The sequence below is a fragment of the Notothenia rossii genome, assembly GCF_949606895.1.
Source record: "Notothenia rossii genome assembly, chromosome: 1".
NCBI classification, from domain to species: domain Eukaryota; kingdom Metazoa; phylum Chordata; class Actinopteri; order Perciformes; family Nototheniidae; genus Notothenia; species Notothenia rossii.
Window position 1 is genome coordinate 88,124,220 of NC_136912.1, and position 129,698 is coordinate 88,253,917.

Consider the following 129,698-nt stretch of genomic DNA (forward strand, 5'->3'; position numbering starts at 1 on the left):
AGAGCCGTCTCTGTGAAAATACAAAAGCACACTGGTGAGAGCCTGGATTTTAAATATATCATACGCCTCCTGTATTCTGTCTTAAAAACACAGAGGGAAAACAGAAAGGAAGGAAAAGCATCCAGGGTGTTTTGGCTCATGAACACACTTTTTTTCTGCAAAGATGAAGCGTTTAAATAAACCCTTTTTGGTTTTACACTCAATTAAAAACATGCATTTTATCTTGGAGCAAAATAAATCAAATGCAGGGAAGATAATACACCCCTTTGGCCATGAGCATCATTGTTAGTTGCATGAATACAATTTAAAAGAAAAAGCTGTTAAAGTGTTCTGTGTACAATCCCTGTATTAACATGCATGTGGGAATAAGAATAAGTGTAGAGCACGAAGCATTGTTCTGTTTTTAAGACCTTATCCTTTTGATCTACACTTAGCGTCTGATCCCCTTTGAGGAAGATGTGTAGGCTATTCTTTAAGCCTAATAAATCCAGCGTTAGCAGTGCTTAAGACGAAAAAGCTGTGTGGTTTAAAAGCAGGAGGGCAGGGGGAGAAGAACAATGAATAATGCTCTTAACCAGCTTCTGAGATAATACGTACACATTACAATCTATAATCATTCTAAGCCACGATCTATGAAGCTGAATAAACGTATAGATATTAGGCCCTCGTCTCAAAGCTGTTATATACATCTCCAATACAATCTATGAGCGCTGTAATCCAGAATCTAAAAGCAGGGAAGTACAAACGTGTGTGTGTTTTTGCAGAAGCTAAACTGCTATAGATATATTCATACATTCGGACCTTTTGTTTAAATGCATTCACACACACTTGCAGAGTCACACTCCACAGTGTGTTCAAACATGTCACAGAGGTGTTGATGTTGTGCTTTCTCAGTAATCCTGCACCCTCATGTGTTACTCTCCATACATCTCACCCAATAGCTGCACATGCTGGGAAATTACATTTAATAGTTACACTGCAATGATACTGTCGGTTAAACAGCAGAGAGCTGATGGATCGTAAACACACACAAAAAAAAATCTAAAATGAGTCCAAAGCATTTTCGGTTCACTTGCATCTGTTCCACTCAAATCAATAGACTTTCCCAATCCATTTATAAAGACAGGCTTTGATCTATTTTTACATATCATACAACTCGTCAAAATAAAATATTATCCCGCTACAAATATAGTAAAATGTTAGGAAAGTCTTAGTGTTTAATCTATTATAAGATGTCAATGATATACAAGTATCTCTCTCATGCCAACACTCTCTCTCTCACACACACACACACACACATTCAAATGTAAAGTCCTGTTAAACTTTTTCTCTCTTTGCAGATTTTAATTTTTAATTTGGGGGGATTTTGATACATTATTATTATTATTTCCAATATTTAAATGTGTTATATATTTGGAATCTGTAGGCAAAACAGTATGCTCTGCAGTCTACTGGATTTACAGGGTTGTGATAGTTATTATACATTTGTAAAAAACATGTAATACAATAAAATAAAAGTGGTAATATTATTTTAAGATATATATTTTACTTAGTGTTGCAACTGCTTTCACATTGGGGTTTCTTTTCGGTTTCTTTTTGCATTACTGTGTCTATGTCTTATGTAGCCTATTTATGTTGCACTGCTGCAAGAGCCCACGATTTTCATTGCCAAAACTACTGCATCTATTGTGTATATGACAATAAAGCTTTTGCATCTCGAAATAGTTTAACTTGGGTATTTTATTTTAACTCTGCAAAGACAAGTCAAATAAAGGCCTGATCCTCAAGTCTGGTCTTGTTTTTTGCTGTCAACACGATAAATATCCCCGTCCCATTAAAGCACTCTGAGGCCTTCCCTGCTGAAATTGGAGGAATCCGAAAGAAGCAGAAAAACGAGTTAATCCCTCTAACATTTAGTAATCCAGACCGATGGGATCGATGCTTTATTGAATGTGTTTGTGATTAGTAGCTCTATTGATTGCAGTGACATCATGTGAACACCGGAGTGAACACCGGAGTGATGCTGATTTCACTTACAGCTCGTCCGAATCAAAATATATATCTGTTGCGTTTTAATTACCTTTATGACGAAAAAGTATATATTTAGAATGTGTTGTCTGAAATCGCGTTTCTTTTCGATTAATTGCACGACCCATATTTCACAGATCCCAAATCCCAGTAGTGAAAATCACTTCCGTGAAGAAATACGTGTATTAAAATGACCAAATACAAACCGAAATTCTTGTAACCTTATTTTTTATTTTCCAGTCCCATCTTATTTTTTAACACGGTTTTTTTTGGACGCTTTACTGCTATCCTCTATAATATTTATCGAAATGTATTATATTAAAAAACTATATTTATAGAAATATATCAAGAAACATCTTACCGTTGAGTTATTGATTGCTCTTCTGGCAGGCATGCCAGGCTTATTTGGCACCTGTTGTCCTAAATATTTTAGAGATATGCCTGTTGCATTAAAGCGACTATTTCTAAATAAATATACTTGTATTTTTGAGTGAAACCGAAAGCAGAGAAGACATGTGCAATTCCTCCTGCCAATCGATCAGACTGCGGATGGATCGATATGGCACCAGGGCTTTTGATCACCATAGCCCTCTATTGCTGGGCGCTTTCAAATGCAAATGTACCTAAATAAAAATCTGTGGCAACACACTAATTCCTTAACAAACTGCAGGACAACGCTTTACAAACACAGCGATTTAAAGTGCAAGTGATTCTTTTTTCTTTTTCAACATTTGGGCCTTTTTAAATTTCACCTCTGACTGTGAAACACGCAGTTTAAACAGTAGGCTCCCGTTTAAAGATTTAACAGGACAAAACAAGGTAACATTCAAAACGCAGGGTGACATTGATTTGGCCTGTAGCCTATTGTACGTTCGTGGGAAATGTTGGAGGAAAAGCAATAAGTTAAAGAACTGAAAAAATAATAACATTAAACCATTCAGCCTTACAAAAAAAGATAATCAGTTTAGCATTATTTAAAGCAAATGCACCCCGCAGAGCACACGTTTTAGTTTTTAATGTGGGGTAATATCTGTAATTTATATGAGAAATATGAACATTAAACACTTGATGGGGCGTCTAAGATGTCAATGATATTAATGTAAATCCCTCCTGTTCACACACACACACACACACACACACACACACACACACACACACACACACACACACACACACACACACACACACACACACACACACACACACACACACACACACACACACACACACACATACGAAGAGCCATATGCAAACACGGCAGATGTGAGGTTTTCTCCAACAAGTGTGTGTGTGTGTGTGTGTGTGTGTGTGTGTGTGTGTGTGTGTGTGTGTGTGTGTGTGTGTGTGTGTGTGTGTGTGTGTGTGTGTGTGTGTGTGTGTGTGTGTGTGCGTGCGTGCGTGCGTGTGTGTGTGTGTGTGTGTGTGTGTGTGTGTGTGTGTGTGTGTGTGTGGGGGGGGGGTGTTGCTGACTTGCTCGGAGGCCTGATCAATGCGACATTACTAAACACTGCTGCTTAACTTTTGCCAATAGCCAGATTCAAGTAAATATACTTTAGAATACATTAAGTGTGATGCATCAGCCGCGGAGTCATTCAAGAAGTCATGAAAAGATTAGTCTGTCTCTATTGAGTGAATCCTGGGAAATACACACGCGTACGGGAAGAGTTGACCCACTAGAAATAGCTTTAATTAACACACTATGTTTAATATAAATACAATTAATTACAAGTAGTTTTGAGGGGGAATTTTGTACTTTTTGGCGCCTGCTGCGTAAAATATGATCATGTCTTTTATTATGACTTTTTATAATCTACACAATATTTTCAGTTATAATTACACCACCAATAATATTAATAATTTACACGGCAGTTAGTATTTACAATAGGCAAATATAGATTGAATATAATGTGTTTTTTACACTGACGGTCTGCAGCACTCAGCCAAATGAAAAGCTCAGCGTTAACTTTTCAGCTGAGTGCTATGTGGTCATTTCCTGTAATGAAACTGCCTGTTGAGACAGGTCAAACACATGACAGGACACACCTGACTTAAAGCATTTTAGCACAATGCATTTTGGGAAATATATCGATCCTTTAGCAATGCATTGAGCGGAGCTCCGGGTTCAGCATTGATTAGTTGATCAGCAAACGACAGCAGTGCTTAAAGATAAAAACAAAATGCTTTGGCCCTCATAAAACACAGTCATGGTGAGCCAGTGACTTCAAACATATTGTATTGAATTGAAGTCCTAATTATTTTAACTTTTTGGAACACGGTTTTATATTATTAAAGATACATTAAAACACTAAACAGACCTCTGCACAATGACTGCAGTGTGTGTGTGTGTGTGTGTGTGTGTGTGTGTGTGTGTGTGTGTGTGTGTGTGTGTGTGTGTGTGTGTGTGTGTGTGTGTGTGTGTGTGTGTGTGTGTGTGTGTGTGTGTGTGTGTGTGTGTGTGTGTGTGTGTGTGTGTGTGTGTGTGTGGGTGGGTGCGCGTGTGTATGGGGTGTGTAAAGTCGATGCCAACGTGAGGCCACCGCCTCGCCCGTTGTTATTAATATGAAATAAATCACCGGGTCTCTGCGGCATCGCCCCAGTCACACCGCAGATATCGACACAGTTAATATTTCATATTGTATTCGCCATAGGATATGCTTATTTAAGTATTCGAAAACAGTACATTAAAATACAAATTAAAACTGGGCTCTAGGCGGACACATGGATTTTTTATGGGGGAAAATAGATGTGTTTACTTTGCATTCAGATTTTTATTTTGGCTGGCTGAATGAACGATTTGACCATGCTGCATAAAATAGAAGAAAACGACATTGATTGGAAATTGGGGAAAGTACACTGATCAGTTCCCCACGCCCATGGTCGCCCTGCTGTTTTTATCAGTAGAGTTACATGACCTCGCGTTTTGCACAGGAGCCCATCGAGAATAAAAAAAACAAATGAGGGGAGAGAACATGAAGGCGATGGCAATGAAGTCTACAAGTTCTTGGTGAAAGTATAAAACTTTTCAGCGCGTTTGTTTCTGGTTGTAAACCCTGGTGAATTAGGAGCAAGGAGCCAGCAATGAAAGTTAACATCCATCACCACCGCGACCAATAAGCTGCTCTGGCCGGCTGGCTGAGCACAGATGACGGATTCGCTGCTGTGCGGGCTTCGGTAATTCATTTTCGATAGCAGTGGTTGCTGGGATCAATACAGGGACATTAACCCAAGCGGACACTGCTGTTCTCCTGATGGCACAAGCCAAAAGCCACCATCCCCCGTTGGCAATCAGCAAAGAAACACTTTTTAGGGTCATTATTTTGGGGGCGAGGAGCAGTGTGCCAAGGCCGCTGATATCACAATTCATCAGTGCAGTTATGGATAGCTTTGACCTAACTGTTGGTAAACACTGGTCATGGAAATTATTTTACGCAATTTGCAAATGATAAGTGATGCCACTTCCTGGACTGTTGGAGTTTTTTCCCAGCTTCAGGTCGAAATCCTAATGACCTAATTTTACATGAAATTGGTGTAAATGCCAGGGCTGATCACTTGTGCTCACATAGTTTACAACTGAAGGCCTGCTGAGGGCTGCTGTGATTATCGGTTGCAACACACACACATTTGCAAAGTGACACTCCCCAGTGTGTCCAAACATGTCTCAAACATGTCACAGAGGTGTTGATGTTGCGATTTCTCTCAGTAATCCCTCACATGTTACTCTCCATACATCTCACCATATGCACATGCTGGGCTATTATTAATAACCCAAAACAAACACCATGAAATAAATCCTATAGGTGTGTGACGCTTATAATGAGCCGATGTTGTCATTTCTGGAGCCATATAGGGACAAAACAACATAAAGCCCCTTACATTATAAGTCAAATGAATGCACGAAATCTTGCAACCTTATCACTTTTTTAATTTAATATTGGAATATTGGCTGGACTGTGCAGGTGCACTATGACGTTATGCACCCCAGGAAGCTACCTGGAACCGATAAAGCTATATTTACTTTTTTAAAGCATTTTCTCCTCAGTTTGCACCCAAAACGAGTGAATTCAACAGAATCCAATGCCTCGATCTCCACATGCAAGTATTGCATTCATATTGCGGGCTCCTGTAAAAGGAGCACCAACCTATCGATGCATCTCCTGATCCATACATACTTTGACATTGATGGATTGCTGACCTGGATTGACGTCAGCGAGCAGCAAGTTTTATATAGAAGTTTTGAGATGCACGAAACATCATGTGAGAGTTTATGTGAGGGAATTAGATTTGTTGTAGGCCTGCACGCGAGGAGCAAAGATGCGGAAAGGGGTCAAAGCCTAGGGGCGATGATGAAATGAAACTCGACAGATTTATTCAGTATTAGCTGAAGAAGAGAAAAAGTTATGAGTGAAAGTTAACGGCAAGGCATCTGATCGTTCACTTTTTAGAGACAACATTTCTTTGCTAAAATGGTTATCATTTCAACGTGTCAAGGGTCATTCATGCGCTCTGAAGCTGAGAATCTCATGTTTATAAAGAATAAAATAAAATCTGCTATCATTACGATATGATGCATCTTCAATTTGATGAATAAAATATAAAGGCTGTGAGCTGTGACCTCCCCTCAAAGATAACGTGTGGTTTTCTCATTACACTCGTGGCCCGATGTGACACATGTCAATTAATATTTAACCTCTAAGAGAGTGATCACATGTTGTTGGCGCCGTGTCAAACGCTTTATCAGAGAAAACAAGGATCAAGTCCTCCTTATCCATCTGAGTGCAAATGTTGCACACACTGCAGAGGATTGCACTTCTGTGTTTTATCTCTGGGACTAATGCAATCTTTTTCAGGAATTCGGGGTTCAGTGTGCAACATGAACAACCCATGACCAGGTTTGGGGAGTAAGGGAGTACAGGGATTGCCATTTGTTCTGTTTTTAAATTCAGTAGGTCAACCTATATGGTGATGAAATTGTTTGTGGGCTTAAGTTTTAGCTTCAATTTAATATTTGGGATTATTTAAACTATGATATGTGCTCATGTGTTTCATTGTTGGTATATTATTGTGTTACATTGTTGGAGAAGCCTGTGACCTAAGATTTTCAACGACATAATTACTCTATATGTTAGTTTGACAATAAAGAACCTTGAACCTTGAATGTTACTGCCAGAATATGTGGAAGGCAAGTTTTGCTATAAATAAAATCATTTTTGATACTAAACCTTGATTTCTTCTTTTCTAAGGTTACATTGCTCTGTTGTCTAACATAAATAAAAACATCATTGATATTTATTTCCCTTGTTATTGACATTACATTTGATATAGAGATAATCCAATAGTAACAGGAAGTAATCAGATAACATTACTTTGATGTATTTGATACTCTAATTAGGTTACAGGTTGCTAGTAATTGTAACGGATTACATTTCTAAAGTAACCTTCTCAACCCTGCCCAGCATGACATATATAGGGGCCAGTGACGTCAGCTTGGCCCCAGACAGAGTGCGCGAGTGCGAGAATACGCCACGGGGACGCGCACATGCGCACAGGCTCGGTCTCATCTTAACATGAGCGCAGGCACGTCAATTTACACACAGAGAGCAGAGCAGCGCTTTGGGTTTAGTAGAAGGTGCTCCACAGCGAGAGAAATCCTCCTCCACACTGAGCAGAGGTCTGAGGCGCAGTTTGTGTGGCGGCAGGGACCCGATCTTTTAAAACCATGCTGGATTGACTGCAGAGAGGCAACTACAATCAATGGCTTGGCTTTGAAATCGTTCAACATTTATTGGAAAGGAGTGTGAGATTAGAGCGACAGTGAGAGAGAGAGGGAGAGAAGCGAGGGAGAGTGAGTGGCGAGAGGGGTGGAAATAAAGATCCTTTTGCAACGATGGAGCTTACAATGGAAAACATTGGAAATCTGCACGGTGTGTCTCACTCCCATCAGACGAGCGACTTAATGAACTCTCAACACGCGCGCCAGTCGTCGCATCGGAACTTGGTGTCGCACGGACGATCAGCCATGGTGTCCAGTATGGCCTCGATACTGGAGGGCGCGGGGGACTACCGCACAGACCACGCTTTGTCTGGCCCCCTGCACCCGGCCATGACCATGTCGTGCGACTCCGGGATGAGCCTGAGCAGCACCTACACCACGCTGACGCCGCTGCAGCACCTGCCGCCCATCTCCACGGTCTCCGATAAATTTCACCATCAACACCCACATGCTCACCATCATCCGGCACACCAGCGACTCTCCGCCGGGAACGTCAGCGGCAGCTTTACCCTGATGAGGGACGACCGCAGCCTCGCCTCCATGGGCAACATCTACGGCCACTACCCTAAAGACATGTCCGGCATGGGGCAGTCTCTGTCCCCACTGTCCAACGGCCTCGGGTCCTTGCACAGCTCCCAGCAGACTCTCAGCGCCTATGGTCCCGGAGCTCACCTGTCCAACGACAAGATGATCTCCTCGGGGGGGTTTGAGTCGCACATGCTGTCGCGGGGCGAGGAGCACCTGGCCCGGGGTCTCGGTGGCCATGGGGCCGGACTCATGACATCCTTGAACGGCATGCACCATCATAGCCATCCGCACTCTCAGGCAAACGGGTCCATGCTGTCAGACCGGGACAGGCAGACGGTGGGGGGAGGAGGGCAGGGAGGTGGGTCAGGGCAGGTGGAGGAGATAAACACCAAGGAGGTAGCACAGCGAATAACGGCAGAGCTCAAGCGCTACAGCATCCCCCAGGCCATCTTTGCTCAGAGGATCTTGTGCCGGTCCCAGGGAACTCTGTCTGACCTGCTGCGGAATCCTAAACCGTGGAGTAAACTCAAGTCTGGCCGGGAGACGTTCAGGAGAATGTGGAAGTGGCTCCAGGAGCCCGAGTTTCAGAGGATGTCGGCGCTCAGGCTTGCAGGTGAGTGAGGAGACAGCTCCCAACCTGAGTGATGTGGAGGGATCAATTAGAAGTCAATGTGGCAAGACTGTCAATAGCTGCTCAAACAGACATTACTAGAAGTTATTAGTCGATTGTATCGAGTAAAACTTCATCACGACAGTCGGGGTGTTAAATGTTGGGGGAAATCTATATTTTGATTGATGCTACAATCCATGATAGTGTAAACAGACGCTGTGCAACACTGGATGTGGTATAAACAAAAGAGAGGATGCCTCTCTCAAAAGCAGACGAGGTGCAAACAGCATTTTGCACTGATGTTTGTTCACTCACATACAGCGGTTTTACGCACAGCATGGATACACATATCCCTCTCACTCGGCCTCCCTCTCTGTCACAAACAAAAACACATAGAAAGAGACCAAACAAAGAAAATCAAATCACGATGTGATCAAAATTGATTGCATCTTACAGCTATAGTACTTTGAAGGCAAACCAAACATGGAGACAAGTTAACTCAAATACTCAGTTTAACTTTGGACTCATTTGTATCAAAACACACTTGATGTAGTAATCTTTCACTCCCCCTGTCAAATAAGCACGTCGTCACAAACAAGGATCGTCTAAGGCCTAGCCAAAGAGTCGGGGGAGCATGACCTCCTATGGATCAATATTTCAGGTCCAGGCGTCCCATTTCAGAGTAGCACACTGATAAATGATCGATTTTGGATCCGAAAGACAGAGACACAAACAGATGCGTCTTTCTCTGGCCCGTATCTCCTCTGCACTCTGGGGTATATTTTTCTCCAAAGTTGGTTGATGGCCTGTTTATCAATTCTGACACTAATAAACGGTGATTGTTGCGGTTTGGCAGATAACATGTGTGGGGTTATTGGGAAATTATAACAGAAAGGCATCCCTTCTCTTCAGAAAGAGACAAATTGTGGCACAAACCCTTGCTGTCGCCTGTTTGTTTTTTCATATACATTCTAGTGCTTATGCGTAAACGCTGTTATTCGAAACCGACATTCCCGCCCCTTTAAACCATTTAACACACCACCTGCGGACGTAAATGAAATGCCGAGAAGACGCGCTGGGGTTAAAACCGAGATGTGAAGGAGAGTTCCCCTCGCATTGATGTTTGTGTAAAGCCCTCGTTCAGGCGTGCTGCTTCCAAACGTCAATCAGCTCTTCTGTGTCGTATTTCAGCGAATAGTTCAATTAAGCAGATATAGTGGCATATTTTAGTTCCAGTCAATGCCCTATTGAAAAGCACTTAATGGCATGTAAATTGTTCCTTTGCGCATTTAGTGGGGTTCTGGTAAATAAAGATTTAAACACTCCACAATTGTCTCTTTAAGTGCCACTGCTGTTAAAGCTAATTGGGCTGTGGAGTTTTATATCTTCCACACCCGGCATCAGGATAACCCCTCCCCCCCCTCAATTCAATTGACATGTTGGAGTGGCACAGTCCTGTGAGTGCTACACCTTCTGCATATTTTACCGTGGTCAGGCCCACAGTAGCCTATAGGTGTGAGGCGTGTGTACGTGTGTGCGTATTTGGTTGTAAAATGGAAATTAGGGCTGCACTATTAATGTGATGCAGGCGCGACATGTTATTCATTATTTTATTTTGAAAATATATCGCATTATAGTACATATCCAATAAATGCATGTTTATTTGTTGTCTTGCAACAGCTGATTTTAGTGCACTTTTTATGCATTATGCATTAACCTGCAGCCACAAAAAAAGCCAGTTGGGCAAAATGACAAATGACTTGTATGTAAATGTGCACAGCAACATTTTACTTATTGCATTTAAAATCACCATTATCCTCGGTGCGCATGTGGGCTGGGAGTGGGAGTTGGGGGGGTTTGTGATGCTGAAAGTGAGGCTGGGCCATACTCGCTCGGCCACATCAATCAATAAATTCAAATTACTATTCCAAATTCATCACAGTCACACAAATCAATGCAGCTGCCCTGCTTAGCTAATGTGAAAATGCCAGTGTCTGCGCACACACACATGACAATCCAGCCCTGAAACGAAAAGCAGAGCAGAGATGGGCCTTTAGCTGTTTGGGGGGGTGGGCGGGACGTTTGCCCTTCACGCTCAACATCTCTTAATGCAACGAGGGCAAAGACCCACAGGCATCCCACCTATTGTGTTCTTCATTGCACCCGGGCCAGCTTTAACCTTTGGGTGTCTTATTTAGCTGATTATCAAAACTAAACGATTCTTCCACGACTGTATACATAAACAGGCAACTTGATTGTAAAGCTGCACAAATAAGGAAGCAAATGTTTGGAAGGCATTTAAAGATCGCATTAACGATGAAAACAATTCGTCTTTGCATCTGTGTTGAATTCCACACTCCATCTCAATGTATTTGGTCGAGTCAATACAGTCCTGATCGATAAGGATAGCCAGTGCATCTATCAATTATCCCGCCTCAGCACTCTCTCCCATTGGTCTCTCCCCTGGAGCAGAGGGGGGAGGCGGGAGCCGGAACAAGGGGGAAAGAGGACAGCTGTTATAAAAAAAAAAAACCGCTTTTGCACACCTTTTTTTTCCTTTGCTGTAATCATGTTCCGTTTGTTGTGTGTAATGCACTCTCTCATTTGCCCTGTGGGGTTTGGGTTAATACGGTAATTCCTGCACTAGTCACGCCTATTAGACACAAACAGAAGAATGCTGAAAACACAGAAAATAGTCGTTATATCTTTCAAAATCCGGAATATTTCCAAAAGACCATCACTACTTCTCATTTGATAGCAGTTATCTTTTTTCGCCTGTATCCTTTCATGTGACATGTGATGAGGTGCATGCCAGGGTCCCCCATGTCTTAAAAAAAAAAGCGCAGTTGCTTTATTACCATTTGAATGGCCGGAGCACGTGCCGGGGTGTGCAGGTCAAGACCCACGGGCCACGGAGGCAAAACATTGTTGAGAATGAGGGTGGGAGGCCTCTATTCATCTTTCAATGGACTACACGCAGTTTACACGGGCCTAATCCTGGAGCAATCCCCCTCCACCCCCCCCCATCCCCGTGACTGCAGCCTTTCCCCCATGCATGCATCTCTGCAATGCATAGGCCTACTTATATTTTCCTTGTTAAGTATTGAGTTGCCTTAATCAGAATCAGAAATAGGTTTATTGCCGAGTAGGTTAAGCTATACGAGGAATTTGCATTGGTGTATATGGAATATGGTGTTTATAGAAGATACATTGTAAGAAAAGGACCAACAAATAAAACAATTATAAAAAACATTTAAAAAATAATATAGAGAAATATTTACATGAAATATAGACATACCAAAAAAATGACATTCATTACATTGTTTCATATTGTGTATGCTTTTAGCAGAAAGAGGGCATTTATTATTGCTTATATTTGCAAAGAAAAAAAGATTGGTTATCCTATCCAAAGTAGGTTTTATTCTTATTCTAATGTATTATTGGGAAGCACACAGTTTGTAGGTCAATTCCCATAGTTTAACGTTACAAGCCGCTGTCCAGAGTGCTGAAATAATCGTGTATGCACATTGAACCGCAGCTTATCTTCTTCTCTCTGTTTCGAGGACAGTTCAAGGTGGTGAACTGGAGTTTTACCAATACATAGTTAATAGCATTCTTGTAGGCCTTAAACACCATTATTTCATCCAACAGCTTCCACCCATCGATCAATATTACAATCCACAATGGCGTCAATCACACCACCCTGTATCCTGCATCCTACTTTCCAGTCCATGACCAACTGGGGTTTCCATTTAAATCACAGCTCTAGCGTCTTCTTGTTTTTTGCAGAATTCTAACTGGAGGTCTTTTTATTTTGCTCACCAAAATATCCAATAGCAACAAAAATAGCCAGCAGTGAAGCTTCTTTTTTGGGGTCATTTAAGCCGGTAAAATGGGTTTAATTGGACAGGGCATTAAGATGTGATTGATGCGGGTTAATCTAAAACAGGATTTTTTTTCATGAAGAGATGGCTTGATGTTAGCCTGCGAAATGATCGATTGGTACTTTAATAATTGATGTGTGAGGGGAAGATAGGGGGGATAAACAGTGCAGCTGCGGTTTCAGAGCCTCGTTGTTCGTTAAGCACAGCAACGTGTGCTGTAAGTACTGAGACACGCATGTACAAGCATCGCCTTTGAAATCCTGTGGTGGGAGAGCAACAGCTATTTTCTTGAGGTTATAGCTCCAGGCTATTTGGTTTAAATCCCGGCTTCAGTGCAGCTCAGAGCAGATGAAATGACATCTCACGCTTTGCATCTGGAGGAGGCTTGTGCTGAAGGGGGGAGTCAGTCAATCTAACTTTAACATTTGCATAAATCATCAAGTCGTGATACGATAAAAAAAATTCAAGGGTTGCACAATAGCTGTGTATTTATGGCAATGAAAATCTTAAGTCCCTCCAACAAAGCAACATAAATATAAAGACATTAAACGATAAAAACTCATTTAGAAAACAATACAAATAGTGCAAAAACAAAAAAGCTTAATGTTGCAGAGAATTGTGTACAAGTGAACAAGTACATGCAAGAGTCTAAGTAAAATAGAAGAAGATAAACAAGAACAGAATGTAAAATGAAATACTGTTTGTTGTAGTAATGAATATTCGCATGTGGACGCATCGTGGGAAGTTACGCAGGGGTGGGGGGTGGGGGGGGAAAACACCTACACATGCATCCTGATTGATTGGGTTTGAGGCTGCAGCTTCCTATATTCTCAACACTGCAGGCCTGCATAACACAGGACAATATCATAGCACGAGCTACAGCCTGCATAGATGTCGCCTCCCCGCTCCTTCCCTCCTGTGTGTATGTGATCGGGATATAGAGTGTGTCTGCGCCACATTGTTAAGGCCGATCTGGCGAGCCCTGGATCTGTATCGATTTCCATTCCCCGGCCTCTGCTTTCCATCTCTGGAGCTGCGCCATGCAACCCCCCTCCCCTCTCCACCATGCAACACCATTTCTCCCATTAACAGCTCACCCTTCATAACACACAGCAGAATGACTAATACATGCATGCTTTCACGCTGGATTGCATGAACACGACGATGCATGGTTAAAAATACAAGCAAATGCTGAATTTACACTGCTGTAGTTTAGTAGCTCCCGCTTTATTTTTGTAAGAGGCGGATTAGCAGCACCAGACGACTGGCAGTTCACCGTGGTGTTCCCCTCATTATACATGCCACCCACACTGTACTAACCAAGTCGACCTTATTATTCAAAATAATGTAATTTCAATAGAAATTGGATTAGCGACAGAGACAGGGGTCTGCACATCTCCCACATCTTTACACTTTTCTGTTTTTAGCCATAAGCGCACATGCAAAGACACACTGCTCCAATTCACACGGGGGGGGGGGGGGGGGGGGGCGTGCTGAGCAATTATAAATGCAGCAGAGGTCTGGACTCTGTACAGTTTCGAATACCGTCTCTTCTATTTTAGATGATCAATTCCTACGCTACTCCGTCGCCCCCTCGCCAAACCGGATCGATATGAGAGAATGACCTTTAAATCAAATTGCCGGCAGAGTCGACTGAATACACGAGGCTAGCATCAAAGGGTTAATGGCACCGCGTGCGCCCCCCTCCTCACTTCCCAGGCAAAAAGAAAAAATACAAAAGGAGTCCATACCCTAAGATAATCATAATGAAATCTCATTACTCGTCCCTGCACTCCGAAGTCAGATGTGGGGCTGATGAAGAAACAGATCACGTGGCTTTTGACCCGCCACAATCTGCAGAGGTTGAGCACCAAGCAGGGGACGTTCCAAAGAGCAGACTGTTGTGCAATTAAAATGTTGACCAGAGCATCAGCATTGTGTTGGTGGAGCTGTTATGTAACAGGGATGCCCCCCCAAAAAACTGGGTCTGCTCCTGCACTCACGTAGTACTGTCTTCAGTCAATTTCTGCAAAGACTAAGAGTTTGATATAAATAATTTGACTTGTACAGTATGTTTCTACTTCAACCTGTATTAGCAACTACCTGATCATCCTCATTCTTTGCAGATATTATTGTTGCTGAACAAACATTTACCTTTTAAGGTATCAGATCAGATTTTCGCTGATTTAAGTGTCTGATGTCAATGCTCGCAGTGAGATATCTAAAATGAGGCGGTAAGTTACTTTTTTAGGGAGGGTTTTTACAGTCTGAGTCCAGTGCTCGTCGAAGCAGCAGTGGTGTGTCCTGGCTGCTTATCTGACGCCCTGACAGGCCATCGGTTATTAAAGGGCCCATAATGGCTTGTTTAATGTGCAGTTTAAGAATACAAGGCAAGGACATTGTCCACGCCATTAAAGAGAAGCGAAGGAACAAATCTCATTGAACACTGTAAGCTTTCTAAAACAGCAGGAAGACATCCAATCAACTGATAGGTGTTATTTCATTTAGAAAACAGAGTATTCCATTTATTTCTCACTGAGAGTCACGTGTTTTTAATTCTGGAAACAAATATGAAATAGAAAAGAGGAAATATCTTTCTGCGAAACATTAGAATTAGGTTTAATATTTTCTTTAAATGAAATAAAAGCTCTTGTGATACAAATTGGTGTTGAATTGCCAGTTAAGCAGCCCGCAGTCGGTTAATTGTTAGTTTTAATAATTAGTTTCGGAAAATAAAAAATACAAACATCAGGTAAAGTCAGAAATATTAAACTTCTCCTGATGTCAAACTGTCTCGGGGCCTTTTTTAAGTGAAAGCCTGCAGATGGTTTGCACGGAGCTTCTCTGCAAGTCTTTCTGCAGGGTCGATCTCAACAAAACCGCAAACACACACACACGTGCATGGCTTTGCGCACAGACACACACACTCACACAGTTTATCTACCCGCAGATGCAACCCGAAACTCCGGTTGGGCAACCCCACACGGATCAACAAAGGAACAAAACGACTGTGAAATCAATTGATGAATGAATCGATGTGAGCGCATATAGCCTTTATATTACATGTTATTAAATATAACGAACAGCAGGCTGCGGGTTATTCTCAAATTAATAATTTGTTGCTTTACTGAGCCGATGTGAAAACGCTGACTCGTTTTTTCAGTTGTTCTCAGGTGTTTTGCAAAGTGTGTGTGTGAGTGTGTGTTGTTGCAATGTTGCACCTATGCCTAAAGAACAATTACTACACAGTAACATATTGCAGTCTTAATAATGTTTATACTAAAATGTTAGAACATCCTTGTTTCATATATATTTTATTATTTTGGGTATAATATCAGTTTCCATACGTGCTCAGAATTGTTGCACACAATCACTTACAAATTAAAATATAGCTTTGTACTGTTCTACAATGTATTTTTTTTAAATACTAAGAATTAAAATACATTTCTAATTTGATTTGCAAAGTGTGAAAATTGAAGCTTCGCGAAAACACACCCTTAAATAAACCCTAATGAAAAAGTAAACCCTGTAGAGACAAAGAATAACAAAAACACTAATTATTTGAAATCTAATTATCTTTGTTTAGCATTGTGAGAAAAACAATAAAAGAGACAATATTAATGCAATTAGGTGTAACCACAATAAGGGCTGGTTCAGAAGTTTCTCTGTTGACTCTTCTCCTCATGATTGAGTGAGAACTGTATTGAATTGAATCTCTGAATTCCTGCATATTGAAAACCTGTCTGTCTCCCCGCGGAGGGCAAACAGATCCTCTGACTGCAGATCAGTGCCGGATTCTCCAGCGACGAGTAAGAAATTAACAGAGCTGTGACAGCTGACATTTGGAGAATATGAGCATATTTCGATAAATCCTGATGCCACTTTTCTGAACCTCCACACCTTGACATTAGTGTATTAAATAAATTAGATAAATGACTTCATCCTATTGAAAACTGTAATCGAGAGGCATCATCAATAAAAATATGTATTAGTTCTTATTGTCCTTAAATTCTCCTCCTCATATTCGTTTGTTTTGTGTTTACGATAAATAACATAAAAATAATGATTTTATAATAAAAAAATGTTGCAGATAAAATAATAATCTTTACAGGTAGTTTGAGTCCTGGTATACACGGTTTCACATCCGCATGAACCCTCAGAAGTGTTTATTGACCGACCACACCACACCACATCCAGAAGAAACCCCACAGAGGCTGTTATTTAAATGTTAATTCATTCATAATTCATTTCAATTAATAGTTTATGGGCTGAATTTAATTTAACAGTCAGGAGTTTATTTATTTATTATTTTATGAAAGCAATATGTTTGAGAGTCTGAAAGCCCTTTTTATTTTAAAAACTATAGTCCGGTTTTTACACACACCAAATATCCAGCACAATCAGGATAAGCTAAATAAGCTCCAAATAAATTAATAAATCACACACACACACACACACACACACACACACACACACACACACACACACACACACACACACACACACACACACACACACACACACACACACACACACACACACACACACACACACACACACACACACACACACACACACACTTGTTGTTTGTGGGGGAATGAAACCCTGCCTGTCTCTCCAAAATAAAGCATCATGATCATTACTGCTATATCACGCATAACTGGTCAAAGCAATTATGAATGAAATCAATGATAATCGCAGATAAGAGTATTACTCTAACAATGGAGCCACTCCTACACACAAATGGCAGATGCATGCGGACCAAGCCTGCTATTAAACTGGCGAAAAAATAAATAAATAATGTGGGTTAAAATGTAGTCATACGCTTTCCCTCAATCATGCGCTTAAATGGCTGAGTGCATCTAATTATCTAAAACCTCATAAGGAGTGTGATGATCGCAGTCAGCAGCAGCCTTCACTGATTATTGGATTTTTAAAGCACTTTGCAATTTCTTAGGTTTACCACTGGGTTGATAATAACAGGTTGGAATGAAAACAGAGCTGCAAACAATGATATTTCTCTACTGACAGAAGACATGATCGTTTTTGTAAATGAAATGTGCATGGAGGAATGATGGAGAAAATGTAAAAGTAAAATGTTGCATGCTGCTGAGACTCAGACTGAGGTGGGCGAAGGTGTAACTGAGATCAGGTTGAGTGTTATTGAAGTGCTGCAGAAGAAATGCCTTGCAGCTGAGTCGCTGGAGAATGCAAACAAACAAATTGTGTCGCTTTATCAGTATATTAACACCAATTCTCACTCATTACATTAAGGGGTATCGAGCTGGAAGTGTTTTGGCCTGGCGAGGGAAAGAGAGAGGGGAAGGGGGGGACTTGGCATTGCCTTGCAGCACAGAATAAAATAAATGCCACCGTATACAAAGAAGATATACATCAATCTTTAAAGCAACAGCGCGTTACCTAATAAAACACTGAAGCCTCAACATCAAATTGCCCAATCATGCTACAATCGTGAAAAGAGTGCAAGCAGTGGTGGTTCTTGGGGGGCAGCTATAGAGAGGGGCATAAAGGAGGCGAAGTGCTCATTCCCTAAAAAAAAATAATGAAATATCATAAACTTGGTGTTTGTTTTAGTAACACACAAAACACTTGTATGTGTCGCTGACGTGGCTACAATTTTATAATAAAAAAATAATAATTTCTGAAAAAAATCTAGTTATTTTCGACCCAAGTTACATTACAATCTTTCCTGCAACCACACATGGCGTCATCACTATGACCCCCGTTAAAGCCTCCTACTACAAGCAAACTGGCTGTGCATAGATTAATAGTGATGATTCACACTTTAAAACGGGCTGCAGAGTGTGTGCGTGTGCGTGCGTGCGTGCGTGCGTGTGTGTGTGTGTGTGTGTGTGTGTGTGTGTGTGTGTGTGCGAGCGTGTGTGTGTGTGAACGCGTCAAGCCGTAACCGGTAAACATGTTTATTGGTAAATTAATTAAATCAGCAGACGTTGACCTCGTAAGCTTCGCAGGGCTGTGCTGCAGGAGTGGAGGTTTGGAGGAGTATCATTTCAGATGCAGATGTGTAATCATGGTTTCATAAAACACTGGGCATAATATTAGGCCGTTTGACTTTCTCATTATGAGCAGGAAGGGCAGTGGTGATCAATACATGATTAATGCTGGAGATGGACTCACATCTGCAGGGACCTGAGAATTGTGAACAGCAAACACAGTACAGGTGATCATCATTTACTCATCTCCAACACACCTTTTTTTTGTTGTCCCGATAATCACGGTTCCTTCCCTCCTTTCCTCCATTTCTTCCTGGTGGATTTGCTCTCTCCACCCCTCCATGAATCTCCTCTTCGGCCCCCACCCCTCCGAGGCATAATTAATTGGACGAACTGAATTTCACACACGAATTATTCACGAATCTATCGATCGATATTGAACACCCAGGGCCTTTCTCTTAACCTCGCTTGGTTTGTCGTGAAGCAAAGAATATTAATGTCATCAGTGGAAAAGAAATAGGCCTAAGTTATACCCGTTATCATCGGAGCAGTAAGGAGTTAGTTGGAAAATCACTCATTAAGGAATTCGATAGTTTAAGATGAAAGAGAATGCAGGAGGCCTTTGAATAAATAAAAAACTGCTTTGGATTTATTGGAAATAAAATATTATAGTAAATCCCATGAAAAACACGTCTTTGTTAATCTGTCTTTGTATGTTTGTGAGGAGCCTGAGGGATCCATTAAAAGTAGGTCGGCTCCTGCTCACAGCTGCATACAGGCAGTCATAGAAATCACATTTGTGTCCGGCCGAGCAGCAGCAGGGCGTAACACCTCCGAAAAACACTCAACACAGAACCGGGATTTCTGCTCTTGTCCGGTTGCTCTTTGTGCATGAGTTTATGCCCGTCTCTCTGCTCGGTGCCTACTGTAGCTCTAAAAGCTGCAATGATTGATTTTTTTCCTTTTCTACGCCGAGCTTGGTTCAGTAATCAGGGCCCCCTTCCTCACCGATCGATCGATATTGATTAGTAAATCCAGCGCCTGTAGCAAAGGCAGCGCACTGTGGCGCCCCGTGCAGCCGGGGCCACGGAGAGAGCGACACCTGCCGACCGCAGCCGCACAAAGCAAGCGGTCGATGGGGGGGGGGGGGGGGACGTGCCTCTCCGGTGGAGGGATGTGGAGAGAGAAGCTGGGACTGTCTGAGCTGAATGTGGAGCCACATTAAGAGAGAGAGAGAGACTCCCCTCCCAAGGCTCGCTTATTATGAAAAGAAAACACCAGATTTATGTCTACTTTATCTTGACCTTTGGGGATATAGAGATAAAAGGGGCCATAAAAAATGTAAATAAAAATGTTGTGCAGCAGTTAGTTTTCAAAGCGTTTACCCTGAAGATGTATTGTCTTCTTAAAAACAATATATTGATACTTGTTGTTAAAGCCTCTCTTCACTAGATTGTACTGCCTGAAACCAAAGTGATAGTGAGACTATATAAACATGAAATTAAATATTCTACTTGATGATAGTATGAAATAAGTGAATGAATTGATGTTAAACTAATACAGCGTCTTTGATGAAAATGAGTATATTCTTGCGAAAATTGGAAATAAATACCAAAAATCACAATTCCAGTTGTATCGACAAAGTGTGTGTGTGCGTGTGTTTTTTCCGTGTGTGTTTGTGCGTGTGTGTGTGGTGTGTGTGTTTACACGCACACCTGTGCAAGGTCACACGTGAACAAATCACAGAAGAAAAAGGTCAGGCACTGCAGGGAAGAGCAACTAGAAGCTGTACCAAAAAAAAAAGGAAAGCCAGTGTGGAAATGTTGAGAAAGTAATAAACCTATATTGATAATAATATTAACTGCATTGCTCCAGAGTTTTTAATTTTTAAAAGCAAAAGTCCAATCAAAAGTAATATAACGTTTTATCAATATTGCATAACAATTATACAGTTAGGTGGAAAAAAAGACAAAAATTGTCAAATATTTTGTATTTTGATCTTTTATAATAACTCAGTTCGCCCTGCGTTGGGTTGCAGTCTGCTGGCTGTGGAGGGAAGCCGGTGCACATCAGCACATCTCACTGCTCCTCCTCGCTCTTCAAACACACTTCGCTGCATGTTTCGGCTCATTGTCCTGCTGGGAAACGAATCCTCCTCCACACAAGTGAAAGCCGGAGGGGATCGCATATCTTTGCTGAGCAGAGCTCCTCTTCATTCAATGGGGATCTGATGCAGAGCGAGTCCCTACATGTGGAACAAGCAGATCATCCTCACATGTTTACCTTTACACACATGGTTTTAGAAAAAGTCAAACAGAATTTACTCTGGTCTGAAATGTATTATTTGGTCAATTATAAATATTTGACTTACTGTGTTGAAGGAGAAATGGTTGGAAACTGTTCTTCCCCCATCAAGGCTGCACAATCCCAACCAACGTTCGACCAGTTTTAGGTTTTGTTTCTTGAATACAGATGTGAATAGATGTGTTGTTGGTGATAGTGACTTTAACTGTGTCTGCATTGGTTTGAATTTGAAATACCAAAATACAAATTAAACCGCAGCTTGTCGCTGGGATACATTTTCACCACTGAGTTAAACAATTTGACCTAAAGATGACTTCATTTCTGGTTAATTGGTTTAATGTAATCTATATCCACACTGGCAGGGTTAACTGGGAAACATGATTAAACATTTATTAATGACACACAATAATACAAACAGCTGCATTGCATTATGCATAAAGTGTGTGTGTGACGTATACATATTTATATACACATATTTGATATACATCAGTGTCTGATTTACAAGTAGTAGAATTATTTAAAAAAATGCACCCTATATATCTGAGGAGCATCCTTGTTAGACTAATATTTGATGTCAACACCAAAATCTAACATCCCGATTAGTTTATATAAAAAAGTTAAAAATTACAAGCTTTTTCTCCAAGTTAGCCTGAATTAAGAGAATACACTAGGCAAAAGAAACTTTAATTAATAATAATTATAAAAACATTTATTTGCGGTAGACTGAGACCAGAACCAAAGATAAAGCTTCAAGATGTTGTCATATTGATTAATAACAATTAACAATTTCTAAAATATCCATCATATAAATTGGCCTAATAACATTTATTCTTGAAATTGAAGGATATTATATTGCTTGGTAGGTCGGTGTCACTCGAAGAAATGCACGTTCAGGGTAAGAAAGTCCTTATAGTAGTGACAGGCCTTATATGTGTCAATAATTTCCAAACAAAACCTTGTTGTGTCTCTTCCCAGCTTTAATACTCCGTCCTGTAGCGTCTGACCTCCTGAGAACTCAGCATGAAGTCCAAATGATAATCCTCCTCATCGTCATGACTAGCCTTAATCCTATAATAAATCAAATTTATACGATGATATACATACTGTTCCTACAAGCATGCATTTAGACAAATCTGTACGTAGCATATTAGCATGTGTGCGATACATTTAGCTGCAGTGTTGATGTGAAATATGAATATGATGGATGGAGCCGTGTGCAGGTTAGACATCTGTAGTAAACAGATTGGACTGCAATGGCTGATCAATGGGCTCTGTTCCACTGTAATTAGACACACAGCGCCACTGCTTGGCTCCAGCCACTTCAGCATAATCACAACCCCCCCTAAACACACACACACATACACACTCCTGCACACACACAAGTAGAACTAAAGAGAGAAATAGAAATCTGTCCTTAAATGCATCAACACACACGCAGCGTGAGAGTGAGACATTATTGAAGGAGAGTATGAAAGTATCAGACAATAGCATCGGCAGCAGGTGTAGACCCCACAGGGACGGCATCTTTCTCGCTCCAATTTGCTCGCTTTTTATTGAGACAGTAGGGAAGCTGAGAGGGACACACAGTCTGTTCTGGCAGGATTCGATCCTCAGCCAGCAGGGGAACATGTGGCTGCAGAGGTGGTGCCTTAACCTTCCACACACACACACAGCTTCCACACACACACACAGCTTCCACACACACACACAGCTTCCACACACACACACAGCTTCCTCACACACACACACAGCTTCCACACACACACACAGCTTCCACACACACACACACACACACACACACACACACACACACACACACACACACACACACACACACACACACACACACACACACACACACACACACACACACACACACACACACACACACACACACACACACACACACACACACACACACACACACACACACACACACACACACACACACACACACACACACACACACACACACACACACACACACACACACACCTCGTTCACCATCTCTGGGCGCCGTTTCTCTGTTTTTACCCTGCACCTGTCTGCTGCTTTCCACCCGTGTCCTACGAATACTTTGAGTTACAACACTTACCCACAATACAGCGCTCTATTAACTATTCATTTCTGTGTTTGCTGGCTACAACCTCACCGCCCCCCCCCCCCCCCCCCCCCCCAAACGTCAAGCAGTATACACTCGCTGCGTTTTCTTTTGAAAATTGCTCTGTGTATGGGAAGGGGCTCATAGCAGCCAGTGCATGCACCTCTCTAGTGTTTGTGTTTGGGGAGGGAGGGAGGGGTGGGTGGGTTATAAATACCCTCTCAGAGCTCAATAGAGTGGGCTCCAGTGGGCTCTGTTTGAAGTAGCAGACTGTAGACCTGCTGGGGGGGGATTCTGACCTCAGTCCCTACAGAGAACCCCCCAATTCCTACAGCAACGTCGGTCAATATCTCTCTTTCTCCTTCACTCGCCGCCCCTCCTTCCTTTCCTCAGCTCCTCTCTTTGGCTCTTATATACACACACACTTTGTCTTACTCCTCCACCTTTTTATGTTCTTTTCTCTCCAATCTTTTCTTTGGCAGCCCCTCCTCTATCTCTGATTTACACACACACACACACACACACACACACACACACACACACACACACACACACACACACACACACACACACACACACACACACACACACACACACACACACACACACACACACACACACACACACACACACACACACACACACACACACACACACACACACACACACACACACACACACAAAATGCTTACTTTTGTGCAACAGTCACTCAGTCCCCCATTGCGACTCAAACTGCATTAATATTGAATCAAACAGCAGTGTCTCCAGCTAGCAGGCAACAGCCAGGCGTCCCCCCCCCCCCCACCCTTCCTCCTCCTCACCCCATCTTTCTCTCACCGCAGGCTGGCTCCCTGTCTGCACTCTGCAGGATGGAAGGAATATTCCCACTGGGCAGGAGGCATGGATTAGCTTTAAATCAACTTTAATATGGCAATAGAGATGGAGCTGTAGAATCTGGTGTAGAAACTAGTTGTGTTTAAGTATCGGCTAATGGTACATGTAGTTACTTCACATCCCTCCACATTCTGTCTTTGCTGTCCAATCGGAAAAATAATCACTTTTGTATATTTACCTTGCTTTGTGTTTTCTTTCTCCTCTTTGCCTCTCACTCTCATCCCCATCCCTCCCACCGCTGCCATCCACACCAAGCCTGCAAGCGCAAAGAACAGGAGCAACACAAGGACCGCAACACGGCGCCCAAGAAGCAGCGCCTCGTCTTCACTGACCTGCAGCGCCGCACACTCATCGCCATCTTCAAGGAGAACAAGCGTCCCTCCAAAGAGATGCAGATCACCATCTCCCAGCAGCTCGGCCTGGAGCTCAGCACCGTCAGCAACTTCTTTATGAACGCACGGCGCCGCTGCGTGGACCGCTGGCACGACGACCATGGTGCCAGCCCCGGGCAGCCGGGCACCTCCGCCACCACCTTCTCCAAGGCCTGAGAGGAGGGGAGGACCTTCAGAGGGCCGGGGAACCAGGTCGGAGCAGCATGCAACATGGAAGACTGGCTGTGAAACCTGTGTATGACAAACCCTTCCTGGCCAGGGCCGTCTGAATGTGTCCTCACACCAAAAGAAATCCTTTGTGCCATGCAATCATCTTTTTTGTCCGTCAGAATTTCAAGCTCTCACCTGAAACAAGAATAATCTAAAAAAAGAAAAAAAAGAAAGAAAGGTGAATTGTGAAGTCAGGTCCACTCTGCGTAACTCAGATAAAAGGACAATCATTGAGTCTTTTTTGAAAGAAAATCATTTTTATGGCATCTGACAAAGTAAAGAGACACCAAAGATTTGATGTATTTGTTGGACGTTATCAGACACTTTGCCGGCCTCCATCACCACACAAGTAGCCACTGATTCTGCTTTTTCTCCCAACTCACCTCCTTTGAGTTTGCCTCTCTCTCATCTCCTCCACGCCGGCACACGGAAGCAAAAAGGGCGAAAGAACGGCAATAAATCTGACAACAGAACAGCACATAGCCTTATTATCCAAGCCCCATCCCGCACACACAAGGCCGTCATAAAGAAAACAACGCAGCCTATGAAACAACAACAACAAGGCTTTTCCAATTCTCCGCCTCTACCTCCCCCTTCCTCCTGTTGTCTCCTTCATTCCTCAGCCAAAGGTATTCCCTTATGGCCAGCCATTTCAGAGAGCAGCTCAGCCTGATCATACGGCAAACTAATGAATTGAAAAATGAATCGATGCAGACAGAGAGAGCGGGGCCTTGACCCCTCCTGAAGGTGAAACTCAAGATGCTCAGCGGTAGAGATACTCAGGTCTTCCAGGCCCAGGTCTATATTTTTTGCACAGATGTTGGAAGACCTGTAGGGAGACATGTGTTACGCCTGAGCATAGAGTCTGTGTTTCTCTGACCAACAGGAGAGGCGGGTGAGATGTCTGGACATGTTCTTTGTTCTGTTGGGAGCTTTTTTCTCTGATCAATAACTGAGAACCGAGCGACAACAACACGCTCGGGCATCCAGCCAACTACATTACAGCTGCATATGAAAAGCAGGATGTAAGAGGAGCACATGGAACCCACTGGAGATGGGGACACAAAGGCCTCATAGCAGCAGCAGCAGCAGCAGCAGCAGCAGCACATCTCCCTCCCAGATCAACCCGGTTTCAGCAGAGCAACAGTGCCCCCTGCTGCCGATAGCAGACACCTGCATCCAGCAGAGCGATGGGGCTCCGAGCGGAGGAGAGGGAGGGAAGAAGCCACTAGATGCTGAGGGGAAGTCATGGCACAACACATTCAGGCCCTCGCAGCTCTTTGAAGGCAGATCAATAGCTAACCATTATCCTATTGTTGTTCCTCATCCAACCAGCACTGGTGAAGCCGGAGGAGGGGGATGGTTCAACTGAATGCTGGAAACGCAGGGATTTAGCAAAGGCAGGGAATTATTTAGCCAATCCAAATCAAGATCCAAAAAAATCGGAGAAATCACAACAGAGTAAAAAGTAAAAGAAAGGCTTACTGAGAGCGACACATTTGAAGTGTAGCGGAGGTTTAATTTTACATTCTTTTTTGGGAGGCTTCATTTGTCAAATCATTCTTCCATCCCATCTGTTTGCAAAGAAAAGGTCACAACAGATGTGACTCAAACCAAATCTCCTGGTTATTCCCACACAAGGGTTATCAGTAGCTAACCCAAAGCTAACCACCACACTCAGCTGTCAAAATGCTACAATAATTAGTGCCAATGCTTACTGCCTTAATGCGAATCAGAGAATATGGTACTAGGGTTCACACACAGCTACAGTGCGCCCCACTGATGACGGGCGGTGTGGGCCATAGCAACCAACAATCAGCTTTTATCTGAATTAAAATATACTTTTTTAGTAAAAAAATGAAAAAAAAAGAATCAGATGTTAAGGCATACAATAACCAAACCTCAAATGACAAAGATACCATACATACAGTATGTGTTACAAATACAAATGTCTCCAAAGCATAACTGGACACATTTTGAAGCAGAAGAAAAAAAATCTCTCATTCTATCTTTGGTTCTCTACCTCCTCTGTCCCTCTAACCCCATTGCCCCCCCTCTCTTTCTCTCTTCCTCTCTATATTGATGCGGGTATTTAATTAGTTCCATAGACACAAAGTTTCTATGTCTTGTTACTATTGTGCTCTGTTGTGCATAAGTAAGGCACCTTGTTGCTAAATCAAAAACAAAAAAGGAAGGACTTTTTAAAAGGATAAAAAAAGGAGGGATGCAAGGACAGAGGCCGATGAAGGACGTGTTTTTTCTTTTTTTTGCATTCTATGTGAATATAGACTCGAAGGAGACATTTACCGTGAGAAATAGGAGAAAAAGAAAAAACAGGGAGCTGCTGAAGAGACGAATAAACGACGGACGCTCTCTCTCTCTCTTTTGGCATTTCGTGTCAGAACTGTGTTACTCTCAGCCCCCTTTAAGCTGAGCCCAAGGAACGGGGCAAACTGGAGGGGGACAAATCATGACCTCCAAATGTCCCGGCTGTTTTATCCGAGGGCGGGTGGGGGTAATGCTCGGGACTCAATTGTTATCTGTATGGTCTTAAGATGCAACTGTAGCATTTCCAACAATGTAGTCAGATTTGCGGTGCGGTGCAGATTAGATAAAAAAAGATGGTCACTGTAGAGGAGCTGAGTGAGAGACTAACTTCACGTTGCTGTAAGCAGTGGGTTGACGTCGCCAAAGGATGATGAGCTGACATTGATTTGTGGTATACAGTTCAGTGAGCATCGGTGAATAGCTAGATTCAGCTCTAGGTATTAGGCTGAGAAAATGACATGTGTTTGTAGTGAGAACCAATGTGGCTACCTCACTAAGCTGAGTGGTTTGTGAAACCGCCACTAATACCAAAGATACTGCAGCCTACCGGTCCCAAACTGCCTAGGGGGAAAACAAACCAAAAAAAAAAAAAAAAGCCCCCCCCCCCCCCCTCTTTACCCAAAAATATTACAGACTGATATCTCACACACACACACACATTCATACACACAGTGCAGTCGGACTGCATGGTGCCACGTGGGGGAGGTGGCCGCCATGCAGACAGAGTTGAGTGCCTTTTCCCTTCAACCACGGGTGGGACTGCACTGGACACACACACACACACACACACAGCCATGTGGGTGCATGCATATAGCTGCACACCCTTTTACAAACATGCACTCACATTCAGACTACGCACCCATAATTGGATGGACAGAAAAGGGGGGCCAGAGAGGGGGACACAGAATGGGGGCTGTGTCAGCATTTTCTCCCATATTGACTTTCCATCTTGATACACTAGAATACAAGCACTTTATCATGTAGAAAGTCTATAAAACATTTTCTATACACTATTTATTTGAAACAAAAGTATATGTTGCTCCTTAATCTGTCAGTCTTTCTTAGTGTTTCTTCTAGTAGCTCACAGCCTTCATGTTTTTAGTTTGTTTTATTCCCGCCCGGTGTGATTAGATTCTCGGCCACTTCACCTTTCTCGCATCAGAGATATTTTTGTGAAACAGAGAAAGAGGAAGGTAAAAAGGCCGAGGCTCTGAGCACTCGCGGGGCTTTCGTTTTTCAATCTTACCACTTAATGTCTCTCTCCACGGCGTGCAAGCACAGAGGCTGCACTATAAAAGTGTGGAAGACTCACTGACAGTGTAAAGACACAAATTCTCTCTCCCCCCCTCCACACTGTCTGTCCAGTCGACCTCTCCCCCTGGCTAGTACTAAGACCCGGTAGGCATGTGTTGACAATTAATTCTGAAATACCTCAAAAACCTTTCATGTAAACTTTATGTAATTTAGATTGAAAATAATACTGCTAATGATAACAATGATTATGAAACTATGATACTATGATAGTTAGTTTTGGAACTTGTGACTTGAAGCTTTATACTGTTAAATTCCTTTTTATTTGTTTGCTCATTCTTCTCGTACGTTTCTCTCGTTTGTTTTTGCTACGGCATGTACTTACTGTTTTTCATAAAGGAAAAAGACATTGTGAATGTTTCTGTGAAGGGTTACATGAGAAAAGAAGAGACAGAAGAGAAAGCTAGAATAGAGAGGGAGGAGCAAGAGCGCAACTCACCTTAGATGTTTAGTTCAAAGCTCTGTCCAAGGCGGGTATGTTTAAAGGAAAATAACAAAACCAAGAAAAAAAAAAAAAAAGGACAAAAATATGATTTGGGCCGAAGTCTTTACCAAAAATGTGATGTTAAACCAAAGGAGGAATAACCTTTTACTCATTGTTAGCTTTCTTCTGCCTTTAATTTGTCTTTTCTCTGAAAAAAAAACAATTTCACAGTTACTTTTGAAGGTTCCTGGGTGTGTTCAAGTGCTCCTGATGTTCTTAGAATATTAAAAACCAGCACCTCCTATTGAAAAGAAGGTGCGCTTTTTTCTTTTGTGCATGGATATTGTATAACTGTATAGAAACCAACAGGAATGACCTGTGATTTTGTGGGGAGAGGAGGAGAATGGAAAGACTTGGGAGTGGGTGGAGAAGGGGAGGGTGATATTTTGGTTATCAAAACAAAAAAAAAGGGGTGGGAGGATTTGGGTTTTAGGCGTTGGAGGGGTCCTTGTTTTTAGAATTTCCGTCACTGTTGGATTCACTGGTTGTGTGCATGTGTTGTTGCAACCCTTTCCCCATGTTTTTTTGATGTATATAAATCCAGACAGTAGGGGGCAGTGTGTGCTGGGGGAGGTCAAACTCCTCTCCTCCCAATCAATAGCATTCAATCTTCATTCCTCAGCTTGTGGTCCTCACTCGGGTCCTGAAATGTGTGTCTTGCTTTTCCAAAGACGGGCTGTTTACTTGGAGTTAATCAGAGGGACACACACAGGCCCGAGCGGCCTTGAATAACCTGTATGTCTGTCTACATGCTTTTCTTCAATCTGTGTATGTGTGTTCATTTGTACTGATGTGGAAGACAAAGTGTTTCTTTTTTATGTTCCTTTCCTATGGGTTGCAATATTTGTCATGCGAAAATTTGAAAACCATTTCTTACTGACTGACCGACCAACCAACCAACCAACCAACCAACCGCAGTACCATTTGGCAACTGATGATCCAACCCCGAAATGTCGCCCAGCATTTACTGTCAAACAGCATATGTGTGTGTCGTTTCACCGTGGGATCGAGTGTTGCCAATGGGACTGATGTAGACACCCCCAGTCACACTGTGCTCTCCCTCTTCTGTTACCTGTTAATCAATCAGAACCAAGTGTCTTTGTGATGGTAGAAGACAATCAGTTTCAAAACAAGAAAAAAGGTAGAGAGAGGGCAGGCCAGTGGGGAGGAGGAGGAAGGGGAGGACGGAAGAATGAAACCAAGGGAAAAGAGGCTCTCTGAATCCTGACGAGCTGTAGTGGCCGACTGCCAAACGACTGCCCCATCGCACCCGCAAAACATCCACCTTCCATCACATCAAACTTGACCTAACTCAAAACTCATAAGACATTTTGAAATTCACTCCCTCGTCATCCCCTGTCACTTTTCACCCTCCTGCCACAATGTAGTGCACTGCAGGAGTAGAGAACAACAGCTGTGGTGCAGAGGCACACTTCCATCACCCGCCACGACTTCCTGCTAATCTAATGATGATGTAATCAGCCGCGAGGAATACAAATGGCTCCGGTTGGTGGCTTTTGCACAGAGAACTATGCAAACACCTGACCCCCCCAATCTTAATCGTTGCTGCTGGGTCAGAGTGTACAACCCCTCCCCTTGACATTTCAACACTCCCCCTCACACTTTGACCTCCATAACCCCCATTCCACCACACTGATGTCACACAGCTTTACATAAATGCCCCAAACTGCCATTAACATCAAAATGGAGTCCATGTTGATGTTTGCAAGCTCCCCCCGCTCATGGCTCCATTGTTCTACAATGTTCGACTGTCTTTGTCCCCAGCGCCAAGGAAGGGCCACAATCAATGCAAAGACTCTTACATTGTACTTACTTAAGTTTACAAAGTCGTCTGGAGACGGTGGCTTATATTGCACTCAGAGCGACAGACACACAAACAGACACATGCTGGAGAGGGTGAGTCTGCCTTTTGAGAGTGTTTGCTGAAACCAAAGATGAAATCAGAGGTATGACAATCTGGCTATCAAACCTAGACAATGTTCAGCTGTACGGGTCCTGTGATTTACCGGCAACAAGGACATTCCACCTATTGCACTTAAACTCACACATACACATATACACACACACACACACACACACACACACACACACACACTTCCACCCACACAGAAACAAGGGATAAACCCACTCACAACGTCTGGTCAGAAAGCCTCTTTTCCCTCCTCCCACTGCAGAAGCCGGAGAGCCTGTGGAGGACTTTTAGTTTCACTCTAGTTGAGACTTTTGTGAAGGAAAAAAATCTGAGTAATAACTGTTACAGAAAAATAAAAACTTAAAAGGATAATATGGGTAAAAATTGCGTGTTTTGAAATAAATTAACAAATAAAAACAATTGTAAAACAAAAGCAGTGCTGTCGGTTTATTGTGTTTGGTTTGATCTTCAAAGGAAGTCCCCCGTGACCCCCGCGGATGGAAATGAGATTTTTACCACAACAATAACAAAGAAGAGATATTCATGCAGAGGTAAACTGTCTAGTAAAGACAATAGACAAAATGTATTGTACATCATGTATTTTGTATATTAAATTGTTTACTTTATTGCAAAATGATAGCTTTACGAAAAATCAGTGCAGGCTCTACAGAGTTGCCTGTTTTAAGTAGAAAAACACAATCTTTTCAATAATATGTTGCACTAAGAATATACAGTTGCAAGAAAAAGTCTGTGAACCCTTTGGAATTACCTGGATTTCTGCATAAGTTGGTCATAAAATGTGTTCTGATCTGCACGTTTGAAGTTTGCAAAAGAGCACCTGGATGTTCCAAAATATTCTGTGGACAGATGAAACCAAAGTTGAGTTGTTTGAAAGGAACACACAACGCTATGTGTGGAGAAAAAAAGGCACAGCACACCAACATCAAAACCTCATCCCAACTGTGAAGTATGGTGGACGGAGGGAGCGTCATGGTTTGGGGCTGCTTTGCTGCCTCAGGGCCTGGACAGATTGCCATCATCGACGTAAAAATGAATTCTCAAGTTTATCAAGACATTTTGCTGGAGAACTTAAGGCCATCTGTCCACCAATTGAAGCTCAACAGAAGATGGGTGATGCAACAGGACAGCGACCCAAAGCACAGAAGTAAATCAACAACAGAATGGCTTCAACAGAAGAAAATAGGCCTTCTGGAGTGGCCCAGTCAGAGTCCTGACCTCAACCCAATTGAGATGCTGTGGCATGACCTCAAGAGAGTGATTTACACCAGACATCCACATCAATATTGCTGAACTGAAACAGTTTTGTAAAGAGGAATGGTCCAACATTCCTCCTGACCGTTGTGCAGGTCTGATATGCAACTATAGGAAACGTTTGGTTGAGGTTATTGCTGCCAAAGGAGGGTCAACAGTTATTAAATCCAAGGGTTCACATACTTTTTCCACCCTGCACTGTGAATGTTTACATGGTGTGTTCAATAAAAACATATAATTGTTTGTGTGGTTTTAGCTTAAGCAGACTGTGTGTGTCTATTGTTGTGACTTAGATGAACATCAGAACACATTTTATGACCAATTTATGCAGAAATCCAGGAAGTTCCAAAGGGTTCACATACTTATTCTTGCAACTGTATATGATCCAATATTGTCCCATATCAAAACCCCTAAATGTACCATTGTCATTATTCATGCGTGATTTGGTGCATCACTTGTTCTTCATGTTGATCTGGAGCTGTGAGTCAGTGGGGTTATTATCTGCGGTCACCTGCTCATCCACCGTGGGCACGGTGCTGCGGATGCAGGTTCCTGAAGAGATGAGGCGCCCTGGCCCGGCCCCCTGGGAGAGGGCGTACGACGAGCGGCGGAGAGACGCTCCTCTTCTCAACCTCGACCTCAGCTCCACCGGCTGAGAGGACGCGCTGTGGACCTGCAGCACAGCCAGGTGAGAGAGACATTAATCAGCTTTACAACTGCTTCTGCTTTGCGTTTATAAGGAATCAATACCTAGGCGAACGGCAAACCACTCACCCCATCGCATATAAAAGACGCTAAGATTGGTAGCACGCTTACAGGTCCAAAATAACATAAAATGAGAATCAGATTTAAATCATATCGAGTTGGTCCTCAAGTCAAGCAGATATCGTTTTAAACTCACTGTTAACTTGTTGAAAAACAGTAGGATCGACACAACTATACAAATAATCAGAGCAAAATATTACATAACCATAATTATAAAATAGTCTCAACGCTTTATTTTATAACATATTGTTAAGAAATAAATCACAAGAAACTAGAATAAAAAAGATGAATGAATAAAAGACGGATGTACAGGAGCTTGATTGCTGTGACATCATATCAATTGGATAATTTTTGCATTGCATCCTTGTTTCTAAATTACATTTCTTCTTTTCGTGCAGTCTTACCTTGTGTTTGTCGTGCATGTTAAAGATGACATTGATAGCCAGAGCGGTCATTGAGGGTAAAACGGCCGTCCAGGTGGTGAGCAGAGCTGTGAGCCACACCAGTGGATCAATGAAGGCCCTATCAGAGGCTCCTGATGAAAAGCACACACAGAGCAATCAAACCAGCTCACAGGGGTGGTTACACATCATCAGATCAACATTTTGACTATAATAACATTTTTAACTGTGTTTGGATGTATGTTTTGTCCAACAATTGTTTTTATATTATTTGACCCCAAGAGTGCAGAAGTTCATGCTGTAATGGGTGTAACAAAAAAACACAGCCTGGAGTAACATCGCTCAACCGACAGAAATGAATGGAGTAAGCTTGCGGTGAGATGAGGAGAAGTGTACCGAGAAAGAAATAGTCCCCGGGTGAAGCTTTAAACAGACGGGTGCTGTGGGTGATCCTGGAACAGATGAAGAACATCACCACAGAGACACACACCGCTGCCACGTTCAACCTGGTCCAGTATCTGGTGATCAGAGAAATCTAAAAACACAAAAAGAAATATTGCCATCTTGATATGCAGCCTTCCTCCTCACGCTCTGTCCCCAAAGAGTCCCCAACTAACCGTAAGATTTCTCTAATGACCACCACATTTGGAAACTTCCCCAACCTGCTTCAAATATATGTATGCCTATAATCTATGGTGGTTGGATACAGTAAGCGATGACAATGATAAGCTGCGCTCCTGCACCAAACACGAAATTGTCTTCTAGCAGCAGTTGGCAATGCGTGTTCAAGTGTTTGTCGCTTTGCATGTAGGCCTGAAGGACGAGCTGTTTGTTTGCTACTTTCAAACTACTCTGCCTGTTCTCTCCAAAGTTGCCTACCCCAACTTTTAATAAAGCTTCGTTTTCTCATGAGTTCAAGGACTAAGCAATTGATCATTCATCACAATTTCATCATTTAATTGTCATCTGTCAATTTTGGCAACTGCAGCTGAAGTTAATAAAGTAGATTCCATAATTTCTAAATGAACAAATATATCAATTAAGTTCTCTTTTCTAAATTTGATCAAATGAGACTCACAAGACAATATTAGTCAGGCACAACAAATTGTTTGTAATTTAGTTTCAGTTTATAATGTTTAATACACAGACACCATCTTGTGTTTTACTGCATTTAAATGTAAAATGGAGAAAAAGCTCCGTAGAGAAAGATGTATTTATTGCATATGAACTAAAAAACATCCAATTTCACATAATATGTAATGTCATTGAGGGTGCAGAGATGGTGGATTGTGCAGCAATAATAATATTTTATAGCATTCCCCCTGTGTTTTCACAATATATTTTTGTATAACATGTTTTAAATTATGATTAAATCTTCCTGTGGTTCCCTTGCATCCATACAAAATGTGATCATTACCTCAACGTTGGCAGTGAACGTTGCTGCCATGGCGACAGTCACTGCCATGGTCTGGAAGTCATAAGCTGTGTTGTGAAAAACTCCAAAAGGGATGAAGAAGAAGACGAGAGAAGAGTACACAGCATAGAGGAGCGATGAGATGAGAATGAGAGGGCTGGAGAGCTCCTGTCTCTGTCCCGACCGGTACAGCTCAGGCCACTTCAGGCTGCTCTCTGCATTCACATCCTACAACAGAAAGAGGGAGGATGAAGCTTTATGACTTACATTTGAGGTATCTCAATGATTTCCAATATTACAATCACAATTCATGATTTAAAATATAGGATAAATGATAAACTGTCAGAAACTAAGCCATGCTCAATCGGAGTGCCACAAGGCTCAATTCTTGGACCGCTGTTGTTCAGCATATATATTAATGATCTCCCATCTGTTTGTGAGGATGTGGACGTCCAGATGTATGCTGACGACACAGTGGTTTACACTCATGGGAAAGATGCTGAACAGGTTGCCTCTAAGCTCTCGTCGACGCTGCACAAAGTTGCTCAATGGTTAAATGACTCGTGTTTTACTTTAAACACTAACCAAACAGTGACAATGTATTTCACGAATAAGAAAAAAACAACCACGCATCCACAGCTTCGTGTGAATGGTAAAATAATTGAAAACGTCAATGAGGTCAAATACTTGGGAGTGATCTTGGATGCCAATTTGACTTTGGAAAGCCATATTAGAAGCATGACCAGAAAGCTGAAATATAACATTTTCAAATGTAAACATATTAAGAACTCATTAACCACAGAAGCATCGAAAACCTTTTTGCATGCCATGATACTATCACATTTTCACTACTGTGTAACCTGCTGGTCCCAAGCAACTAAGACTGCTATGAGACCACCTGAGGTTCTTTATAAACAAGCCTTAAAAGTTATGGATAGAAAGTCATTACAACACCATCATTGCAATATACTGTCCAAATACAAACTTTTCAGTTTTGATAGTCTTGTTCTATTTTCCCGAGTTCGATTGGTATTCAGAATCATTCACAATTCTACAACACCACCATTGAGGGGCTTTTTTCAGTTTCGCCATGAGCAGAGTTGCTGAAACTCCAGATCTTCATCGAATGCAGATCTAACCATCCCTCTGAGGCGCACTGCCTTTGGACAATCAGCATTTTCGTTTACGGCCATCAAGCACTGGAATACTCTTCCAGCTGAACTTAAAACCTGTACTGATTTTAACTCGTTTTCCCATGGTGCAAAAAAAATGATATTAAGCAACCAGTCATGCCAACATTAAATTACACTGTAATCTGAGTTTTTTTTAATTTTTAAATTTGAACTGTATTGTCATATCTTAGATATGTTATTGTATTTAAGTGTATTTGAAGTGTACTAAGTATTATGTTCGTAACCCGTATTTAAATCAGGCTTTGTAATTATTTGAGTGACCGAGATCATGTAAGTGTACTATGTATTAATTTATTGAGCAGTACTTAAATCAGGTTTTAAAATTGTTTGACTGATAGAGATCATGCAATGTTATTATTTTTATTGATTGTTATGAACCTGTCTGAGGACCACAGATGGAAATTAGCTATTAGCTATAATCTGGCATATTGCATCTCTTCTCTTTGCTGAGATTAATGTTTTTGTATGCATGGTCCTTCTATAAATAAATAATAATAAAAATAAAAATAATAAAAAAGACACGGTCCGGAGTGCTTAGAAGTTCAAACAAGTTAAATAAGGTGCTCTTCAGGGTAAAAGTTGTACCGAAGGGTAGATTTGGTTTGTAGTTAAAAAACAAGAAAGCTATGATGACACATGTTTTAAAACACATTTACAAACACTCTTTGCAGGTACACAAAAATGTAAAGAAAAAACGAAAAGTCCAAGGCACACTTCTAGCTAAATGTTTTTTAAAAGCCTTTATTCAGATGTCTCCTTCATGTTGAAATTCCTAAAATCAAAGGCTTTCAGGTACTTTAATCGGTATGGCAATGTTCATTTAAAATAAGGATGTTATTTTTTATGCGGCAGAAATCTGCTCACATCATGCTTTATCATGATTCTAATCATTTCCGAACCAATTGAAATACAAAAGAATAGATAACACAAAAGAACAACCAATTCATAGTGGCCCTAACAACTTTCGTTATGGTATGCACCCGTAACATGTATCTGCATATTTATGATTTTAGAATATCAACATGAAATATTGATTCCATTAGACTTGAATTTTTGCGTGAAATATTCCTTGGACATTTCCTGTTTTAAAGAATTAAAATATGATTATTGAATACATGAAAATATGCATCTCCTTAACCGTCTCACCTGTTCAAAGAAGGCCAAACACATAACTGGGAATGATGTGTAGATGACGCTGTAGAGACCAATGAACCATGTCTCATATAGAGACTGCAAGAGAAGAATAGATGGTGGAGTTAATGCAGGATGATTATCTCTATATATATGAGTTCAGTTCATTATGTAACATTCAGTCTCATCCATGTAGAGCTAACCTGAGCACTGAAGCCGTTGAAGAAACCAAACCATATGTGCACCAGAGCAAAGCCACAGGTCTTAAACAAGAAGTAGCGCAAGAAGAAGGAAATGCGCCTGTAGGACCAGCGGCCGTGGACCAGGAGCAGCCGCTGCAGAAATCTGAACTGGGACAAAGCAAAGTCTGCGTTCTGCACGGCCTGACCCCCCTCCACTCCTGCAAGGCCCACGCCGACATGAGCCGCTGGGGATGGCAACAGTCGGAAAAGGCATTGAAAAAGAGGAAGAACATCAAAGCAGAAAGCACACATGGACAGGGTGCTAAGAGTCAAGTAGATCTATATAGTATTGTTTAGTTGTGTACTTATTTCATTACAAATTTGCATAATTTCAAACCAAAACTGTAATATTAATCCTGTTTAAAGTTTGGTATATTTTGTAGAATCCTCTTTGAGCATACGTAAGCTTTTGTTGTCTGCCAGAAGATTGCGGTCTTAAATTGACCTATTATCCACTTTCAAGCGACGCTATTGTGAGTTTAACCTGACTTACTCTTGATCATGTTCACGTCATTGGCACCGTCCCCGATGGACATGGTGACGGAGCGGGTGTGTTTCCTGACCAATGAGACGATGTCAGCTTTCTGTCCGGGTGTCACGCGACAGCAGAGCACCGACTGACACTGCTCCGCCAGCCTCATGAACGTAGCCCCCCACTCAGGCCTCTGGTCAAACTCTGCCTGGAGAACAACACCATCAAACAGCTCAGATTAGGTTATAGTTAATGTTGGGAAAATACTGAATATACTTTTCTAATATCAGTGTAGCGCATGATAACAAAGGCCCTACGTAGCTGTGTACGTAACCGGATGTATGATTACCTAGAAGAGCGTCAGGACACACTGTTTTAGGCATACGGTAGCTATGTAACAACGATCAACATGATGATTCAGCCCCTAGAGAGATAGGCATATGACTGTCATGTTTATTGCTTACGCAGGCCTTAGCTAATCCGAACTGTGGCTAGAATACTGCTTTGAACCGGTATTCTTCCATCTTGTGACTGTAACACCCTCTCTTGTATATAAGCATGTCAAGGACACTATTTTGTCCCATGCAGCTCTGTATGTGATGACTACTTCCATTCTTGCAAGGATAATACATACATGTATCCTCATATTGAAGCTCAAGCCGGTGACGAGTGATATTTTTCTAACAGTAACTTCACAACAAATGTTGAACTGTAATGATGTAATTCTGTATCACATGACATCACATTTCTTGTTCGAGTTACAGTTGAATGAAAATTGTTCACCACTAAACCAAATCAACTCTTACACTCAGAATTTTTAAGCATGTTTGAATGAATAAATATTTTAGTGTTAAATATGTTTTTTTAATAGTACATTATGTATTTAGGCTCCTGTTCTTTGCCCCTTAAAATTTCCTTGAAGTACCTCACCGACATTTGTAATAATTGAATCAAGAGGTTAATTATTTAAACCATCGGCCTCGCAGTCTGCCATTGGACAGTTTAAAGCACAGCATTACATTTGGGGCTGCGGTTTATGTCCAGTAAATGACAGTTGAAAGCCATTACACGGGTACTTTAACAAAGAGTGAAAGAAAGGTTAATAGGCAATTTCAAAACACAGCCAAATCTTCTGCAAACTATATGATGACAGTTATTCATCATATAAATGTGTAACCTATATCCTGTATGTCCAGTGTTTACCAGCTCAGGTCCAGTGAGCACCAAAGCAGTCTTCGCTTCAGCCGTCTGCTTGTCTACAGCCCACAGCTCTGTCTGCCTGGCCTTGAAGAAAGTGACCCCTGGGTCTGGGGACTGGAGTATCTGTCTGCAGGGGCAAAAACATCCAAAGATCAATGAGCTGGTGTGAGTGTGTGCATGTGTGTGTTTGTGTATTTGTTAGTCTCTGCTAACCTGAGCTCCTGCCATTCCAGTAATCTGGTATCAGGATCCAGTAACTTGCAAGAATATCCGATATTCACTGCAGTCTCTAGAAGAACGAAGGGGCAGGAAAGACAGAAACCACAGTGAGACATGAAGCGAAAAAGCGGTGCCACTCCAAATGATGCTACAGTAAGACACGATACCTTTTTTGTCCCCAGTGAGTACCCATACTTTAAGTCCAGCCTGTTGAAGCAGAGCAATGGTCTCAGGAACGCCTTCTTGAAGTCTGTCCTCTATCGCTGTCACCCCAATAAGCTAAGAACCATAAGAGTGCAAATGATCTTTAAGCAATCCTGAAGGATATTGGCTTTTTTACGTAGCAAGAAAAGGATAAAAAAAAATACTATAAGGTTGATAACATGAAAAATGCACATGATTTGCTTTGAAAAGTAAAGTGTCTGCAGTAATAGGCTCTAAGGACATCATTTGTATGTGGTTAAACGCTAGCAATCCTCTTATTTGCCTATTCTGCAATGTTTTTACTGTCACACTAACACAGTAACAGTTGGACAGTGTCAATGTGTTGCTATGGAAACAGAATGTTGAGAGCAACTCTTGCTTGATTTGAGTCTTTGCAGAACAATTTACATGCACAAAAACCTAAAAGCACCCGACAGGAAAGGGAAAACCCAAAAAAGCATAATAGGGCCTCTTTTTGGGAATTCTGGGAAAAGTAAAAGGGAAGAAAGAGATAATGGCAGGCTTGATTTAAAGATATCCTGTGACATGAAGATGAAAGATCCCACCGAGGAGGAGCCCACCTGCAGATCTATCTCCATCTGATCATAAAGCTTTTCCAGCAGTGCGTCGCGGTCAGAGGTAACCATGGTTGCAGATTGATCCAGAGCTTTACTCCACTGCTCCCATGATGCCTCGGGAACAGATCGAACCGCAACACACAAAGTCCTCAGACAGGCCTGGGAAAACAGCTGACAGGAGACGAGTTCACACGTTATTACAGGTTCCAGAGATGGCAAAAGTACACACATCCTTTACTCAAGTAGAAGTACAGATACTCATGTTTCAAAAGTAGAAGTACTGACTAAACTTCTTTACTCAAGTAAAAGTAAAGAAGTATGGGCTTCGAAATGTACTTAAGTAAAAAGAGTAACTGACCTCCCTTTATATTAATAGAACAATAATGTCATTGTTAGCTAATGAATGTTTCGATGCTGAACAACGGCAACATGACAACGTTCTCATTGGTCCCTCTTCTTTAGAGAAGACCAGGAAATGATGGATTCACGGATCGTGTTCAAATCAATAGGCACGCAATGACTCTAAATAATAATGATCACGCCACCAAACACACATTCAAACTAAAGGAACAAACCTGTGTTGAAAATGTAAGAAGTAGAAAGTTCAGGTATTTGTGTTCAAAATGTAAGAAGTAAAAGTAAAAAGTCGTCAGAAAAATAAGTAGTGGAGTAAAGTACTGATACCAGACAAAAGTACTTAAGTACAGTAACAAAGTATTTGTACTCCATTACTTCCCACCTCTGCGGGCTGTATATTATTCACTGAGTGACACGTCAGGCAGCATTTAAGAATTGACAAAGGAAACATGAGATCAACCCTGGGGTCTTGGCAGGAATGCTTTAACTCTCAGCTGGGCCTGATAAGTTCTTCAAACTCTATTGATCAAGAACTTTGAACTACTTTGAGTCTGAGATGATCCATGCAGTGTGTCAAAGCTAATAGAATTGATGGAAGATATTGTGCCTTCAGTACAATGTGACCCATACAGATAATCATAATCTAAACATCGATTTGTTTGAAAAAGGACTATATTTGGATCAACAACTTGCACATTTTAAATACATTTGTAGAGACTTTCCAGAAGCATAGTCAAAAACACCCTAATGACTTCATTTTCTGACTTTTCCTTTAGCCCATCTACAGTTTCTAGTATTAATTGGTTCTCATACCTGTGTCATTGTATCTTTGTTTGTTTTATTTGTATATCACTTGTCTCCTAAATGATTGTATTTAAATTAGCTTTTATAAACTGTTCCCTGTTGCTTACTCTTGATTTTAATGTTTTGTGTAAAGCACAGATTTGAGTTTTTGTTGAAATGTGCTATATGAGTGAACTTGACATTTCTTTTATAAGGTCCGTGAAATGTAGCACATTAATATCACCCTGACATATAACTTTGATTCTCTGACTTTTCATACAGCACTACCACAAGGAACACCTCACGATGTTAACGTATTGAGATATTCAACAAATGTTAACATGCTTAGTACAGTGCCAAGATTGTGAACTCTTTAATTTTGTAACTTCTTAATATTGCCATGGAGACCAAAGATACTAACACAGTGTCATAAAAATAGTAGTAGGCTCAATAAGAGCAAACATTTAGTAGAAACTCCAGTTCACCTCCAGGGCTCGTTCAGTCCTTTCCTGATGCAGACAGTCCTTCTGCAGTCTCTCCAGGATCACTAGGTCGGCCCCTTTACAGAACAGCTTTAACCCACCCTCAGGCTCCCGCACTGAGAGAAAACAAATAAAAACAGTATGTATAATTTATTTAAAAAAGAAGTTGAACTTGTAAATTATAAAAGATTGTAAGATTGAAGTGTGTATTACGAGTGCTGCTCTCACCAAGCACTGACATACGTCTTCTGTGACTGGTGAAGTCCAGCAGAGCGAGCAGCTGATACTCGCGAGTGACACCCAGCTCGGAGACAACGATAAAGTCTCGTGTCCTGGAGAGAAAGACCCAGCCCAGCTCCCTCGCTGCCCCAACGAGAGCTTCCTCATCCGGGGACGCAGCCTGGTAAACTGGAGCCTCTGGAGGAACACACAAGGTGGATGTAAACACGATGTCTGCAAGGAATATTATGTTATTATCAGGTCAAACCAGCGATGGGGATGTAGAATCAATGTGAGCATCCTTTCAAGTTCTTATTTCAACATTTGAAAAGCAGTGCCTCGAAGTTCACATACAGGTTCTTTTGGTTTTAATTGTAGCACCCCCATCAGGTCAATACAAAACAAACAGTGGAAACATGAATCACACGCTGAGAATCTCATCAAATAATAAACCAGCGCTGTCTGAGGTATAACCTGAGGTTTAGCACTTTTTCTCAGATGTAGGATGAGAACTGAGCTACTTTGATCTGGATCACAGTAAAAACGGATACTTTCACACAGAAACAACCTTCTTTCCACTCGGCCATGACAGTGTGGCAGACAGACAGCGCTCTGAGGAACTGGCAGCTGATTGGACACTGCTGTCCTCTGAGCTTCTGCACCAGGCTGGGAGCCGACATGAACAAACCCCCGCAGGAGAAGGGATTCCAGCTCAGGTCCATGGGCTGCAGACATACAGGAGGGAGATGGTGCATCCAAGGTTAATCTGCACTGACGTTATTAGTCTACAAGTCTTATTATTCTTATCTTATTATTCATTTTATCTTATATCTCTATTACTTATGCTGAGTAGGTTATCTGTTGTGTGAACTTTTGGGTTATTATATGTATTCTCTTGCCTATTTGACATTACATACAGTATGCCATATGTGTGCCGATACATTTTTATATTTGACCTGAATAGGCTTTCTTGTTTTCTGTGCATTTTGTGTTGTGTGCTATATTGTTGAAGCAACTTTGAGCTGCAACCTGTAAACAAAGCTAAATATTATACAGTGTTGCAACTGTGGCTAACATGAAGACAGTCTCATGGCCAAATGGTTACAGAAATGTTGATGGAAAAACAGGCACTTAAACAACAGAAGATATACCGGTACTACAAAGGAGGAAAGAACATGCCATCTTTGCAGCGGGTTGAAATATAAAAGAAAGAAAACGAGACCCAGATTTGAGAGCAGTGCTATGGTACCTCTGTGTCCTCTGCCTTGCCTGATGCATCACCTGTGAAAGAAAATCCTTTTATTTTATTTATTGACCAACAAAAAGCATTTTGAATAAATAATGACGGCTGAACCAGGAAGTGGCTCGTACATATGGTTTGATATGATTCTAACTAGTTTTGTTTTTACTGAGCAGAGTCGGGGTTAACCATTCATTAGACAGAGTCGCTGTTTGTTCGATGAGAGCATGGTTAGTGTCTCCTGTTGGGTCTCTTGAGGAAGTCTTTGCTCCACTGAAAGTCAGCGAGGGAACTTGTCTCTGGGGTCATTATCAAACTCTGTTACCTAAATGGTTAAGGAAGCTAATTACTTTGTCAAATAACAGGGTGCAATCTTCTCTAAACATGAATTTGGACAAAGACTGGATTTTTAAAAATATGAATAGTGTGTTATTATTGTGTAACTTAAAGATGAGTTAGTGTGAACAAGTAATTACACCATGGATAGGGGTGGTCATCTTCAGTCCTTTTTTTTTTAGATGTTATTCAACTATTGTTCTCTTTGTTCTTTGCAAGGACATCTGATTAATATTATTAATGACTTCTAATGTGAAGCTGTTTTCAAAATGGGAGAAATAATTATGATATTTGTCTTAACTTTAGAGTCAACATGACTACTGCACTCCTGTGACAAGGTTGGCATGTACAATTCATCTTTCAAATCATTTTATGTTTTGGTTCAAAAGTCTGTGAGTGGTTTGAATTTTAATTTAGAGCGAGCCATGCAGCGTAAGGTCAAATATATGCTTTGTTTTTGTAATAAGTAAAAGTGCTGGAGTTGGGGTTGATGTTATCTTCCAACAGATATGATAATTTATTAGTAAATAATGCAGCACATCCAATTCTTTCTTCTTTTTTTTTAAAATAATTGTTGTTACACACTCACTCTGTCTTCCTTCACTCATATGCTAAGTGTATTTCCTTTGTGAAAAAAGAGAAACACACATTAAACCAAGTTAAATATACATTTCTGTGCATTCTTTTTAAAAGTATTTTTGTAGAAATTGCGACAATATTGTTATTGGGATTTCTTTTGAAAATCATGTCTCGAAAATCTGACAGCCCAAAACAGAAACATATAAAAATACTAGCTAGTTAAAACATGTTTTACCATAGACCTCCCCAGCTATGCAGCACTGTCTGAAGAGCAGACGGTTCTGGGTCAGTGTCCCAGTCTTGTCACTCAGCAGGTATCCCACTTGGCCGAGCTCCTCGTTCAGTGAAGTGTTCCTGGCTTGGGCCGGTCTGTCGGCCTGCTGCCAATACATCTCCATATCCCAGCCGATAAACAGGCTGTGGACCGTGTGGATCACCTCAAACCTGTGAACACACACACACACAGTCAGACAGTAAACACAGCTGTATCAACCCTGCTAGAGTGAATCATCTTAGATGGAACTAACGAGATGTAGAGCGCCATGGGCATGGCCGGGCTGAGCAGGATGATGTAGCTCCAGAAGATGAGGAACCCGGTGTAGACGGGGTTGCCGTTAATCACCAGAGCAGAAGTAGGCCCTGTGTGGCTCAGGACCCAGCTGGAAAACACGCCGGCGCCAATGGCAAGGAGCAGAGCAACCAGCAGCACGGACAGGATGATCTAAACATCAAATTCAACTTTATTTGTATAGGCTTCACAGATTAACAAACAAAGAGGTTTTAAAAGATAATTAAAATGTCAAAAATATTATAAAAAGACATGATAGAACGTGAAACACAAAAGCAGTTCATCGACATAAAATAAAACAAAGACAGTAAAAATTCAATAAAATGTAGGACTCCGGAGGAAAAACTCTTAAACTAGTTAAAAAGCAAGGTCTTCAACACACTCTTAACATTTTGGACAGTCTGCCTCCCTAATAAAAACAGTAAGTCTTGAGTTCCAGACACACACCGTTTAGAATAGTGTGTGTGTGTGTGTGTGTGTGTGTGTGTGTGTGTGTGTGTGTGTGTGTGTGTGTGTGTGTGTGTGTGTGTGTGTGTGTGTGTGTGTATCTTAAAGTCACAAGATATCTCGTGCTCGTCACCCCACATGCCCTTTGCCCACTCACCCCGATCACCACTTGGTTAAAAACTCTCTCCATCCGAGTCCTCTTCACTCTCAGTTTCCCGCAGTTCCTCAGGATCTTGCTGTCTGCGCCTGTGTGCGGAGCAGAAACTCTTAGATGCTACCGCTCCGGCCGCTGGTCCGAGCAAGTTCGGAGACCACTGTGCAGCCAGAGGGTGAAAGTTCAAGCCCTGGTGTCAGTGAGCATCCTCCGACGTGCCCTTGAGCATGAAGCTGAGTTTCTACCAGTTCCGGGGGGTGTCTGACCCGGCTGTGGAGAGGGTCAGCGGGGAGAGAGAATTTCCCTTGCAAAGATCAATAAAATATGATATCACATTATGTTTTCCAGTGATGTTGTCTCCAACTCTCAGACTGCTGAAAGTTAAAATGACAAATGTGTGTGCCATGTCTTCAAAGATGTTCAGGGGACAAACTTCCTACAACAACAATACTTCAACCTTGATCACGCATAATTTAAAGTAGGCTGTGTCAAGTGTGTGTGTGAGGAGGGTGAAGAGTTATAATCAGGCTGAACTGGGGTCACACCGATAGACAGTCTCTGATGAATGATATAAGCCCCATCTCTGGAAGAATTTGATCTATTGATCTGCTCCGACCGAACTGAAAGGGTCATCCATGACACCTCTGCATGGTCCAGTAATATCCGATCAATGATCACTTAAAAGACAGAAGCAGCCGGTTATCTGCCCGACGTTAACAGACCCACATTTAAGACACAGCTGCAAGAGTTAAGTACTGTCCATAATTAGCAGTATAATGCATTCCACATATTACAATTTGTCTTTGAAACAAGCGGAGGCCACAGTAGAAGGGGAAATGAGGATAGGTGGCATGGACACAGCACATATTGTAAGAGTGTTATCTCTGTTATCAAACGCCTCGATGGGGCATAAGGCCACGTCTCAGGGTTTCTCTTGCTCCTGTCTGCTTCTTAGTTTAGACTCAACAGACCAGTTGGGAAGTTTCTACTAACCATTTGCTAAAGGGAAATACAATCTTTCTGTTAACTGAGTCAATGCACAGAAATATATGTTCATATTCTTTTTTCCTAAACTAAATAGGTTTTTGCTTCGAGTACCAGTGTATACGGTCAAGCCGTAGGCGAACTCTGTGTTGCGTAGGACGGTTCCCCTCAGGAGGATGTGCTCGTTGTCCAGCAGAAGACTCTCTCCTCGCCAGTGCATCTGGCCTCTGAAGGTGTACAGGCGATTGTTTGGCTCCTCACAGAGAACGACACCTGGAAAATTCAAAGTTGAATGCGCTGTTTCTTAAGACGAGGAATGTCTTAAAGAAGTTTACTCGTCTAGTTTTGAATGAGATTTTCTTTAATGGAAAACATTTATTCACCATCAAAGGCAGCAAGGGTCTCCTCTGAGGGGTGGGAGGTCAGCTGGTTGTGTGTAGCACTGAGCGCCTGTCTGAACTTGAGATTACTCTCTCTGAATGAAGAATTTTTTTTTTGTATATTAACACTTAATAGTTGCACAAGAGATAATGATGAGAAGCTTAGGGACTATGCAGTTACACGCATAGATGAAAATGTGGAAATGTCTTTACTCTAAAATAAACCTTAAAGCACTTCTGTTTTAAACTTGTAACAAAAAGTAGTATCCGTTTGTTTTGTTTTTTTATATGTTACTACTAAAACATGTATATTTATCATAAAGTGACTACATAAAAACATGCACGTTATTACATGATGAATTAAATCCTTCATTTTCGACAGAATAAGCTCAATAAAAAGAGCAGAAAGAGTTTCTTACCCGTCGATATCTGCCGTCTCTACATAGCAGAGACTGTGAGGTTCGGAGCTACACAGGAGGAGAAGGTCAGCCTGCGAGGAAAGAGAGGAAACCGATATTTATCATTTAAAAGTTTAGCAGCTCTAATGCCGACATTTCTCACTTAAAGTTATAAAAGATCCCACCTAAAGGGTAGGTCAGATTTATTTTGGTTTTTTCTATACTTCTTTTAATTTAATGTTTCATCATTTAGGAATCTCACAGGGATGACTTGGTCTTTGTGGATCCGCAGCACATCTCCCACACACACATCCTTCCACTGCGCTCTGCTGAAACTGAGGCAGGACAGATGAGGAAGGAGCAAATGGGGAACAAACAAAACAAGCTCTTTTATTTTATATAATTTGCTGTTCACAAATCTACAATGCTACCATGTATACACACAACACAAATTAACAGACAGAAGTGTAAACAAAATCCACTATCACATTTTAAATCACCCTAACCCAAATGGAGGCCATTTTATTATATATATATATATAGACATTTTTTTTATTCATTGGGATAAACCCCTTGAGATGCATCATCTCGTTTTCAAGGGGGTCCCGACAATCGCAACAACTTACAGACATACAAAAACAAAAAAACAAAATGCAAAACATGACACACATGACAAACCATAAATATTAGTATGTTATATTATTTTTTAAAACGCTTACTTTTTATCGATAAGTAAAGTCTTTACAAAACATGGTCTGTGCAGGCCTTTAATTCAAATAATATACATTCAAGATCAATAAAGTAAACGTATTATCCATAGAAACAACTAAATATTCTCTTCTTTGCAGCTCTCAAGCATTAACCACACTTTGAAGGGTAGTGTACAAAAATGTTTTAAGTGATGTCTGAATACCCAAGAGAAGACACATCGTCTGGAGGGTAACGCTCTCAGGCAATAAGCCGAGGCAACAGTATCCCTGAAGACGGGAGAAGATGTCATCAAGAGGCTGGTCATAGTTCATGTCTTCCAATAAGTGTGGAAAATGTTCTGGCCCTGCTCTAATGCACAGCAGGACCATATAGGGATTCACTCATTCACACTTCATTAGAGGTTCATTAGAGGGCCGTTTCAAACTGGAAGTCCTGAGAGAATAACACATCGTCTTTGTCCTCACCTCTGGGAGTCGAGTACGTCACAGGGTCGGGAGTTAATCTCAGAGTCGCTGCGCCTCCTCGCCTGGACATCAGATGGGCAGAGTGAGACCCAAACAGATAATGAGAGAAGAGAAGGAGATAGATAGAGAAGTGAGACACCGATGGAGAAAAAGAGTGATGGACAGGGAGCGTGTGAGAGGGAATGAGGGTGGCCGTGAAAGGTTGAACAGGAGAGAGGAGAAAGGAGAAACGCCATTACGGGGCTCTACAGTGACACCAGCTGGGAGATTTACACCCTCCACTAAATGATTAGTCAATAGAGAGGGGTCAAGCAAGCGTTTCACCCAGAGCTGTTAACGACCGTAACTCAGTGATGCACTTAACTAGAGAATTCTCCATGCAAAACATCCCGCCTGCATTTCAAAGGAAAAGCTTTAATGATGGGAGAGAAAATTAAATGCTACTGGGATGACTGGTTTTGTCAATGAGGAGAGGACAAGGAGTCAATGTGGACAATGAAGGAGAGGGAAGAGTGCGCACAATCTTAAGTGCCGGGTGCATAAATGCATGAGTGAGGCCGGTCGTATATTTGCGTTTTAAGATCTAGCATTTGTGTGATTGAGGGTGGGTGGATTCATCACGGGGGGGATATTCCCCCTACTTAGACTCCACCCACCAGGAGAGAAAGGGTTACTACGGAGTGGTTGGTGGTCTCACCATGTCGTTGGCAAGGTCTTTCAGCCCTCTCACTGACAGGACGATGAGAAGCGGGAAGATGGTGATGTAGAAAGGTATGGAGGAGATGACAGGGACACACTGGAAACCACACACAAGCATGGGGAAAACACAGAAGGGAAAGGAGTCGCATATACCATACGCACACAATAGACTAAACAGTCAAAAGCAGGCCTTGAATTTAGAGGATTTCTGTCAAACTACACGAGGCAAATTTAAGTTAAGTGTTTGAAAAGCATGACATCCTGTTTCAGTTGAGGCTAATTTCTTACCCTCCTTTAATTACAGTACGGGAATTACCCCCTCCAGGCACTAAACTCTACCAACCAGTCAAGTTGGAATTGAAATCCAAGTGTAAAGATGACCACTTCCTCATTTATCTTGGAAAATGTCCTAGTATTTGAATTCATGAGCTATGGCACAAACATATTTTGTGACATTATAATGAATTTTACCATTAAAATAACATCAGTTTAACCATGGGTGCAAGTTGATGTCTGTGATGTCTAGAAGAAATTCCTTTAAGGTGTTTCTGAGATATCACATTCAGGCCAATTTTACGTGCAAACCAAATACATTTGCAGAGCCGTAAGAAACATTTCTACAGTTGTATTAGACTATTTCATATATAGCTGGATATGTATATCCCAGGTTAAGGAACATTCCATTTTCCATCCGTTTTAAGGGGCAACAAATATCTTTCATACACAACTAAATAATGTACCTCAATCGCCAGAAAAAACATTCGACCGCTGTACGATAATGTTCACATTTTATAAAAAATGTTTGCCTCTTCCTGCACTGTTTGTAATTTGTTAGGTCTGTGTATTTTAAAATGTTGCAAACAATACAATAAAAGAAACATATTGGCATAATTCTCCTAACTTTGGATTGTCTGCACAATAAAAAAACAATTTTTGATCCCACAATATTATAAAATATAAGCTGCTGCTGTAAAATAACAATAATAAATAACATATTTTATAGATTGAAAGCACAAGAGGCAGCGAGAGAGAGGCAGTCTGACCTGCATCACCACCATGAGGAGGAAGTAGAGATTGGCTGCTCGCTGAAACTGTTCGAACAGCGTCAGGGGCAGGAAGGTCAGGGGGGAGTACTTGTAGCTGCGGACCAAATTGTCCTGGCAACAGACACAAACAGTAAAAGAGACAAACACAAGGGAGACGTATGTATTAGCACATTAACATGTGTCTCAATGTATCAGCATGCCAACAGGTGTTAGGTTACCGTGTGGAGGGGAGGAAGCACCGACTCACCGCATATCTCCCCCAGCGGAAGCACAGACAGGATTTCATCTGTTTGTGTTTGTGATGCTTTCTGCTGTTTGCCCTCACCTCCCACGTGAGGCCTGTCACTCAGAATCAGAATCAGAATACCTTTATTAGTCCCACAGAGGGGACATTTACGTAGTTACAGCAGAGAAAATAGCCACCGACAGCTTAATGTTATACATGGTACATGCATTAAAAGTACCAAGTTATGATAAAATAACTAAACTATAATAAAAAATTACATAATTTTCAAAATACACATCCTGTAACAGTTCTTAGGATTTAGCAGCCAGGTATATATTGCACGGTTATTAACGGCATATATATATATATATATTTCACATAGTTGGTTGGTATTTAACAGCAAGGGGTGTTATTGTCTGTGTTGTGTTGTGGTGTGTGTGTGTGTGGGGGGGGGGGGGGGGTTGTACTGTGCTGGTAGTATAGTCTGACCGCTGCAGGAGGGAAGGACCTGAACTTTAGCTCTAAGAGACATTTACACGCAATCATGTAATGTATCATTTACAGCAGACAACAGATGGATTTTAATGTTCAGGCATAAGTAGTGTACTGCTGTTCACTGTTAATACACCTCAAAGGGATTCTTGCATTGCCTAGTCAGAGCCTCAAGAAGGCGAAGATGTCTAATAGCATATGGTGGAGAAACATGATGCCCCTACAGTAGATTTCAATTGAGATAAAAGATCACATGCAGGCTGCTTACCTAAATATAACCATGCTAATTTGAATTAAAAAACACTGATACCTCTATGGTACCTCTAATGATTCAAAGTCAACAGTGAGATAAAGCGACAGTGAGCAGCAGGTGGAGAGTAACAAAAATATGAAATGGAAGATATCAAAGGAAACGTACCAGATTCAAATCCCTCCATGGAAATGATGCAGAAGAGAAGCTTGTCGACTCAGGTTATGAAGGAGACAACAGAGTGATAGGGCCGCTTGGTTCCTTCTAGTCAAAATCCTTTTAACTCATTACACTGTTACCATGCTAACTAACATGCAACAGACAAAAGGCTAACATATCAGTATGGCTGTCCAGATCAGACTTCGGTACTAGTTGTAACTTTACAGACCTTACCCATCCCTGATTCACCACTCAAACTAAATGTTACTAAAGTGAACAGAGGCAACTCGAGGCTTGTTTTCTTTATGATGAAATACTCAAAGATGTAACAACTCCTCTGGATAAATCTGCAGGAAGCTGGATGAGCAATCCCGGCTGCTCAGATCCAACATCTGAATCAAACCTGCAAAGGATTAACGTGGAGATAAATCAACTGTAATTGATGACACACCATTTACCTCTCAAGCAATACATTTGTTAATTAAAACCCAAAAAAGGACATTAAAATTGTATTTTCTCATTTATAAATGCTTTTTTGTAAAGCTGTTAGGAGTGTTGTTGAAATGAACCATAAGCAGCGGATTATAAATAACACACGCTTACCTGCGTTGTTAGCTAGTGCTATCCATGGGAAGTGTATAGTGCTAGCAGCCAGGCGGCAAAGCAGAGCCATCAATCATGAAGCTCTAATGTCCACCGCTGTAACACGGTTGTATTCATAACCATTATTCAGCTGGTTTACATAAAAACAAACCCGCTCCACGCATCTCCCTCTTCGACTGTGTGCTTCAGGCCCCGCCCTCATCTCGCTCCCAGGTAAAGGCTCAGGTATCGCACACTGTGAACCTCACCTAACGAGGGGAAGCGGAGTGGAGGAGGGGCGCATAGACAAGAGAAGAAAAAGCAGAACAAATCACTGAACTGTTTAGGTTATTTTATGCAGCTATAACAACGACGAAATGTTTAGTCTTTGGAAGCAAACCAAGATTAACTCACCTTTCTAACTAACATTAAACGGTGTCACGGAAAGCCTGTTGTGACAATATGGTAATCTGGGAGTATTGGTTTACAGGAATGTACGACACTATGCATTCAGACTGAGCAAGCATGACAACCACTGCTCTCCCCCACTGCTTTTTTTGGCCTATGTTCCCACAATCGCTTACTAAAAATGATAATCATACTCTAAATAGGAATCAAATGTGTGCAATAAGCAAGAGCCCCAGACCCTATTAACAGTGGGCTGTCAAAAACACTCAAAAAGTGAAATTAAAGTGTTACATTGCATTTTTTAAATAGCATATTTTTAATTAATATGCCCTTAAAAACCGGACCTTACGGAACATACAGTATATAAAGTGCCTCAGTAAAGAAACTGGACAAATTCAAGCCATGGATTTTCTATTTAACATGCTGTAGTTTCAAATGTGCATTCTTCATGAGTCTAATGCCACCTGGTGGAGGGTAGCACCCACTGCAGTTTAACCATCAGATGAAGGTCACAGGGGGTGAGAATTTGACAACAATAGCACGTCTGGGAAAAAAAGGAAGCTTACTGAATGTATAGGTTCACTAAATGTCAGTTAAATGTACTATTTGTGGTTTCATATCTTTGTCTCTTCTCTTCCCACAAATGCCACATGTCAACAGCTAAAGGTGTGTGTATCCTACGTCTCTACGTCTCTATGCGTGTGTGTTTGAGTGTGTGTGTGTGTGTGTGTGTGTTCGTGTGTGTTCGTGTGTGTGTGTGTGTGTGTGTGCGTGTGTATGTGTGAGCGTGTGCATATCTAGGGCGATCTTTCCTATCTGATGTTACAGCTGTCTCTGCAGCACAGTGGTTAGGGAGATGAGCCGATGGTGCTCAACAGGCCAGGCTTTTCCACCACAGCTTAACCGTTGCTCCCTTCAAGGCTACCTCACAACATTAAACACACAGGAGAATAGGCCTTTAAAGCCTGTGGGGGATTGTCAAATGTCTACTTTGCAAATATGGGGGGAAAGACAAAGGATATAGTTAAATGAAACATGTATGTACTTCACATTTCATTCAGTCATTTAAAATAACAGAACAAATACACAACCAAGCTAAATAGAAAACATGAAATAACTTGAAATATTTATTAAAATAGCTTTAAATATATAAAAAACAGATTCAAAAACATCTGAGGAATAAAATGCTTAAATAAATGCTTTAATAGTTTAAAACAATACTGTCACATTGAAAGAGCTTTCACTCTAAATGTTTCTCCTGATAATCCTTGATGTAAAGCGCCCTTCCTAGAATGTTTCAAATGTAAGAGATGGGGAACACTATCCACAGTTCTTATTTGCAAAAAACAATATATATTTATGGTATTATATCGATATCTTTCAAGCCTGATATGATTTGTTTCCTTCATCACTTATTCGGATTCGCATAAGAAAGGGACTTCTTCACAGTAAGTCAAGACACAATAACTTAAAGAGAGACTTAAAACATTTCATCATATCCTTTAAATTATGTCGTACCAGGGTCGTAACAGTAAGCCACATCTAGGACCCTTGTAGCCGAAAAGTAAATACATATAAACCATGTGTGTGAACAGTTTGTTTCTGCTAGTGCGTGTACAAAAAGTAACTGGCAGGTCAAACAGTATACCTTAAGTTTATCTCACATTACTCGGACAATAGGAACTTAGCTCTGTTCAAATTAGTAATACTTCTTAAGTATTTCAACACCTTTAGATGTACCAATTGACAAAACGTCACACTCCAAAAATTCAAGGTCACATCAAGATCAACATTCTCATCGCAGCATCAGAAGCCAGTGAGAACAAACACAAGAGGAAAGGATGACGAGGGCTACTTCCTCATGTTTTGATCTTCACAAAATGGAAATAAGAGCTGTTCAAACATGTCATGTCAGTAAAGCACAGTGCGGTTTGTTTCTTGATTGTTATCACCGTGCCGTTGTCCACAAAGATTAACCAATGATCTAAATATTTTTTTTTCTCTTAGGTTACCGTTAACTGTGACTTGAGAAAGCATCAAGGAGCACCGCATAATGTCACGTTTTGACCGCATCATGATCAGCACTTTATACAAACCTCACACTCGAGCACGATCGACAAGACCCCACCCAAAACAGATACCTTAATCATCTGCAGGCCAAGTTCCCACCTCGTGCTAAATGTTTGTTCTCATTTGATTCTGTATCTCACAGGATCTGAGCAGTGCCTTACCCTCAGGCCCACCCTGAATTCAGTGAGTGTGAGAAAGCCCTGGTCTATAGGAAGCTTCTTAAGGCTCTTATTTACCAGGGCCTTATTTTACCAATGCATGCGTGCAGCACTGCAGGACCCTCAGCTTAACTTCCTTTAAAACAAAAGAAGAAGTGGTAAACGGTCTGCCATGAGTTAAGAACGAAGCGATCAAGCCAGCAGACCCCTTGAGAAACAAATTAAATAAGGGTTGACATGATATACATAGAGTGGGAAATAGGTTAAGATAAAGCCAAAACAAAGCAGCGGTATTTCCATTGAAGTGGTGTTTCAATGTACAGCAGATTGTCAAGTAACATGGTGGTTTTTGTGTGGGAGTGTGTGTGTGTGTGTGTGTTGTGTGGAGCGGGGGTGACAAAACAAGCCTCAAAGTTCACAGGAACAGCGAAAAGACCTGTCCTCAATAATGAGTTACCGAGTCATTTTGACAGTTTCTTACAGGTTTGGTCGGATGCAACTTGACTAAATCTTAAGGAGACGACTCCAATTTCTGTCGGAAAAGCATAAACAGTGTTCCTCTATATCTGGGGTGTCAAACTCAAGGCCTGTGACTTCATTGTATGTGGCCCCAAAAGAGCTTGCAAAGAATAATACGTTTATAATACGGTTACATGCCGATTTACAGAAGCACGTTTCCCATAAACTACATGTCCCACAATGCATCTTAAATGTGACTTTTTTTCTCAGAATTTGACTTTTTATCTTCTAAATATTCTTTTTTTCTTAGAATTTGTTTTTGTAAATGTTACTTTTTTTTTGAAAATGTAACTTGTTTTTGAAAATGTTATTTTTCTTTCAAAATGTCACTGAAAAAAAATGCACTTATTTTTTTCAAATTTCCCTAATTTTGGAGATTTTGACTTTTTTTTTTACAGAATTTGGCTTTTCTTTTTAAATCATTTTGTGACATTCTCAGTGAAGAGACTTGCAATTATTTTCCCTAGACTTCTGCTTTCAGACGTAGTTAATTATGAAGTTATTAGCCTATCCGATAATAATCCAATGCAGAGGAAAATAATGCAATATAATACATTATTTTATATATATATATGATATATTTATATAGTCTTAAAGTTACAACCGGCCCTTTGAGTGCAGCCATAATGCTGATGTGGCCCGCGATGAAATTGAGTTTGACTCCCCTGCTCTATATCGAGTACAAGGCATTCATTCAATAATTTATAACCTTTCAGTGGAATCCTATTGTGTTGAAATCACATCAAATGTAATCACAATTGCATGAAAATAAGGTTTGATTGGCACTACCTTTAACTACTGGAAAGAGTAAATACATAAACAAACATTATACTTTAACCAGGAAATGATGGGAAATAGCTCAACACAATGCTTAACACAAACTAATTATGGGTATTAAGTGCTACCAAAGCAGATTAAGAGGAATACTGGCTAAATGAAAAGCAAAGATATACAAGGTACATAAAAAGGGTATGGCCTAGTCCACTTTTGAGAGTAGTCCCAAGTAAATACATTCCTGTTTAACAATTATAGCGACCAAAAAAAATCATGGAGCCTTTTTAAATTTCTAAACAACAAATTCATGATCTGTTTAAAGATTGATGTGTTTTTTGTGAACACATGGGCTCAGTGTCTTGTGCTGGGAAAGTAAGTGTTCAAACTATAGAGAAAGTATAATAATAAAGATTTGTTGATTTTGGTCTTTTAAAAAAGGCACTAATTGACAATATGAAAAGTGTCATTATAAAGTCAGCAGTTACCTACATAGGCGTGGGGGAAGGCCCACTGCATGTTTAGGTAACAAGCAGCTAAGTGTCCCATAAGTGAGAAACGTAACTATTGTTACCAAATCTAAAGGAAATTTGTTGCTCAATATAGATCCCACACATGCAGAGCAATCCTCTGCAACATGCAGTCAGGATGTGGGGGGTGCCCGACAATGAGAAAGTCGCGGTGGTACAAATTATATAGGCACCTTGATATACCACAATACTTTGTAAACAAGTTCATTGAAACAGTGACAATGAGTCAACCTCAAAGGGCACAGATAACATAATGTAAATTTGAATAATTTGATAAATCAGTTCTGCATTCTTATTAATTCATCCCTAAAGGTGAAACATTTGACATGTATAATACACCTGGAGGAGGAATAGTAATAAATACAACTTGTTTTCTGCTTCTTTATTTTGTTAATCTGATATTTGATGGACTCTTTCCAAATCTTGCGATTAGGTTTTGCTCAAAGATTAACCTGGCTGTTGGAACATGGTTGACTTTGGCATCTGTGGTTACAGTGAGTCAGACAGAAAATTCTGCTGGAGTTTTGTAAAAACACCGAGCAGGCGGTGCAGCTTCCAACCTGATGAGGACAGCCCCCAAACTCAGCAAACCACCGCTAAATCTAAACTGCAAAAAAGTGGTCTTATACAATAAGAGTGTGGTTTTCCATTTCAGTTCATTTTTGAGTGCGGTCGTGCGATTCCGATAAGGGGTCTTCACAACTTCAGGGGAGAAGCTGTTTTGTTATGAAAGACGCAATTAATGTTTACTTCTCACTCCATTATGAGCCTTTATTCCACTAGTAGCTGCAGCAAGCGTAATGCTGCAAATTGATACAGTAATAGTTGCTACACAAAACTGATCAAAACAAAGATGGAGGATTATTTTGAGTAATAATAATAATACACTTTATTTATCAAACGCTTTCAAAGACGCTTTAAAAAAAGAAGATACAAATATTTGAAATCGAGCAATAAAACCACATTTATCAAAAGGAAACGGCATCAATCACAAATGCATCTAAAAAGGTGAGTTTTGGTCAGAATGTTCTGTCTTTAATCAGATTTCTGGAAAGAGACGTTGCAGTCGATTTGGCACCCTTAGCACCACAAGGTAAGAGCCATGTGGTTAAATGTTATATGAAAGAAGGCAATAGCTCACATTAAACCATCAGATTGATATCTCTAAGAGGTATAATATGTATTTGGGGGATTTTGTGGGTGATCTCTCTCTTTAACATTAGTACATGTAACATTAAGCATAATAAGTTAAAATAACTGTCATGTGTTTTTAGGTCAACATAAACTCTTTGTAGTATTGTTTAGATGGATGGATAAACCAAAGGGATATACCATGCAAAGCCTCAGAGAGGAGGAATTAAAGATGAAGCATTTAAAGTGTGGCAGCATGGAGATGTGGTAGCAACTGTTGAGGATATTAATAATGTGTTATAGTGCCATTACATTACATATTACTTGTTAGACGCTTTTATCCAAAGCGATTTACATACTCAATACTGCGATCCCCACAGGAGCAATTTGGGGTGAAGTGTCTTGCCCAGGGATAGGGGTTGGAACCTGTTTGAACCTGTGACCCCCTTGTCCCAACACCAAGGCTCTATCCACTGCGCCACGCGCCTCCTGCCATCAGGTTAACTCTTATTTACCTCATTAAATCAACATTGTTAATTAAAAAAGGGATATACCATATGTTTCCTATTTGTATATTATTTTAAAAGATATTTGAAATTACTACTTTATTCATCGTTAATCAATCCAATGTATCCCAGGTTTTAATGCAAACACATTTGTAAACTCTGTTATAAGTACAGTTTAGTAAATAAAGCTTCAACCGTGCACTGTTGTGCAGACAATGTGCGGATTAAAGAGCGAATCAATGTGCAATAGTTCAACAAAAACAAAAGTAGGGCAGCTGATCCAAAGTGACTCATTTCAGTATCACCTGTTGGTTTGATCGTGGCCACACGTGTCTTGGACTTCCGCTCTCCAAAGTGAAGTTGCGATCAGTTTCCACGGCATTACAGCGCGAGGAAACAACGCGATTGGCTGCGTGTCTTCAGTAAATGTGCGCACGACCCCTCAGCTCTGCTCTCTTCAGCACCGATCAGTCTGTGATTGACAGGTAAGCGCAGTCTCAACATCCACAAACTTCTTAATAACCAAGAAAATGTAATGGAGTGCAACGTCAAACTCTGTACTTAACTGTGTGTGTTGCAGAATTACAAGAAGCTCTCGCAAAGTTGATCCTTTCCTCCAAATCCTCTCAGGTGGCATCCTATATCAATCAGGTCAGTGCGGCGGGTTTATCTCTGTAACACTGTCGAACATTCAGCTTTGGTTTGTGGGAGTCTGAGACAAAACATTGCTGCCATCAAACTACTGGCCTACTTTGGCTATTTAAGCTTACTTGAGGTTGAATGTAACCATGTCTCAAAATAAATATTGGGCTAAGACACTAGTCATCTTTTCGGTTAAGCCGAAAATAATTATTTAAGTGGGGGCAAAAGTACCCAGATCATTCAGGTGGGCTACATACCACAATGCAAAACTTCACTAAATGCTAAAATCCTGCAATTATACATTGTGCTAAAGTAGACTTAAAAGTACTAATCTTGAATATTAAGTTGAATGCAGGCGAAACATTTGTGTTTTAACATAGCCAATTGATATCGTTCATGTTATTGAATAGGGCTATATTCATTGAAAGACATGCAATATTTAATGTAGCTGCTTTTTTAACTTAATGTTTTGTATTATAATCAATGACATTAGAATAATAGCCTACCTTTATAATTTCCATAAAGCTAACTCAAAATAAAAAGTTAAACATGTATTATTGTTAATGTGCACATTAAATATTCTTTAAATTAAAGTTGTTAGTGTCTTTTAAGGTATCAATTAAGGAGTCATTTTTATTAAAAAAAAGAAAAAAAAAGTTGTTTAAACTTTTTCCTGTAGTGCCATGTCAACACCGGGGAGCCGTGCCGGTCCCGGGGCCGTGGCTCCGTGTCAGCCCTCCTCCTCCTCGGTGGAGAGCAGCGGCTGCACGGAGCCGGACCCGGGTCTCCTCCTCCCGGTGACCCAGTCCCGCTCCGTGCTGGCTCGACAACTCCTGAATTTACGGGCGTACAACAGCGTGACCCGCCGCAAGAGGGAGATGATCCCCAACGAGAAGAAGGACTCAAAATACTGGGTGAAGCGGGAAAAGAACAACGAGGCGGCCAGGCGGTCCCGGGAGAAGAAGAGGCTGAGCGAGCGGATGGTGGATGGGCACCTGCTGGCTCTCAGTGAGGAAAACACCCAGCTGCGGGCTAAGCTGCTCAGCATGCAGTACCACAGCAGCCTGGGTGCAGAAAGGAGAAAATCTGCTTCTGTAACATCCAATATGCCCTCATCACCTGCCGTTTTCCAGCCAAGGCTCTGGGGCAACAACGGCAGCAATGCATTTTCATTAGAGGCCAAGATTCCTCGCTTTAGCTCAACAGGTGTGGGTGGTTTCAATCCACACAGTTCCTTCTTCTCACAAGGCTTCTCCCCCCTCTCAGGGCCCCGTGTCCTCTCTCCAGAGGCAGAGATGGATGCTCAGCGACAGGTTTCCTCCAGCGACGACATCCACAAATCCACCGATGCGTCTGCCCCCCGAGCCTTTCTGCCCCCACCTAACCCCCTCCACCATGCCTACATCCGGTCACCTCGATCCTGGCTGCTGCCCCACATGAATCCATCGGCAGTGTGCAATAATTTCCTGCTGCCGTGGCGGTCTTCATACCTGCCCCCGCCGGGTGTCTACCCCGGCCTGCCTCTCTACATCCAGGAGAGACAAGGCGAGGGTCTCGGTGTGGAGGCAGACACTCAGCTGGGGGGATTCAAGGGCCGCTTCAGCAGACGGGATGCATTTCAGTCTTGATTGACGCTATACGACTGTCAGTGCGCTTATTACCGTTTATTTAGAGGCCAATGGATGCAAAACATGCTTTACATCTGCTCATTTTAACAAGCCTCAATGCAACTGGCCATTCGATGTTTTATTTTTGCCATTATGAGAAGAACATGCAAATTACAGTGTGCATATTTATCAAAATATAATCTGCAGAGAATATCAAATCCATGTCACAAATGCGAATTTACTGCAAGTCAAATGTGTTTGTTCTGACTGTTGTATTGTAAGAATGAAACAGCCCTGTCAAAAACCCAAAATAAATTTAAGTTTTCACTTTTTAATGCGCCTGTCAAATAATAGAATCTAACAAAAGTCAATCCAGTTTTTGTAGCAAGACAAGGGGGTTGATTAGGGGTTAAGATTGAATGATGTGATTTTTTACGGTTTATATCTGCGGTGGAAAACATGCTGACAAAGCCAACGAAACTAGGTTGTTGTTGGCTTGGTATTCCCCTTTATGCCCACTGCGTGATTTCCCAGCAAAATTTGATTCTGCGGAAAATCAAACCGTTTATCTGTAGACCTCCAGCATCACGAGACCCTCCCTCAATTGCATCTGCTCATATCTACCTTTATTTTAAGAAATCAATAAGAAAATGTCCTAATGCGTACAAACCTTTTTTTTTTTTTAAGCACTTACAAATAAAAAACACCTCTCTTGAAAATGTTTCTTGAGGAAATATTTTTAGGAAAACTTTAAGATCAGTATAGGTCCTTTAGAAACGCTTAAATGAATTCCAAAGTCAAAACAAATAAATAGCGTGATGCTCCAACATGAAAATAATATCTGTTATTCCTGCAGCCTTTTTAAATGTAGGCCTATATCCATATAGATGCATAAAGCAATATTGGTATGTAAAGGAAAAACTAAAAGTTATATTCCATCTTGAAAAGTCTTCTCTCTTGACCCGTCACTCTAAAACAAAACAGCGGAGAAAGCCTGCATTATTATGAACAGATCTTATACGTTTTTACATAAAGTTGTGTAAAAACATTTGAATTATTTGCTTATTTCTGTTCTTATAGGTTTAGTTGTAGTGTTTGTTTAATTTAATTCCTCCCGGTTTTCAGGTCATATTCTGTAAGGACATGTTCCTGAAACTACCAGCAGATGGCGCTACAACACAGTATTTAAAAAATATGTGGTTTTTGTTAACACAAATAGGACGACCTTTCTGCCCATCTCCCGTATGTATGAGTATATATTTGTATTTATACCTTTTTTTATATATAAGATTTGCACGGATTTTATACAAACAAAAAAAGGTGAGTTGGAACAAAATATATTTTATCTGTGGATGATTAGGATTTTTTGTTATCACCCTACTAGAAAGGTATAGTCATGCTTTTTGGGAAAGTCACTTGAGTCTTTAAAAAAGAACATTTTACAGGTTTTGTGCAAAATCATTTGTAAATAACATTGAACTTTTTATTGCAAACAAAATTTCCTTAACATGTTTTTGCTGTCCTATAAGCTTTGCAACATGACACAAGGAATGTCAGGAAGATTTTATAAGACTTTATTGTGCGATTTTGAAACTCTTAAACACCACATTAATGTCACATTTTGCTGTTTTCAAAGACAATAATCTATTCTGGGTCATAGTTCAGGAATATACTTTGTTTAATGTAAAATGGAGTTGAATTTGAACAATGATGTAATATACTTTCTGTTTTTTTACAAGATAACTTTGTCACAGTCCCTGTACATACATCCCTCAGACGGAAAGGGGCATTTTGAATCAAAATAAGACTGAACACATACAGGTGTCAGGGCAACATACGAGAGTTTGATTATCTCTTTGTAGTCGTACAGATCAGACTGCGACCTCTGTGCCCTACAAAAACAATAAAGCATGTTCACATTAAACCCTGGTGGTGCTTTCTTTTTCTAAATTGAAACGGCTTCAGCACATAACAGGAAGCAAACATCTAACTTGTCTTCATGTGACATTGTCAAGTAAAAATGGGGGTTAAAGTAAAATGTAATGACAGCAGTATGTTGTAATTGCAAAGGGAATTTTTGTTTTTCCTGCATTGTCTTCAGATCAGTGAGGATTTAAGTATTCAGACAAGTTATCCCAACACCACCGACGTCTTAACTGATAAGAGACAAACACTTCTCTTTTTTGTTCATCTGAGGTGGCAAAGATTTATTTAACACATACACAACTTATCACAACAAATATCAGTTCTTACACTTTACTAATATCAGATAGGCTTTACTCTTTTTGTACTAAAACTACTGCTTCTACTTTTTTTAATACTACTACTACTACTGCTGCTGCTTCTACTTGTAAACACCACATTATAATGCAACTACTGTATTCAAAGAAAACAAAATGCATGTGTTTACTTCATGAAATAATGGTATATTACTTAGTTTGTATACTCGAGTAATTTAATAATACAATACACAATATATGTAGGTGTTAAACTGACAGTTTCAGCAAAGATGAGACCCCTGTGTGGGCACGCCACTGACACCACGACTCTATCAAGATCAAGGGGGCCAGTCAGACACTTTTCATGTGACAGCAGAGGTGGACAATCAGAGTTAAAGACAGGAAAACAACACAAAGACTGAGAGAAGGCTAAGAAGAGGAGAGGGTAGGACCAAAAAAGCGACAAGCGTTTACGAGCCCCCCTGTTTAGGAACATCCATCTCACGACGCAGTCTCAAAGGACAGCTCACTGCGTTAAGTTGGGTATTAGCACCGGGTGAGAGGGAGATAATTCTGCATTAGGTCGTTGGCTCCTCTGCGGACAGAGGACTTTCTGCACAAAGCAGCTAAAAGGTAAAATCTTGAGTTTATTTTCAAACCAAAAGGGATTTTGGACAATGTGTGTCAGTTAATGTATTCAAGAGAGGAGATATTTTAGGTATCAGTGACTCGATGATGAATGTTTTTCACACATGTGTTCATCAGTCTCTTGTGCAGCAGGTCTCACGCGTTGAAATTGGTGTTAGAATTGGCGTTAGAATTTGAAAACTTTTATAACCATTGAAACCATTTCAAATATAAGTGAAGCTTCTCACATTTCATATTTGTATTGAATATCAAAATCAATTAATAAAGAGTCGGTTAACAGGAAATGTTTATGATTGTTTGAGGAAGAGGAAGTGTTTCTACCTTGTCAATATCAAGATACATTACAAGGAGGTAACATATTGATTATGTTTTTATAAAATGACGAACTGGGTGAAGTACTGAACATTCTAAATATATAGGAAACATAACAATCTTGATGGATTAAAAGGAAACCGAAGGTCAAAATGTTATTTTGTTATCTGGTAAGGGTTGTTTAGCAGAGCTGCAACTAACTATTGTTAATCAATTGATTATACTCTTGATATTTGATCTATAGTCAAAAAAGTCAATATGAGTTACTCAAGGTCCAACATAATATCTTAGATGTCTTGTTTCATCAGCCTAAAACTCAAAGATATTTAGTTTAATGACATAAAAAAGAGAAAAGCAGGAAATATTTCAGACATTAAGTATTCTCATTTGCATGAAGAATTAACCATAAAAGTTACTCAACTATTAAAATAGTGATTACAATTTATTTACAACTGAAAAATGATCTGAGATTATCTTAAAAGAAATCAACGTTCATTTTGAGGATACCAGAAGAAGCTCCTAACACAAAAGTTTGTCGTGTAAAGTGTACGCCGTATTATCGAGTGATGAAAAGTAGAATGATGTCAGAGTAAAGCTGACCATGTGTGACAGGCATGTTGATCCCAATTGGATGATAATAATGATTATTATAGAATATACCGTTCATAACATCGATATCCAACACACAACATGAGTGAACAGTTTACGTTTTTGGTTGTTGGGCCTTATTGGGGTTAATATCTGTGCACAAGTATCACAAAAGTCACAAACGTTTCTTACAGGATATTTTGGTCCTGGTTGCATAACCCAATGTTCGAATTATCACATTATGGTCGGCTGCAAAGACCGCATGAGAAACAGCGTTTCATTTTTCATAACCGTTATAGATGCTGCAACCGCCATTTTCCAAACTTAGAGATACAACAGCTCTTGTACTTTACCGAATAAAAGCTACAAAAGTTATTTGACTATTTCAAGGAGTTCGGTCTTTTTGAAATTCCACAACCCTTTATATAGACAAGCTGGTATAGAGCTTTACCTGTCAGACTGATGATTTAAAAGAAAACAAAGTATACATAAGCCTCCTACAGTACAGTATGTTGATGAAAAAAATAGGATAATTGGTTAAAAGCAGAATGTTGAACTCAATAAAGTGCTAAATATATTTTATACGATGGTGAACTGTTCAACCATGCATTAATACATGATGGTTTAGGACCACATTGTCTTCATACAAACACTTGTTTCCTCTTTTTATGATACCGTAAATACATTACAGGTATTTTTCCATCAGTTTCAAAAGTAAACGTTATATTTCAATGTTGCCTTCCATTTACTATATATGACGAGCGCAGGACAAAGTTTGAATTATGAATTAATAGCAATGCCCTTAAATGAATTGATGCCTTTAACAGAACATTCTAGTCAATAACTATGTGAAAAAACGTTATTCCCTCAAGAGAGCATCCGATGTACTTTAACTTCCACAATGGCAGTTAACAATAGACATGAACATAGAAGAGGGAAGGCCACAAAATGACCAAATCCCTTCTCCTAAAAGGTAGTTGTTTTAACAGTAGCTGCACAACAGCAGATGGTTAGGTATGAGAAAACGGATAGACTCAAAAAGAAGAAGTTTGAGAGTTCCTTACTGAAAAGCAGGCGGGCTATAATTAGTCAATAAGAAACAGGTGCACATGTTGAGCAGAGTAGAAAGCAGACCGAGCCTCAAGAGAGATTTCATTCAGGAACCCACTCTTTTTTTCTTTCTCTCTCTGTCTCCCTGTGTGATGATCGTTTTCTCTCTTCCTGCTGTTGCTTTTTTGGGTTTTCTAGCACATCATACAACGCTAAGTCTTTGTACATATGCAGGTGTACATGTCACTCAGACAAACACATTCGGGCTTCGGGTCCTCGCTCTTGCTGGGCATATGCTTGAATATTTTTAACCTGATGTGTGTTCTAACCACCGCAGGGGCTGCATGGCCTCTTTGAAACTTTTGTTTTGATGCTTTCAGCAGACCGACTGGCAATTCAACATTTGACTTTAAGGCCTTTGAATATGCTAAGAAGTTACTGAGTGTGAATCACATAACTAACTACAAGTGAGAAATTACTTAGAAAAAGGACACTGCATGATAATGTTTGAGGTAATAGACTGTGAGGTTATAGTTTGAGATTTGGTTCCTCATGTGTGAAATCATGAGTGACAGTTTATTTCACAGTTCCTTTCTGAGGTGACGCATGTAGCTGCAATAGAGTGCAGCATGATGTCTGATTAGAAATTAACTTTATCCGTTGTTAGACTAAGAAAACAAGGTGTGAGGAGATCATCAATGAGGTAAAAGGCACGTGTGTAAGTGTAAAGTGTGTGTGGGTCAGTGTGAGTTTCTGCTTATTGCAAGCACACAGGGGGCTGGCTGTGGTTTTCAACACAATGCTCATCTTTCGTGCACAGCTTCCCATGAAACCAGCCACAAACCCACGCAAATGAAAGAGATTGTATTAGAAGCTTCATGCATTCCTCTCAGACCCGTTATTTAATAATGTCTTCCAGTTCGATTTTTACGTTCTGCCGTATGTCACATTGCGGACAAACATTTACCGACTGCTTTTTCTACCCACAGTTTAGAAGAGTATGGAGAGGCAAGTAGATAAAAGAGATGGAGTAGGGGGAAGTGGTGACTGGGTGGATAAAGTGAGAAACACAAAGACTGTTAGACTCAAACTCAACTACAGAAAAGTCTTGATGACAACCTGTATATCATTTCTATAAGACAAGCTCAAGTATCCCCACTTCACTCGACTGAATCATATGCTAGGTTCAATATCAATACTCAAAATGCTATCTGGAATATCAAAAAATCACACAAACAAATTTACTTTGCAAAGTGACAAGGTTTCTGCATCATTCTAAGTATATTTTGGAATGAACTTAACCTGCATAGTGAGCTCTCAACAACCTGTGGTGCAGATTAGTACATTAGCCTCTGTTTGACATATTTAACTATGCATGTTGCAGCAGAAACAACTACATGTTTACGAGAATATTGATAATCAAACCCATTTTCTCAGTCTGCATTACATTCTTTCGTGTGGTCTAGACAGGTAGAAGGTGATGTGAGGTGAGGTCAGGAAGGTGGGAGGTTTGAATGCTGGAGGCGCTAGACAGAGTAGGCGCAACTGAGTGGGCTGTTGTAGCTTCTGCAGCTTTTCTGAGAGAAAACACAACCTCATGGTAACTTTCTACCCATTGGTGGTTTCTTGCTAAGATTGTCCTTTTGACATACAGGCACAGAAAAGATTTTTGAAAAATGTATTGAACCTGGCATGTGGGTTTTCAGTCTGCGACGGAAGACGTGCGGGCCGAAATCACCCCTGTTTCGACTTATTCTATCTCAACACAATCCAATTAGATGTTTACATTCAAAACCATCAGATGCAGTAGTTGAAATGTTGCCGTCATAAGGAATATTTTTCAACATGACTCATTGTTCATCATGACCCTTTTTTCCCCTTTTAAAGACAGCTGTGGATATCACGTGTCTCCAGTCTCTCAGACTTCAGCCGTCACCACATTCAGAAATACTACGGTGCTTTCATCGAAGGCAAACCAAGATAAGAAGAGGTAAAAGCAAATCAGATAAGGTTACTATTATACAAGACGGAAGTACCTGTATTACTCAACCTCCCACAGAAGACTCACAACTTTCCTTTTTGATTTCAGGTTGGTTGTTACTCCCTTTTGCATCTAGCATGGACACCCTGTCGTCACTCTTACATGGAGGCCGAGATGGTCTTATTTCACAAGTGACAGAGGAATTGGTTCATAAGGGAACTCGTCGCAAAAGAGAGTTCATACCTGACGAGAAGAAGGATGACCTCTACTGGGAGAAACGAAAGAAGAACAACGACGCAGCCAAGCGGTCTCGGGAGAAGAGAAGGATGAACGACTATGTGCTGGAGACTCATCTCCTGTCCATGAAAGAAGAAAACACCAGACTTAGTGCTGAATTAATGGCCATCAAACTGCGCTTTGGCCTGGTCCCCTCTGCAGCCTACACTGCTCACCCAAACCCCCACCTGCACACACACCACCAGGCCCTTCAGAGGGACTATTACTGGGGTGGCAGAGACCCTGTGATGCCCAGACACCAACCACCTCACCCTCTCTTCATCCCTGCTTATGCCCTCCATGCCATGAGAGGCTATTCATATTTGAACGCGTCCAGTACTACGGGTTCTGGTTTCCTATCTCCCTTTCTCCTCTCTCAAGATCCCCTGTCCGCATCCCGTCCTGGAGCTCCCCTCCTGAGGCCAATTCCTACCAAAGTTGCTTCGGATGAGGATGAGGAGCAGCAGGACCCTGGGGTGTTGTCCCGGTCCTGGCCATCTCCACCTGGCAAAATCACCTCCAGAGGGGATAGAAACTACTCTCCAACCAGACAATACATGTCCGATTGACAATCGATTCCTAGAGTTGCTCCGATACTGATACCCGTATTCCTCGGTTACAGCCTAAAATGCTGGATCTGATATTGGTGGAGTATGAGAGTCCATTCAGTAAACGATATAATGTTATCTTATCATTTATCAGCTAATATGGCTAAACTCACTGCCCTCTTCTCTACTGTGCTTATTCAACTCTCACCAGAGATGAGTGTGAAAAATATTCAGTTGTTTGGCATTCGTTTTTTGTGTATGTTTTTGTAAATGTTTTACAAAGCTTTAACCTGAGCAATGCTTTACAACAATGATCACAGCCATATAGGATTAGTAGTATACAGCTGTTAAAATATATCATATATATTTCAGTTTTTAAAGTCCAGGTATCGATAAGTAAAATAAATTCCATCTGAACTTCTCTATCCAAAAACACAAAGGTTTGTCCACTCTACATATTGACTGAGAAACTAAATTCTTACATTTCGCTTTATTTACAGTCAAATTTTCCTGCTGACTGTAATTTAAGAGCTTTATTTTTGTTAATAAATAGTGCATAATGCATTCAAAGAAGCACTGTTACAAAGTCACACACTACAGCCACATTAAGAACATTACGGCAGAAAATGTAAGTAGGTGTTCAAATAGATTCCATTTAGGTATAAGTTCAAACAACGCATCACAAAAATAGAGCTCTGAAGCTAGTTCAGCTTTTCTCTGCGAGCGCTCTAATGACAAAGTTGACAAGATGTCGAATTGTGTGTTATAAATATTACAGCTCACTCGACTAGACTAAAAACTATCCAACCAATCCAAGCTGCACAAACAATCATTTCCTTTTTAACAATTGAAAGATCTTACAATGCACATTTATTTTGATTTTAAAAAGACAAATCCATTGACTTAAAAAAAAAGGACATCACATGGTTTCACTTGCCAACTCCCTCAAAATGGAAACAGTGAAGGGTGATGAGGCATTTCTTTGGGTTTCCTGTGTGGGAAGAAGTAGTCACCTTCCTACATAAAGTGTGTTTGAATCTTCTAATATTCAAATAAGCTTGGGGATGACATTGTGTTAAATATGTATACAACATTAAAAGCTTAAAAACAACTAAATATTGAAGTCTACATTGTTTTTTTACAAACCTGATTGTTAATAATGTCAGAAAAGCTCTCCTCCCTTCCTCCATAAACCAACATTTAATGTTTAAATCCCCATTTCACTTGCTTTCCCCAACAGAAAAGGACATGGAAGCTGTGTCTTCATACAGAGGTTAACTCCTCAGTGCTCTGCAGCCTCAGGGAGACTGAAGGCTTGTTGAAAATATATAGTCCAGAGACCAACAGTAAAGCTATTGCTTTAGGTAACACAGACTGTAGCTTATGGCTCGCTTATGGCTGTTTCTTTGTGAGTCAGCAACACACCGGGGCTACAGCTGGTTTCTGGCTCTTTGCCTGACAGCACTGATGGCGAAATTGCTGCTCGCTCAGAGACAAACACAGAGAAATCCTGGAGTGTAGGCACGAGAGAGCAGCTGACTACTAAGTGTTTTAGAAATATATAACAGTTGTGTTTAAGACCAGGACTATTAAACATTTCTTATCATGTTTTAAAAAATTGGAGGTGGTAGCTACAATCTGAGGGGTGGAAGTAACAACAATGATTTGATAAAATAAAGCTGATAATATTGCATGAAAATAGAGGGGTACCGGTACATGGATGTGGAATGAAAAATAAAATAATAAATTATTGAGTGTTTTGGATATTTAAAACAGTCGTGAAATGAGAAAAACAGCTCCATGTTTAATATTTTATCATTCAAATGTCTTTCTTCCACACCTCATATTTAAAAGTGTAATTTTCTTTGTTACAAGGCCAATTGATGTACCTTTACAGGCATTATAATTAACTTAAGGTGGTACAAGTTGTTGATGTTAGTCTGAGAAGGTAGTCTGGGTAGACACACCATGAGTGCTAAATGTTCAAACAGGTACCCTCAAACTACTGTTTTAATTCCCTTAAATTATTTATATTTAACTGTTGCATTTAGTATGTTTTTATAACTCTTAGCTTCTACCTCATTTAGAGTTCAGCGAATGAAGGTGTCGTGTTTTTAGCTTAACTCCTAAAAAGCAGCTAGCATACACTTCACAATGCTAACAGCTAGGAACACGCATCTTTACTTCTTGAAAATGTTATTGTAATTAAGTCAAAGTGAGATATATACTTACCGAAGAGGGCCAAACTGTACATGTTGGTCTTCTACTTTGGATGTTTGAAAATCTTTTAAAACCGTTTATTGTGCTGTAATCCCAGTTAGGAGCCTGTGAGCTGAGGAGCAGGAAGTGTTAGCCGAGGCTAATTTCATCAGAATGTTGTCGTCGCCATCTTTAATTGTAAGGGTTCACCTGACCCAGCGCCATATCGGCAAAGTGCGTTTCAGTTTTTATTTTCCTTTATGTATTCAAGAATATGATATGATACTGTATATTTTGTGTACAAACAAGTTTACAGTGAAGAGTAGAGTAGGGAATCAAACAGCCACCTGTGTGTTTTTATACCCAATAGCTTTAAAATAGCTGGTGATAAAATGGTAATCCGGAAGGATTCTTTAAAATAATTTGAATATACGCATTGTCTTTTTTTGTTTTTATATAAATGTTACTTTACCAAAACAAAGCTTGCCAAATAAAGGTTGGTGTGACTGCTTTCGTCTTAATAGTGGTTCAAATCTCTGCTTTCTGTGATTACCAAAAGCCAGTATTTTTTAAAGTGAGGACCAGGGAAAGATTACTTTTATCTATAGGCTTGGTCAAAGGTGGTCCCACTTAACATATGTAAAACTTGTAGAATTTGAATTGACGTGTTATAGGCTACATTTCTAAAATATTTCTATAATATCTCTTGTGTTGTTCTTTCACATAAGACTATAGAAGTTGAAAAAGGCTGTGTCCTTGCTGGGTAGGCCATGCTGCATTATTATGCTTTTGTTAGGGTAAGATCCCAGTCCAAGAAAGCTAAAATCCTGTTAACTTGAAGTTGATATAAATATAGTTGAAATCGCTCTTGGCACCTCAGACTCCCTAATGGCCCAGAGCAGAAGCCCTGAGCATTATGTTTCTTATTAAACAGACTTATAATATGAAGACATGGCAGGGATCCAGTGTTGTTCCTGTTCATTACTACTACTGGTATGCAAGGAAAGACATTCATATTAAAACATGAAAATGGTAAGTGTCCTTTTGCAATTAAATCTGCATTTGGCTGATCTTTGTTGTCAATGTTAAAAGGCTGCTCAGTTTATCTTTATGTTTTTTAACCAAAACTCAGAAGTCTGGGCCCGTTTTCAGTTATAAGAGGCCAGGGATCTTTGCATTTAGTGGCCATGAACTACAAAAATAAATCAAGTTTTGATGGATACAAATCCTTTACTTACCTGTTTTACTTCTTCTCTACAAGATTTCTTTCATTCAAATGTTGCAATCTCACCATCACGTTAATGTGGCAGATAATTCACTGCACCTCACCAGTCACCACTGAACCTTGTGAAACTAATGACTGAGTTCAGAAACCAAAACTAAACAGTGTGTGATGGGTCTAAGTTGCAAATAGAGATTAATTGCATGACATTTAAGTCATTATGGCAAAACTAACTGTAAGTCATAAAGAGACATCTATAAATATGGGGTTCATCAGCAGCTGATATGAAATACATCAGAGTAAGAGGGATTTATTTGGTTTCATTATCATCCAGTGTATTTAAAAGGACTAAATGTATTGCATGCAGCATATCAACTGATCTTCAAGCAAATCATGTCTTGAAATATGTGCAAGCTTTATTCTCAGGTTTATAGTTTGTTCTGCATCTGCTAACCACTACAATCCCATTTCGACCACCAACGTTCAACACCATGGTAACACATAAGGTGTGATTACTACCCACAGGCAGAAGCCTTTTATACACACACACACACTTAGTGACATCATTTCAATTTCCCATCAATGTTTCCATGTATATCTGGAGCTAGCTTTATAGATAAGTAGAGATTATGTCTGTTAAAGTGCATTCTGACATTTCCCCTCTAAACCAAATAAGAGAGACTATCTACTCAAAGTAAATGAAATACATTATGAATCCATCGTAATAATGACATTTTAAACTCTGATGTGTCTCTAATGCGTGTTGATGACACATCTCTCTGTGGTTCATCTGAAATGTTGGTGACACATGATAATTCCTCTTCAGAGAGTTGAACCTTCTCAGCATAGAAGACCACAGTTAACTCTTAACAAAGAGGGGGGGAGTTACAGATGTTTTACTTAGGATTACAAAAATAAAATGGAAACACAGTGATTTCCAGTGAAAGAGAAGAATAATTTAATAATTTCCTGATCGAATTTAATGTAGTTTGGCTAAATGTCTAGCTAGGATGGGAGTTTCTTGAAATCTTCACCAGAGAGTAACAATTAAATTAAAAAACTGCAGTGTAATGCACATCAATAATTGAGTATATCATTAAGTGAATCATCATAAATGGTTTCTTCTAACTAAACAAAGCTGTGGCCATAAGCAACAACTCATGGTCTCTTATCTACAAAAAGTGCAGCTTTGAGAAGAATCATGTTCAGACATTTAGCACCTTTTTTCACACATTTTAAGTGGGAGAATCATAACAGATTCTTCAATGTAGGGATATGATACAATTAAGACCCCACATCATATAATATACATAAATATGCATATTGGACTTGGATTTTACCTGAAACACAGTTAAGGTTTATTTATATGCATAAATATTCCGAGAAGGCTTGATTTTGGATCACGACAACAAGAAAGCGATGATATAATTGACACCTGAGGCATCAGAGGTGCAAAAACCACAGGCTAGAGGTGTTGGGAAAAAGCAATATGTTAAGATGAGTCATATTCGGGTGTCGGAAGGTGCTAAAGTGTCAAGCACCAAGAGGGCTGATCATGTGTGAATCCTTGAGGGGCCTTTCTTGGCCTGGTTTAGATCCCCTGGTCTCATAAGATGGTGGTCATTAAAAAGCAACACAAAGTTAATAGTGTCATCTTCATTTGGTGAAATATTTCTGAGAGGTCTGTTCATATGGTGGCAATACCCCCACCCACAGGGCACGAGCTGTCGCTGACTGATGATCGTGATGTACTGTATGAATCATGTGCTCGGACTTTCGTTGTGACTGAAGGAGATTTTGTGTTGTCATATATTTGAATGCAACTAGACCATGAGGTCTACTTGGTAGTCATTTTTAAGTCAAGTTTTAACATCACAAGTTGCATATTGGACTTGGATCTCAGCGGGACTCATCATTCAGTACAGTTTAAGTAAACATGTAAGGTAAGAAACAATAATCAAAACACATTTGGGTGGATGCACTTTAAAAATGATATCATTGGAACAGATTTAGATACATATAAATAAGAGCACTGGGGGTAGAGCATCTTCCTCTTTTACTCTACTTCCTCATCAATGTTTGCTGAAGTGTATACGTTTTAATTAGTTTTTTAGTGACCTTTTACCAGTCAGAACATCAGTACACTGTAAACTAACTTCACCCACTCGGCTTAGTTCAGTTTTATAAGTTACACTGATTCCAATACATTCAACTTATACGCTGAACGAACAGTATGGATCCATAAACACATAAAACCAAGAATGCAACACTATTTTTATGCACACAAAAATGTGTTTTATTTTTGTAATTTTTGTTATGATGAAAGCATAGAAAATGAACAATAATAACTCTTCTCATAAAGTCTATGCAGTATTTATACAAACATCACTAACTTGAGTGAACCATGAAAGTGTATCTTAATGTGGCATGTACATGGGACATCCATCCATTTGATTAATACATTGAAATCTGAAGAACTCCTGGAAATAAAATACAAATTTGCAACACTATTTCACAGTGACGGGGTCACAGGTGTATGTTTATATGTCGGTGTTGCGTGATGACTGCTATAAAAATGGGACAGGGCAAAGACATCACCATGGCAGACATTAAGCATGCTTTATAAAGAGTGTGCTTCATTTTTATAAAACAGTACAATACAAAACAGTCTAGCACAATTTCCAGACACAATAGTTTTCATATTTACAGGATGACATCAGAAGAGGACAATGAAAAGTATTTTGTTGTTTTACACTTCTAAAACTTAACTGATGTCAAATCAGTCTGGTAACATATTTACAGTTCATAATTATTAAAGGTGGGGTAGGTAAGTTTGAGAAACCGCCTTTAGGTACACTTTTTGTTATATTCCATGGAATGCTTTTAACATCCCGATAGCAATGAATATCTTAAGTTCTTTGACAAAAAATCCATTAAAAAAAATGTAATCTGTGGAAGCCGTAGCGCTGTAAAAAGCACGACCAATCATTTTAGCTGGCCCGGCTAAAGTAACTGGATGGCCTACCTGCCTGTCAGCCTTCCATCTGTTCACAAATGTATCTTGTGCCCTCATTGTTGATGTGCGCGTTCGGCGCGTTCGTATGTGTTGGAGGAGGGGCTCTGTAACGAAGTGGCAGATTTTTTCCGGCTGTGTATTTTCAAATTCTAGCGCACTCGAGCTGGTTTCTCCAAAATTACCTACCCCACCTTTAAGTCCATATTGTGAATTTAATCTGTTAAAATTGTTGTGCGTTGCATGTGTAAGAACAAATATTGTTTTAGGTTTGTTTGTGTGTTTGTCAGCAAGACTACGGAAAATATACCTGCCAGACTTTCATGAAACTTAGTGAAAGAGCATAGGCCAAGGAAGGAATCAATTTATTTTTTAAATACTGCTGGGTAGGTACTGTAGGTCAAATTCCATTAAAAGTGTAGACTTCAGTACCGTCTCTGAGCAACAGAGGGCAGCAGAGTAACGCTGTTACAGCTGCAGAATATTTGTTCCTAACTCCGACCGAGATATTATTTGAGGTGAGAATATTAACAGGAACTCATTGTGCTCACTCTCACTAAGCTTTGTCTGAACTATGAAGGACACTGCATTACTCCCAGTTCCTGCCTTTCATAAAGTATTGAAACTACCATAAATTGCTTTGCAAGGCCCAACACTGACACATGTACTGTACTGTACTGTACGTGCCAGGACTAACTATTAATCCTAAGGAAAAAAATACACTGATTTACATTCTTTGCATTATTTTAATCAATATATTTGAAACAGTTTGGAATCATCTACATAACCATTGTTACTTTTACAAAATGCTTTGCAGTTTATCAGGGTGTTGTTACAAGTTACCATCCAGCCCTTTGTTTTATTGAAGTGATGTCACCTTCTCTAGCTCTCCTCCCTCTGTTACATTATGACCTTCATCGTATTTTAATTGTACGCTTGCGTGTCTGAAAGTCCTGAAGAGAACCCACTTAACATCTCACTGGTCAGTCTGGTTCCCCATTGTCATCTACAACCAAAAATAGACAAGTGAGCGGAAAATTGATGTAAACGCCCTTCATGATTTTTTCTGTGAGCTCAGGGATTTGAGGACATGATAAGGTGGATTCGACATCAATGACGTCAAAAATATATTTTAACGGTAGAATTACAGTAGAATTGAAACATCGGTTTGATCACAGTACTAAACAATCACAAGTATATCAATGATAACAAAACATATAATACATCCTATACAGTATATATATGTATTCTACCTATACAACTCAGCTTAGGGATGAACGCATCCCAACAAGTCTTAAATATACAAATAATACACAAAGTAAGAAGCCAACTCTGTACATGCGTTTTTCTTTTACAAACGTTTTTTTTTATACCGGGAGGACAGAACAGTGTACTGAATAAACAATTGAAAACCTAACAGGCAGAGTGCTGTCTGTGATTAAAACGGCTTGGACCAACATTTAGTGGTATCCAATGAGAAGTCACTTCCCTTTACCACATTTCATGGTGTTTTTCCAGTCAAATTGGCAGTGTTGCAGATTATAATGTAATCTATACAAACCTAGCATCAGCAAAAAATAAGCGCTTCTGTATTTATGTGACAAAAGTGCTCTAAAGTCCTGACTGTAAATACGTCTAAATATGCAGTATATAGCTGGAACTATTCAAATACATATTGGCAAGTTATTGGCATTCATTGAGCACCACCTTGTTATAATGTATTCATGAGTTTGGAGACCTTGCATCACCTCAGATGGAGCAGTGAGATGAAGGGGACAGAGTTCCTTGTAGGGCAGGAGGATGGAGTTGGCAAGAGATTTGTCGAGGTTATAAACTGGTGGGACTGATTTTGTTGCTTTTAACAGTCTATTCGAGACATCTTTTACACATTAATGATCCAGGTTTCTTCTGCAAATAAATGACAACGCACAACTAAGCAATAGAAATACACGTATCAAATCCATGCAGATTTTCTTTATCTCATACTGTATATACAGTAGTTTTGGTAACAAACCTTTTCCTCAATAAAATGTCCTATAAATAACAGTATTAAATGATTTTCAAGCACAAAGTCTAATCCAGTGTCTTGTCCCTTTAGCTTGAAACTGCTTGTAAACAACACTAATGAGAGAAACAGTCCAGAATAATCAAATCATTTTCATGTTGAACTTGCGTGCCCCACCCTGCCCTCCACTGGCAGCGGGTCCATCCACCTTTCTGAAGGAATACTCCACTGAGAAATTGTTCTTGTGCTGCCCTCTGCCTCGACTCCACACAAAGAGCAGAATGAAACAGAAGAGAACCACCCCCAGGAACATGATACAGCCCATCGCCGTGGATATGAGGATGGTCTGTAGGTCCAAAGTAAACTTCAAGAAGACTCTGGTGTCATTCAGATTTGTGTCATTAAGGTCTCCAGCATAATACGTGCGGTTGGCCATAAGAGCTGCATCTAGAGGCAGCCCACTGACTGTAAGTGTGGCAAAATAGGTGTCATTGCCACCAGCATTGCTAGCTATGCAGATGTAGGTCCCACTGTCTGTCACCTGTGCGTATCGTATTTCTAAGGTGCCCTCTCGTAACACTGTGAGGCGGCCACTGCTCTTTGTGGTGATGCGGCGGCGTTGAGGAGAGATCCAGAATATCATCGGTGCCGGCTCACCTTCTGCTTTGCAAATGAAAGACACCACCTGTCCCTCACGGGCAGTAACCTGCTGCAGTTTCCTGTTGCGGATTTTGGGCTTCTGGCAGGTAAAGTGATCAAAGAGAGCTGAGTCGGAAAAAGCGTTAAGCGCCCGTCCCTGCACCTCCACGGGTGACATGCACACTGGGGAGGCGCCATCAAAATTAAGGGTCTTCCTGCGCTGGAGGATCCACAGCAAGCGGCAGTCGCAGGCCAGAGGGTTCCCGTCCAAACGCAGCGTCTCCAGAGTGTTGACGGACTGAAAGGCTCCCTCTTCCAGGGACACCAGGCCGTTATTGGAGAAGTTAAGAAGACGGATGGACCTAAGACCACCAAGCGCATATGGCTGCACCACCACCAGATTTGTGTTTACTAGATGCAGCTCCTTCAGCCTAATAAGGTCCCGCAGCCCCCAGGACTCCAGCACAGAGATGGGGTTGTGGGAGAGGTTGAGGCTGGTGAGATGCGCCAGACTGCGTAGGGCGGAGGTGGGCACAGTGGTTATATTAGTGTGAGTTATAGACAGCCAAGATAAGTTGAGACCCTGCAGGCTGTGAGGGGCAATGTGCTCCAAGAAGGGCCAGTGATCGATCTCAAGGGCCTTCAGGTTCGCCAGTTTACGGAAGTTCTGGTCCTCTAAGCTGGAGATGCTGAGGTAGCGCAGACGAAGAGTCACCAGGTTTTGCAGGTAGGACAAAGACTGGCTGGACACAGACGTCAGGTTGCACCGCTCAATGGTTAACTCCTTCAGCCCCACTAGACCCAGGAAGGCCTTGTTGGAAATATAAACTAAATCATTGTCTCCAACTTCCAAATTTGTCAGACTCTTCAAATCTTGGAAAGTAAAGTCCAAAAGAATTACAATCTTATTCCCACTGAGGTCCAATGAAGTCAGGTTGGAGAGACGTGAGAAAGCCCCCATGGGGACCAGCTTCAGTTGGTTGCTCCTCAGTGAAAGTGACTGGAGGTTCTGGAGACTAGAAAAAGCATTCGGTTCGAGGACACTGATCATGTTCTCACTCAGGTCCAGCTTTTCAAGACGTGTAAATGGGAGCAGGTCACCATGCTCCACCCAGCGAAGTTTATTCCCGGTGAGGTCCAGGGTCTTGGTGTCCCCTGGGATGCCATCTGGCAGTGAGGACAGGCGTTTACCGAAACAGGACACAGTCTTGAGTTTCGCAATGCAATCACAACGCTGGGGACATCCTTGAGCATGGCTGGGTGACACTGTGATCATGAGAAGCAAGAACAGGAAAGGCAGGAGCCAGCCTACATCCTGGCCCAGACTCACCCCCATGGCCCTCCTTTCCACGGCTTCCTCCTGCTCCTGTCCGGGGCTGAATCACTGGGCCAGACACCTGAGAGAAGAGAGAGAAGAGGGGAAGAGAAAAGAGAATGGGAGGGCAAAAGGGAGGATAGAGAGAATGAGAGGGAGAGACAAGGAGACCAACAGTGAGACAAATTAATTGAACTCAATTCCCCTCCAAACACTCCAAATGAGAGGATTTACTATTATAAACTATAATTGACCCGGCACATCAGCTAAATTAAAGCTGGAGCTCAAGTTAATTCTCAAAGGACTGAGTCTTTAGTCAGTTGAAACAGTTCGATTTACAATGGGGGGGACTGTGTCTCACAAGCAGTCATATGCCAGCACACACAAAAAGGGAATAGCTGTGAGTCAATTTTATATTTGACAGTTGTTTTGCTCTCTGGCTATTTCATGCATTGTAAATGAAAACCGTTAAATTGGAAATAGATTGTTTTCATCAGACCTCATAGTGAGACAACTGAAAATGCATAAAAAAGGAAAACAATTGCAGCCTCTCAAAACACTTAAACAGCTATTAGCACTGCAAAAGGCACACACAACGGTCCATGTATACACCGTGGGGAGGTAGAATATCAACAAATAAAGTCTCTGGAGAAGAAAATACCTGCATGTAAAGATGCTAAATAAAATATGACAGTGACAATGAACAATCCAATCAACAGATTGTATCATATGGCGCAGTATATCCTTGAGTAAATGCCTGACAAGGTCACTGGCCATAGCAGAAGGCTACGACTGAGTGCACCACAAAAGCCCAGTCCATCACATCATCTGCATAAGTCTCTGAGGCATGAGGCTTATATGAGAGGAGCCAGACCTGCCTATGGGTTTCATATAACACACACGGACCTACACACACACACACACACACACACACACACACACACACACACACACACACACACACACACACACACACACACACACACACACACACACACACACACACACACACACACACACACACACACACACACACACACACACACACACACACACACACACACACACACACACACACACACACACACACACACACACACACACACACACACACACACACACCCCTCCGTCTGCTGGTGGCTTTTGGCAGCCAGAGTGTTAATCCTTTTAAAGTCCATTGTGAAATACCAACTAGTGGGATGGTGGAGAGAAACTCCAGAAAACATATTCAATAACATCGTCATTATTGAGTGGTGAGGCTGACAGTGTGTTAAAACACTGAGCAGTGGGACTATAACTGTTTCACACATCAGGAGGTCCCTGACCTTCAATATGTGCTGGTTATGTCACTAAAATGAAACACAACATGTGCTCATTGACACAATTGTCCCTGAAAAAACATTGAAACACAAATGTTACCAGAAATGTGCCGGGCCCTACTCATCAGTTACAAAGTAATAATGGACAAATCTATTACTGTGAGATATAAGGAGACAGTATTAAAGGGTTTTAAATTCACAGCTGCTACTGTTACAGATGACTTCATGACAGATTTAAAGTCCCTCTCCTCCACACATTTACAATACACCCGGCTCTGAGATGAATATTTCCATTACCCAACCTGCCGCTGAATTAAATTAACTTTCTGAACTGTAGAAGACAGGCTTAAAATGAGCAGAATATTCCTTAAACAGGCCTTATTATGCTTCCTGGGGTTTTCATTTTCCTGTAGTGTGTTATATAGGTTTTTGTGCATGGTCTTCAAAGGATAACATCTCAAAGTTTCCTCCAGAGGGAGTTTTCTTTCTCTGAAAATAAGCCCCTTTAAAATAAGTTTAAAGCACAAAATGTGGACATCTCAGATTGTTAACAAACCCATTGTTTGGATCAGAAAGGACACTGTGGAAGGCAGCAATGTACTTTGCCAACACTCACTTCCATGTGTTAGATTGTGCAGCCTGACAGCCTTTCACAGGCGGGACACACATTTTGTCTATCACTGTAGTCTAACAAGGCCCACTAGAATAAGAAAATGCTATTTCTGCACTCAAAAGCAGTCCTTGTGTTTTGGTCCATTCTTTATAAACGACCATACATGAAAGCTCAGGCGTTGTGTCTTGTTTTATTCCACACATTCTTCTTTCTTCTTCACAACTTGGCACCTATCCACAATGCAAGAGTATCCATAGTTCAGCAATGTAATCCTGGGCTGCTAGCCTCAAGCAGAGATGAGGAGCGGGCTACACAGATCTGCTAAATTCACTTCTAACTCCACACCCACAGATTTTCCATTTTCTGCCCGGATCCCTTTCTGTACAGCAATTTATGTGAAGAAAGTTAGTTTGAAACACCTAACGTTGATGTGTAAACTATGTACAGTTCATATATAAATATATGAGTTTCATTATATATAATCACTGAAATCAGTAACTAAAGCACTTTAAGATGCAGTGACATCTGAATGTTAAGAAGTTTCCTACTTTCATAACCATGTGTTCCAGTAAACAGCAGGTGGGCAGCGACTACAAAAGTAACCACACACTTCCTTCCCCACAGCCCCCACCTCACATATAAAAATGTCAGTCACATGGCCAGTTTTCCTAGCACATATCTGGTAGCAGTCACTCAACAATAGGCAGAGACACAGGTCAACAGCAGGTGGATGGGGCCGTGTGCACTCTGCTGTACATGATCCCCCTGTGGGCTCCACACAGAGCTGCTGCTGCTCAGGAGGCTGCTGTTACCTGCTACTGAGCTGAAGTCAAAAATAATTGTTGTTATCTTTGATTGCACACCGGGAACACAACCATAGTCTACCCTGCTGACCCTTAGCTGACACTGAAGACAGAGAGTTGAGGAACTGCTGAGAAACGAGTGTCAACACCTTCACTCTTAGTCCTTGTACTTTACTGCAGATACGATAATACTTTATTGTCAGCTTACGTCTGACATTTGTCTTGCTCCATTTGCAACATCCTCAAGGGAAAATATTGAAGACAAGATACAAGGGAACAATAATTTAACAAAACATCACGATCACTGAATAAGTTGAGGTACATGAAAGCTTGACAGTAGGATGTTCACTTTCCAATCTGCACCAGCCATGTCTGGCAGGCACAATCAATATGCAGCTCTGTGCACATCAGCTTCGATAGAACAATACTGAAGGTGTCTAACGTTGTCATGGAGATGCCTGCACCCCCCCACCTACAGCTTCAAATTCTCTTCATAGTGTATTATTTTCCACACACGCCTGAAACCCACCTGTCCACCAGTTTCCTCCTCCGTGCGCTGACCTCACCTGAATGTCTCGTCTGCAGCCACCTGCCTGCACGGCTGCGGCTCATTCCTTTGTTAGCACTTCAGTAAATATCTAGGTTAGTATTTTCATAAAAATCTCAGAGTGGAATATTGCCTTCAGGCTGTGGTACCTGTTTACTCGCTTTCCTGCCTTAACTCTACCTGCTGCATCTTCTCTGTGATCATATTTAGGTCACCTGCTGCCCAAAAACTGTAATGAAAAGAACATTTGCTGTCACTGTCAGAAAGACTTATTATATGCAAAATCATTGTCAGTGCATATTGTGTGCACTCATCCTGTAGCATTAGACAAAAGGTCAGTTTTCCTTAACTTAACATTCGGTTGCCAGGCAACATTTACTCATCCAGTACTTTCTATTAGAAAAACTGCCCGAAGTAATGCTCTATTCTGGAATAAAATCAATATTTATACACGAGGGGGTGGTTTGAATTGAAACCGAATTAGGTTAGATTGAAATCCTTTAGGAATGATGCGCGGTTTAGTCAGCTTTACATATTTGGGCTTCTCAGCTGTTGACTTTCAAATGATTTATGTAATGACTTTGTAATGCCTCAAGGCTTAAAAAGACACGGCCAGCATCACCGAATAGTTTGTTGTGGACTTTGAGTTTATGAAAGTTTAACAGCTTTTTTACAGTAGACGTTTTAACTTATTATTGCAGGAAGAGTGTAACTAATAACGTTAGCAATGGCTCTGTTAAATTAAAGTGTCCCTGTAAGCCATTGCAGTGTGGAAGTGGTCCAAAATGCAAAATGCAAGGAACCTAAGACTGAAATAGCTAAATGCAACTGAGCCATTATTAAAACCTGTGCTTTTGCTACTTTTGCTTTTGTACATGACAAAATGTCTGCCGTGAAAAAGGCCCTTGATCAAAGATGATGACTCTTAAGTGCAATCTAAAATATATTTGATATATTAAAGCCTGAAACATTCCTTATATACAGTAAAAGAAAATACTCTGCCATGACAATGAAAGACAGCATGCGAGCACAGACAAACACTGTTGTTGTCTTCTCTTCAGACGCTTGCATTGCAGATCACACTAGCTTTGTGATACAAATTTAGGTGACATGTTAGCAACAAGGAACACATTTGTGTAGCCTGAAGCATTGAAGTACTTAAAAGGGAACAGAATGTTTCTGGCTAAATAAAAGCCACGGTACAGAAAGTCAAAGATTCTATGATTTCCATTTAACATTTAGGAACAGTTAAATGGGCTCTGTTACACTTTTGGGGTTTTTTCCTTTCCTGTGTGTAATATAGGTTTTAGTGCATGTAAATGGTTTCCTCCAGTTGAGTTTCTCTCCCACACACTCCCCCACTGCCTGAAAAGCCTCCATAGGAGTCCTTTGTTTACTTCCGTTACATAATGACATCACCATGTAACACTCGCCATCCTATTGGCTAGCGCTCCAACACATCATACTTGATAGGCTAATGGTCAGGACATCTCTATGCGGGTGACCAATCACAAAAGAGCCGGGCCAGCTAACCAATCAGAGCAGACTGGGCTCTGGTTTCAGACAGAGGGTGAAAAGAGGTGCTGCAGCACAGGCAGTGTGAGAAAAATAAAGACCTTTTTGAACAATAAAGCATGGAGACATGTCACAGTAGAGACAGAAAATACAAATATGAAGCTGAAGACAAGCCTCATAATGCCCCCTTAACATTTAGTAAGAGTTAAGTTAAGCTAGTGTGATCTGCAATGCAAGCGTCTGAATCAGGGTGTACCAAGAAGTCAGTCAAGTCGCTTCAGCTGATTCAAAATGCTGCAGCTCGTGTACTAACCAGAGTTAGGAAAAGGGACCACATTACTCCTGTTCTGGCTGCCTTACACTGACTCCCTATAGAACACAGGATAGAATTTAAAATTCTTCTTCTCGCCTACAAAGCCCTTAATGGGCAGGCGCCATCTTACCTTAAAGAACTCATTATACCCTACTGTCCTACTAGGGCATTGCGTTCCAAGAATGCAGGGTTGTTGGTTGTTCCTAGAGTCTCTAAAAGTACAATGGGAGCCAGAGCCTTTTCTTATCAAGCTCCACTTTTGTGGAATCAGCTTCCAGTTTGTGTTCGGACGGCAGACACCCTATCCGTTTTTAAGAGTGCGCTTAAGACCTTCCTTTTTGATAAAGCTTATAGTTAGGGCTGATTAGATTCAGCCCCTAGTTTTGCTGATATAGGCTTAGTTTGTCGGGGGACATCTTACTTCTTCCTTCTCTCTGTCTATACCTGTGTACTCTCATGTTCCGATTAACCCAGCTTCCCCAAATTTCTTTCTTTTTGGTGTCTATATACGCCGGGATCCGGAGTCATGGATGATCCTGCGGTCCTGTGTCATGGATCGCGAGTCCTGGATCGCGAGTCGTGGCTGTGGTCCTGGATCATAAGTCCTGGATGAATAGATATACTCATGGATTCATCTTCCTATTATATACACATGCATTTCCAAACATTTGGACTACCTATGTTGCAAATGTATTATCTTTTCAATTTACACACGGCATCTATTGCACGTCTGTCCGTCCTGGGAGAGGGATCCCTCCTCTGTTGCTCTCCCTGAGGTTTCTCCCATTTTTCCCTTTAAACTGTGGGTTTTCTCTGGAAGTTTTTCCTTGTACGATGTGAGGGTCTAAGGACAGAGGGTGTCATATTGTCATACTGATATTCTGTACAAACTGTGAAGTCCACTGAGACAAATGTAACATTTGTGATATTGGGCTATATAAATAAACATTGATTGATTGATTAAGTGACATCAACATGAATAAACAACTATGTCAGTGATATTGAGACGTGTGCTGATAAACAATATTCAGCACATGTCTGGGTGTGCAGTGATTGCCATGGTATCAACAGAGTCTTCCGTCAGGAGCTGGATAAAACAACTGGGAATAGGATGTTATTAAAATGTCATTAAGGAAAAGAGCAGTTGTTGATTGCCCCTTTTTCAAAGTAAGGCGATAATTAGTTGTTAGTGTCTTTATCTTCCTGAATGCCCCGTCTCATCTACATGCAAAGGGCCTTTATGACCCTGCCTTTAACCTGAAACATTTTTGTATTCAACTCGAATTAATCTGAATAAACAGAGTAATTTCACAATTGATCATGTGATTATAACGGTCACCTTCACAGAACTGGTCAAGCTTAAATCACCCTCTGAGTTTTTTGGGTCCACCTCTTTTTTTTACATTTTTACATGTTAAACATGAGCATGTTTAAATGCTGATGTTATCATTTAGATCTAAAACGGCTGTCTTCAGGACATCGTCACTGAGCCGCAAGCATGGCTTTAGATTCTTAGTCTTGTTTTTATTTACTGTCTAACTTTTTTTTCTTTTTCTTTTTTTCTGATCCTTGTGCAACTAAATTAAAATGCTGATTAAGGCCTCCTTAATTACAGTGGAAGGTGAATTGCATGAGTGGTAAGCAATCATCCAGCAATTACACCCCTCCGCTCCTCCTGCCAGGTGTCCTCTCTCTGTATGGATCTCAGAGTCTGTAAAGTACTGATGGCAGAGCTGACCGGGTATTCATGATGACTTCGATAATCTTCTGATTTCACGATGAGGTTGACTTGTGTTTTAGGTGAGTGGTCTCAAAATCTACTGGACGCATTGCTGCAGTTTCTTAAACAAGTATCCTTAAAGTTGAAATGCTGTCATTTTGGGCATACCTAAACTTTTAATAGTGTCTACTAGGTCAGTGGTTCCCAACCTTTTTTCCCTAAGGTCCCCCCCAAATGACTCCTGTTGGAAGTTGCGCCCCCCCCCCCAAACATACACACAAGGGGGGGGTGGGCGCAACAGCGCTAATTAAAGTTTAAAAGTCTCAAAATGCTACAACTGTCACAAACTGGATGAATGTGAAGTATGTTGTTAAAGGAGGGTGAAAGCGTAATTAAGGAGCACTATTGGAGTGACTTTGATGGTTATTGGACTCAGGATTAATTCATTTGGATTCCCGCTGTATGAAGAAATTAAAGGACGGCGCAAGTGAAAACAATTCGCAAAGGGAACAAACTGTTTAAAACACATGCTCAAAGTAAGCCGGATTTTGCCATTGTGATTATGTAGATTCAAAAGTCGTAAATAATCTACAAAATGGAGGAGACCGATCTGATCGGAGCAACTGTGACAAATAATCCAACTGAAACCGGCATGGACAATGACTATGTTTTAAAAATGCGCTTATCCAGACAAGCCCGGTTTGAACAATTTACGGGCAGAAGAAACATTTCTATTAAAGAAACGATTATACATTTCTGTCTTTTTATGCCTTTAAAAGCTACTAACTTCAATTTGTATTCAAATTAATTAATCAATTATTTTGTATATTTTATAGTAATGTAGAGACATTTTAGTGACAATCATGTATTGCGTTACAATCATATTTTTAAAAAAAAAGTCTAAATATGACATTTGGCCTCAAATCATCTGAGGCCTGGCGCCCCCCCTGCGGTCTTTGGCGCCCCCCAGGTTGGGAGCCACTGTACTAGGTCAACATTTTAATTTGTTATTTGATATAGATTTATTTTTAGGCATTCTTAATTATAGTTGTAAGTGAATAGTTTAATTGCAGGAGTGATAAGCAATTATCCAGCGATGACACCCCTCCACTTCTCCTGCCATGTGTCCTCTCTCTCTGCGTATGGATCTCAGAGTGGCTGACCCGGTATTCATGTGTTCTCTGACTGCAGCCCAATTACCATCCAAATCCCTGCAATGTAAGTAAGAGAGGGAGAGGGACTGTGGCCTTTTAACTAAAATAAAAGTCAGGTTAGAGAGCAGCAGAGCCAGATTTAGACAGTAAATGGGCTTTAAAGCTGCAAGGGCAGGGGGCTTGGTCGATTATTCTGCCATCTCTCTTCCCCCTTACCAGCTTTCCCTGCACAAATAACTACATAATTTATTCCTGAGACTACCCTTAACTCCCCACCAGACTCTTTTTTGTTTAAACAGACACCATTAGGGGCTTGAATGACAGCAAATTGAGCTAATGTGCTTTATGCAAACGCTCCTTCTTGGCTATTAAAAATAATAGATGGTGAGAACCCCACATGTTTCAACATGAGGACATTAGGATGGGATCAGACAGAGGGCAGTGCTGACGTTGAGACAACTCATACACATTAAACACGCACACACCCTACTCACGTATGCATAAAGCTTCTCTAATAAGATGAAAACGGTGTGTGTGAGAGTGGAATGACAAAGGATTTCAATGCAGCCGAGCAGCAAGTAGACTGGGCCTGTGTGAGCAAATACAGAAGCTGTGTGGGCTGTTCTCGTGTTATGTGAGACTTTAAAGGAAGAGAAAGCAATATTCAATTGTTTGAAGTAAAAAAGATGAAAAGACCAAAAACCTATAACCGTTAGTCAGTCTCGTCATACTTTAAGCCCCAAGCCCTTTTCTTGAAAATCTTGAAAAACACGTCACGGGTATGTAGCTTAATATTTCAAAAATAAAAAACAACATGGGCACTCTAACAAACATTTTTGGGGATTATTTTAAGGTGCGAATTAACACACGTGGTGCTTTATTGAGTGTTTCCAGCAGCAGGCTGATGTATGTAGGATGTACTCAAAATAAACTGCAGTTCCCATGTTAATAGTAATGAAGGAATCTGTCAGCCAGTGCAACAGTGTGGTGGACTGATGTATTTTTAATAGTTTTGGGAGCTCCGTGGCACAATGGAATAAGCTATATTTAGTTGTTCTTATTACTTTCAGGGGATTCATTGACAATAAGTAAAAAAGTGACATTATCTAAGAAAATCACAACGGTGTACAATATTGTTCACAAGCATCTTAGCCCCTTTACAGCTCAAATTCAAGCGTTAATATACCTCTATATTAACGCCATAGCACTCTATATATATGTGTGTGTTATTTAAAACAAGAAAGGGCCTGGATAAATGAACAGCAGCAGAAAAGGCTGCCGCAACGATAATCATGCTGCAGGTTTTACAGATGACAAATGAGCAGGAAGTGTATTTTAGAGTGTGTGTAGGTGTATTCACGCCGAAAGGCACACAGGCCGAAGCATCACAAAGCTCCTCAAATGGCTGCACTCACACTGATTTCAACCATGCCCACTCATATTTCTTTACATAAGCACAAACTGTGAGTGTGTGTGCGTGTGTTTCCACCAGAGAAAACACATTACTCCATTGTCAGTGTATATCAATCCTGAACATCCTGAAATCCCTGGCAGTGCATGCATGCATGCTCCAGGGAATACACACATATGCACACAGGCCATTACACACACTCACCTGGAGTGATAGAAAGGCACAGAGACAGAGGTATTACTGAGTTGCTTGTTCCCTTTTATGACCTGTAACTTCCACCTTGCACTGTAGTGATGGATGGTTACTAAAGGCAGGACCATGGTAACCACCACAGGCAAGGAAACCCCATGAAGAATAGAAAGCTGGGGCACAGTATGAGCGTGCCTATGCATTTACATGAGTATAGTATATGTGTAAGTATTTGACCAGCAGCTGTGGACCCTGAGGTGACAGTAGAAGTCAGAAAAAGATGGATGAGGGCCATCGTTTGCAAACAGTCCACTAATTAAATGTGGTGTCGTCCTCCGGCCCTGCATAATAAAACTGTCGCAGTTAGCTGATAAGATATGTTGGGAAACTTCCATTATACCAATGCACCACATGCATATGTAATGATATGGAACACTATTTAAAAGGTGCCAAATGGGATTTTAATTATAATAATGGATTACAGTGAGGTTCTTAAATTGCACTTCTGCTCTATGAAAGCATGAACAATGAAACCAAAGGACACAAAGAGGTGATTAAGAATGTGTCTGGAACTGTTTAGGGGCTTATAGATGTACAGACAGAGAGACAAACACATGATACTCTCATTCAACCTCACTGATAAACATCACAGACCTGCAGTACATGACTGACGGTAGATCAAACTTCAGCTATAATGTTACAGTAACTGATTCTGCACTTGTTATGCATGAACTGAACTTTTGTGCTGCAAGACTCTAGTTGCAGGCTTTATAATATTCATTATCTATGCATCTGCTGATTATTTTTATAGAATATTCATTTAAAAAGGCCTTATGCTTTTGGGTGGTTTCCCTTTCCTTCATTTTGTTGTATAGGTTTTTGTGCATGTAAATGGTCTGCAAAGGCTAAAATCCCAAAGTTCCCTTTGAAGGGAGTTTATCTCCCCCCCCCCCCACCTGTCACACTTCTATTTGGTAGCGTTCCAGCACATTGTACTATTTGGTCTGTACAATTACATAACAGTGAAGAATGGCCATCCCACTTTCTCCAATTAATGTTCTATATAAATATACAATAAATAAAACTCCATCTTAGAGGCTAAAAAACAACACTTAATGCCATTTTTGCACAAAATAATTACTGAAACATTCAACAATTATCAAAATAGTTTGTGACTATTTGTCAGTCATCACTGAATCAATTTGTAGACACATTAGTTTTGACCAAGGTCTGAATAATAAAGATTTGTTTGACGCAGCCTGCTTCTCTCAACCCATTTATTCATGCTACACAGACCTGAGTGTTGCACATCCTCCATCTGTTTAGATATAATAACCTGCTGTCAGCTTGTAAAGTGTCCTTTTCCAAAACAAACGCAAACAAAAGACATACATCATTAAGCAAGAGGAATGCAAGCAGTGACATATTTCACATTAATCTGTGTGGCACTCTGAACGCAACATCTGCCAATGAGTTCATTAATCACACAACTTTAAGTGTGTATTAGGAGTGCAGTATGTTAGGAATTTCTTTAGTAATTAAAAATCAAAACAGGTTTGGAATATCTAATCAGATCATCTGTCGTCCTGAAGTCTGGGATGACTTATTTTAAGTGGACGATCAAATTATTATGCAACATGAAAGAAGAGTCTGAAGTGAATTTTGTAGCTTGAATTAAAACTTAGTATTGTAACGTTCAATAAATGTATGCCGTTCCTCCAAGTTGCAACTTATTTTGACATGAGCTACTGTCAGACCGTTTTATTGTAGTGCGTAAATGGGTATTTAAATTGACTTGTTTGCAAAGGTGGTAGATCACTTATGGATCAATGTTTCCCCACCAGCAGGAAGTTACAATTGCCGGATATCTACGGATCAATAACAAACCTGATTTCATAAGGATATTTCTTAATTAAATCACATGTCGGGTTAATAGATTAAAAGGTGTTTGACCCACAATCCAGTATTGACGTGGAGCCAATTCATTATATACTGTTCAATAACTGTAACCACAGTAGACCGGAGTGCCATGCATCTTTGAGACGTTCTCATTCTAGGTAAGTGTGAAAGGGAAATCTCTAATCAACAATTAACACTGCATATGGCTGAGGTAAGAGTGGTAGCATTGAAGAGGAAACACTTCCCACCAAGGTTACTTTTGTTCACCTTAACCCTAAAATATCTCCTTACAATGCAAAAAATGTATACTGTTGTTGAAATTAATAAACTACTGCTATGATATTTGTCCAATTGTATTATGTTTCTTCACATATTCTGAATAGAAAATTCCAATCAACAAAACATTATGTATGATGTATGTAGTTTCCAGTATCCATTATGTTTAGTGTATTCTAACTTATTTTCTATAAATAATACATATGTTTACTTTTGATATGCATTTATTTACTGTTCATGTTTAGTTTTTTCTTAACTCATGAGCAAAGCCTTGTTAACATGCTGCTGTAAATGCAATCTAATTATAATACAGTCTTGTTTTAATTCATTCTTCTTTATGGGAATCATCTCAATCAAACATCGTGTTTAGACTGACTTTTTCATGGTTTATTTTTTTACCAGTTATCGGCTATATTTTGTACTGAGGTAGGTCCACAGCTGAAGGTTAAAACAAATATACCCAAACACCTCCGCACAATCCAAAACCTCCGAGCACAGTCAGCTTGAGTTAACACAAAGGGATCCGTGGCTCAAAAGGCCATTAAGTTTGATGCCACTCTTGGAGGGGCCACAGGCCGTCACTGTAATGCATGGTGACACATCTACAGGATAACACACACACACACACACACACACACACACACACACACACACACACACACACACACACACACACACACACACACACACACACACACACACACACACACACACACACACACACACACACACACACACACACACACACACACACACACACACAATTTAGGCCAATTACATGGATGGCAGACGTATTTATCCGGTGCTTGTTTGTTTCAAGGCCTCATGAGACTTTAGAGCTCAGTCAATAGACGTATGCTTATTAAAAAATTCCAATTATAGTAATTAATGATTCTAAGAGCTGATCTTTTAGTATTGAGTGGTTTCTATTAAGTCAAGAGTAATTTCTCTTTTTTGATATGACATAACGATATTTCTTGAAAGGAAATCAAACTTGTGTTAAAAAGTTATTTGAAATGCATTTCTTAATGGATCTCGTCCATACACAAAGGAATACATTTAAGAAGATATTGGCTTAATTGCACAGAGTTCAAAACCCACCATGTTATTTTCTGCAATAGAGTTAAGTCAAAACATTAATAAAGACCCGAGTTTTGTTAAGTATTGAAGTAAAGTGGGATTATGGGTCATAAAAATGTGTCAATAACTAGATAAAAAGTTGTAAAGCTTTAGGTAGTCAACCACATACAGTGGATTCTCTAAATTTAGAAGTTATTGGAAACATTTGGGATTACGCTGCTCACCAAAATATAAAAGCATACATCGTCATTTTAGTCATTTTTAAGCGGAAATGTTCTATATTATATCATTTTAGTTCATCTCACACAACATGAAGCCTGAGCCTGATGATTTGCCTAGCTTAGCATAACGACTGGAAACAACTAGCCTGGCTCTTAAGTGACAAATAAACAGAAACTGAAAATACACTCATCACACAGTATGGGTAACAAATATCACTTTCTGTCTGATGTAGCTTTAGAGATAGTCTAAAACATAAACCCACAACTTAACATGTTATTACAACTTTGGTCTCTGAATATAACAGCTAGGTGAGTCATTTTCCCCCAAAATACTGGTCTTTTTTCAACTGACCATCTCCAATAATCTCTGATCCCAACCCATGTCCTGAACAGTGATTATGAACTCCATCAAATGTAATAAGGTTCGACCGAAGCACTCTTTTGTGCACCAGTCAATCTTCATATTAAAAACCCAGATCAAATGTTTGTATAAGGTCTTGAACAATGTCTTCAGTGATTGTAATGTTATCTTACATTTCTTTTTCACTGTTTCGTGTATTCTTATTTGTTCTTGTTGATGTTGCGATTGGAGCTTCTGAAGTGCAGAAACAAATTCAGACTTGATCTGACCAAGTATTCTCGTATCCTTTGCATCATATTGTATTGCAAGCTTCACATTCTACGAAAAGACATGACAGTGGTATTGATCTTCTTATCTTATTCTCAGCAAGCGAGTGAGTCAGCATAACTCTATCATTTAAAAGTCCAAAAAACATGATAAAAGAGTCTGTGAAACTTATCTTTAATGGCAGAAATGTCCTATTGGGAAAATCTTTTAGGGGTCTTCTAGACCAATTTTGTTCTCACTGTCATTTGCTTCTGGACAGGAAAGTATGGGTGTCACAGTGAAACGACAACTCGGGTCAGCCCCCGGCTCTCTGTTCAGCTTATCATGAGGACAGGCTGCTACTGGCAGTTAACGTATTAAATGTCCATCCTCCCTTTAAGCCCCTGTGAACAGAGTGTGTCAGGCAAAAACTGACCCCCCGACCCAGGCTGCTTCTCAGGCTACATACTCGACTTACTTCTCTCAAGGATGAGAAGTGACACAGCACAGAGAGGACGTAATTGGGGGACCTTGTAGAACGAACGCATAGTTTGTGCTTGGTTTGTTCATTTGCCCATGTCCAAATCTTTGGGGGTTGTTTTAAAAAAGAAATACAATATCATTTGTGATTAGGTCTCCGTCTGGCAGAAACTGATAAATTGATAGAATGACAAAATCCTATTTGAAGGCGTCAAGGGCCATTTGACTACAAGATGTGTGTCCTTGAAAGCACAGTGATCACATTCTAAATGTAATGACTTGGAAACAGCCATTACTTTGTGACTCTTCAGAGTAAATGGCAGGTTGTCAACTCCTCTGCCTTCCCTGCTTCCGTATTCATGATACCTGTTCAACCTATTACTGTATATACCCTCTTTAATTTCCATTATGCCGGGGAAATTGAGACCTAGGGGCAATTTTAACACATAATATAGCTGTTGTTTTTTCTCCATTCCTATTAGTTTGACACGGTAGACCCAAAATAATGACAATTCATCACCAGGCATCAATGCTTTAGGTAAAATAAAAGGTTAACGTATAATTTCAGCACATTTATCCCATAAAAAGGGAGTCCAATGGAGGCGTTTGAAGCAGGGAACTTTGGCATTTTAGCCTTTGCAGACCATTTACATGCACAATAACCTATATAACACACAACACGAAACGGAAAACCCCATAGGGCCCCTTTACTAAGAATCATGCTCACAAGCTCAAATGAGCATGTTAGCAGGCAACCCTAACCCTGTAAACACAGAGTCATGAATGTGAACTGATTTCTCCCTTAAATGCACAACTAAAGTTGTTTATTGGTATCATTGAAACACTTTCTAGTTTCCACTTAGATACATGGCACAGTGACAGAAGCAGAGAGACAAAGTCATCAAGAGGTGGAGGTGAGTGTGATCAGTATCTCTGTTGGCATCTATTTCCTGGCTGGCTGGCTTGTCTGCTGTGTTACCAGCCATCACTTCAGCCATGGCCCTTTCCATGCCAATTGGCTCCACTCTTTGTCACTCTTGCACGCCCTGCCACATCCAGAGAGGCAGAGACGGGATATTTTAGCTCACAGTCCTTTGCACTTCACATCAACACACACACACACACACACACACACACACACACACACACACACACACACACACACACACACACACACACACACACACACACACACACACACACACACACACACACACACACACACACACACACACACACACACACACACACACACACACACACACACACACACACACACACACACACGTACGTGTTCAAATCTAAAAACGGATGAACGCACTGGGATACAGATACAGAGAGACTTGCATGCATATTCAAACACACACCCACACTGTCCTCAATCTGCAGAGGAATGCATGTGAGTTGTGTATTAAAAGGTTAGTGTCTTGGGGACACTGACCTTTAGAAAAATCATTTTGTTTACCAACATCTCCGGATGAAGGGCGGCTAAAGATCAACGTATCACAAAGGAGGAAAAAATAGACTGTTGCATATCACGTAGACTGTAAAAAAAAAGAAAGATGTGAACTCTCGTTCTTTATTCTGGCTGTGTCACTTTCCTTGTCCTTTTTCAGCGCCTCAAGGTTGAGAGACTTGTGGAAGCATCATAAGCCTAAATCAGCTGGAGCCTGCCCTAATCCTTCTTGAAGCCTGCAGGCTCTCCATGTCCTTCTCATTGGCTTCATTAAAAAGATCCCTGTCCTTTCTCCTTCCCTTTCACTGCCTGCCGCCTGCTCATCAACCAGGCCAATTACAACCGGTTATCTGGAGTCAACGAGTATCTGAGACGGGCCACACATGCTCTGCTCTTTCCTCTTCCTGTGAGAATTGTTAACAGCAGTAAGAAGAGATGCCACTCACGTAGAAGTCGAACGCAGGGGCAGCGTTGTGTTACTACGTTGTGTTACTACACAAACACAAATTAAACTTTTCTTTACATGATTGGCGGGGTTAGAGTTTCAGGCGGCAATCTAATACTGCCTTGGAGGTCCCTTGAGAAGAAGTCTGACTAGCGGAGTGAACCAGCGAGGCAGAGAGGGGAGGCGGTGTGCGAATTGAAAGTAATCCTCAGGTCCGGCCAGCGGTGCTGCTGGATCCCCATCTATTCATAATTCATCACTCGACAGCAGTGAGGTGGAGAAAGTTCTGTCCACGTAATAAACCAGGAAGAGACATCTTTGAAAAGGCACTGAATCAGGCAGATCAGAGTCTGTGCCGCTGGGGTCCCAGGTGGGTACAGCACTTGTTATAAGCAGGAAGACAGATGGAGCAGATAGATGGGAGTATGTGTATCTCACATCATATTAGATCCCACTGCTGTCCGTCCGCAATGTTCTAGAGATTAGCTGACTGAGCCCCTGTCAGGATAACACGCACTGTCGAAAGCCTAATAAGACAGAATTCAAGCATCGCTCGCAAAGATTTCTATAACTTGGACTAAAGTTTCCTCAAATTGGAGCGATTTAAGCTTTTACGCTCAGACTACTCCTTCCTCTAGCAAGTGAACCCACTAAACTAAATGGAAGACATGCGGATAGATACTGAAACTTGAACCTGCAATACCTTCTAGGAGGGATTTTGGGGCAGTGGAAGCAAGCTGAAATACAACACTTAAATATCATGTTCTTCTTGACATTGATAAACATATAAGCAGACGTGCCCATTTATACATCAGCAGACACGACAAATAACACAAAATGTGTACTTATTTTGAGTCGTTTTAGATGAAAAGGCCCGATGTATACTCTAATTTGAGCTCAGCTTTGGACTCCACCAACTCCTGACTCAAACATATGGCTGACAAATGCTTCTGCTTAATGCTAAACTATGTTCGCCAGCTTCATTAACTTTGTCTATCTACTGTTTGCACTGGATAAGTATCATATAGTGTGTTCTTAAAGCTGCATTCACATGATAGGCGTTGTACCTGTACAATGACAAATTAAAGATCTATCTATCTATCTACTGTATCTATCTAAAACAGCTCTACGCTGGCGATGCCGTTGTGTTTCTATGGAAAGAGCTGCAAATGTATCGCCAACCACTGCGCTCAAAGTTCAAGTTATTTCAACTTTGACCTTGTTTACCGCTGACCTTTTCGACTTGCAATCAATCAGATGACAGCTGTTTGTAGCTAGCAGTGGACATAATCATTGGACGAAACTTAACTAGCTGTTTTCAACACAAGGCTGTGAGAACAACCTTGCAAAACAAAGAGACATTTGATTATAAATGCAGCTTAAAGCCTTTTTGCCTACTGCGTCTGCATACAATGTTTTGTTAATGATGAAATTGAACCTAAATGAGCTAAAAAATATATAAAATACTTCATGATGTCGTAGTTATCTGTGGGTGCCCCTTTCTCTTTACACATTACTTGTTACATAAATATACTGATTTTAGGAATTTCCGCATCGTTAACAAGGAACTATCCAGGAAATATATGAGCAATTCAAAGAAAAATATATTCCCTTATATTTCAAAGCAGATTTGAATGAACATAACTAAAGCTGAAAATGAAACTTCCTCATGTCACATATTGACAGTTTGTGAGGACAGGTACAGTGATTCAATACGACAGATGCTGACAGACAGAGCACTGACTGAGCTCCACTCAACTGAAACAGACAACATTATGAAAGCTAAAACCGGATCAGACACAGAAAGTGGACTCATCTAAGGAGAGTTTGCAGAAGCATTTCACCTTCAACATTCACAAGTACCCAAGTTCACTGAAATGCTGAAACAAGCACAGCTTGCGTAGTGACAACACATACTGTACTCTGTGGAGGTGACTTTAGTTGTCGGGGATGTTTGCCTGGCCTGCAGACTCCCATAGACACGACACCAGAGTGACCTGAAGAAGAGCAGGAAACTGTGAGTGGAGATGAGGTAAGCACCAAGTAGAAGAAGTCAAGGTGAGATGGGTAATACCAGCACAATTGCCAACAAGAGTTTACATATAAAGATCAATTTTTATTATATGAGTAATAGGCTTATTCGTATTCTTTCTTATTAGAGGAGAGTGTAATCACTTTGCAGTGTCTGTACGGTCAAAAAAAAGGTAAAGATAGCAGCATGTTAGATAAGCCTTTGCAACTAATGCATACAAACCAAAAAAAACATGTTATGATATAATGGGAATTAGTGTGCTGGACGTTATGTTGTTGGACACCAATGACTTCCTTGAGTCTTGTTGCCAGCTACAGGAAGTCACTGCACCTGGCCAAGAAATAGTCGGACATATAAACACTCTGTAAAACTTTGATGTTCTGCAATTAATTTTTTCTATCATTTCCTTGTTTTCACATTTTTCCCAGAATCCTAAAATATTGCTTTAAGACAAAGGATTTAAAAGTAAGTAATAAGTAAGCAGTAAAGAAAAAGTGTAACAATGTGATGGAAAAAGTCAAGCAAGGTTGTGAAAGAATCACTGTAGTCATTAACTGACATAAACATACAGTTAGAGGTCACTGCAACATGTGCTCTGTCAGCTCCTTGTGGATATGCTAATAATATGTTGTGTCCATTAGTATTGAGGTTGAAATAGCTTATGTGAAATAAGGCATTATCATAAACAGAGCTTTGAAGCTGGCTTATTCTTTGCCTTTCTAGCTGTAACATGATGCTAGCTGGCATCTGACCCTCTCATTTGTATCTGTCTTCACTGACTCTGAGCAGCATGGGGTCATCATTCCCACTGGAAAGCAAGGAACCGTAGTGCTGTGTAGTTAGTTTGTATCACGTCACTTCATGTTGAACGTCTCATTAAATCTCCTCTGCATCTGGTCTGAAATGGTTGGGAACTGAAGAAAAGTGAACGCTACACAATTTTCAGTTTCCAGTTGGATAGTTTTTATTTCGTCCTGGTTCCACTGTCCATTGTTAAAGATTCTTTGAACATCCCGATTTGATTGGCAAAAAAAAAAGAAAAAAAGAAGAGTTTCTTTCGATATTTGTTCCCTTTCTCGCTCCTCAAAAAGGCCATACAGTTCAGAAAGCCCATGTCATCGTAGGCAGAAATGTGTTGCTCTTTAATAGATATTTTTGTTCAATCCAATTAACATCTTGCAACAACGCCCACACAACCAGAAGAACACATAACCATCACCTGTCTTTTAGCATTTTTGTGATGAATAGAAACAACATGAATCAAAGATAACAAAATCAAATCAAATATAGACTGTCAGACTGTTCGGGAAAGAGCAGGAGACAAATATAAATCCCTTGCAGCTTTGTTATAAATGTATGTTTCCTAAAATACCTACAAACTTTAAATTGGATTCCTCTTTTTTGACAAAAGCAATCTTGCACTATAACACAAGTTTCTGATTAAATAGGGCACATCTGTGATCAAATTCGTATTCTTCTGCATCAAGGTGGAAAAAGCAATATCCACAAGTGTCCCTGACCAATCACTATCCACATGCAGTCGGTACAGTACTGGGATTACAGAATAATGACATGCTGATGAAATGACCTGGGCCATCCCGCTCTATGTTATGGTCTCTTGTTCATATTTCGGCTAAGCTTGTTTGTTTGGCCTACTTCATTGTCCCACCCTCTAGTCCTGTTGCCATCGGGAACTGCCACACTGCCCTGTCCACTTCCTGTCTCTTCTTAATGTCGCTGCAGCAAAGACAGCAAACTCTACATTTGGGACAACTCCCTGTCGAAAAACAGACAGGGCTAAAATGTGACCATGTTCATGAGGAACAAGTGCACTGTTGCTTTTTTACAGCCTTCACACCGATGAAAAGAGCGGGAAATATTCTGCTGTTACAATGCAGTAAAGTGTGTGCTCGCATGTTTGTACTTGTGCTTTAGGGCGGCACAATGAATCTACATTTGATCAGAATCGCAACATGGTCTAGTACAATATCAAAATCGCAGTAAGTGCAATATTTAGTTTGTTGTATAGGTTTGTGTGCATGTAATTGGTCTGCAGAGGCAACAATCCCCATCCCCCCCCTGCCTGAAATGCCTCCATTGGACTCCTTTGTTTACTTCTATTAGCTAGCGCTCCAACACATTGTACATGATAGGCAGGACATTTCTAAGCTGTTGACTAATCACAACAGAGCCGGCCAGCTAACCAATCAGAGCAGCCTGGGCTCTGGTTTCAGACAGAGGGTGAAAAGAGGTGCTGCAGCACAGGCAGTATGAGAAAAATATAACACTTTTTGAACATTAAAAGCATGTAAACGTGTCACAGTAGAGACACAAAATACATATATGAACCTAGCATTATATGTCTTTAATATGTTTAAATGTTAATGTCAATGATGTTTCAAAAATGATAATCCCTCGTCTATCGCATTTGCAATATTAGTCAACATAAGCACACACAGTTATTTTTTTCCACATCATGCAGCCCTGGTGTTCCTGTTTTCATCCCTCCACACTGAGCCTAATAATGTGTGAACAGTGATGACTGGGGTTGTGGCATAATTATCCGAGAGATGTTAATTACAGGAAGTATTCTGAAGCAATTATAGGTTCTCCAGCCACAGCGCTGGCACTGAATCTGCTCTCACAGTACAGAGACACAGAGAGACTCTCATGGCACATCAGCAGCTAATTGTTGATTCATCTTCAAACATCAATATCACATGCAGTGCTGTGTTTCCACGGATATGACCAAAGCATTCATTTTAAATCACAACGTATTTGCTTTATTTGTGCCGGTTGAATAATGAGGGGATGGATGTTTATAGCAATGAGCTGAAGTAGAAGAGGTAGTAGGTCTTGTATCTGTGCCATGTCTTCTGAGAGATTAGCTAATGCAACCATGGAGCTTCTAGTTGAAAGAAAGCAGGAAGTCAAGTGTTTGAAGAAAGGAAGCGGTGGAAGAGAAAGCAGCATGCATGAAGGTGTTGACCATGAAAAACAAAAAGGGAAAAATAAGAAGAAAGAGAACGGGGAATGCCTTTAAACATTTATGAGATACAAGGACGCTAAATTAAACTGGAAATAGAAACAGAAGAAGAACAGAACAATTTACATTTTTCTGAAGAATGACTGATGAAAACAGAAAGCAGAGATGTGCGATGTTTGTAGGGAAGGTGTTGAGGGATTATACATCCTGACAGAGCCATCAAAGGAGGAGCGACTGTGAAATGGATTTGTCAAAAGCGAGGCACTTCAGAGAAACACAGACTGTAACCGTGTGTGTGTGTGTGTGTGTGTGTGTGTGTGTGTGTGTGTGTGTGTGTGTGTGTGTGTGTGTGTGTGTGTGTGTGTGTATGTGTGTGTGTGTGTGTGTGTGTGTGTGTGTGTGTGTGTGTGTGTGTGTGTGTGTGTGTGTGTGTGTGTGTGTGTGTGTGTGTGTGTGTGTGTGTGTGTGTGTGTGTGTGTGTGTGTGTGTGTGTGTGTGTGTGTGTGTGTGTGTGTGTGTGTGTGTGGTGTCATGGGATCGGTAGTTGACAGCTGCACTCCCTTAACTCAAGAGAGATTCCATCAACTCGCTGCTGTCCCTGCAACGACTCGGACAAATAGGAGACAGGCAAGGTGCCGGTACAAAAATAAAAAAACACAAATATGCACTCGTAAATTATGCTAAATGCAAAAACATACGCACATACAAACTCTCAGAAGAGGCTCTGAAAGGAGATCAAAGTAAACCTCGTCAAATGACACAGGTTGTCAACTCCAGTGACGAAGGATGAGTGAGGGGAGACAGAAGGAAGGTGGAGGAAGAGCAGATTGAGGTTAAACGGAGGGAGGAAAGAGATCTCGGTTGTTTTCCTTAAAAGCCTCAAGGAATAAGAAAGAGATGAAGGGGCACCAAAGAGCAAGGGTGTTGATGTGCTCTTCACAGAGACTATCACATTTTCTAAATAAAAGAGGAACCCAGACATGAGCCTCAAATGACGCTTCAGTGGGAAATGTACCCCAAAGCAGACAACAAACGTCAAAACTACCAGAGTAGAGGATGAGCAATCAGTGTCCTTAAAGGGGATCGCTGTGCCACGCCATCGTGGTTATGTAGCATGCAAAGGGACCTCTTTAAAGTCTCTAGGTACAGCTATGGGCTCAGAGTAATTGGGCCCTGCCTGCACATTAAACATAGATCTGTTTTGACATCACACAGGAACTAAGCATCGGATGCACTGGGATGAAACGGAATGCTGGATGGAGTAAGAAACACACACTGCACCGCACCAAAAACACAGAAAAAACCTCGACCCTGCAAACAGACACAACCTCAGAGCTACATCCTGATGTGGAAATTATTCACAGCCTCTTTTGAAACTGTTTACTCTGACATGTAAAAGCAGTCTTCCCGACTTTGAGAAAACTATTGAGAGTGGTAATGATGAGACAAAGCGAGAAGCAGTGGGAGGGTAAAAAGAAAATGATTTGAAAGAAAGCTGCGGGAGTACATGGTGTATAGGGGACAGACGGGAAGGAAAGCAGGCAGGGATGTCTTTGAAAGATCTAACGCAGGCTCTGGCAGCGAGCTGTCACGCAGGCCGACTGTCATGCAGACAGGACGATCAATATTTTTTGAAAAAAAAAAAGAAAAAAGAGGAATAATTCATCACAAACCAATGAAGGCTAGTGAAGAAGAGAGGAGCGTCAGCCCCATGCAACACTGTCTCGCTGCGTCTCTGCCGGCTCCCCATGATAAATTCATAACCCTGATGTCCAGGAGCATCTTGTCCTCTTCACCTCAAAGTGTAGCAAACAGAACAGATCAAAGTAGACCTGTCAACCTGAGGGAATGTGACAGGGGGGCACTGAATAGACACAGACATGTTTTGGTACATACACATGCATGTGAGATATTCATAGACATACAAATCCACAGATTGTGATTTAGTCTGACAAGCATAACCCTTTACTTCTCAGAAACAGCACGCAACCCACTTCCACAGATATTAATAGACGAAAGACAACTCACAAGCAGAGTATAGCCCCTACAAGGTCCCAAAAAACAACAGTAGAGAAACTGACCACAGCTGGGAGTCAGATCATAGAAAAGATCCTCACAGACTTACTTTGAACAAGCACCTCTGAAAGGCAAACCAAATCCGTATGTTCCTGAAGAACGAGAGGAAGATGAGAGGAAGAAGGCGAGGGAGGAAGAGGAAGCACAGTCTGCTAAGCACCAACTCCTCACACCCATCTGTCACCGTTGCACATGGACACATACAGCTGCAGATTTATCATTTCAAATGATGCAGAAAGAAAGCAATGTAGAGATTTTTTTCACGCTTTGACTTCCTTTTCAAAGACGAGTCTGGAAAAAAGCTTTTGCCTTAAAATATGTGCTGCCTCTCTGGGGCTTCATGAAGAGACTGACTTTTTACAACGTGCATGCAAAAACAGAAGTCTGCACACTAAAAGGGGTAATTATTTTTTAGATATCTAACGAAAAATATGCTATACTGTAAGATGCCCTTTATTAGCTTTTCATGATATGATTCAAACACTGGATACAAACTGGACTGGTATTGATAATGCACGCTCTGTATGTAAAATCATTACAGCCATCAACTGCAAATGTAATCAGAATCCAATGATGTCAAGTTAAACATTTTCACAATATATCCAGATTAATGAGAACACTTCAGTTTCTCGTCAAAGTAAAAGGTCACTTGGTTCAATATCAACACATCTCCATAATGAAGTAATGTGTTTCAGTTTCTGTCAGCTGGCAGATGGTCTTAACACCTTCCAGCTACAAGCTCAAAAGCACTAATGAACACAATGAACACTAAAGTGCAACAGGACATTTCTGACCTTGGGTCGGTGAAACATCCGCATTATTAAGACTTTGTAATCCCTCTGGTGCTCAAAATCTCAAAGGACGATGCTAATTATCTCTTGCATGCATTAAGCGGGTAGAAGTTAGCTCGCAGTAGTTTGGTAGCTATACTGTATGTTCCACCAGAAGAGAATTTGTTCCACCAAAATACTTGCATGCAACAGCAGCCTGAACATGTGTGACTAATACAAGTAATAGCCCTTCACATAACCCCCCATAAAACAGCTAATTGTTTCACACTGTGTTTTTTGCACATATTAAACAAAGATATAATTGTGTGATTGATTATAATAAGTGAGTTTCTGAGGTGCTGGTAGGTGGATTTTGTTACTTTGGGAAGGATCCAGACAAGCTATTCCCGGTTTCCCGTTTTCAGGCATTCTGCTAAGCTAGGCTAAGCTAACCAGCTAGTGTATCTGAATATTTGCAATGGAGACACGATAGTGGTGTTATTCCTCTTATTCAACGAACCATGAATTACTCATTTCAATTTGGAATAGGTCACTGATTTTGATCTTACACATGCAACCAGGATACAAATTAGCACCATTTACCAGCCAAATGGAGACACACATGCAAGGGGGAAGTAGATGTGCATCACCCATCAGCCAAAAACACAGTGGTGATCTATTGTGAATGTGCCGCTGGAAAAAATGTGAAGTTTGAAAGTTTGCACCATTAATGCAACCTTGCAAAAGTAAAAAAAAAAAAAAAAAGCTACCTTTAAACCGATGAAAAGGAAGGTAAAATCAAGTGAAGTCAAAGCGAGTCAGCAGCCTCACTGAGCAGTTTACTCTCATCCCTCAGTTCTACTGATCTCCACTTCAGGAAAGCTATTTGATCAACTGATTATCTGATGTTCAGTGGCTGAAAAGGAGATAACAGACAGCTTTAGCTTAAACAGTGTGATTCACAGAGTAGAGAGACTGGGGAGCATCGGGGGTTATGGCTGATATGAAATATAAAAAAAGGGAACTGTAATCTTTGCTTAAACTGATGGCTCACTGGGATATACAAATGGGTTCATAAGGTTCAAAAGCCACATTCTTAATCAGGAGTGAGGGAGGAACATAATAACTTATAAGCAAAAACACACACACATTTTGAAAGCATTGATTGTCGAACTTGCTGTTCACTCTTGGGGATGAAAGGACCCATTTGAAGAATAATCAATTGATAATGCGCCTTATACCCTTGCACAGTGTGAAGTGCATCTGACCACAACATGAAAAGTTCTCGTTAGAGTCTGAGTCATTAGTAGGTTCAGGACTGATGGGTCATCACGACGAAAAACAAAAAAGAGCTAGCTTTGATCGTCAAGCACTTCAAAATCAATTAGGAGAAGCTGGTGACGTGATGCGTGTGTGCATGTGTGTGTGAGCAGCTGCAGGCATCTGAACTTAATTACATTTCAGGATGTTTTTTGTCTGAATGTCACAGTCATTTGTCGTTTCAGGCTTGAGGCAAAAGGAAATGAAGAAGTGTGAATGTGTGTGTCATAGCTCAGACCTTTGATTCAGTCTTACAACAAAAACACACCGCATGGCAAGTGTTAATTTAATCTTTTTCATAATTACCTAATTAAAGACAGCTGATTAAAGAGCTACCCATGTGCAGGGCCCATGGAGAGGAATAGAATATGTTTGTAACTTGAGTCAACCCGTAGGACACAGCTGGCTCTTCAGTGGTTCAAAATGCAGAAAGTCACGTCTGCCGGGTTCAGCTGCTGCATATGTGGTCCATAACAGAGCAGGAAGGACGCATAGTAACTAAAAGATCTGTTATCTACCACTTGGTTTGTAAAAAATCGAATCAGTATCTAGTGATTGAAAGCTCCTTGAGATATAAGCTTTTATAAGCAAGTGATATCCTTTTTGAAACATGGAAATGTAACTATTAATACTCTGACAGTTATTGATGAAATACAGGCTTAACTTAACCCACTAAAAAAGAAGGTACAAACATCTGGATTTTCAGACACCATGCAACCCTCTGCCTGATTTTTCTTGCTGTATTTGGGAGATTTCTGGGATACTGCTGTTATAAAAACATAGCAACCAGGTGCCTGATTGTAGAAATGCATCCAAGCTACGAAATGGCGGACAAAGCCCTGGAAAAATGCAAAAACAGTGAAGCTTGTGAAACGCCAGGCAGGAAAATTGAATCAAGAGTGAGTCTGTTTGGCCAATTCTACTTAATGTACCTTTAAGTATAATCTTTATTTATATGCCCCTTCTCACAGCTTAGATAGTTCCTACCTTCTGTTATTTTACGCAGGACAGTTGTGAGTGTAACAATAACAGAGTAACATCCAACAGTAGAGTTGTGAGTCTGATGTGAACCCCCCAGAGGAACAGTCGAAGTTGGGTATTGCTGCTGTCTTGCAGTGTTGGTGTTGATTGAAGTAAATTATTCATGAGAAGCTCCAGCCCACTTCTGTCAAAATAAGTAAATCGACTTCTTCTGTCAGCACAAACAATTCAAAGCGGGACGTTTCCAGGGACTGGTAAAGATGGTACTTTTCTGATGAGGTGCCTTGAACTCCATTTTCTGCAGCACTCTCATGCGGTCTCATGCGGTCCATACCGGAGATTGGAGAATATTGTTTTAAGGAGGAACGGTTGCACCACTTCAAGCTGCCAGCAGCAATAGAAATACATAAAATGAAATGAGCCGTAGGGAGAGACAAGTATATAAACTCCACAAATACCCAGCTCTTCATCCCAGTGCTTGAGACGCTTTGCTCTCTGTTTCCAGACTTAAAAATAAAAGGTCTCTTATAGGGTGTTGATCTTTGAGTGTAAATGTACATAACAGGATTGTCAGTGTTGCCTCACACTTCCAGAGGAGCATTGGGCAAACAGAATGACTTAGTTTAGAAAGCAAAAGATGAAGAGTAGTCTCGTAACTCCTTCTTGAGTGAGTAAGCATTGCCTATCTATACACATGAGACCCCTTAGCCTCACTTTTAGTACTTACGTAATACTACGGACATCTCATCACAGACTCTACCTTCCAGAGACCTCAGGAAACATAAAATATGCAGCATCCAAAGAGCAAAAAGTTCTCAGCCTTTTCGCTGCTTCTCATCTGTACCACGGCTCTATCTCATCCTGAACTGGTACAATAAAGTCACAAAGGACCCGTCATCGGATTTTGAAGTCAATTTAGCTTAGAGACTTCTACGAAACATACAGTAGAGAAAGGAACTGGGGAAAAGCATTGAGAGGTGAAAAAGTGTAAGGCAGCCGACAGAAATGGTCAGAGCTTGGAGGAGTGTTTGTGCTGGATGATCTTCTAGCACTGTGGCAGTGTGTGTATTCTGCCATACAATCTATAAATAGGTTCAGCAACTAGACATGCATATTAGCGAAAAATATAGCAGTTTTGAATTATAGCGAAATATATCTTTTAAGAAGACACTGGCATAAATCTTCAAAAAGCAAAACCAAATTATGTGGGAGATAAATGGACTCCTCAAAATCAGAGCACTTCTATTAGTCTGCTTTAATGCACTGAGTTGATGTATTGCTTGGGCTTTGATCCAGTTGGTTAAAAAAAACAGAAGCTCTGTTTCTAGCTCCTTTAAAGTCATTTTAAAGAAACTGCCCCTCAGTACAACCTGCAGTATGCTCACCATTATTGTACTGCTCTACTTTTGAATAAAAACTATTATATTAAACTCAGCTTCAAATTACAGTCTGGAAAAACTCTGTTGTATTCTCTACGGCGGCAACAATGGCGATAGGCTGAAGTTGCAGGTGCGATAGATATGACCAAACAAACAAAACGATTAAATGTTTGAATGAAAAACTTGAATTCATTTTAAATGATTGCTTTAATTCCTGACTGTACATAAAAAGAGGACGTACTCATCCATTGTTTTGTGGATACAATTTTCAAAGCCCCTAGCTTGTTTTTTGGAACTATTTCTGGTTCTTTTCACATCATTTTTAACCATTACATATCCGTTTAGAGAACTTGCTAAAGAATTCCACTGTGGACGATACTCTTTAGATCTAGGAAATGTAATTAAGTTAGTCGATGCCCTGCACATTGATTTCACATTCATTCGGCTCTAGGGATGCACCTAAGCCTTTTAAAAGGGAGTGAAAAACCCTGAGTGCCAGGGCTTACTTGAATGAGGTGTTGCTCAACTCATTACATTTTACAGAAAATAGGATGTGATCTTAAAAGGATTTATCCACATTTTAAATGAGCTACATTACTAAGAAAACACATGTTGCAATCAGGGCCGCCCCTCCCTACAGGCCGATCATGCAGGCTGCATGGGGCCTCACATTGCACAGGGGGCCTCGGCTTATGAGCTCGGCTTGCGCGCAGTTCTCCGCACGGTTCTCAACGCAGTTCTCCGCGCAACCCCCATATAGGCTAATGGAGATGCAGTTATTTCCAGCATTCTTTATTTACCATTCATTCAAGTATTTTACGCCTTTTATCTGCTAATATACAGGAGGAAGAGTGATAAAATGTCTGTCTAGTTGGCTTACATAACAGTTAAAGTTTACAGCCCAAAAAAACATGGAGCCTTTTTTCCCCTTTTATTCATTTTTATGTCAATTTGCAAATGTCATGGTGATGCTCAGCCTCTCCCCTTAACTCCTAACAGTCATGCAATCATGTCAACCACAACAAAGAGAAATACTGATATAAATGTGTGTGTAGTTGTTGATACATTGCTGACAGAGGGAACTACATTTGAATACAGATTTAAGAAATATCTTCTTTTTTTTAGCATGTTTTGTCTTGACTATATTATAATAAAATAATATATAGTATTTATATTATTGAATTGATTATGATTATTATTAGAAGTAGTTTATTTGCATTAATTATATTTCAATCTTTTTGAGGCTAGTATTTGGCAGGAAATGCAGACGTATTCACCTGTAAACGCATACTGAACGACATACATGCATATTTACCATTTAACTCACTGTATAAAAAAGTAACTGTGTTGATAATAATAATAAACAGGAATTATATTTGCAAAGTACTTTGTTTCCAAAAACAAAGTGTCACTCCTGTTGGTTGGGGGGGCATGGTTGCAATGCTGACTTAGTATGTCAAACAAGTACATTTAACCGGATAAAGTAGCAGGAAGATCCAATCTTAAAGGGGCCCTATTATGTTCATTTTCAGGTTAGTATTTGAATTGTGTGCCTCTACTGTAACATGCTTTAATGTTCAAAAAGCTCTTCTCATACTGCCTGTGCTGCAGCACCTCTTTTCACCCTCTGTCTAAAACCAGAGCCCAGTCTGCTCTGATTGGTTAGCTGGTCGACTCTGGTGATTAGTCAACCGCTTAGAGATGTCCCGCCCCTAAGCCTATCACGTACAATGTGTTGGAATGCTAACCAATAGGAACTCAAGTGTTACAGAGTGATGTCACTATGTTGCCGAAGTAAACAAAGGAGTCCAATGGAGGGGTTTTAAGAAAGGTGTGTGTGGGAGAGAAACTCCCTCTGGAGGGAACTTTGGGATGTTAGTCTTTGCAGACCATTTACATGCACAACAAAGCTATATAACACATTACAGGAAAGTAAAACAAGACAACAACAAGAGCCTTGTTTTACCTTGTATGAAAATAATGGTAGTCGACATCTTCCCTAAGGTAACCAGGTCAGCCAGCTTCTATCATCACAACAAATATGAAAAGACGCAGTCAAATTTGTAAATAAAAGATTTGTAAGGGCCAAATTCTCTCTAAGCTCTGCAATAGCTTACAGCCTCATCTGAAAATCTATAATGGCATTACAGTAGTCTGTGCGTTGGAGGACGGCCAGCACACAGGGCTTTTGATCGTTCCAGCTGGACATCTTAACAACGACAGCAGACATGCCAGCGAGCCTGCAGGTATCTGACAGCCACTCATAGGGGCGCTCCCTCCTCTTCCTCCTTCTAGTTCTTCCTCCTCAGCCCACATACTCCCTCTGTAGGAGCAGCACTACCCTCCTCTAGCTGACAGCGGATGCATCTCTGCTTTACTTCCCTCATAAATACTCCAGAGTTGAAAACAATGAGGCTGAGCATTGGCAGTGTTCAGCTGAGCTAATGTCACTATTGAGCACGGCTGACAGCTTTATGTGTGGCACAAAGCATCAAAACGAGGAGGTAAGTGTAGGAGTAGTAATGGACAAGACTAACAAGTCTGATCCAACAAAGCACTCTGAGGGCCACATAGACCCGTCAGCAGACATTTCATTACTGACACATAAATCTGTCAAATAGAGAGGCTAAGTGGCACCTCGGGCACCATTAAGTGCTGTTCTATAATTGCATTCACTTCAACGCTGGTTTGCTCATGTTGATTTTTAGACAGTAGCAGCTAAAGTGGCTTTCAACAGCGCGTGACGACAATGACACATGTGTGACAAGTATAGTTTTAACTTGATGAGATAAACATGAAAAATGGTAATTGAACATGAAAGCACTTTACAATGTGCTTTTCATTAAGCCATTATTTCACACACTAATGGCGGCTATAAAAAGCGGTTGCACATCATTTTTCGAGTCATTTGCTAAATCATACTTGAACATGGCAAACAGGACTGATCAACATTTGCCCAAAAACTAGATGATTCCCCATACATACAACATATTTGTACCTAATCAAGTCACAGGATCGATGCCTGAGATGTTTAATTGTTTGGTTAACAAACCAGGTAATGCTTCATTCACTGCACACAAGAAGCGAATAGAGAGAGGATGATAAAGTGTTGGGGTTTTAATTACAGAAATGTACCGGCAATGAAAAAATATAAGATGCCCGTTTCAGTGGATTTGTGGGTTTTTGCATTACTGTGATTGGTTTCGCACTCATTTAGGGATAGCGGTGACATCATTTAAAGTAAGTACCCAAGTGACTGCCTTCTATCAAGACATATAAAATCAGGGTAGAGACCCCTGTTAGCCCCTGGTAGTCAAAGAGTTTAAGGCATTCAACATGAATTTCTGCAGTTCGGATCGTGCCAAGCACTTTTGATGCATGTCACTCCACATTAATATCTCCCCTAAATTCCTGTCTCTTCCCTGCTGTCAACTTTCTAATAATGCCACGAAAGCTACATGAAGAAAAACACTTCATAGTTGTGACTATCAACAAATGCAAATCTAATCCTATGCAAATCCAAATTTAAATAATGTAATTACATGTCTTGCGATGTATGTAGGCAAATGTATGCAAGAAATACCGGGACGGTGGTACACCCTGACAGATGAGGAATTAGATAAAAGAAAAACTGTCAGACCTTTCTTATGAAACAGTTTATTTCTGGAAATGCACAAAGGACTGAACAGAGAGACAGTTAAGGCACTAACAGAGATGGAGAGGGGCTGAGCAAACACAGGCTGAGGCTCAGATGTGTCACAGCAACAACAGGCACCGAGCCTCTTACACTAAGATGACTGCAGGGATCGATCAAAGGCTGCCTTCCCCTCTCTGCCCCGTTTAGATCATTAAATACTAATTGAGAATTGGCAACCAAAGACACACACGCAGGCACACAGAGAGGCTGCGCTCGCATGGATGAAACATCTCATGGATGACAAAAGAAAAGCACGGGCGGCGTGAGATAATAAGACCAAATGTCCATTTGAGTTAGAGAGCAAATCGATCCGCCTGGACTGCACCATGACAGAGTGAGAAGAGGCTGAGGGGGTGAACTAGTGTCACAGTGATCAGGGGGTGAATCTTACACTCCGCCGGTCATCATGTTTAAGTGACCATTGAGATCTGGATGATAGGAGAGTGGCAGCATGGGGGAAAAAACACAAGAGATTAACCCCATGTCTCTCAACTCTCTGTGGTAAAAAGTGCCAGACAGCACATCAAGTGGACCACCAGATGATTGTGTGTATGTGGTTGTGGTTGCGTGTGTGAAGTTGGCTCACCCAGGACTAGATCTTGCACAGCTCTCCTTCCATCGGAAAGCCTGGAGGTGCTTAGATCACTGTTGGCCGTCTGCTCTGTCTGAGTCTGAGTGCAGGATGATGTTGCTCCTCCAACACTGAGCTTCCTCCTCTTCTTATTCTTCCAGCAACAGCAGCTGTAGTACTGGACTGCATTCACTCACCTTCCTCTCCTCCCAGCACTGCTGTTGAATTATCTACCGCCCCCCAAATGAGGTCCCTCTCCGCTCCCCTTTGTGGGAGGAATGCAGCAGCAACAGCAGCAGCAGCAGCAGCAGCAGCAGCGGCTCCTCTCACCGCGGGATCCCGGCGCTGTGTCTCGGTGAAGCGGTTAGCTCTGCCACCGAAAGCGGCATGCAGCTCGGACTGACGGTGCTCTCGTTATTGGGTTGCATGTGTATGAGTGACCTGGCATTTATGTGTGTGTGGGACGTGGAGCGTTGCATGTGTATCAGCGTGTGTGTGTTTGAAAGAGGACCCGGCTGAGGCTCATCTGCGCTCTTTCTCCAGTCTCTCTCTCTCTCTCTCCAGTCTCTCTCTCTCTCTCTCTCTCCAGTCTCTCTCTCTCTCTCTCTCTCTCTCTCTCTCCAGTCTCTCTCTCTCTCCAGTCTCTCTCTCTCTCTCTCTCTCTCTCTCGTACTTCGGCTGTTTGGTGCTGCATTGTGTGGGGGGAAAACGAAAGATGAGATCTCAATTTAAAAATTAATCTCACTTTAGCTTTCTGATGGAGGGTTTACTCACAATACTCTGCAGGGACTCACTGTATGAAAAAGCAATTTTAAATAGATGTAATAATATGCTTAAATAAATATGTGAATAAATACAGAGAAATGTAGAAATGTGCCTACCATTAGATTTGGTATTGTATTAGGCCTAGGATTTAAACTGAAATAGCCTATGCTTATGACGGATTTATTTGGTCTGTCAGTGTTCGTTTGTAATCCATACAGCAATTTGAGATGCGGGAATTGAGTTTGTTTACCTAACAGATATTAGGACATTTTTTAACAGATTGTGTGTCGGATTGAGCAGCATCTAGCGATAGGGTAGCAGATTACAACCAAGTGCATACCCCTCCCTTTACAAGAACGCAGTAATGGGAAGCCAAGTGCAAAACCATGGTAAGGCATTGGTATCTACTTTGAGGACCTTGACCTCACTCAGCGCCCCCACGGTACTTCCAACGGCTCTGATTATAGGAGTAGCAACATTCCGGGAGGGGCTGGCGCTACCACAGTTACAACAAGTCCTCCAACTCATACGACCAAATTGGCCGATTGTTCAGGCCCTTATTACAACCAAATATGTCGTTTGTTCAAGCGCTTAATACGTCCTATAATTACGTTTTAAAGTTTTCGCCCTCTCGTGCTCCCGTTGAATGCTAACGTTACAGATGGTCGTTTATTCACAAATAACCCTCTCTGTAAAATTCTAATTTGTAGGATAGTTTGGCCAAAAAACGCGTTTTGATTAGATTTCTAGCGAGAAGTGTATATTGTACTTTTAGAATCCACGTCCAGTCGATATGTAGGATCTATAGTTTGATAGATATTACGAAGATGATTTGAGGTATGCGGCAGCCTCCATGTAAAGTTACGGGTTGAAAACAATATTTCCGGTCTCGACGTTTTCATAATAAAACCAATGATCAAATGATTTAACAGTGATATCTGCAGTACTCATCAACTAAAAAACATCAGTGTATCCGTTTATCCTTGTTAATTATACGACATTTATTGGTTTAAATTGTGTACAATGCTTGTGTTTTTCCCATAGGTTTTTCTCTTTCAATTCTGAGAAACACCTTTCTTTTTCCAGAGGTTTGTTAAAACATTGATTGTTTTAGCCCCAATACATGTCGGGATATCGTGTTTATGCGATATGAAATTGGAAAAACATTTTTTTTAAATAATACTTTATTCCGAGTGTTCTTGCTTTTCTCTTTGGAAGTCATCACATAACGGCATTATAATACACGGTTCGGCTGCATTAAATATTACATATCTGTCGTAGATCATTTATTGATAGAGCCCTGATCAGAAGACCTTTTCAGAAACAAGACATGCCGCCAAAACTGAATACGTGACGTGGATCATAAATATATAAGCAATTAAACAACATCTTCCATTTATTTTCACACAATACGTCTCCTAGCAGTATCAACACTAATTCGGCTGACTTTTATATTTGATCCAATTAGTAGATTTTTTTGTAGTTTTTAAAGATATTATTTACTGAACTCCTCATGCAGTTGACTGTTACAGGTCTATACAGGTTCATATATAAGCTTCAAATCGATAGACTGAAACTGTATTTTCCTTTACCGTTCTGTTATAATTTCACAATAAAGTTAATAGTCATATTATGTTTGATATTATTATGTTTTATTAACTACACCCACGTGCTTAAAGCACGTTATGGAATTTTGTTGTTGAATAAGTTTTATTTGATGAAAACATTTAAATATTAAGAGTAGCCTACATACAAAATTGGGGGAAAGTAGAAGGCATGATAGAAATATAGAATAAAAAATATCAAGAAGATACTGTAGTGATCTCTACAATAAAACAGTTTAGTGCAGGACGTCCAAAGATACTAACAGGAGGAGGTGCAAAACAGACAAACTAATAAGGCTTTATTTAAACATTAAAGAATACTTCAAGTTAAGGTCTTCTTTTGAATAAGAAAAAAACGTTGGGGTTATCCACAGATAAATATGAAGTCTGACAAAGTACTTACTGTAACGTCCAATATATTGCATAGTTTATTTTGGCACTTGACAATCACCTTCCCTGAATTTGACTCAGGTGTAACTAAAGTCTGATTTAAGGGTTGTTTATATTTCACATCATTAATCAGAATCTGCAGAGTAACTAAAATAAATGTAGTGGAGTAAAAATACCAGGTTAACCTCTGAATTGTAGTGGAGTAGAACAAAGTAGTGTGCTGCTGGACCCGTCCAATTCCAGTTTTGGAAAGTCTGCCGTGGTTCCATTTCATAGAGCTGTTTGACCAACACACTCTCACTCCATAATCGTCCAGGAGCGACGTTTGGTCAGGGTCCCGTGGTGTGCAGTTGTGACGCTCCTAGCCTTCTCCCAAAAACTAAATTACTAACATATATATTTATTTTTTTATTTTTGAGTTGAGTTACAAGATTTCATTTCTGAACTCCTAACTGGATGTTTACCTGCATACAAAAAAGCCCGTTTACTCATACCACAATTGAGCTATAAGCAGAAACCAGACAACGTTTTTTTTTTTGGTTTTTTTCATGGAACTCAGTAGCCTGCAGCTGAGAGTGAACCAAAATAGAAAAGTTGTGGGTTGTAAAACCAAAATCAATGAGCCGAAAACACTAAGAGCTCCACAGAGTTGAGAGGAAGTGTTGAACAGACTTTCTCCTTGACCTGGCAGGATCAATTCAGTTTACTATAATCCCAAATTCACTTTACAAAACGCATAGAAAAGACATCTCAATACATGGAAATAATGATTGAATATTATTTTATATAAATGTAGCTTACTTTTTTGGATCTATGAAACCAACACAGCGGGTAATTTGGGGTTCTGTGTTTTAATCAAGTACACAAAGGAGGAGCCGTAGATCCTCCATCTCCACAAACTGAGCGACAGCTGCTCTTACGCTAGTGAAAATGGAGAGAGGGCGGTGAGCTGTGTCAGGTGGTTGAAACCGTTTTAGGTCGTTCAGGGTGGATTGAATTTCATTTCATGGTGAGGAAGAAGCTCTTGCCCTTTAAATCTCTGTGGGAATGGCATCTCAGGATATAACTTGGACGAAAAAGTTTTAAGAATTTGTTTTAAACATCCAGGTTATTTGCTAAATTATTATTAAAGGACTTTTTCAGTTTGAACCAATAAGACATTTGTGAATCCCCCAAAAAACGATTCAAAATGAAGTTATCATACAAGAAAAAATATACATTCAGTATATTGGCTTTAATATCGACTACATAACAATTATAAAATACACCACAGCCTACAAAGACAGTCAATATGAATACATTACCATATGAAGTAGGTGTAGACTAAAGAAGATGTGGGGACTATTCCCACAGCACTCATTCTTAACTTAAGTGCTCTTTAATGGAAGGACTCTTTAACAGGCTCAGATGCCGACAAGGACGGGAAGACTCACGCTCTTCCTCCAGGCATCCTCACACATCTATAACATTTCTCTGCCAGCATAAATCAGCGGCTGAGGCCGTGCAGGAGTGTCATATCCAGGTGAAGATGGAGGCTGTGCCGTGTTTCATCTGATCTGCAGTCTGCGGTGCGGTCCTCGAAGAGACAATGGAGCAATGCTGCAGTCTCTGTGCATGTGTGGGCTCTTCATTTGAGTGATAGTTTTTTCCAGAATATTATTTTCTGGCACTGGTTTTGTTAACTTTATAGCCCCAACTGCTGTACTGCAATATCCAGTGTTACGATGACCTTCACATGAATGCCATTTTCCCCACAACCATTTCAAGGTAGAAGCTTTGCTGTGAGATGGAGGACACGATGTTGGTTTTGTAGCTCTGCCGTAGTTTCACAATAACAACACAGCACAGTAATAATCACCATGCTTCATACCTGAGGAAAGCAGTGAAACCAAGTCTGCTCTGGGTTTCTGGTGTAATATTTTCATGGGTTTTCTACAGAAGAATTGAGGGGGTGGGTGTTGATAAATACATTATACATAAAACATGAAGGCAATGTACCTGCCTAGGTCGAAAAGGCTGTGCATTAACTCCAGGGCTCTATAGTAATTTGTCAAATTATACGTACTGCTTATGCTTGCTCTCTCTGTGTGGGTGTGAGAGGCTGAACACAAAAGCCAAAGTGCTGTGATTGAAACATGGTAGCACTCAGGCAGAGATCTAATTGAATTTAATATTTTAACATTAAGTTACAGTTTTGTAATTTTGCAAAGAGCAAGTGTGCTTCTAAAGTAGTTTACTCAACTCTTGCATTTACAGATCAAAGATGCATCTGAGTGGATAAGTGCATTTCTAAATGTTGCATAACTCCATGTGTGAATATTATATAGGACACTTGTATTCTTACTGGATCTTTTGATTTGGTGTTGATGTCTTCCTTGTATACAGGCAGACAGACACATCATGGATTTTCAAATAAACTGTTACATAGCAACTGTCTCAATAAAAGGGTTATCATTTGAGTCCACAGCAGTTTGTTGGGTTAGTAAAAACCTTCTATGCACAACATCAATCTTATAGTGTTTGCGACTAGCGAACCAGCACTTTAAGCTGCAACTCAAATAAATCACAATCGACAAGGCAGCAGCAAAAGGGAGTCATATTTAGTTGAATTATAATCAGCAGTACAGTGTCTGTCAGCTTTAATAAATAACTAAAAGACTTTGGAATTGAGTCGTAAAAAGAAAGAGAACTACAGTAGTAAAACGTTAACCATTATCAGCACTTAGTGACAGACATTTAACAACTTCACAGCCTCTAAAGTAAGCAGCAACACTTTAACACACAGTCAAAGCTGGAAAACAAACATGAGCTCCACAAATCAGTAAATACTACAGTATTATAGCTCCAGGCTTAAAACATCAACAACCACAGCACCTTTACTGAAAGGCCATCGGTAAATACTGACTGAACCCCTCTGACAGTTTTACAGTATCTCTCAGACTCAGCCACTCAAACAAGACAAAAAACAAACTAATGGCCTTGGGCAACTTAAAGCCATTTTGACCATTAATGCACACCCACTCACTCAAAACTGAACGCACAACAAGGAGGAACGCTGCAGATTTCCGTGAATGAAGGACAAAGAAACACAGCAGTGGGATTTTACATTTCATTAAACGTAAGTCTGACAAACTTCAGAGAACGTTACAGACAGTATTTGAATATTTAGATGCTATTCTGTGGTAGAATAATGCTGATACTATGGCTAAATTAACCCTTAAGATTAATATATGCAAGTATTTGGTTTGTTGAATCCCAACCGTTTTGGCCAGTTGCCTTTAATCATGAAGCAATGTATAGCTGAATATAAGGTACCGCCTTTAACTTGTTACATGTGAGCAGCTTTTACACGCCTAAATATGTATTTTTTCCCAATAAACAAAACCGAGAATCGACAGCCATATTTAGCAGCTCCGTGAGGCAGGTTTATTGTTAATGTGCAGCACCTCAATTTACCACAATGGCAAGCTAATATTTGCTTATCAATGTAAACCTGAACATGGCTCAAACACCATTGTTAAGTTTGCAGACGACACCACAGTGGTCAGGCTTGTCAGCAACAATGACGAGACGGCATACAGGGAAGAGGTTGAGCATCTGGCAGAGTGGTGGCTAACAACAACCTGGCTCTCAACACCAAGAAGACGAAAGAGGTCATTGTGGACTTCAGAAGGAACAAAGACGGCACGCACTCCCCAGTCCATCTTAGTGGAGAAGAGGTTGAGCGGATCACCAGCTTCAAGTTCCTGGGAGTCCACATCTCGGAGGACCTCTCCTGGACCACCAACACCTCAGCCCTAGTCAAGAAGGCTCACAAGCGCATCTTCTTCCTGAGGAAACTGGCAAAACTCCGCCTACCCTCCCAGGTGCTAATGAACTTCTACCGTTGCACCATCGAGAGCATCCTCTCCACCTGCATATCAGTATGGTACGGTAACTGCACGGTCAAGGACAAGTGGTGAAGATCGCACAACGCATCATCAAGATGCCACTCCCCTCCATAGCCTCAGTCTATGAAAAGCGGTGCATGCGAAGGGCACGAAACATCATCAGAGACTCTTCCCACCCCAACCATACACTGTTTATCCCCCTACGTGGCACCCGCTCTGGGACACGCTACCGTAGCCTCCCGGATAGAACCAACAGGACTACGCACAGCTTCTTCCCTTCAGCAGTCAGACTGCTGGCACTGCTGTTGTGTGCTGTGCAGAAGTGCAATTATACAGTACTGTATTCACTGTATTTATTATTATCTGTGAATTTATTCTTATTTATACATTTCCCTTTATTTTTGTATCATTTATTTTGTACATACTACTGATAAATTGTGTATATAACTGACTGTTTTGCACTCTGGTTAGACCCTCCTTAATTTCGTTACACTGTGCTTGCATTTTGTAATGACAATGAAGTAATCTAATCTAAACACAATGTGAAGCTGCAGTTGATAGGATTATCATTAGTTTTGCTGGCATTTGGTCAAAGCATTTGACAAGCTGAAATGTTCACACTACTGTAGATGAAAATGTAGATGCTCATCAAAGTTAGAGGATGTGTTAGGGCTGTGTAATAATCGTATTTTCATCACAATTACGATTTTGGCCTGCCACAATTACGAAAACAACATTATTGATTATTTTGCTTTGCTAGGTTGTGACACATATTTGATCTAATTTATTTTGGTCTAATTTATATTAGACCATATTAATATATGTTTAGTAGCTTGTGGAAGTGCGCTCCAAAGTATTTGTTGATTTTGTTTATTGGTATTTATTATTTTTGATATTATTTATTTAAATGTAAATATAAATGTATCATTTTTTTAATTATTATTGGTTTTTCAGTTGAATTATACGTTCAGGGTAATCAACAGTTAAAAACATACTGTTCAAATTATTATATGTATTTGTTTTAAAGTTAAATAAATGGATGTTTTCAAAGTCAATGAATAATCGTATTTAATAATCGTGATGTCAATTATTGACCAAAATAATCGTGATTAGGATTTTTGCAATAATCGAGCAGCCCTAGAATGTGTTATAATTTCTCTTGAGGGGGGCATGAATGATTTCTGTTTTCATTTTGAGAAATTATATTGTTACAGGGTATACAAAAGAAAAGAAAGGTAAGCATATGATAAGATAAAATAACAATGAATCTGTTTTCAAATGTAATGGCATCCATCAAACAGTTTCCATCTGTTGCCATCAAATGCCTGGCTAGAAACAGAGAAAGAAAATCTGAATGTATTTCATATTTTGTTTATCATCTACACTATATTTAAGCGAACACTTTCTTAACATACATTACAGAATACACTGGTTATCAGGCATGGTTATTGTGCTGCAGCTCATTATAATTAAACAACAATAATGTTTATTTGACCTCGTCCAAAATGCCATTATATTATTAAGTGGGTGTGCATGAGGCATCAAATTGTTGTGCATCCATGTGTGTCCTACCTGCTTTGTATGCACACCAGTGCTTGTTCAGGAGTCTGTGTTCAAGAGTCTGTGTTCAGGAGTGTGTCCTGCAGCCTCACACTGAGTGCCGTGCGGAGCCCATCTGCCTGTTGGACCGGCCAAACTGCTGCAGCTGTGAACCACTTTCAAGAAGAACATCATACAACTTACTGAAAATGAGTGTGTTCGTGAGTGTGTGTCTGTGCGTGAGTAGGCATGCACACACCGTGTTACATTTCACTGCAACAATGAAAAAGGCTGCGTGAGTAATCGCTGCTGCTCAGCTCGTCTTGGACTCCCTGCGGGTGAGGCGAGCTCAGAGGTGGCACATGTACTCACGGACAGTGCAGACATATTCCGGCAGCAAGTGCATTCATCACACCACAAGCATGAATGTACACAAACACACACACAAGGCATCTGTCTCTGCTGGTGCGGCAAGCTGCTGACTTCTCCTCTGTGCTATCTGTGGAGCGATTAGGAAAACATGGACAGAAATTAAGTGACAACGCAAGATGACAAATGCAGGATTTACCCGAATACAAGTCAAAACCAAATGAAGCATTTAAGAAATGTAACACACAAGCTAGAGACATGATGCATTCAAAAATGTTTTATTAAGGTCTCTGCTAAATGTAACTTTCTTTTAATTCAGCCCGTGGCTTGATATGCTTATCACTGCAGTGTCTCCTCAATTACACGGCTCTCTGTGGCTGAAGTGTGTGTGTGTGTGTGTGTGTGTGTGTGTGTGTGTGTGTGTGTGTGTGTGTGTGTGTGTGTGTGTGTGTGTGTGTGTGTGTGTGTGTGTGTGTGTGTGTGTGTGTGTGTGTGGGTTTTTTGAAACGTTTCTTCTTAATATGATGTGATAACTTTGCGTGAGGATTTCCATGCTGCAGCCAGGCAGAGGCAGGATGAGTAATATGCTGGTGCTTCAGTGTTTGCTTGACATATTATTGTGTGTGTAGGCTGGACAGTCCATCATCCGGCGGCTCGGACAAAGGTTGGTGACTCACCAAGAGCTCTGCCGAAGCATTAAGAAAAACAAAGTGATATAGAGAAGACGAGGGACTGGATTAGTGGTGACTTCGAGAGGGGGGGGGCGGGGAGGATGGAGAGGATGGAGGTCTACGGGGAGTCCAAAGACCCAGAGGGAGAGGAGAAATGTGTGAGCAGAGAGAAGAAGGACTGAGAGGAAAGGAGGGGACGTCTGCTTGGGCCCTGAAGACTGATCTGTGGGGAGTGAGGGAAGGATGAAGGATGACGGGAATAAAGAGAGATAGAGAGCAAAAGGGGGAGGCTAAGCTGCACCCAGTGGGACTCTGAGAGAAGCAGGAAGGAGGAAGAGAGGCAGCTTGGAGGAGCTCTGGAGACTATAGACAAACACACAGACAATTTCTTTTGGATGTGGGCAGGAGAGCATATTTGCTCGAGTCAATAGACTTTGTGTGTGTGTGTGTGTATGTGTGTGATTACACTATATTCTCTTTCAGTGTTTACATAAACAGGAACCAGAGACTGCAGTGGGCCTCGAGCATCTTCTGACTTCTTACATTATGTCAGACTGTTTTGCAGATCAGCACGGACAAAACTAGAAAGGAACGCAGTTTAACTGTTTCCACTGGGAATAAGCGTGATCATTAATCGACTACTTCTTACTTTCAGTGCTGTGGAGTCTGAACATCATCTCAAAGGCACCCTGTGGTGTTCTGACCTCTGCTTTACATGAAAAGCAGAGTTTTGATGAGTGTATCTCCGAGGTATGGAGTAAAAATCATCATTTGGAGGTCCTAATTTACAAGAAGGAGAAACATGACCAGAGGCCTGTGTAACAATGAGCAGAAATAATGAAAACATGCACATTGTAAGGCCTTAAAGACAGGTTATTTCAAAGGAATACAATCTTTGCGCGTCCATATGTTATTTGAAAGAGTTACTGCTCATTGTAATCATTTGTTTGTCCATTCCGGCCCTAAAGAGATGTCTGCCTAACATGTGAGAAATACAGATCATTGAAACCTGGCAAAAACTTTCTTCAACCCTAAATGACAATCCAACCTCCTTCCATAAAACCTGGTCTCCTTTCCTGCATTACATCCAGAGCTGATTCCACTTGGTTAGATACTCCCCACAACAACTGACTAATTTGATATTATAAAGTAGCACAATATACTAACCTCTCTCCTCTTCTTATATTAATATTTAAAAAGATGCATTGTGCAGATTGAAAATGACTGGAAATACAAATAAATATGATCCGACCAGGTACAACTCACAACAAAATAAACACATATCTTCAATGGGGTCACTGAAAGTACCAGTTCAGCTCCGTTATGATTTTGATACCTATACTCTAAAAAGAGCATTCAAATATTTTTATGGAACCACAATCCCGAGTGAAAGCCATGCAAATTAACTTATCTGAGGACGCTCTCCTCTTGCTCAATTTGAATTGAGTTGGGCAACCGTGAATAACCAAAACTAATTTAGAAATAAATCCATTGAAGTTATAGATTTAGCAAAAGAGCGAAAGCAGAGAAATCGTTCAAACCAACTTTCAGATTTCACTTCCCTGCTGCAGTCGCGCCTGCAGGGATGGAAAATGAAAATGTTCAACCCCTCAAGGATGAAATCTGAACTGCCCACACTTTCCTCAACTACAACACATGCATGAAATAGTGGAATAAAAACAGACTGCACGCTTCTGGGTCAATGTCAGTCGTGCTACAGTGGGAGGTCGTCGCTGCACTTGAGAGACAGTCCCTCTGCCGCTGAGGGTCAATGCCTCCCAAAAGGGACGAGGAATATCTCACAAACTCTGCACACATCACTGCGTCACATGAATAACCCCAGCAGCTTCCTGCCAATGTCAGAGACACACAGGGCATATAAACACCCACAGCGACAGCAGGGAGAAGAACCGAGAGCGAAACAAGGACACATTTGTGACAGATCTCTGATTAAACAGACGCAGAACAAATAGTATTTAGTTTTTTTCCTCTGCATAAGTACGTAAGTCTGCAGCTGACAGCGTGAGGGTGAGCCCAGCTCCACAGATCCGGAGCCATGTAGGCGGCTTCAAGGAAATGTTAAATAATTGATTGTTGCCTGGCAATAAGAAAATAGCAGGTATAATGCCGCTCATAGTAAACGCCCGGCTCAGGCACCGTATGAATTTGTTAATTAAGTCAAGGCTTTGGGACGAAACGAAACCCTGTGGATGAGAGTAATTCCCCTGCGAGGTTAGCTAATTAAATCAAAGAAATTATTTATAACACAGTCATAGTTAAGTTAAATGAATGTTTAATTTTAAAATGAATATAAGGATGAGTATATATATGTAAGAACATGTGAGGGAAAGATATCTTATAGAAATGAGGGAGAGTCTAAGCTGAAAGGGGCCCTATCATGCTAATTTCAGGTTCACATTTGTATTTTGTGGCTCTACTGGGACATGTCTCCATGCTTTAATGTTCAAAAAGGTCTTTCTTTTTCTCATACTGCCTGTGCTACAGTACCTCTTTTCACCCTCTGTCTGAAACAAGAGCCCAGTCTGCTCTGATTGGTTAGCTGGACGGCTGTTGTGATTGGACAACTGCTAAGAGATGTCCCGCCCCTTAGCCTATCATGTTGTGTTGGAGCGCTAACCAATATAAGGGTGAGTGTAGCATAGTGCTGTCATTATGTAACAGAAGAACTGTATGTATGTCTCCCTCTGGAGGGAACTCAGGGATATTAGCCTTTACAGATCATTGACATGCAAAAAAACCTATATAAGGAAAACCCCCAAAAGCATAATAGGGCCTGTTTAAAATGCAACCTGATCTCAGCAGAATGCGTGACTCCACCACGACTCCTTAACACCGCATTGCGTGGTGGAGTCACGCATTCTGGTGAGATCAGGTTGTTAAAATGTGTTATGGCAATGAAGAGAAACAAAAATAACCCATAAAAGGTTGAACTGGTGGGAAAATAAAATGTAATATTACACAAATATGTCCGCAGCTCAAGGGTAATACACAACAGCTGAGATTATCCATCGTGGGATGCTTTTAGCCCCGAACAAGCTGAGCCAGCAAACGGAGGTGCAGGTGAGAATCAGTCACACGTTCATGCCTCAATAAAGCTGATGTTGGCAGAAATTAAGTGAGCTAGGTGAGGAGTGAGGAGGAGGAGGTGAGGGAGGAGGAGGAAGGAACATACAGTAAACTGCAGGAAGATCTCTGGAGCAGCAGAATAAACAGCCCTTAGTATAAAGAGAAAATCCAAATATATTAAATTACACAATGTCACGTCATAAACTATTTATCCAGTGCTTTAACGAACTGACAGCTGCAGGTCATCTTTGTGTTGTGTGTCTCTCACACTCATCAGAACAGACTGCTCTGACATTACTGCAAAGCTATGACTGTAAACAAATATTGTTGAGACACATTTCACTTACAATGCACTGCTGTTTATTTCCAGGCCACATGAAATAAAAAAGGGCCAGTCATGTGGTCGAGAATGATCTGTGCTTCTTGTATTAACTTGCTTTTTTTATCAGTTAGTGTCATGTAAGGTTTTTCTGTCTTTAAAGTGTGTATCTATTGTTGGGTTGGTGTTTTGTCTTTTTGCTGTTTAGTTTATGTATCTCCTTGAGACAGGCATTGCAAATTAGCTTGGGCTATAAATGCTGTAAAGTGTGGCATTGGTTTATACTTGCCCCTATACAGAAAAACTATGAATACACAACAAATAAAATACAAATAATATAAATTGCTGGAGCGCTCATTTTTTAATCAATAAAGATTTTGAGCTTTTTGATCCACAAAGCACGGCTGGATCAGAGAATGGCATGTCGTTTATACACAGGGGGAAATATTGTCAACATGCCTGTTTGGTGTTAATGAGGTATAGTCGGGGTGAGTCGCCATTTTGAAGGGTGACTAGGACAATGATTAATTTGCCTGAAGCAACACAAGCCTCTTTCATTATTAAAGCAACAAGCATGACAACGTGCTTCACTTTTAGCAGCGCAGTTACTCCCGGCTGCCAAGTAATTAGTAAAATAAAACAGCCTTTAACATTAATAACAAAATGTGTTATTTATATTGTTCCACCTCTGGACACATCTATACCTGAATCTGGCCTGATGACCTAACATTTTCTTTGTTTTAAATGAACTGACATTGGCCTCTGACGATGCAAATTCAACTTTGTATTATTGTGTTTTTTGCACCATCTGCTCTCGCTGATACAGGCCTTCCACTGAGATTTACGCTCCACCTCTTCAGTCGAATACACTCCATAATTACACTCGCCACTTGCATCCCAACAACAGACTATCGAGAGAAACTGATACATTTCCAAGTCTAAACAAATGTTTTTCTACCTTCATTTGTATTTTGTGGCTCTATTGATTACTGAGAGTTATAGAGTGTGCAGGTGAGGAGTCCTGCAGTCCATCTGGGCCTGAGCCTGGAATCCCATGTTGCTGGCCTGTGTGCCATGGGGCAGATAATGAGCGATGTGAAGTCCAGCCAGGCGCTCGATCTGCTGTCCGCAACATCATGCAAGGGCAAGTCTGGGCACGGAGCCAGAACTCAAACAAAGTGTGGGCTGTCACGGCGCCCTGTGTGAATGCTCTGTCTGCAGGCTAGAGGAGGGCTTCCTGTCATCACCTCAAGAGTGAGGATGGGAAGACACCATCGACATTAGTGTAAAGCTTTACGCATCTATCACTGCCCGACCACAAAACACATTACTGTGAACACACACATGTAGAGGAAATGTATCATAGTCTCTTTAAGTTATATTTTGACTAAATGAACTCGTGATTCTGGCCTCACTATGTCTGTGACCCTATAAGGTTTCCTCACAGCTGTAATACACATGTCTTTAGCATTTGACAGACAGTATGGTGCTACTGTGACCATTGCCAGGCAATAATCATACAGATGTTGAAGATTAAAGGCTCCCTATAATTCTCATTTCAGGTTCATATTTGTATTTTATGCCTCTACTGTTCTGAAAGATATTTATTTTGATCATACTGCAGCACTTCTTTTCAGCCTCTGCTCTGATTGGTTAGCTGCCTGCGGTTGTACCTGAGTATAATGACAATACAAATCTTCTGATTCTTATTCTGAATGTGTGTCATCAGACCGCTGTTATTCAGGGAATAAACAAAAGCCAGGGAGGGAGATATCGATCACTTTCTAGCTTCTTTTTGGATTTATATGTTGGTGCCCTTTAAGTGTTTGTATGTGTGTCCAGACAGAGCCATCTGTTCCAGTCTAAAGATTTAATGTATTATCCACTTAGTGTCAACACTGGAGTCTCCAAGTCTGTCATGTGCAACCATGCCGATGAGAATAACTGAATTAAATGTAAAGGGTTGAACTGAGGGAATGTATGTGCAGATTTTAGCCAACAATTACTCTTGAAAATTTGTGTCTTCCTGGAGGCAATCCTTAAGATAAATCGCTGAAGTAGTCAAGGACAGGGAGCTCAGACAAACAGACAGTATTTACTTTCCATGCAGGAGCCTTTGCTCCCATCCTATCAGGCCGTAATGACAGAACTGTCTGTAGCCGAAACACACTGGCTTTGATAAATCCACCTGTTCTCCTAATCCAATCTCAAATCCTCTATCTTCTTCTTTTTTTTCAGTCTTAACAAATGGACTGTCCAATCTCCAGAGATAGACAGAGACAGAGATGCTGCAGGACTCACAGAAAACAAAAACGATGCCAGGGTCGGCTATTGATGAATCCCTGAAAGAAGCCTGGGCTGCAGCGAGATAAGGAGAAAGTGAGACATCAGGAGGGAGAGACAGGGGGAGAAACAACAAGGGGGGGGGGGGGAAACTCACTTCCCTGTGCAGGCCTGGCCAACTCTAAAAGTGAGCGTGTCTGAGGAAGAGGGTGGGGAAATGTGATCACAGTTTCAATTTGAAGCTGTCAGGAGTAAATCAGGAGTGTGTGGCTGGAAGGCTCCGAGGGCAGGATTAGTCCCCGCGCTGCTGCAGCTCATTTCCACCTTTACTACTAAAACATGCAGAGTGTGAGACGTTAAACTTCTTAATGCCAGCAGGAGAGAGGATAAGCCTGCAGAAATATATGGATCCACCGTATAAAATGTGCTATGGTTGAAAACTCGAAATGTGGATTATTGTGAGGGAGAATTCTGCCTCCTTTCATGGTTTGTGAATATGCATTTCCTCTCTCAGAGAATCAGCTGCAGATGTGATGCCACTGACTTCAACCTCTTAGTCAAGACAAAAATAACTTCTACTCTCGGATGTTAAATGCAGCCTGTGGAACGTGTCGGAGGGGATTATGGGAGCGTGGTCACAGCGATATTGAGCAGTAAGTTAGAAATCATCTTAGTTAGGGGGTTAAAAAAAAAAAAGGGTAAAAGCAAGTATTTTTGTCACAACTTCGCTCTCAGCTATTTTGCAGCTCACACTTGAATCAGTGAGGTCATGCGTGATAAATAAATGCACAGACAAAATCAGGCACGCAGCTCGAGGCAACAAATGCTCATAAAGACTCCTCTGAGCTTCCCATCTATTTCATCTTATTGCGGAAAAACATGCTGTATCAAATATTGTTCCCAAACTATATTACATTACAACATCTCCGGAGTATCATCTGCTTCAGGGCATATTTGCGTCACATGTGCAATAACAATTTTTATTTCCTGTTAGTTAGGAAACATTTTACTGCATATTTCATTACATATTCCAGGCTGTAGAAAAACACGTTAGAAACCTCTCCCTGCACTTCATTTTAGGGCCTTGATTACACTCTTGGTATATTTTTTAAATGGTGTGTGTGTGTGTGTGTGTGTGTGTGTGTGTGTGTGTGTGTGTGTGTGTGTGTGTGTGTGTGTGTGTGTGTGTGTGTGTGTGTGTGTGTTGCTCATATTTAATGTGGCATCAGATCAGTGAGTTCACACAATAGCCTCCCACATCGTATGCATATCGAGCAGAGCAGAGGATGGTGGGTGGATTAGAAAGCTCTGGGGTTATGTTTCTCTTCACTGCGGTTTCCAGTCTGTTTCAACAGCTCAGACAGGAAGAATCCAAATCAGTGCGCATGATAAAAGCGAATGAACCATGGGAGATACAATAAAAACCAATTAGATGAACACAAAAAGAGATATGTTCCATGCATGGCACTTTGCTGAAGTGGAAAGAAAATGTTATCAGTAAGTGTACATTTCAGGAATTGGATTTTTTTTAAATGACTATAGAGAGAAGCAGAGAGATTTTGTTCGGTCTCTGGCCTCGGGTGTTTTACTTATCACTTGCACAATGTAAAGCTGCAGCTGGTGTATGTATATATAGGACACTGAAACCCAAGTTGTCCCAATGGGCCCGCCAGTGGGTTGCAAGGCCGCTCTGCCTAAAGAAATTATTCTGTAAAGGCGCTATATATATATGAAGTGCTTTTACCATATATTGATTTACAGCATGTCTTGTGCAATAGAAAAAGGATTTATGAACACACAATGGCTGCGCGTTTGCATATCATGCACATGTACGGAGCTGAGGGTAAACGGCACGGTAAAAATATCCGTACAGCTGGATTTTTCTTGGTGACCACTGCTGTGTTTTGTTAGCTCTCAGGCCAGGAGAGCCGATTAAGATGGGTGGCCAGTGGAGCTAAGCTGAGCCCTGATGTGCACACACAAACATCACTACAAATGCCAGGAAGCAAGGGGGAGAGTGTAGGGGGATTACTGAGTAAAAAAAAAAAGTCCACCCCTGTAAATAAATAGTTATGTAATCACTAAAAGGTACAGAAGTATTCAGTAAACTACAATCTGAATCAAGAAAAATCTGCAAATCCTCATATTTGAGAAGCTGTTACCATGAAATGTTCTTAATGTTTGAATACCAAATGGTTTCATACCTCTTTTTTTATTATCTGCCAGTTCATCTTTTTATAATTGTCCATTCATCTAAGCTTACATTTTGTATAGTGGATGATTTAATCTCTCACAGTACAAAATATTTTAACCTTATACACAACATCTGTTTTAAACAGCTGTCAGATCAGTAGCCTAAAATATTTCCCTCTGAGATGCAATCGAGTCGGAATATAGTCAGATAAAAGGGAACTATACTTACATTTGTGCGCAGGTTGAGTAACGGAAGTATTTTCCAACACGGCATTTGAGCGGTAAACACAATGGAAGGGATCACAGCGGGGCGCTGCGACAAACTTAACTCAGCTTGATGATTTATTCAGCTCCTATATAAGCCACACAAAAGGCCACTCTTAGCCCCCTGAGTACACTTCACATAGAAAGGGGATAAAGACAAAAAAAGTATTCTCCCATTGTACTCCCATCACTCTCTCTGTCACCACATTGTTCTTGTTGTTTATTTTTAGAGCCGTCAAGTGGCCTCTGCTTTGGTGCCCTCAGGTATGAGTAGCGACTCGTGCCCAGCAGTGCACGGGTCCTGCTCGCATGCCACAGGCGACTCTCCTCCTGCTTTTTATGTTATGTAAGGAGGCTGGAGCCAAGTCTACAGTTGCCAGGTTCTGTTCCTGCTCCTAATGCTACAAAGCTACTCTGACGCCACTCTGCATCACTGCTTCTCTCTCTTAAAGCACACACTCATCCCTGACAAGCCTCTAAGTCCGCTTTAGTCTTTTAGTGTGTCATGCCTCACTTCTGTCCTCATTTCAAATTCACAAAAACACTGAGGCTCTTTTCTAAAGCGACATCATCAGTGTGGCGGCAGAGGCTAAACAGGCGTTTGCCCTTCATGACCTTTTACAGTTAAATGAATCACAGCTGAAAAACCTTTTGAAAGATCCGAGGTATGAACTCACAGTGGTCATAAACAGCAGCCAGACAGTCAAGGTGAGGAGAAATGAAAACAAACGCTGAGGTCTCCAGACGGTGGAATCTCCAAAGAAATATGTAACCAAAAAAAAAAAACACGTCTTTGGTGGAAATGTTATTTTCTGTGGCCCGGAGCCATTTGAGTTGTCTCAACCTTGAGGTTTAGCTGATGTTATTAGGTGTTACCTCCCTGGTTTAATTTCCTGTAGGCTCACCAATCACAGATAATATCAGCACCGACAGCAGCCGGAGGAGGTCTGAGGGAAACATTAATATAACACTTAAAATCGATAACAGAGAGTGTGCACGCACCTGCAGCCTCACTTCCTGTCTGCACATCAACATCCATCTGTTCCTCTCAAAATCAAGGCTGGCCTGTCTTTGTCTTATATCATTGTTTGCCCTGCAGCCACGAGGGATATTCATTTATAAATGATGGAATAACTGATAGGAAGTCATCAAACAAGCTACAGTCACTCCGGCGTGTGTGTGTGTGTGTGTGTGTGTGTGTGTGTGTGTGTGTGTGTGTGTGTGTGTGTGTGTGTGTGTGTGTGTGTGTGTGTGTGTGTGTGTGTGTGTGTGTGTGTGTGTGTGTGTGTGTGTGTGTGTGTGTGTGTGTGTGTGTGTGTGTGTGTGTGTGTGTGTGTGTGTGTGTGTGTGTGTGTGTGTGTGTGTGTGTGTGTGTGTGTGTGTGGTCTCCCTGTGACTAAGGGGAAGCTTAACATTCACTCTGCATGTTATCACTACTGTCATTCAGCTGTGCCTGGCACATTCTCAAAAAGCAAAGGACTACACAGAGCTGCGGGGGAAAAAACATAATGACAAACAAAACGCGAGCAGACAGCGAACCACAGACAACATGCCACTACAGGCTAGCAGCGACAACAACAATGTGTTATTCCTGCAAGATACATCAAACCACAAAATAAATACTGTTTTTATAAATCAGGAAACGTGTTGCTCAAGTGAAATTCTCTGCAGCGGATGTTTTCTCTGCAGCCTCCCCCCCCCATCACAAGTCTTCACCATCACAGCCCTCATCCTTTTATTTATCTGCCCTACATTCTGCTACCAGCATCAGAAATTCTTCTCATGTTACAGAAATGTTTTCCCACAACAACAAGAAACAGCACGGAGATGTGGGTTAATTGGACAGCTGGAAACTGGAGCGTATTAGTCTCTTTGCTGCCATGGACAGTAATCAGTGGAAACAGTAAAGTGGGGGATTTGGTAGAATCTTCATGGCCTAAAAACACTCTGCTGTGATGTAAAATATTCAAGAAGGACTTCTTTTGAAAATGACAATCCCATAAATCACATCAAAGAACCAACTGGTGCATGCACTAGAATTTCACTGTCAAAAAGAAACATCAGAGAAAGAAGGATAACAATTATTTTTTACAGCTTTTATTGAGGAATGTTCTTCTAATGTCGCCTCGTATCACGTTATTCGTTATTTCAAGGCTCACAAAAGCTCATTCTCATTTTCCATTATTTTCTTAATTGCAGCTCTTCTCCCACTGCATGTTTTTGTATCCTTCAATTTAATTTACAAATAGCATACAGTATTTCCTTTCTCCACCTATTGGAAGTAACTTACTTGTACCTGCAGCACTTTACCTGTGTAGCTGTCTGCATTGGATAATGTAATGTTTGTTATTTTAAGTATTTAGTAATCTCCTTAATCATGTTCCTACCCAATCCAATAATGAGTTGATCTGTTATACATGAGAACATTTCAATTGCTTTGTACTGTATTTGACAGAGATCACAGAAGCATCTTTTACATGTCTTGCTTTCCAACCAATATTCAAAACTTAAAAAGGGCCCTATTATGCAAGATGGGGTTTTCCCAAATAATATGTCCTCTTTAAGAATAATTCAGTTTACTGGGATTTTAGTCAAGAAAAATCCTCACATATAAGAAGCTGTAACCATGAAAAGAAAAATGACTTCATACTTCTTATCCTAACAGTGGAGCAGTGGGGTAAATCTCTGAACTAAACCAGGTAATACCA

The 129,698-nt window shown here is 40.7% G+C and overlaps 5 protein-coding genes across 8 annotated transcripts; 3 read left to right on the forward strand and 2 right to left on the reverse strand.

Moving 5' to 3' along the window:
- Positions 1–7,912: 7,912 nt before the first annotated feature.
- onecut3a (one cut homeobox 3a) lies at positions 7,913–24,645 on the forward strand (the record flags this gene model as incomplete). The annotated part of the gene is made up of 2 exons (XM_079679960.1): positions 7,913–8,939; positions 24,302–24,645. 2 exons carry the CDS (start codon positions 7,913–7,915, stop codon positions 24,640–24,642), a joined length of 1,368 nt encoding a protein of 455 aa, XP_079536086.1. The 3' UTR covers positions 24,643–24,645.
- On the reverse strand, positions 20,774–69,743 carry atp8b3 (ATPase phospholipid transporting 8B3). Of its 3 annotated transcripts, XM_079679930.1 has the most exons (31): positions 69,596–69,680; positions 51,421–51,668; positions 50,827–51,220; positions 49,938–50,029; positions 49,688–49,801; positions 48,643–48,741; positions 47,946–48,007; positions 47,033–47,105; positions 46,792–46,862; positions 46,376–46,467; positions 46,107–46,265; positions 45,012–45,100; positions 44,367–44,560; positions 44,075–44,283; positions 42,934–42,965; positions 42,253–42,409; positions 41,694–41,882; positions 41,469–41,581; positions 39,847–40,014; positions 39,229–39,340; positions 39,056–39,131; positions 38,846–38,969; positions 37,664–37,850; positions 37,132–37,355; positions 36,944–37,027; positions 34,608–34,832; positions 33,587–33,725; positions 33,194–33,324; positions 32,536–32,697; positions 21,167–21,256; positions 20,774–21,040 (listed from the first exon to the last, which is right to left on the reverse strand). In XM_079679930.1, exons 3-31 carry the CDS (start codon positions 50,843–50,845, stop codon positions 21,008–21,010), a joined length of 3,519 nt encoding a protein of 1,172 aa, XP_079536056.1. In that variant the 5' UTR covers positions 50,846–51,220; positions 51,421–51,668; positions 69,596–69,680; the 3' UTR covers positions 20,774–21,007. The 3 variants fall into 3 exon arrangements, with proteins under 3 accessions (XP_079536056.1, XP_079536054.1, XP_079536055.1); XM_079679928.1 differs by lacking the exons at positions 50,827–51,220; positions 51,421–51,668 and having other exon boundaries at positions 69,596–69,743; XM_079679929.1 differs by lacking the exons at positions 50,827–51,220; positions 51,421–51,668 and having other exon boundaries at positions 21,163–21,256; positions 69,596–69,743.
- LOC307012832 (uncharacterized protein) lies at positions 57,803–60,527 on the forward strand. Of its 2 annotated transcripts, XM_079640028.1 has the most exons (3): positions 57,803–57,977; positions 58,073–58,143; positions 58,814–60,527. In XM_079640028.1, the coding sequence occupies exon 3, from the start codon at positions 58,818–58,820 to the stop codon at positions 59,760–59,762; it is 945 nt and encodes a 314-aa protein (XP_079496154.1). In that variant the 5' UTR covers positions 57,803–57,977; positions 58,073–58,143; positions 58,814–58,817; the 3' UTR covers positions 59,763–60,527. The 2 variants fall into 2 exon arrangements, with proteins under 2 accessions (XP_079496154.1, XP_079496153.1); XM_079640027.1 differs by having other exon boundaries at positions 57,803–58,143.
- nfil3-4 (nuclear factor, interleukin 3 regulated, member 4) lies at positions 62,230–68,449 on the forward strand. The gene is made up of 3 exons (XM_079679975.1): positions 62,230–62,593; positions 66,446–66,548; positions 66,648–68,449. Exon 3 carries the CDS (start codon positions 66,677–66,679, stop codon positions 67,382–67,384), a length of 708 nt encoding a protein of 235 aa, XP_079536101.1. The 5' UTR covers positions 62,230–62,593; positions 66,446–66,548; positions 66,648–66,676; the 3' UTR covers positions 67,385–68,449.
- Positions 69,744–73,074: 3,331 nt separating the features above from the next.
- lingo3a (leucine rich repeat and Ig domain containing 3a) lies at positions 73,075–110,125 on the reverse strand. The gene is made up of 2 exons (XM_079647542.1): positions 109,632–110,125; positions 73,075–77,838 (listed from the first exon to the last, which is right to left on the reverse strand). The coding sequence occupies exon 2, from the start codon at positions 77,775–77,777 to the stop codon at positions 75,945–75,947; it is 1,833 nt and encodes a 610-aa protein (XP_079503668.1). The 5' UTR covers positions 77,778–77,838; positions 109,632–110,125; the 3' UTR covers positions 73,075–75,944.
- Between the last annotated feature and the right edge of the window lie 19,573 nt (positions 110,126–129,698).

Bases quoted from the DNA above. Each gene is read 5' to 3' on its own strand.
- LOC307012832 (XM_079640027.1), top strand. From the start codon at position 58,818: ATGTCAACACCGGGGAGCCGTGCCGGTCCCGGGGCCGTGGCTCCGTGT.
- atp8b3 (XM_079679928.1), bottom strand. From the start codon at position 69,617: ATGTACAGTTTGGCCCTCTTCG. The intron at 46,863-47,032 runs GTGAGATTCCTA...CTTTCCTCGCAG, and splicing joins ACAAAGACCAAGTCATCCCT to GCTGACCTTCTCCTCCTGTG. The intron at 37,028-37,131 runs GTTAGCTCTACA...CTTCTCTTGCAG, and splicing joins TCAACGGCTTCAGTGCTCAG to TCTCTATATGAGACATGGTT.
- lingo3a (XM_079647542.1), bottom strand. From the start codon at position 77,777: ATGGGGGTGAGTCTGGGCCAGGATGTAGGCTGGCTCCTGCCTTTCCTG.
- nfil3-4 (XM_079679975.1), top strand. From the start codon at position 66,677: ATGGACACCCTGTCGTCACTCTTACATGGAGGCCGAGATGGTCTTATT.